Source organism: Peromyscus eremicus, chromosome 9 (assembly GCF_949786415.1).
Source record: "Peromyscus eremicus chromosome 9, PerEre_H2_v1, whole genome shotgun sequence".
Taxonomy (NCBI): Eukaryota; Metazoa; Chordata; class Mammalia; order Rodentia; family Cricetidae; genus Peromyscus; species Peromyscus eremicus.
The window spans coordinates 73,845,342-73,967,066 of NC_081425.1; the positions used below are offsets into that span (position 1 = coordinate 73,845,342).

At 41.5% G+C, this 121,725-nt stretch overlaps 3 protein-coding genes, 1 non-coding gene and 2 pseudogenes across 5 annotated transcripts; 3 read left to right on the top strand and 3 right to left on the bottom strand.

Moving 5' to 3' along the window:
• Window positions 1-1,451: 1,451 nt before the first annotated feature.
• On the bottom strand, window positions 1,452-15,464 carry Mapk1ip1l (mitogen-activated protein kinase 1 interacting protein 1 like). 2 transcript variants are annotated; one of them, XM_059273745.1, is made up of 2 exons: window positions 14,685-15,464; window positions 1,452-5,442 (listed from the first exon to the last, which is right to left on the bottom strand). In XM_059273745.1, exons 1-2 carry the CDS (start codon window positions 15,447-15,449, stop codon window positions 5,434-5,436), a joined length of 774 nt encoding a protein of 257 aa, XP_059129728.1. In that variant the 5' UTR covers window positions 15,450-15,464; the 3' UTR covers window positions 1,452-5,433. The 2 variants fall into 2 exon arrangements, with proteins under 2 accessions (XP_059129728.1, XP_059129727.1); XM_059273744.1 differs by lacking the exon at window positions 1,452-5,442 and adding an exon at window positions 12,181-12,542 and having other exon boundaries at window positions 14,685-15,407.
• Window positions 15,465-18,210: 2,746 nt separating this feature from the next.
• Window positions 18,211-18,993, bottom strand: LOC131919046 (large ribosomal subunit protein eL43-like; annotated as a pseudogene).
• Window positions 18,994-30,472: 11,479 nt separating this feature from the next.
• Window positions 30,473-49,624, bottom strand: Socs4 (suppressor of cytokine signaling 4). The gene is made up of 2 exons (XM_059273747.1): window positions 49,340-49,624; window positions 30,473-36,513 (listed from the first exon to the last, which is right to left on the bottom strand). Exon 2 carries the CDS (start codon window positions 36,418-36,420, stop codon window positions 35,110-35,112), a length of 1,311 nt encoding a protein of 436 aa, XP_059129730.1. The 5' UTR covers window positions 36,421-36,513; window positions 49,340-49,624; the 3' UTR covers window positions 30,473-35,109.
• Window positions 49,625-49,739: 115 nt separating this feature from the next.
• On the top strand, window positions 49,740-92,298 carry Wdhd1 (WD repeat and HMG-box DNA binding protein 1). Its single transcript, XM_059273748.1, has 25 exons — window positions 49,740-50,055; window positions 54,238-54,349; window positions 56,023-56,174; window positions 57,108-57,219; window positions 57,388-57,438; window positions 58,339-58,434; window positions 61,285-61,377; window positions 62,991-63,097; window positions 63,553-63,694; window positions 66,754-66,967; window positions 67,962-68,143; window positions 69,661-69,845; window positions 71,353-71,594; window positions 74,693-74,830; window positions 76,591-76,747; window positions 82,389-82,503; window positions 83,096-83,227; window positions 84,882-85,099; window positions 85,197-85,312; window positions 85,644-85,697; window positions 87,349-87,392; window positions 87,694-87,864; window positions 88,031-88,158; window positions 89,550-89,688; window positions 91,468-92,298. The coding sequence occupies exons 1-25, from the start codon at window positions 49,979-49,981 to the stop codon at window positions 91,657-91,659; spliced, it is 3,369 nt and encodes a 1,122-aa protein (XP_059129731.1). The 5' UTR covers window positions 49,740-49,978; the 3' UTR covers window positions 91,660-92,298.
• Window positions 59,397-59,501, top strand: LOC131920246 (U6 spliceosomal RNA). Its single transcript, XR_009381590.1, has one exon. It is a non-coding gene; the product is annotated as a U6 spliceosomal RNA (small nuclear RNA).
• A 17,559-nt stretch (window positions 92,299-109,857) lies between the features above and the next one.
• LOC131919047 (large ribosomal subunit protein eL13-like) lies at window positions 109,858-115,838 on the top strand (annotated as a pseudogene).
• Window positions 115,839-121,725: the final 5,887 nt, after the last annotated feature.

Consider the following 121,725-nt stretch of genomic DNA (forward strand, 5'->3'; position numbering starts at 1 on the left):
CAGCCTCTTGTGCCTCCCTGCTGCTGTGTGCCCCAGGGTAGCTGGCCCACAAGTTTCCAGGAATCCTCCTGCATCTCAGGAGGTTTGAAGAGATTACCCAGCATGCATTACCACCTTAGCTTTATAGGTCCTAGGGATTCACATTCAGATCGTCCTCATGCTGGGGTGTTAAGAGCATTACTCCACCCCTCCCCCGATCTTCTCAATCCCTTAGCTTCCTTACAGCTTATCCAAAGTCAAGTCTTCAGTAGGGCTAGAAACCTGGATATTCTAAGATTCTATCACACCATTTCTAGGACCTGCAAGTAGGATTCAGGCAAATCTCAACCAGGAAGTAGCCAGTGTAGTGTACAATGTCAGTTTTCACAACTTAACTCCCCCCCAACTCTGAACAACTTATGTGTAAGCACTTTTTTCTACCACAAACCAGTATCAGAAAAAATGGCTTAATCTGCTCACTTAAGAGAACACATAGAACGGCTGGAGAGAGAGCTTAGTGATGAAGAATGTTTGCTGCTCTTCCAGAGATCCCACATTAGGTAGCTCACAAACACTTGTAGTTCAGGGATCTGATGCTCTCTTCTGGCTTCCACAAGCATACATCCAGAGACACATGCACACATACATATAAAATAAATGTAAAAATAAAGAAAACATGTAAATACCACAGAAATAAACTTCACAGGATGGCGCACATAGTTCTCCTGATATTAGATTCTATTGTGTGTGTCATATTTTAATAAATGTGGTCATGTTAGGATTCAATCTTGCTTTAGACATTCACTAAAGCAGAGAGGTGAACAGTTAAGAGTATTAGTATGGTGATAAAAAGGACCAACCAGGCCAAAAAACTTAGTATATATTTGTAGAGCAATGTCATTTCAAAATGAGAAAGCCAACCAGCCAACTGGGTCTACCTCAGGATTGTCTTACATTTCTATTTCACTATTTCTTAGCTCTATTTTATTTAGGTGGGCACTTTCAGGCATACAGAATATCAGAAACAACCCTAAAGGGTAAAAGGCTGCAATCTTTTCCAAAATTCTCATTCTTAGCCCACTCACACGATAGCTGTAAGGCTGGCTAACTCCCATGACTTAACCTCATTAGGCTTAAAGTGACCCTCACCACATGTGTGACAGAGCAAAAGGAGTTGGGGTGGTGGCCACAGGGGTGGAGAGATAACTCCCTGACTTCAGGGAGAGATAACCTGGTTACAGAGTGGCCTAGCCTTGGGGGAGGTCCTTACTACAGGTATTGGCATCTTTGGCTGAAGACGTTTAGGGAGCAAGGCTCTTTCCAGGCAGACTGGTGGAATTCCTTAGAGAATGCAGGTATTGCAGGCCCTTGTTTTTTTTGGGACTATAAACAGAAAGTTAACTGGGCTCTGGACTTTTTAGGGAAGCCTAGAATTGGGCCCCAGGAATAAAATACATGGAGAAACTGTGAAATCATGAAAACACATTTCTTAAGAAGGCTTTCAGGTATTATACACAAAAACAAACAACTTTACCTTAAAAATATCAAGTATCACATCTGTAACCTACTTCTAATTATAATTACTTCTTTAAGCAACTTTGTCTTTGCAAATACAGCAGCAGATGATTAAACCTAGAATTTTCCATTTCTTACAGTTCATAGTACAAACGTGTATGTCTCAAACCACACTACAGGCAGCTTAAGTGAAAATGCATAGACTGTAAAATACATCAAATTTACCATTATTCAGTGAGTGGAAAATCACAATCTCAAGGAAAGCATTACAAAAAGCCTTTATAGAGCACATACAAGTCAAATCTATTCAATGGCAACAAGCCAGTGTCTGTTAATGAGTGACAGGCTGTGCACAACGTCTGTACAGGAAAAACATCCTGTTACTTTGCACACTTGAATAGTTGCACTGATCAGCACTACAATCTTGAAAGATATTCTTTTGCTTTTGTTGTTTGAGACAGATCTGTCTATGCTTCCTGAATGCTGGGATTAAAGGTGTGCACCACTACCACCTGGCTCTTGAAAGATATTCATATATGTATGAATACACACACACACAGAGTTTAACAAGCCAGGGACATGCCTTTCATCTCAGCATTGGGGAGGCAGAGACAGGAAGACTTCTGTGAGTTGCTCATCTACATTTAGAGCTCCAGGGTAGCCAGAGTTATATAGTGAGACCCATGTCAAGTAAGAAAATAAGTATCAAATCCAATGCCATTTAAAATGCCCCAAGACAAATCTGTTATCTTGAGAGTTATTGTTCATTACTTTTTATTTAGGTGGCAGGTAATGGTGTGGCTAACTCTCTAGCCCAGATGTGCACATTGGATGGACTCAGTCCGCAGATGGGTTCTGCAGCTACAAGTGTGCATGGATTCACAGTCCTCATCACCATTACCCATTTTTGTTTGACTTGGCAGGATTCTGAAAACAGAGTGTGACATTTGCTCCCCGAGGGCGTGCACTGCTCTCAGCAGCTCCTTCAGGAAAGCTTGCACTTCTTTAAACACGGTAACCGTTAAAGGCTTTACTTTCCAGAGCTTTCAATGCTGGCATTTCACAAAGCTAGCTCTAAATCAGAGGAGGAGGAACACATGGCACTAGTAGTTTAGAAATGTAGACAACCACCCCAAGTTTCAAAAGCTCTGTGGTGTGTGTGTGTGTGTGTGTGTGTGTGTGTGTGTGTGTGTGTGTGTGTCTGGAAAGTGTTAGCTTGTGAGGTGCATCATGACTGTTTTCTAAAACGTTCTGATGCCTGCCCTGTTACCCTCTGACAGTAAGATGAACAAAGGAAGAGTTCTTGGAAAAGAAGTATACACTGTAAAACCCAAGATTTCAATGTCAGAAGCACTATTCTTGCACACACCTCAAAGTTTTTGCCACATTTATTTAAAATTTTTTGTCAGCCTGTGTCAACAAATTCTGTAATTTGGACCAAACACTTATTGACAAGCTGTCTTTTTAGAGACCAGTCCTAGTCCAGCATGGCTTATTCTGAAGAGAGCATTATTCTTTTCTTAGGTTAAAACACAAACAAAAATAGAAAGCCCTTTCTGGATTCTTTTCCTCATTTGGCTACCTTTTATATTTTATTTTTGCTTTTCTTGATTGTATCTTGAATCCAGAAATACTCTACTCTGACAGCAACAGGAGAAATGTTCTAAACAAAACAAAAATAGAAAACTCTGCCATACCTTTGATTTCCACTTACATTAATAATAGTAATAAATTTATTAAGTCCCAATTATCAGTTGGAAAGTCCAAAACACAGGGTTTAAATGGAAGTACTGTCCACAGCACAACATGCAGGATGGGTCATTAGATTCTACTAACTACCCTCCCCCCCAAACACCAACAAGAAAACAGCGGCTGATGAACTTGGCAGCTAATTATTGGCTTAAAATTACATAGGTAGGCAGGGCAGTGACGGTATGTTCCAGGGCCCAGATGCCCAGACTGGCAGGGCGCCCCCGGGAGGAGAATCAGCAATCTTTTTGTGGCTGCTAAGCTTAATTCAATCATTATATCCAGTTCTGCAAATAACAAAACGTTCCTTTCAAAATTGCATTACACTCTAAGAATGGGTTTCTTGCTCTGCTGGAGTGCTAGAAAAATGTTGGCACCTAATGCACTTAAAAGTTTTAAGGCTTAAGTTAATGCAGGAGGTGTCTTTGGTGAATCAATGTCTGAACGCACCTGGTAGTAAGATCAGTGGCATTTTGGGGTCACCAGTCACTGCCATGGCACCCCTGGTACACACAGCACAAACAAGCTCAAGGACCATGCTTTGCTGTGTGAAGCCAAAGACTGTAAAATCTCACCAAAAGCTGGACAAACCTCACACCTAGAGCAGCAGTGAGAAGAGAAAGACAGCTCCAAGTTCTAAAGAAGTGGACCACACTGAAATGCTGAAGCTCACACCCACGGTTGACTTGGGCCATGACTTTCTCCCCACAAGAAGGTCTTAAACCTACCAGGAGGCAAATCCAGCATCCCTTTTTTCTATTTCTTTCCAAGACAGGATTTTTCTGTGTAGTCCTGGCTGTGCCAGAACTCACTTGTTAGATCAGGCTGGTTTTAAACTCAAGAGACCTGCCTGCCTCTGGCTCCCGAGTACTTCAGATCTTTAAGCCCTTAAGTTGGAGTGGGAAAAGGGTCTGTCATACAGGCCTTTTTGCTACTGGGAGAGCACAACAGACTGCCTTCCAGACTCATAGCAGGTCCAGAAATGTCCTTTGGAAAAGCAAGGTGTGCAGTCATGCACACCGATCTAGATGGTTAAGTGTCTGCAGGAACCACTTGCCAGCCTCTGCTTCCTACTGGTTTATTGAGAGGTCTGACCGTGGCTTTGTCAACTAGAGTTTCGCCTCCAGTTGTCCTGCATACTACGGCCAAGCAACATGTATTAATTACATGTGCAATTCTGGAACAACTCAAATGAGTTGTGGTTCAGTCACTATGAGAATGTCATTTGGAATTCAGAACATTTTTTTTTCCATTAAAAAATGTCATAAATGATGTTTATTTAGTCCAGCCAGTAACTTAACTTATAAGGAAATGGACCACCTTTTGTAAATGCTTTAAGAAAAAAAATGATTTGCGAATTCCAAATCAGATGGTCAAGGACATCCCTGTGTTGGCCCTGCCGTCCGCTGGTGAGAGGAAAGTTCCCAACTCCAGCTGCTGGCTCACACAGCTGGGTGGACAGGAGGCCCTGCGACAGTGACTGCCCAGCAGCAGCTGCCTCACTCATCTCCTCTTCCTACCTTCCCGAGGCTGGACAGTCTGACTCCTGTATTAACCTTAAAACTTGTTTAAGTGCATCTGGCACCAACATTTTTCTAGAGCTCTGTCAGAGCAAGAAACCTGTCCTTAGATCATAATGCAATTTTGATAGGAATATTATCTTATTTTGGCAGAACTGGGAATAATGTTGAATTAAACTTAGTAAACACATACACAATACATTTATGTAGCTAAAATATAACAAGAGGTCCTGGTTTGTGTAGGAAGAGGACCTCAAAATGTTGAGGAGTCATGTTTCAATTAAGTGACTGTTTTCAGTTATATGGGAGTGCAGGATGATTATAAAACAATACTTGAATTACTTTGCCAATTAAGTTACAGATTCTAACAATAATCCATGTCATTTTAGATTGAGGGTACAGCTATATTTTAAACAAGTATTATCAAAAGCTACTTGATATACACAGCCACATTAACCATACTTGATTTGCTTTTACATCTTTATCTGATTGTACCCATGTGATGTTCTACATATCCAAACACATGAAGCAGGAACTCTCTGAGGTACAAAAGTTGTTCTTTCATGAACGTCCTTCACCAATAGCGAAACCAGCCATTTGTATATAAGCCTTCATGTGCATGTACATGTACTTCAAAAAGCAATGCGCCATCTCTTCATCCACTGTCAACTTAATGGTACTGCAACAGAAAAAAAGGGAAAAAAATCAATTTCTAGAATGGTGTGTGGGTGTCTATGTGAACACGACAGCCAGCAGAACAAAACAACTGTTGGAACAGTACAAGAATGGAGTCATGTGAGATTTCTGAGTGCTCGTGAGAAAACTCCAAAAAATTAAGACAAGTCTTGTGACCTCAGTTTCTTCAATAAAATTGATCTTGGATTGTTTTTGTGTTTCTCCCAGATGCACTGGACAGGAGTGAGTTTACTTCAGATCATTCATCACAACTGGCTATTGTTATTCATTTATATGCTTCTATGGAGAAACGTTTCTGCTGCGTTCAGCTTGCCCATCACGTGTGCTTTGCACTTGTGATTGAACACTTTACTCACGCGAATACTCTTGACCCTCAAAATATAAAATGTCGGAGGCTCTAAATAAATATAGTGGTTATTGCATGAGACTTTAGTCTACCTCATTTATGGGCTCCATTCTCCCAGGTCCCACCCCTCTAGAGCAGTGACAAGTGGCGCCCAGAACAGGGACCTGAAGTCCCTACAAGATTAGAGAGTGGGGATGCTCACATAAGGAGGTGAGAATTACAGGACAGAAACCAGGGAAGGCTTTGCCTGATGCCGACCTCTCTTTTTTAAAGAGAGGAGGAGCTCAAGTATTAAAATCATAAATATTAGACTGCTTGCAAGTATTTCTGGTTTCCAGAAGAAGGAACTTTAAGTGAAGGAGTATAGGATAGAGTCCAAAAGAATACTGAATAAGGCATAGAAACAAGAGGAAAGATCCCCATCCAATTTTGGTCACTTGGGCATTAATTCGGACTGTTATAAAAATGCTTAAGGAAGATAAGGAGAATATTAATCATAAGGTAGAGATGGATAGTTCCTTGAATGAATATAAACTGGATGATCAAATCTTAAAATTGGTAAAAGGGGCAAAAAAGTAGATTTTTCCCTGTTTCAGTTTCCCAGGCAAAACTGAAAGTACAAACAGGGCCATTAATAACTATGCTGGTGATGACCCTCAGCTCCCTCACTGGAGCCTCCTTTCGATAGGTTTCCTCCACTGCCTGAAGACGATCCGGAAGCATGCGGTGAGGAATTTGATAATCAATCTAATCTTATACTCCCCCCATTTCCTGATAGGGATTTAGGAGAGGCTATGAAAATGCTAAGTTTACAACCTAGGCAAGCTAGGACACAGCAGGGAAACGGAATTCATCTATCAATTCCCCAGACTCATGGGCTGCATTTGGTATTTCCAGTGCAATTTCAGCAAAATCAAAATGTTTATCAGGGATCAAACATGGATATAAAGATTTTAAAGAGGCTTGTACTTCTTATGGACCTACTGCTCCATATTGATATGAATATCTTTTTGGTTAGAGCATTATTGCACAAGGATGCTTTATGATTTTCATGCAATTGTTAAAATGGTTGTAAGCCCTTCCCAATTTCTTCAAAGGCAAATATGGCTTACAGATGAAGCCCATGAAAAAGTCTGGCAACCAGGACTGAGGGGTGATCTGGGAAATGTCTCCTGATATGCTGATAGGGACTGGAGCAACAGATCATCAGTTGGATAACAGACCTCCTACAGCTCTCCCACATTAGGGACATAACTCGGGCTGCTTGGATGAAAATTGATAGGGGATCTGACTCTGGGTCCAGTTATATATATAAATAAAATCACATAAGGTCCCTCTGAGCCTTATGTTGATTTCAAAGGGAGACTCAAACATGTCATTGAGAAACAAGTAAAAAGGGAACAAGTTCAAGCATTATCATTAAACAGCTGACTTTTGATAATGCCAGTGAAGATCACCAATGAATTAGACCTCATGGAGAGATAGGAAATGTTATAGACTTTCTCAAGTCCTGAGAAATGTGGGGACTTACAAACTTAGAGCAAAATTAGCTGCTTTTGAAACCCATGCCCTTCAAACACAGACCTCAGCAAAATGTTTCAATTGTGGCTGACCTGGCCACTTAACAAAGGAACACTCAGGACCTAGGGGCTCCTGGCTTATGCCCTAACACAATAAAGGAAAACACTGGGCTAAGGAATGCTGGTCTAAATTTGATAAGGATGGAAATACACTGCCTAGTAACAATGACAATACCAGTCAACAAGGAGATTACAGGATTAAAGTAAAAAAGCAGTAACATTTGTGCCAACTTCAAATTGTAATCCATCTAATTTTTCAGTATAAACTACTACTCAAGGAAGAGCTGCTATTGCTATTCCTTGCCCTAAAGATATTCCCATTTCCCACGTATGCAGACGGCCAGCCAAACCAGTGGAAACTCACGAACTGTGGACCAATAGCTGTGGAGTCCCAAGAGGACTGGACTAGACCCTCTGGATAGGTGAGACAGTTGTTTAGCTTAAATTGTTTAGGGGGCCCCCAGGCAGTGGGATTGGGATCCATCCCAGGTGCAAAAGCTGTTATGGAGCCCAGTGTCTATAGTGGGACACCCTGCACAGCCTTGGTGCAAGGGGGAGGGGCTTGGACCTGCCTCAACTGAATGTACCAGGTTCTGCTGACTCCCCACGGGAGACATTGCCTTGGAGGAGGTGGGAATGGGGGGTGGGTTGGGGAGAAAGGCTGGGGGGCAGGAGGAGAGGGAGATCTGTGGCTGGTATGTAAAATGAATAGAAAATTTCTTAATAAAAATGAAAAAAATATTCCCATTTCCCTTCTTCAGTGTCCTTTTAAGTTACTTATAGGATATTGTGGACCTATACTGAATGTTGCAGTTTATTTATGAAAGGAATAATAGTTCATAGAAGAGTCATCGATGAGGACTATATACAGGAAATTGCAGTCATGATCACAGTGCCCAATGACCTGCAAATTAATGCAGGAGAAAACAATTGCATAATTGCCATTTCACAGAAAAATGTGCTTCGAGAGGAAGAATTTGGCAGTACAGATAAAACTGAAGTTTTAAGCACTTTATGATAAACCATTACTGGACTTAAAAATAACAGGAAAGCCTTTTACAGGATTGATTCTGGAGCTGACTGATGTCTGTATTATAACATAGAATGGCCTCCAAATGGCCTGTTATGGAGGTAAATTAAACCCTCCTAGAGTTGATAACTATGAGCTCTAACAAGATTAAACAAAGTGGTACAAAATTAAAATGTGTAAGTACAGAAAGTATAATAGTAGTCTTACAGCTTTATGTTATTGATGCTCCCATTCATCTTTGGGGAAGAGACTTTTTACAAACTAATGAGATCTCTATTCCACCTCTAATACCACCTATTCATAGGAGCAATGGCTAATGAAAAGAACAGGACAGCAACAAGGAAAAGGGCCAGGCAAAGAGTTGCAGGGAATTATTAAACCTACCTTCCCACAAGGGCAAAATCATGAACACGATTGGGTTTTTCACAGGGGTCATTGAAAGAAATGCCACCTCTAAAAATGACACGGAAATCCAGTAAGCCTGTCTGGACACCTCAATGGCCCTTTTTTAAAGATGTAGTACCTGCACATCTGCATTGACACAGAACTCCAAATTTCTCTGGGCTGTACCTCAGTCTTCAGAGAATGCTTCTGCAGTATGCTCTTCTCTTACACAAACTTTTGCTGTTATGGGAGTGCCTACTAAACTGACAATGGACCAGCCTACAGTAAGAAAAAACTTAACTTCTAGAAGGAATGAGTATTAATCATATTACAGGCACTCTTTTTAATCCTCAAGGCCAAGGCATAATTGAAAGAACATAAAACCAATTTCTAAACAATAAACAGGAGCACCAAAGGATATTCTTGCACTTTATTTACTGTTAATTTTTAAAAAATTGCCTCAAGGTGGTATGTTTAGAAGAGCTCAAAAACATTTCTCTATAGAACATTCTCAACTGCCTTTAGATGGGCCTGTGTGGCTTAAATAATTCGAGACTTGGAAGCCTGGGTGGCTGGGGAAAAAAAAAATCAGGATTGGATATGAGTCTGTCATTGCAGACGGATCCACCAAAACATTGTGAATTCCTCTTTGGCTCCTCCAGCCCTGGACCATCAGAGATGATGGTGGAGGGCCTCCAGCTAAAGGGCAAAAGATATTGAGCAATACACCAGAAGTCAAATGTGTCCACCTGGCAAGTTAAAGCCCTATGCACCATGGGAGAGGTTATTCTACAACACACAGAGCTCCAGGCCACCCGAGAACTGCTTTCTGGTGATGCTAGCTGCTTTGACCTGGGCATCTGCAGTGAGTGCCTCTGAGCACGGGTATTCGTTTTATGTTTCTCATTCTCCTCTGTTTCAACTTGTACACGAACAGATCCAGCTCCTGTTATCTTTACTAATGACCCTGTGTTTGTGCCTGGACCACGGGACCATAATAGACTCCTTCATTCATCTGAATACAGGACTGCATTTAATTTTCCTAGAGATTTAAATCACTTTCTATCTGCATAGGGCATTATAACATGTATGTTCCTATTAAAATTCTATAAGATACCATAACTACTAATTATATGAGTCTCTTTTCAAGCTACTCTCTAGATTTTTATGATCAATATATTGTAACCAATAGTACTGGACATAGTCTAGATCTCTGTTCTTCGTGGCAGAGTATTACACACAATGTTTTTCACTGTTTTAATATTATTATAGTTATAATTTGTTTGCTTATAGCATACTCATGCATCAAACAATAATTAGATTTATCTACAACATCTCAAAATTACAGCACCCTGGATATCTTGAGTTTAAAAAAACCAAAAAGGGGGAGACATCAAAACATGGTGCAAGACTGGAGTCTTGTGAGAGATTTCTGAGTGCTTGTGAGAAAACTCCAAGAAGTGAGACAAGTCTTGTGGCCTCAATGTCTTAAAAGACACAGAACTGTTTGGAATATGCTTTCATACCCCTCCCAGGCGTAGTGGATAGGAGTGAATTGACTTCAGCTGTTGTTAATCATATGCCTCTATGGAAAAACATGTTTTTGCTGCGTTCAGCTCACCTACCACATGTGGCTGTCTGCCAGATGCAGACTGCCCATCACGTGTGGCTTCCTACGCCACATGCAGCGGTGACAAGTAACACTCTGCAGGAGGCAAGACAGCTCAGTTCAACAGGATTCAGTAGCTGGTTCAAACTTTGGAGTCTGAACCTGAGTAGTTTATTTTAGGCATACTTAAGTACAGTGCAATTTAGGTGAAAGATTTCTTGGTGATAAATAACTCAGTCCCATGTGTACAATGACGCTTAAGACAGGAGAACATAGAAACACTCTGTAAAGTACATATGACATCTTACATAAAGATGAATCTTACAGATTGACAAGTTCACGGTAAACGTCTGGGGGAGGACCCAGTGTGATCTTGACCACACATATCGCGCAAAGGTCACCAGGCTATTAACCACATCTCCTCCCAGTCTTCTGGGTGGAAAACAGGTTATACATCTCCTCCTTAGAAGAGACAACCCTGTGTGTTTAACATTCCTGGTTCCCCTAGCGCTTCCACATCTCCTCCTTTTTAATTTTTAAAGAAAAATTGTGGTCAAGGTTAAATGCACTGTTTGCATGGCTAGTTTATATAGGCAAGCATAACAGAATTATAAGAATAGCCAACGGAGGACCAAAGAAAGAGGAACGCTATCTTAACCATGACAGCCATTCAAAGGTCACCTGTGAGATTTTATCTCTATGCAAATCATTAATTTTATCAATGATAGTATGAGAAAAATCTGATACATTAAAGCAACACACCCCAGAAAATTATTGACAACTATGATTATATCTCAGCAACAATAATCCATGGTAGCTCTATTTTGTCAAACTGTGGTTCTCAATCCACCCATCTCTGACAAATTTTCTGCTAACATATTTGTTGTAATATTAGTAGTTTTATTAATCAGACAGGCCATCTTTGAGACCTCTCCTTGTGTTACAGTAATCACTTCTGGAACTGGTAATAAAAAAGCTCTAGTGGCTGTAACTACCACAGGATGCAATAGACGCAAAGAATCATCACAATTTTCAGGAAGAGCTCTCTATTCTATTATCGATTGCAAAGATCTACTGAACAAAATGGATGTAATATGGCCTCTCCCACATAAACCTTTACAACCCGCAGGAAGGTCACTACAAGCAGCATTTGCATTATTAAAAAAGCGTCCATCGAAAAGGCAGTTGTTTACCAGAGGGAAGAGTATGATTAGACGTGAAATTGCAATAAGGAGGGATAGAAGTACATTTAAAGCAGAAACAATGTACAAAAAAACCAAAAACAAACAAAAACCCACTACTGACAGGACTGTCAGGGGGAGCCCTATGAATATTGGCATTGGTAGATTCTATTTTGTCCCCTATTAGTTGTGAATAATGCATGAGTAACTTCTATGTTATATAAATTTCTTTTTAAGAGCCCAGGACAGACGGGTCTCCTCTGTACAAAAAGATTGGTCTTGTTGACTGATATGCACCAAATGAAGCTAGGTTATTTTCTAAGCCATTGGCAACAGATAGCACTATTCTAGGTACAATAATATCAACTCTAGTAAGCAATACATCAGAAATTCCTTTTTAAAAATCTTCATACAACTATAATTTCCACTCTCAGAGCTTTCGAAAGAGTACTTAGTTATGCTAAAATCTGTATTATTCCATTTGGACTTATCTCTTTGATTAGTCCAACCAATATATCCTCCATTCATGTGACTAAATATTTATGTATCTTCTTTTGTCCAGACAACTGGTCCCAAAGAAGTAAATAATCCTTAGCATGGCAAAACAACATCATACTGTTTATTACAGGTATACCTTTACCTCCCTCAACAAAAAGTCATTTGGGATCTGAAGGGTCACGCTGAGAATTAACATGTAATATAGCCATTAAACATAACAGCATCATTTTGGGGTCAGTTGTACTGTGTCCTTGTTCTTTCCCCAAGGTCTCAGCTTGTTGAGTTAAATTCTTTATGTCTCCCCAAGTTATTGGCTTACAATTCTTCCTCTTGGGATTCCGCTTCTTGATAGCTTTCTTGTCTACCTTGAGAACTTTCATTTGTCCAGTGGACTCTGGGCTGCTCTCCTGGTCAGATACATCAGAATGGGAGCCACCTGGAACTTCATTGACTTTCTAGAAAAACACAAGCATAACCTTGCCCCTGATGTTAGATGAACACTGGGCCCTTCCACTCATTAGCCTCTAGAGCTTTCCATTTAACCTATACTTTAGGCTGTGTCTCTTTTATGGCAAAATGCTTTGGAGCAGCAGAAGAAATATTATCCTTTAAAGTGAAAAAATTTAAAGTTAGTAGAGCTACATGTAGCATAGTGTGTGGGGATTTAGGTGAGTGTCTATACTCCCTTTTTACTTTTAAAATTTGCCATTTAAGTACCTGGTGGTGTTGTTCCACAATAGCTTGACCCTGTGGATTATAAGGGATTCTAGTAACATTATTAATATTCCATAAATTCCAAAATTCTTTAAAGTATTTGCTGGTATAAGCAGGACCATTATCAGTTTTTAATTGCAATGGGAGTCCTAGAGAGGAAAATGTATATAATAAATGAACAATGGCATCCAAGGTTGTTTCACCCCTGTGAGCAGAAGCAACAATCACATTAGAAAAAGTTTCAATATATTTTAGACGTCCAAATTCTGAGAGAAGAGTATATCTGTTTGCCAAATGGCATTAGATTTCAACACTTCAGAAATTAATTCCTTTAGCAGATAGCAGTGGGGTGAAAGAATTTAACAAGGACAGGTTCTGATGATCTGCTGAGCTTGGTCACAAGGTAGAGGATTACACCTGCAAAGATTCTGTATTTTGATGAAGTTCATGAGCATTCTGAGTGACCTGAAAAGAATTAGGGATGAGGAGGCAGCCAGCACATTAGCTTGAGCACCAGTAGATGTTACTGGACCTGGTAAATCAGAATGAGCATGGATACAAGTTATAACACAAGGTTGAGTTTGTTGTCATATAGATGGCTGAAGGGAGAGAAATAACTGTGAAGTGACGTCAGTAGTGGGCATAGGTTTAAGTCTTGCAGTTTCTAACAGAGAACAGTTTGAACACAACATGCACAATCCGTTAAAATATTCAATGGCTGAGAAACATCTCAGCATGGCCCTTGGCCACTCAGATAGCACAAAGGTCACCAGGCTATTAACCACGTCTGCTCCCAGTCTTCTGGGCAGAACACAGGTTATATGTCTCTCCTGTTGAAGAGACAACCCAGTGTGTTTAACATTCCTGGTTCCCCTACTGCTTATCTGTGAGCACAACGACCTCTGTGCCTCCCACATATAATCAGTACATGTAGTTATTAACTTTATGGTGGCTTAAAATAAACTTACTATATAATAAATGCAAACATCAAGAATGCTGTGGCATACTTTGCAAGAAAAAAATGGGAGGGGGGCGTCGGGGAGAGAATATAGCAAGAAATTGTACTAATGAAATCCCGGAAGAAATTTACTTTACTAAGAATGTTTGTCTTCAGAGCTGAGATGGTTATTAATTACTCAATGTAGAGATGTGTTTACTTATCTGGTGGTTTAGGAGTTAACAGACTGCTTTCTAAGAATAGTGGCGTAGTGCCAGGCTCAAATATACCAGGGAGGGGGCCAGGCGGTGGTGGCGCACGCCTTTAATCCCAGTGCTCAGGAGACAGAGGCAGGAGAATCTGTGACTTCAAGGCCAGCCTGGTCTACAGTGAGTTCCAGGACAGCCAAGGCTACACAGAAACTCTGTCTTAAAAAACCCCCCAAACAAACACAAAAAAACCAAAAACAACCAACCAACCAACCAACCCAACAAACAAAACAAAAAACCCAGGGAGAACTGTGTGACATGGGCAGTATCTATTATATATTCAGTGCCCCATGTTCTCTCCATCAACCCAGACAAGCATTTTCTCGAGCTGCTCTTTGATGTGATGCAGTAAAAGGACACCAAGAATTGTAAAATAGCCGCTCTGCCCAACAACACAGCCCAAGACATGCGTCTCAGTCATCTAAGGGTCCTGAGGAGCATACTGCTCATCATAGTCCAATGTCTTTAGGGATCTCTGAGATCTTCCCTTGCTTTTTTTAATAGCAGGAATACTTCTGCTCTTTGAAATGCTGCACCTGAACCCGAAGTGCTTACATTTACTCAGTGTATAGATTCACAACCATGTATTAGAAGTTCTCTACTCTGTCACTTAGAATACTCTCCCAGTTTGCCAATGTGACTTTGACTACATAGTCAATAACAAGCGCAACACTTACATGGGGGCCACCAGGCATTGGTGGAGCACCAGAAGGTCCTGAAGGCACTTGGTAAGGATTATTTGGAACAGGATGGGGTCCTGGTATGGGATATGATCCTGCAGGGCCAGGATATGGTGCTGGTGGTCCCCAGGCTCCTGGTGGCACAGTGCCCCATGGAACAGGCGGTGCTCCTGACACTGGAGGAGGAGGAGTGGGATATGGCCCTGGAGATCGATATGGCATATTAGGATGCTGCCCCCCAATTCCTGGTGCCCAAGGTCCAGAAGACATGGATCCCCATGGACCTAAAGTACCAGCTGGATCTGTGGGTGCACCATATGGCCTAGGTAGCTCCGGAAGGGGCATATTTGGCGTAGCATATGGCCCTGTGGGGCCAGGACCCGGCACAGTAGGGGCTGGATAAGGACCACTAGGTGGGGGACATGATGGTCCAGAGGGAGGAAAGGGTGCTGGGGGTCCTGGCGGTAGTCCAGTTGGAGGCATGGAGGGATACATTCCTGTTGGTGTTGGTCCGAAAGGCACAGTGGAGGGTGCTGCAGCACTTGGTGGGAGTCCAGACGGCATAGCAGGTGGAGCACTTGGGTTACTCCAAGGGTTGGAGCCTGGCCAGCCTTGAGGAGACTGGCCAGCTTTTGTATTGCTCACAGCAGACGTTTTGGCAGAGGATGGTTCAGGCAGCGCATCTGCCAACTGGAATACAAAATAGATATGTCTTATCTGTCTTATCCAGGGGCAAGTCAAAGCAAAAGTCAAAGCAAACATGGCGATAATCCCATACAAACTACACACAATACCCGGGGATTACAAGCCCCAGTGGCACCTTCAAAGACTAAATTACTCATCTTAAAAAAAGCACTTGAGGTGTTATCTTGAACATTAACTTCACAGTGCAAATTCTCCAAAGCTCAACTTATCTAAATACAGCTAGTTCTACTGTGTTTCATTTCTGAGCACTGTAAATAGAATGCAGTATGGTAATAGGACAGGATACAATCTCTACACTCAACTCTCAACCTTTACTTTTTCAGTTTCAAGAACAGTTTTGGGGTTAAGTTCTGCATTAAATGAGGCAATTTACGTAATGTTGTAAATACAGTTTAAAGTAAAATACATTATTTTTGAGACAAGGTTTCATGTAGCCCAAGTGGACCCTCAACAAAACAACTTATTTTTATGTATGTGTGCATGCTGGTTGGTTTGTTTTGCCACCTCGACACATGCTGGGGCCACCTCAGAAAAAAGTCAACTCCAATCGAGAAAATGCTTTTGTAAGACTGGCCTGTAGGCAAACCTGTGAGGCATTTTCTTGATTAATGCCCACCGTGGTAAGTACCATGCCTGGGAAAGTGGTCTTGAGAAATCTAACAAAGGAAGCTGAATGTGGCTCCAGGGAGCAAGCCAGTGTTCCTCCATGGCTTATGTTCTAGTTCCTGCCTCGAGTTCCTGCCCTGGCCTCCCTTCATGACGGACTGTGAGCTCCAAGATGAGGGCAAGCTTCTCCTTCCAAGTTGCTTTCTGTCATGCTCTTTATCACAGCAACATGAAAGCAAACTCATGCATGCCTTCATGAGTTTATACAAATAACACACATGCCTGGGGCTGGCAGAGGCCAAAGGGTATTGGACCCCTGGAACTGGACAAACACTTATACACATACATAAATAAAAATAAATCTGAAAAAAAAATATGCCTAAAGTCCAAGCATGTATCTTTTTAAGTTAAAAAGCCATAGATGCCTTACAGTTAGGACCATGTGGTTTATTTTGTTTGACATTGTCCACTATTTATAAGGAGACAGAGTCTCACTGAATAGCCCAAGATTGCTTGGAACTCACAAGCTTCCTGTCCCAATCTCTATAGAGCTGACATTACAAGCGTATACCACCTTCCCGGGCAGTATCATGTTCTTAAAAGAAAAAAGAAAAGAAAACAAAACAATAAAACTTAGCAAGGTTCAACTTACCGAAAATTCATCTGACATTTTCCTAAAAAAAGAAAATTTCAAAATTAGTATTTGTATTTTATACATTTTAGAAAGAATTTTTTGTGTATACATTTTACTTACATGGAATCTTTCTCATTTATGTTTTCTTCTATATAGGAAAATTTTTCTATTAAAATTGAGATGACCATACCAACTTGATTCTTGTCAGGACTGAATTATCTACCTGTGGGTTCTCACTGTCCAAGCTAACCTCAAACTCCTGGGTTCAAGCGATCCTGCATCACCAAGAGATCCTTGGTAGAAACTCCTTGAATCTCTCACATGACCAAGTGTAGACTTTACAGCTCAGCTTGAACCACAATTTACGGTACATTTTGATTTTGTTTTTTGACAGCAGGGTGGGGTATATTTTATCTTATACTCCCAGGTCATAGTCCATCACTGAGGGAAATAAGGCAGGATCCAAGTGTTATGAACTGAAGGAGAGGCCGTGGACAAATGCTGTTTACTGACTTGCTCAGCTTCTTAAACATTTTATTTTTGAGATTATAATTAATCTCCCCCTTCCTTCCTCCAAGCCCTCCCATATACCTCTTCTTGCTCTTTTAAATTCATGGTCTCTTTTAAAAAACAATTATTGTTACATGTATGTGTATATACATATATATTCCTAAATGTAAGCTGCTCAGTCTGTATAATGCTACTTGTTATGCTGACTGTGGCAGGATAGGTTGAGCACTGGCATAGCAAACATACACTCATCTCTCCTCAAGTCTAACTATGTACAATCAAGAAAAAGCACCAGAAGTGGAATAGAGTCAAACATGCAAGCTTACCTAATCTACCTAGCACAACCTATTCAAATTTATGCTGTATCCTTTAAACTTCAAACAAACAAACAAACGAAACCTCTGGATATTACCAAAGCTTTATAACCTGCTTTAAATCATGACAGATTAGCCATCTTTTTAAACCCAAGGCCCCAATTATATTCACTTCCTGTGATTCTTCTGCCATCACTGAATGGACCACTTGCATTACTGTATTAGACAGGGAATCCAGGGCAAGTGTTCGTGCCGGACAATCTATATTTATATATTTATTTTTGAGACAGGATCTTCTGTATATCAGGCTGGCCTTGAACTTGATCTATAACAGAGAATGACCTCGAATTTCCCAGCCTCCTGCCATGATGTCTGGTTTATGTGGTGCCCCACCCCGTACCAATTTTCAAGTTGAAGTATAATCAACACTGGATAAAGTACAAAGGTAAGTGTTCACCTTAAGCTTGGCCCACTACAAACAAGATACACTTCCATTCCTTTCTGGTCACCGACCCCCGATGTCACTTTCAGCCCTGAATTTGCTAGTCCTTGTGTATCACTAGAAGAAAACAGGTCTTCTTTTTCCCTTGTCATTAACACTTAGTGATACATCACTCCACCAAACCATTTTGTTAGATGGCAAGAAAGCTGTTCCGTGAGACAAAAACTTTCTGCAAAAGCCCTTTTAACTCTCTTAATGGTATTTATTCATCTGTCTCTGCTTGGATTTTTGTTATGTAAATGAACTCATTTGTTAGAGGCTAGGCGGTCTCAAACAGTAGCACTTCTTGTCTCTCAGTCCCTTCAGTTTTCTGATGGAGACTTCACTGTGACCTCAGAGGTAGTGTTGCAGGTTCAGGCCCCGCCAGCCACTGTTTTCATGCAGGAACCACAGTGTCAGATGCCAAGAGTTCATCCCTTTATCTTGGTTTTGCTACAGAAGGAGCAGGTGTACTTGGTGTGCTGGCTGATTCCAATTTTCTTCACCATTTTCCAGAAGGAAGCACCATAGTGGGTCCCATATCTTCCGACAATCCCTACCTTCTTGGTGTGTTTAGCCATGCCACCAAAACCTAAGCCCAAGCTGGGAGAGGTGTCTCTACTTTTGATGTCTCAATTTTATGATCAACAAGTTGAGTATGTTTATGGTTTAATGTGTTTACTATTTCTTAATTCTTCTGAGTTAATAAATAAATAACCCACTCCTTCTCAATTAATGGGACAAGTTACCTTTAAAACACTTGTGTTGTCACTAAAAATAGTATTTACTGAATGCTTACTGCGAACAGGGATGTTCTCTACAATGCAAATTTTATTGTCACCCCAGCTTACAGGTCAACTTGTTTAAGCAGAGAAGAGGTTCAAACACACATGTAGCCTGACTCCAGCTGACCAGGCACTAGATGCAATTTTCTCACAGGTACAGGACTTCTGATCTGCAAGTAGCTCTCACATTTAACTAGGATACCTTCACATTTTAAGCAGACAGTTGTGCTAGCTACATTGTATTTTCTTCAGATGTCCCTGAATTTCACGGTTAATTTTCCCTCTGTGTGTGTGTGTGTGTGTGTGTGTGTGTGTGTGTGTGAGAGAGAGAGAGAGAGAGAGAGAGAGAGAGAGAGAGAGAGAGAGAGAGAAGAACAAAACACCTGACATTCTGGTGAGAAATGCCTTCAAGTTTATCGATGGATTTGGGAGGTAGCTGATGTGTTGAAAACGTTAAATCTCATGAAGGAACAAGACACAGGCATATGCTGGTATTTGCTTCCTTCTTAGAGTGTCGGGGTTTCTGGGCTGGCACTGAACGGGTGGGTGATCAAGCAGTCCTGTCCTAACACTGGAGTAGTTGGGACCTGCATATGCTGCCACACCACTTTAGTGTACATTTTTTCCCAGAGGTTTCTAGCTCCTTTTCTTGGGGATAAAAATAGGCTCCTTGGACCATATTCTCTAACTGGTTACCCATACCTAAGCAGAGCTTTACTTTTGGAAGCTATGACATTAGTGGATTATTTCCTATAAGTCTTCCAGTTGATTCTACAGTTTCCAAGGAAACAGTTTTACTGTATTTTCCCAATACCAACGGCTCCTTTCTCTTTTGCATCAACTAGGACTCAAATAATAAAAGATTAAATAGTGATGGCTGTACATGGATCTTGCTTTTTTTTTTGTTTTGTTTTTGTTTTTTCGAGACAAGGTTTTTCTGTGTAGCTTTGTGCCTTTCCTGGATCTCGCTCTGTAGACCAGGCTGGCCTCGAACTCACGGAGATCCGCCTGGCTCTGCCTCCCGAGTGCTGGGATTAAAGGCGTGCGCCACCACCGCCCGGCTATGGATCTTGTTTTTAAGGCTCCTAAAATGCTTTTGATGTTTAAGCATGATTATTGCTTTTAGTTTGAGATTTAGGGACAAAAATAGACAAAAAACAACAAAAACAAAGAAAAACCCCAAAGAAAATCCCACCACTACTAACAACAAAAAACACACTAAAGAAGTTTTTGTCTATACTGTGTTGGAACCCACTCCCAGAAGCCACATGCAGCTTGTCTGCCATGTGCAGCTTGCCCTTGTGTTTGGACACTTCACTCACGTGAATCCTCTTAACCCTCAGAGAGGAAACTGTCTGAGATTCTGAAATCAAGTGGGCCACTGCAGTGAGACTTTCGTCCACCTCCAATGTTTATCCTTTTCTCATATATTCTATTATTCTATCTCGACCGCAGTTTCCCTTCCTTCCTCTTCTCCCCAGATCCACTTCTCCATTTTCCTTCAGAAAAGAGCGGGCCTCCCAGGGACAGCAACCAGACACGGCCTAACAGTTACAATAAGACGAGCACATACCTTCTTAGCAAGGCTGGACAAACAAGGCAACTCAGGAGGAGGATAAAGGGTGCCCAAAGCAGGCAAAAGTCAGAGACAGCCCCCTGCTCGTATACACCATAACATATATGCAGAGGACCTAGGTCAGATCCACATAGGCTGCCTGACTGTCCCTTTAGTCTCTGTGAGCCCCTAGGAGTCCTGGTTAGTTGATTTCGTGGGCCGTGTTTTGGTGGTGTCCTTGTGGTTCGGTTCCTACAATCCTTCCTTCTCCTATTCTGTGGGATTCCCCAATTCCATCTAATGTTTGGCTCTAGTCCACCTCATTTATGGGCTCCATTCTCCCAGGTCCCACCCCTCTAGAGCAGTGACAAGCGGCGCCCAGAACAGGGACCTGAAGTCCCTACAAGATTAGAGAGTGGGGATGCTCACATAAGGAGGTGAGAATTACAGGACAGAAACCAGGGAAGGCTTTGCCTGATGCCGACCTCTCTTTTTTAAAGAGAGGAGGAGCGCAAGTATTAAAATCATAAATATTAGACTGCTTGCAAGTATTTCTGGTTTCCAGAAGAAGGAACTTTAGGTGAAGGAGTATAGGACAGAGTCCAAAAGAATACTGTATAAGGCATAGAAACAAGAGGAAAGATCCCCATCCAATTTTGGTCACTTGGGCATTAATTCGGACTGTTATAAAAATGCTTAAGGAAGATAAGGAGAATATTAATCATAAGGTAGAGATGAATAGTTCCTTGAATGAATATAAACTGGATGATCAAATCTTTTTTTTTTTTTTTTTTTTTTTGGTTTTTCGAGACAGGGTTTCTCTGTGTAGCTTTGAGCCTTTCCTGGAACTCACTTGGTAGCCCAGGCTGGCCTCGAACTCACAGAGATCCACCTGGCTCTGCCTCCCGAGTGCTGGGATTAAAGGCGTGCGCCACCACCGCCCGGGGGGATGATCAAATCTTAAAATTGGTAAAAGGGGCAAAAAAGTAGATTTTTTTTCCCTGTTCAGGCAAAACTGAAAGTACAAACAGGGCCATTCATAACTATGCTGGTAATGACCCTCAGCTCCCTCACTGGAGCCTCCTTTTGATAGGTTTCCTCCACTGCCTGAAGACGATCCGGAAGCATGGGGTGAGGAATCTGACAATCAATCTAATCTTATACTCCCCCCATTTCCTGATAGGGATTTAGGAGAGGCTATGAAAATGCGAAGTTTACAACCTAGGCAAGCTAGGACACAGCAGGGAAACAGAATTCATCTATCAATTCCTCCCCAGCCCCAATGTGGGATGCTTGGTATTTCCAGTGCAATTTCAACAAAATCAAAATGTTTACATGCACTACCAATCTATTTCAAACTCTAGAAGGATATGCATTGGACAAAAGAACTACAGCTATCTGAATCCAGACTAAAAGAAGTATTTGTATTTAGTGTGGAACCTTCACTGCCTTTAAACTTATATTTTCCCCACTAAACTGTTTCCTCCAGGTATTAGAGCATAAAGAGGATAAACCTTTGGAATGGATTTATTCACACCACAAGGGCCATAAAATACTAACTGCTTACCTTACTCTTCTTGCTTAATTAGTAAATCAGGGTAGGATCCGATGTCAACAATTACATGGATTTTGATCCTTGCTGTATTACTAACAATCAGCTTTAAAGAGTGTTATAGAACTCTATGGATTTTCAGATTTAATTTGCGTATTATTATGGAAGGATATGAAATCATTAGCTAGCTAGTAAGCTATGGGATTTTCTCATGTGAACTGAATTTGTGATTATGAAAATTGTCCAACCATCTCCCATCCCACAGGCAGATACTTATTTTATTGACAGCCCAACAGGTGAAAACGGTTGTTTTGATTTATCTATTTTGGTTACTTCCTAGGTCCTTAAATATTGTTTCAGTTTCTTCTTATGTTGTAGGATTCTTTTCATCAACAGAAACTGCTTGAATTTTGTCTTCACGTTGTTATGCTTGCATTACTACAGGAACACAACTTCTGGTCAATACCCATATACATCCATTGTTTATTTCATACTCCTGCAGTATGAAACTCTAACCTCCCTGGTCTTACTGCAGAAGGAAATGAACAAGCTGATGCATTAACCTGCCCTATTTTTACTTCTCCAGAAGAAAACTAGGAGGGGTGTGCATCTGTCATCACACATGGAGTCACTGAAAGATCATGCATTCCTCTTTGGCTGGAGGACCATCAATTCAATGGCAGTGGAGGGTTAGGAGACACTGAAAGTCACCAGAAAGATAGCAAACCTCCAGCTAAAGGATAAAAGGAGGTATCAACCATATTATCAGAAGTCAAGTCTGCCAACCTGGGGCCGAGTTAACGACCTGTGCACCAAGGGAGAAGTTCCTTCACTAATGACTCTGTATTTATGAATGGACTTTGAGACTATAATAGACTCATTCATCCATCTGAAGAAGGGACTGTGTTTAATTTTTCCTAGGGATTTAAATCACTTTCTATTTGCATAGGACATTATAACATTTGTTTTCTATTAAAAGGCAAATATGGGCTTACATTCTACAAGATATCAGAGTCATAAGTCTCTTTTCAAGCTATTCTCTATCAATAAAATGTAACCAATAGTACTGGACAGTTTGGATTCCTGTTCGTGGTGGCAGAGTATTACACACAATGATTTCACTGTTCTAATATTATCATACTTTGTTTGCTTATAGGATATCATGCATCAAATGACTATTAGATTTATCTACAATCTCTCAAAACAAAACCACTCTGGGTATCTTGCATTTAAAAGAATTAAAAGGGGGAAGATGTCAGAACACGGTGTAAGAACGGAGTCATGTGAGGAGATTTCTGAGTGCTTCTGAGAAAACTCCAAGAAACCAAGACAAGAAGTCTTGTGACCTCAGCTCCTTCAAAAACACAGAATTGTTCTTGGGATATGCTTTTGTGCCCCTCCCAGTTGGATGGGATAGGAGTGAGTTTACTTCAGATTATTCATTACAACTGGCTATTGTTATTTGTTTGTACCTCTATGAAAACACATTTTATTTTCTCTGAATACAGCTTTCCCTTATGATTATAAATTTTACTCATGTGACTCCTCTTAACCCTCCAGTGTATAAATTGTCTGATGCTCTGAATAAAGTGGATTATTGCATGAGACTTCAGTCCACCTCACTTACTGGCCCCATTCCCATTCTCCTAAGTCCCACCATTCTAGAGAGGTAAACAGTACGATGCTGGAGCTTCCTTGCAGAAGGTCACAACACCTAGGTTTTCTCAAATACTATATCAAACACCCAACTTTACTAATGCCAATGAAGTGGTTGTAAATTTTCGCATATAAAAAAAGAAGTTTAGAACCTGGCAGTGGGGGTGTACACCTATAATCCCAGCACTCGGGAGGCAGAAGCAGGCAGATCTTTGAGTTTGAGGACAGCCTGGTCTACAGAGCGAGTTCCAGGACAGCCAGGGTGAAAAATCAAACCAAATAAATAAAAAACAAAACAAAAAGCAAAAGAAGTTTAGAACCAGGAGTATTTTTAGGTTGGGTGAGATGGGGCACACCTATACTCTTCTGGAGGCCATGGCATTGAGGCGGGAGGGCTGGGAACTTGGGCTAGCCTGTGCCACATACACATCTTAGGCTCAAACTCAAAAAAGACACTTTTTTCTTTTGCACAACTGAAAGCTTTTACTTCCCAAACTCTCCATTACTATTTCAAACACCGGCTCTCCTCCAAGAACAAGGTATGGGCAGACAGTGCTGTTTGCTTTCCTTGCTTCCCAGTTTCCTCCTTGTTAGATAGGGTCTCATTGTTCCCAGGCTGAAAAAGACTTATTTCCTTAGGAATAAAAGTAGAAAAATATAGTGTAAGTATCTTTTGCCAGTCACTGGAAGAGAAAAATACAATACATCAGTAATTTCTATGGTCTTTCAGGCAATCATCCCATCCAAAGTTTAAGAAAGCTAAAATCCTTGGCCGATATGTAAAATTAAATTAAATTATAAAATAAAATTAAAAAAAAAAAGAAAGCTAAAATCCATTGAGTTATTAGTGACAACTGGCAAGCAATACTTCAGAAGGCCACCAACTCTACACTTAAACATCAATCCTTTTTGACAAAAGCAGGTTTCTTAACATCTGTAAAAACTGCAATTCCCGGACACTTCATCGACCAAGAATCTACAGAAAGACAGACACACATACACACAGATATATAAATTCAGAGAAACCAAGGAAAATCAGGACTTCTGTGATTTTAGTGTGAGTGTTAATATTCTGATCCCGCCCCTTGGGGCCACCCTGTGTCCTGAAGCAGAAGCCCTTCTTAAGGAAAAACTCCGACTTGCTCTCTCTCCCTCCACGCTTACGAGGTGTGCAACCCACAATACTCCCCCCCTCCCCCTCCGCTTCTTTCCTATCCTCTCTTCGTCTCTCTATTATAATAAACCATTTCCGAGCAATGTAGCATCTGGGTTGTGCATGTCACCCGCTGTTCCATCACCATGGCCCCATGGTGTAGATCACCAACCGTCCAGCCCGCTGCTGCATCTGCCCAGTATGCCAGCATGTTTCCCTGAACGCGTGGGGTCCCCGAGTAATAATTCATAACAGTGAGAACAGTGTATTATACTGAACACAGATTCTGAATTAGAATCTAAGTTAGCTTTCAGTACTGGCTAATTTATCAGATTATATTCAATTTTACAACTGAGTAAGTAAAAAAGCATGGGACATTCTTGAACATTTAAAAATTCCTAGTATTTTTTTTTATAAATTATTCATATTTATTGGAACCCAAGTGTGACACACTGCTGGACTTTAGGGGTAACTAGTGGCATGGCATAGACATTCTTGGTGTCTCTGCAGTCTAGAAGTAAGGGAGTATTAGGTTAAAGAGAGGCTCCAGGGTAAGAACAGTTTGCATAAATCTGGGAGGGAGAATGGACAGTCTGTGGAAAGCAGCCGTAGTTCAGATTGGTTGGAATACTGAAAGAAAGCAAGTTCTAGCAGAGGTCTCTAGACAAGGATCCAAATCCTTTAACTTTATAGCTTACTTGAATCCACTTCTGTTTCTGGACATTCTTAGAACGGGCCAGTAATGCCACATGGGAACTAAACAGGACCCCATCTGACCAAGTAACTAAACCAGTGCTTGGAAAATAGATAAGCAACAATCCAATTCTCCTTCTTGCTATTTTTAAGTTACAAATATATATATATATGGGTTTGTTCCCGTCAATGCAGGGGGCTAAAAGTGCAGAACTCCCTGAAGCTGGAGCTACATGCACTGTGAGCGGCCTCATGTAAATGCTGGGAACACAACTCCAGTGTTCTCCAAAGCAGTGCATGCTTTTAACCTGAGCCATCACCCATGTCTCTCCACTCCTCAGCCCCATCTTCCCCTTTTCTCATTTAGACACAGTGCACAAAGGTAATGGAGTAGACTCTCTGTCTGTCCTCTGGTCAAATCCAGTTAGCCGAGTCTCATGAAGGAGAGTCAATGGTTATTTCCCAGAGATTTGCTGAGGCTTACATAAATCTGTAAACGAATCTCTTAAATCACTGTCTAGCACAGAGCAAAAACTCAACATACGTTACCTTTCACAGCTACTACAATGTGACCACAAACCTTTGTCTATTTTCAAACCAGAAAGCTTAGAAAATGCAACCTCCTGTCTTAAGTATGGTACAAAACTTACTTGGTGTCAAAAGGTGACCTGACTGTATTTATCCATTTTATTTTCCATTCACCCCCAGCTATGAGTATTTGCGACTGCAGTATTTTTTTCCTTTCTCTGAAGTTTTGAGGACTGAATTTAGGCCCTCACAGGAGGCCAGGCCCACGCTCAATTACTTGAACTACCGGCCCAGACTTTACAAATTATTAATACTGGGTTAACGGCCCCCGAGTCTAGGGGTGTTACCTCTCCTCTGAAATAACAGTCTTTATAAATTACAAAATCTGAAGATTGCTGAATTCCTAAGCATACTGGCCTCAAGACTCAACCTCAGTTAAGAGAATGAAGATGGACATCGTGATTCCTTCTGCAATTCAAAAGCACATTCCAGCTTCGGCAACTGCATTAAAAAGTTTCTGAAGCAAATTAGTTTTACAGAGTGGCCCCTACACATCGTGAATAGGAAAACTACTCTCCCTAGCCAAGGAGCACCACTAAACAAAGACTTTCGAAGACGACCCCGGTGACGAGGGTTCGGCTTCAAAAACAGGCCTTTCCCACACCGGGGGCACACGTGTGTATACCCACAGCAGGCTGTAATGGATCTAAGGTGGGGTCTGGTTTGATTCAATATTAGGATTAGTGAAAACATTACTTTCGGTTTTCAAGGCAGGGAGGAAAATGGTTCAAGCGTTGTATCTGCGCCTAAATCTTACAAATGGAGAACGGTACTCAGCCCCTCGGCACACTCTGTCCCGGGGAGTCATTTCACGAAGGGGTAAAATTACCAACAGCAAGAACCTTGTCGCACAGTTATTCAGGCGCCAGGCCTTCCTGTAAAGGAGGAGTCGGGTCTCCTCCACCGCCGGTTTTATTAGCAATCAGCGGCAGGGCATGGGGCAAGGGGAGCCAGACGAGATGCTCTGTAGGGCTAAGCGAACAAAGGGAATCCGGGATCAACCGGAGCGAACCGGTCCCCGGCGGGTCCCGCCGGCGGGAGTGTGGGGGAGGGTCGGCCGCTCCCGCCCCACCCCCCACCCTCCCCACCAAGTCTGGCGTGACGTGGTCGCCCCGGGAATCCGACCCGCGCTACACCAGACCCCTCGGCCGCCTGGTCCCGGGAGGAGCCTCCGAGGCGGCCGGCCGCCGAAGGTTCCAGAGCCGCCCGGCCCCCGGGGACCCCGTGGCTTCGCGCCGTCTCCCGCCAGCCCCGCGCCCCCTGGCCCCCCGCGGGCGCCGAAGCAGACTCACCCGGCAGGATCCGAGCCCTAGGCGCGGCACAGTGGCGGCGAGGAGTCCGGAGAGACGAGCAATGGAGAACCGGCCGGAGGCCTGACGGACCGAGGCGGCAGCGACACGGCTCCTCCTGGCACCGGAAAGGGAAGCGCGGAGGCCCGCCTGGCCACCCGTTGTTTCCGCCCACCCCGCCCGGCGCCCCCAGCCGGCCGCCCGCGAAATTGCAGGCAGGACCGCGTGGCTCCAGGAGCTAGGGCTGTTTTTTTTTCTGGGTGGAGCGCGGGAAAGCTTCACCGCTTCCTGAGTTCAAAAGACCCCTCCACGAAAACCTCTCTGGCCGGGGATGCTCAAGGCAAGCCCGTGGCTAGAAGCAGATTTTGGACTCCCTTCGATCAGCGGTTTTTGCAGCCAGGCTCCAAGCTGGCTGTTAACAGTCCAGCCAAAATTGAGGGTTAAAAGATGAGGGAAGGGGGACGACTTTCCAAACGGGTTGTGAATGACAACTTCTGAGAGCAATCTATGTCTGCAGAGACTGAGTGGCTAATTAGAATTTCAGTGCCGTGGAAAGATTGGAATGTTGCAGGTCCAGATGCTAATTACCTTACCTAGCTCTAGCCCTCCAGAACAAGCGGCCTATCCTTACCCGCCTCCGTCGAAACTAACATCTTGTGGGATTAGATAAAAACCTTTCAGAATGTACTAACTTAACAGACAACTAGCTTCTACCAATTCAAAAGCTAAGAATGTCATCTGAGGGCATCTTAAGCCTATAGAAAAGCCTCCTCTATCCTGATGTACCTGTCTCTCCAATGTACCCACCAGTGTATTTTAAACCTACCTTGATTTATGACTTTGCTGTTCTGTAAAACTTTAAAAACTTCTTGATACTGGTTGAGGTAACCTAAATTTGTGTTTTGGCACCGTCATTCAAAATGGCTCCAGAATGAGCTATCTTTGAGAACAGTGGTTCCTAACCTGTGGGTTACGACCCCTTTGGGAGTCGAATGACCCAAAGGGGCTGTATATCAGATATTTATATTACAATTCGTAACAGTAGCAAAATGACAGTTATGAAGTAGCAATGAAAATAATTTCATGGTTGGGAGTCACCACCACCTGAGGAACTGTATTCAAGGGTTGCAGCGTTAGGAAGGTTGAGAGCCACTGCGATAGATGAGAGCTGTGGTTTTTGAGACTGGCTTCTGGTTCTTATGGACTCAAAAGTGATATATCAAAAAGCAAAATGTAATTGTACCTATGAATTTTTCAATTTTTCCTTTCCAGGCCTTTGATTTGAATATATGAGGTATGCAAAGTCCCCAGGAAACCCAGGACAAGTCTCAACTCAGGACCTGTGGTTCCTCCCACCCTAAGCCTCTCCAGGATAGTGGCTGCCCCTCCCTTTCCCTAGCCTGATACCTACATAACCCCAGCCATCTTGACTAAGTGCTCTCTTGGTCTCCCAGCCTGCTCTTGGCCTCTTAGTCCTTTGTTCTTTTGGTCTGATCCCCATGGCCTGCTTCAGTTTGTGTTGTGGAATAATCTTTTTGTACACTGTGAAGATGTGTCTCTGCCTAAGGCACCTTCTGATTGGTTTAGCAAAGAGCTGAATGGGCCAATAGCTAGGCAGAAAGAGGTGGGACTTCTGGGGACTGAAGAGGACTTGGCGAGGAAGAAAGGCAGGGTAGCAAGCTAGACACAGAGGAAGCAGGACACATACAGGAGAGGTAAAAAGCCATGAGCCACGTGGCAGCATGCAGATTAATAGAAATGGATCAATGTAAGTTCTAAGAGCTAGTTAGAAACAAGCCTAAGCTAAAGCTGAGCTTCCATAATTAATAATAAGTCTCTGTGTCATGATTTGGGGGCTGGTGGTCCAAGAAAGTCTGCTACAAGTTTGGACCCTTCCAGATGCCTCTAGAGGTTCTCTCCCTCCTGTCTACCATAGAACCCTTCTCCTCAACCACACCTAGGAATGGTCATGTCCTCCTTTTCATTCAAAGGTAGGAATGCTTTCTGAAACAAAAACACTGGCCGGAAACGCGGCTCAGCTGGTTAAAGTGCTTGCTGTACAAACTTGACAGTCTGAGTTTGACCCCTGGAATGAAGGTAAAGGTAGAGATAAGTAACGCCACAAATTGTACTTTGACCTCCACACCTGCCATGTGACATCTCCCTCTACACCTCCCCCAGCCCCCAATAATAATAAAGAACTGAAAAACTAAACCACAAGGCTGGGGCCAAGGTTTTAGATTAGCAGGTAAAGGTGCGTGCCAAAAAATCCTGACCACTTGAGTTTGATCACCTAAACCCATGTGAAAACTCAGATGCTGTGGCCGGCAGTTGTAATTCTGGCACTCCTGTAGTGAAGCTGGATGCAAACAAGGAGAGACCCTACCTCAGTCAAACCACAGGAGAACCGGCCCTCAAAAAGTTGTCCTCTGACTTTCCCAAGTGTACCAAGGTATGCTCCTGAATTTAACACACATGACACAAATCTTTAAAAAACAACAACAAAGCTTTTGGATTTCATACATGAAGATTTAATTAAGTGAAAATTTATTTAGATCAAGTTTTTTAAACCCACAAATGTTTGTCAAGATTAGAAAGTGGAGATAGTATGGGTCACACACCATGATTGACAACATAGCTTTATGAAATCATTAGGTTCTGTATATTCAAGTGTATATAGTTCATACTTGGCTAATAAAAAAATGATGCAATTCTAGCAAAGCCATCAAAATTTAAATAAACTTTCTTGAGTTTTACACCATGGCTCCCAAGTCTGAAAGCTTAGATTTGATTTATGACCATGGCAAAAATTACCTTTATTTCCTGCAAATGTAATCAGCTTTCTAAATAAGGCAATAATCACTTTACACAGATCTTATGAAAGGCAGGAGGAAATTGCAATCATCTAACTGTAGAGTTTGAACCATAGACCCAAATTGTTCCATTATCAGATCAAGTCAAGAAAGCCTGTTACAGACTGAGTGAATGTGATTTTGTACGTGCCACAAAGGTGCTTTTTGAAAACTGATCATTCTCAATTAGTACTGTATAGCTACTGAGAAATTATTTTCAACTGTGCTCCAAGGGATATCTCTTAGTGAATGAACTTTCAGGAAACCAAGGGACAATACCATTACCTACGTTTCGAGGATTTAGGATTGAATAATCCATTCCAGATTACAAATTAGAAACACTATCTTGGAGCTAGTTTTGTCCCAAAGCCTTTTCCACTGGATAACCATTACTTTACGTTTTTTCTTCATCTTTTTCTTTTCTTTCTTTTTGTTGAGACAGGCTCTTATTATGTAGCCCTGGCCTGGAATTCACAGAGATCCACCTGCCTCTGCCTCCCAAGTGCTGGGACTAAAGGTGTGCACCATCACACTTGGCTAAATAGGCTATTTTAAATATTGTTTTATCTTCAGGACTGTCTTAAAATTAAGTCTATAGTCTGTGAAATTTGTCCTGCCAAAATAAAAATATGCTTGTCTACTGGATTCTGATTATAGTTAAAAGTGACAAATACTTTAATGAGAAGAAGGTAAGAGATCTCACAGCACCTGTTTCACAGGAAAGAAGTGCTCTATTACATGGATCTATAAAAACAACCCAAACTTCAGAGACAGGAAGTTGATAATCTGATTTATCTTAATGGCTTTAGCTCATGAATAAATGATAAAGGCTTATGTGTTTTTCTTATAAAAAGATGATGAGTCTTATTTGTACATTTGTTTTATATTTTAAAAGATTTCTAATTACTAAAACATTCTTTATCTTATTTGTAATAAGTCAAAACATTAAGTGAAAGCCATTCTTTGACCACAGTTAGCCATTAGCTGAAAGTCAGCAAAGAATACAGGTTTGTTCACCAAATCAATAAATCTAGCCACAGGCTGTCTAAAAGCTTCCTTTAATATTCCTATCAGGTTCCTTTTAAATTAACATACTCTCTCCATATAATTATTCAGGCCAATGACATGGTTATGTATTAGATCACATAACTCTTCACAGAAAAACCCAAGGAAACTAAAAAGAACCCATTCAGCATATTTCAGGAATCCCGGCATTACTCAAGATGTAGGTTTAGTGAAGAGCAGAAGGGCCTGTCCTGAAAAGCCTCAAGAGAAATGGGAAAGTCAAGTTCATTTCCTGATTGTGCAGATGATTCCCAAGGCAGTTAGCGTCTGGTCCAGACGAGCTATTAGCGGTAAAGTAGTTCCCTTTCCCTGGCAAGGCTTTTCCCTGAGGTAATGCCTAAATTTTTAAATTTTAATGTCTTATCCTGTTTCTTTTAGCTCCATCCTCTCTCACAAATAAACTCTACACATTTCTGCTATACCGACTGCATTTCTTTCTTTTTTGTGTTTGTTTTGAGACAGGGTCTCACTATGTAGCCTGGCTGGCCTGGAACTCACTCTGTAGATCAGGTTGGCATTCAACTCTCAGAGACCTGCCTCTGTCTCCCAAGTGCTGGGATCAAAGATGCATGCACCAAGCCCTGCACTGGACACCTTTTCAACTGGAATCGACACTATTCAAATGGTTCAAAATTCAACTCAAGAGTTACAACATTTCCGTTTAACTTAAGACTTGTGTACTTCATAAAATTTATTCATTTTTAGCTATTTAACTCAGTAAATACATTTCATTTTTTTTACGAGTTAGTTTTTGAATATAGATGTTCTCACAAAAACACAGGGAAAGTGGCTAATTTCTCTAAATTCAAATTCCCTAATATTTTTGTCACTCTTTTCTCTTCCCTTCACAATAACTAGTTCTCTTCTCAAGTCTTTACAAATCTCTACTTTCCAATTTCTTTTCATTGTAGTAAGTACCAAAGGAAAGATATAGGACATTTCAGCGTAAATCAGTCTCTCTCCTGTTCTCACTTAATACACACTTCAAAGCTACACATATGGCAGTATTCTGAAAATATTAACAGTTGTTAATACCTTGAAATTGAAAAGAATAAAAAAGCCAGAGAAAATATATCATAAGCAATCAGTCTGAAGTATATTAAAAGCTAATCAGATCTTGACTTTCATATAAACACTAATTTTACCACTATAAAAGACATGATTATATTTTACTTTTCTTTATAAAACTACCTTGTAACAGAATATTCATAAGCTAGTCATCCCTTAGATAGTTCTGTACTGATAAAAAGTTACTTGTAAAAGAAAAATATTAAAAATAATTGTTTCACAGAAACAGAAGTTTTTATCAAATTCTGATAAAAAGCTGTATTTATGAGTAGAGTCTTACCACACTATAACTTTTGCCACCAAAGATGGAGACTTAGGAAATGTTATTCTGGTTAATAAGATGAGCATCTCAGCAACTTCAAAAATGCCACAGCAAAGATGAGGTAGTCGGAGACTCCACTTTCAGGAAGGGTCAGCATCATCTTTGGAGGGTGTGTAGTTATCCGACATGTGTTCATAGCCTGAGCCTCATTACATCTCTAAGAGGCAATCTTGAGTGGCTACCTCTCACAGAAATCAAGACGATCTTTAGACCACTAAGGAAAAAAAAAATTCTAGAAGAGAATGGTACCATTTTCCCCATTTTAATTTTGTAATTGGTGAAAAATTAAAGCTATTAGTTTTTGTTTTTTTGTCTTTTGGTTTTTCGAGACAGGTTTCTCTGTGTAGTTCTGCGCCTTTCCTGGAACTCATTCTGTAGCCTAGGCTGGCCTCAAACTCACAGAGATCCGCCTGCCTCTGCCTCCCAGTGCTGGGATTAAAGGCGTGTGCCACCACTGCCTGGCAAGCTATTAGGTTTTTTTTGTGGGGGGTTATTGAGACAGGGTTTCACTCTGTAGCCTAGGTTGTTCCAGAACTCATGGTAATCCTTCTGCCTCAGTCTCCCAAGTTCTGGGAATACAAGCATGAACTACCATGATCAGTAAAAGCTATTGCTAGAAAATGTTTTCTTTACAGTAACAGCCTCCCAACACTGGGAAAGGCTACTTTAATATACAAGCAACAAGAATTTAAGGAAAAAATTTTTTGAGACATATTCTCATCATACAGCCATGACTGGCTTAAACTCACAGCAACTTCCATCCCTCTGGTTCCCAAGTGCTGGGATTACAGGTGCACACCACCATAGCAGCAAGAAACATTTGTTTTAACTTGGAAACTTATGAGGCAATGTCCTGTCAATCCAGGTTGAAGCAAGTTTTCTAATACAGCTGAACTAGCATCAAGAAATCAATTACTAGCCAGGCGTGGTAGAGCATGCCTTTAATCCTAGTGCTTGGGAGGCAGAGGCAGGAAGATCTCTGTGAGTTCGAAGACAGCCTGGTCTACACAGCAAGCTACAGAACAGCCAGGGATATACAGAGAGACCCTGTTTCAAACAAACAAACAAACGAACAAACAACCAAACAAACACAAAATCCAACCAACTAAACAACAACAACAGAACCAAAACAAATAATAACAGCAACAAAAAAGAAAGAAAAAGGAAAAAAGAAAGAAAAGCAAAAGAAATAAATCAATGACTAACTCTTCATGGTGGTTCAAACCTGTAATCCTGAAACTCAGGCTGTAGTATCTCAAACCTGAGGTCAGCCTACGCTACATGGAGGGACACCGTCACACACACACACAAATAAATAAATAAAAATTACTACAATATTTAAAAGGGCAGATGGCCTATCACAAGGAAAACTGGGCAATCTGTGATCAGTCACTGAAGAAAGAAATAGGGCACCAGTCCACGTGTCTTTCTTACTGGTTACTCCAGGCCAGTGATGGTCCTAAAACACTGTGCTGCCCTTAAGACAGTAAATGTGAAATATTATTTTGTCTTCCTGTCCAGTATGTTATATCTTGGAGCTACTGCTATGTCTTCTCTGTTTTGAAGCTACATAAAATATACGTTAGTTCTGAAGACAGAAATAATTATTTAGGTTGTGAAGGCCAAAAGCAATATTAAGCTTCCTAAATACTGAACCACGTGTTGTTTGCATCTTTATTTAAGTTCAGTTGAAAATAATGAGAAACTATTCAGGTCTTTTTGTTACTGGTGGATACAGGAGCTGTTTAGAAATTGCCTAAGTCCCCCTGGGAACCAGAGTTCCTAAGAAAGAGCTAAGTAGATGTAACAGTCCATAAATTAATATAGAAAAACTCTAGTTGCCTTAGCAACTCCAAGCTTCTAATACTGCTATTTTATCTGTAAAGCTTCTAGTAAGAAAGGAATCCAAGTTGCATTATGTTATTCACCTCTTCCAGGGTGAAGGGCTGCTGTATTTGGATCTATTGACAATCCTGCCATACTGCCGAACAAATGCACCTCTAGATCGTAACATTCTCTTTCCATTGGCCAGATTAATAAAAAACAAACAAACTTGCTTTAGTTAATATTTAAAATGAAAACACACTAAGTTTCACTTTAAAGCATTTTGTTGCCTAACAATCCTATTAGCAATTACAAAAGTCAATTACATTATCACGGACGGATTACAACACTCATCTTTACTGAAGAATTTTAAAATGAAAATGGGAAAGATAACTATTCTGCCATACAAGAATACTGATAGCATAGATTAGCAAAATATTCCACATGTAGGAAAGGCAGAAGATTACTTAAAAAAAATACAGAATATTCAAATGTATTTGTAATGCCTTGAAATTTCAAATATGCCTGGACCATTATGTAAATTAAGTGGAAAAGTATATAATTTACATGGTTAAAAACAAAAACCAGACACCTGCTTAAAAATATATAACAAGTGTATCATAAGAAAAATAAATTCATCTGGAATTAAAATTTAGGGCAGTTTTATTTTGGATTCTAACTGCCTTGGTAGAAAAATTCGAAGAGGCATAAGAAAAATAAGATATTAAATGAAAATATGTATGCAAGTCCACATTCCTAACCTCTCTCCATCACTGTTGCTCTGGCACATCAATCCTGAGTAACCTGACTTTCGATTTGTAATGGTATTCCTTCAGATACAGTTTCATAGGAGAAGGGATTGGAAGGGCGTCAATGCCATCGTAAGTTGTACAATTACAGATGACTGTTCTGCAAATGTGCTGCAAGGAAAAGGGGAAGGTCCGGATTAATGGGGTGGACAGCAGTGGTTCAAAGAACATACAGGCGCTTGGGTCCTTATAATGTTCTAGGAGCCCAGTAATGTCGGGAGAATGGAAGACGCACGGATCATGGGCATCAAAGCTAAAGTTGTGATTCCATTGTTCAATTCTAGCGTGAAGAGAACGACTATAGCGTCTAAAACTAACGGAGAATAAATAATCTTCCTGTGCTGAGTCTCGAAGTAAAAAGGTGCCCTCTGGCTTTCCTTCTAACAGAGCTTCGGCTGCGTATTTATCCATAACACCCCAGTAGCATGGATTGTTACTGATCTGAAGGAGGTCTGGTACAAGGCAGTGAACGTAATCAATCTGGGTGTGGTGCTTGGGAGGTGTCTCCAACTGCAGGATTTCATCATCCATTTCCCACCTGGGCTTGTTTCTTTTTCTGGAGCTTGTGCACAGTGTTATAATTTCATCCTCCGAATCCATATCGCTATCTTCTATGCTGTTATTTGTGACCAAGTTCACCATAGAGCCAGTTATGTGACCACCTCTACATGAAGCAGTGCTGGCAGTTACGACACAAGGCTGAACACTGGTATGCGAGAAACAGGGTAGGTCTTCTTCTATGTTTCTTCGCTTTAGCTGAGCGTCCCTCACTTGACTCTCAGATAAGTCTGTGCTCACCCACTCATCTGAGTTTGGACTTACAGGAACAGTATGTCGTTTAATAAAATGCCACCTAAAGGCTAAATCCGATCGAGGTGGGAAAGGGCACTTATCTAGCATGAGTTCACTGATATGAATTTTTCTTTTAGATGGAAGCACCGAAGAGTGCCGACTACTACAATTCATTATTGGAAAGCACTGGCCCACAGCATCTTGCAGTTTCTGTTTAAGGGATCGGCCTAAAAATCTGTGCCCACAGGAGTGGTCCAAGTCCAGCTGAATGGATGAGCAGCTGTGCTCCCTCTCTCGACCCCTTCCAGGAGCTTCAGCCTTCTCTCCAGGACATACGGTTTCAGCCTCGGAACAGCTCTCCCTCTTTCTGGACCAAGACAACTTCCTTCCGCTCCACACATAGCCATCCTTTCCATCAGCACTTCTACTCCGGCCTGTTTTCGGCCGCACATCTACGTTTTTACTATTGTTTTCAGCCATTTTGAACAAATTATTTACAAATCCCAGTGTTAGCAAGACTGCATTTTCAGCTTTTCTGACAGGAAGTTTCTTCTGGGCACTTTCTGGATGAATCTAAGAAAAAGAAGAAAGGAAGTCATTAGCAGCCTGTTCATCTAGTGGACACAAGATCAAAAGCAGAATCAGTCCATGAAAGGACACCGCCATGCTGTCAGGCAGCCCCGGGTATCCCGTTCCCACGTTACGGCACTGCTCTACCATATTGGGATAGTATTTCCTCATACCATGAAGGTAAGATGATGGAGTCCTTTCTCAGGAATAACGCATGCTTGGATAGGAATAATTCCTACTTTTGCAGTTTACCTTATGCCTATTTATCCTTCCCTTATTTTTCTTTTATTGGTTTCTTGAGACAGGGTCTTGCAATGTAGCCTTGGCCAACCTAAAAATCTCCATGTGGCCCAGGCTGACCTTAAACCTGCAAAATTGCTTCTGCCCCCAATTCTACGCTAGAATTACAGTCATGTGTCACAACATCTGACTTTCACTTTCTTTTTCTTATTTCACAACGGGTCAGTGAATTCTTCATGGGAAGAGCTGGTTACAAATGAGCTAGTGCTTAGAACTAATACCCTGTATTGTTTCTTCTCTTGATTCCATTTCTATTGATTAAAATACCAACAATTTTGAGTTGTACAGTGTAACATGAATCTATTAAGTAAACAATTACTACTGAGCAATAGGAATGTCAAGTAAATATTCCTAAGAGTTTTGCCAATTAATTCCAATAACTAGTTACATCATTATCAGTCTTTGCAGTTTTTAGAAGTATTCTACTCACATAATACTCTTACATTCTTGATCACTTGAAAACAAGCAGGTAAATTTCTACAGGGCATCCCTTGGCAATACATACTAGAATTCATAATGAATTTATGTAAGTATTTTGAATTCTGTGTATGTGTGCACCATGTACATGTAGGTGCCTGAGGAAGCTTAGATGTATCAGGTCCCCTGAACTGTAGTCAGAGGTGGTTGTGAGACTCCTGCTATGGGTGCTGAGAACCAAACCCAGGTCCTCTACAAAAACAGTACATTCTCTTACCTTCTGAGCCATCTCTCTAGCCCTACTTAGGTTTTTTTTTTTTAAATTTTTTATTTATGTGCACTGGTGTTTTGCCTGCATGAAGGTGTCTGCTAACTGGAGTTACAGACAGTTGTGAGCTACCATGCAGGTGCTGGGAATTGAACCTGGGTCCTCTAGAAGAACAGCCAGTGCTCTTTTTTTTTTTTTAAAGATTTTTATTTATTTATTATGTATACAGTGTTCTGCCTGCATGCTGGAAGAGGGCGCCAGATCTCATTACAGATGAGCCACCATTGGTTGCTGGGAATTGAACTCAGGACCTCTGGAAGAATAGTCAGTGCTCTTAACCAATGAGACATCTCTCCAGCCCCTACATAAGTGTTTTCAAGTGAAGCAGAAGTTAAGCTGGGCCGGATGGTGGTGGCACAGGCCTTTAATCCCAGCACTCGGGAGGCAGAACCAGGCGGATCTCTGTGAGTTTGAGGCCAGCCTGGTCTACAGAGCGAGATCCAGGACAGGCACCAAAACTACACGGAGAAACCCTCGAAAAACCAAAAAGAAAAAAAAAAAAAAAGTTAAGCTAGGAATTGAGAGGCAGGGTCCTATAATTCCAAATATTTTGCAACTAAAAGCCGAATTTTGTATCTGTCAGAAAAAAATCAGTCATTTAACATGCTAATTATGATTAAGTTTCTTAATTTCAGAACATTAAAAACCTCAACAGTCAAGTGATGTGGTTAGAGACTAATACATTTTAAAATAAAATCCTAATTTTACCTAACTTTTCAAGCAATACTATCACTTAATACTGCCTTTATCTTCAACAGTATTTTTTTTTTCCCTCAGAACAGAGGCACATGAGTCTCCATAGTCAAAGAGCCTGCTAAATAGTACATCATTGTAAAAGCTTAGAATCCTAGAAGCAATGAAGATAGTTTGAGGATTCTCTACTGTAAAAGCATTTGAAATGCTTCCAAAAAATCAAACTTTTAAAGTGTCAGCATATGGTCACCAGTGGAGGATTCTACACCCGACCACGTGGTTGGCTATAGGCAAAACACTGGCACATTAAAAATGCTGTGTAAGATTACCATCAGGTTATGTGTATAAGATATATGTAAATCATGAATGAATTTTTCAGACTTGGGCTCATTCACAAGATATCTCATTACATATATCTAAAAATTCCACAATCTGGGAAAACAAACAAACAACATTTAAAAACACTTCTGGTCCCAAGCATATCAGCTAAGGGAGACTGAGGTAACCCAGAGAAGGAAAGCCTTACAAACAACTACAGGTAAAAATGCTTCTCAACAACACTGGAGGTTAAAGGTGAACTTCTTACTCTGAAGGAAAAGGAGCCAAAGCATCAAACAGAGGAGAAAATGAAACTTCCTATTTACCAACAATTTCACTTAGTTATGAATAGGATGTTCTCTAAAGTGGGATGTAAAGTCTAAACAAGACATGCAGCCAGGAGAGGGAGCTCTGGGGAAAAGACAGAAGGACATCTCCTGACACACAAGACAGACAACGCCAAGGTCAAAGATCAATGTCTGGAAAGGTCACTGAGAGAGTGATAAAGCAAATTAAAAAAAGATTAGATGACAACTCTGAGGAGTTCATTGCCCCCTCCCCAAGACGTGTGCTGGGGGTTGAACTCAGGGCCTTGTTCCTGGTAGGAAAGCTCTCTACCACTGAACTACATCCCGAACCCTTTACTTTTTACTATGTAGCCCAGATGGGATCCACCTCTCAATCCCCTGCCTCCTGAATGCTAAGATTATAGGAAGCTACCATGGCAAACTAAGGAATCCTACTTTCATAGAGTAGCATGTTACAGTTTTCAAAGTAGAAAGAAAATTTACCTTGCATTTCTTGGTTTCCTAAAAGTTAAAGTCTACGAAATTGATTCTATGCTTGACGATGCTTTCATTACTCACTGTCATCTGGTAATCTGCCTGAGGCTACCCTGAGGGAAAAGTGGAGCCCTAACATGCTGAAGTCAGGCCAGCCTGCTCCATGTCTAGTCACTTAGTGTAGTGTACTGCATGTGTCTGTAAGATGAGGGGATGGATTTTTGGACTGTAATATTCGAAGTAAAAGAATCTTTATAATGTTATATTGAGATATGAATATGAAAATTGTGTTAAACACCAGAGTTGCAAGTTATCTCAAGATACGGTATTTAAATTAGTCGAGCTTTGGGGGCTGGAGAGACGGCTCAGTGGTTAAGGGTACTGGCTATTCTTCCAGAGGACAAGAACTGGGCAGCACTCATATCAGGTGGCTCACAACTGCCTTACCTCCAGCTCCAAGGTATCTGATGCTCTCCTCCAGCATCTGTCCATCTCTCTCTCACACACATACATAAATAAAAATTAAAATAGTTTTAAAGTAAGTAAGTTAATTTTTTTTTTTTTTTTTGAGAGACAGGGTTTCTCTGTGAAAGAGTCCTGGCTGGCCTTGAACTCACTGAGATCCACCTGCCTCTGTCTCCTGAGTGCTGGGACTAAAGGTATGCACCACCACCACCTGGTTCTAAGTTAAACTTTTAAGAGGAATCCAAATCAAATTTTCTTCTTTCCCAAAATGGCAAGTGTTTTAATTTCACTTTTACTGAGCTAACAAGTGAGTCTCCAAAGTTACTAAGCTGATTTTTAACAGTTTATACTCCATAGCATAGGTAACCTCTTAACAACTTCTAGAAAAGCCTTTGCTACAGTTAAGATCATATTAGAAAAAGGTAGTTGGGATGTCCAGACCATGTTGCAAAAGATATTCACAATGTCCTCCACTGTACAGAAGGAGTAACAATCCATCATGTGAGCTATGCATGGTGGCACAAATGTACTTCTAGTATTTGGGAGGTAGAGGCAGGAGGGTCAGGAGTTAAAGCTTATCTTTGGGTACATAGTGAGTTTGAAGCCAGCCAGGGCTACATAAGATCCTGTCTTAAACAATCAAACCAAACAACCAATATATCATGTCAAAACAATAACAACAAAAAACCCTCTTGTATCTTCCCACTTAAGGACTGGGAGGGATTTTTCTACTATCCTTCAAAAGCCTCATTAGACTTGTGGTGCTTGGGATCAAACCAGGTTTCACAATGCTCTTTTAGTAAGGTACATCCCTAGCACCCCAAATTCATTTAAAAATTATTTATTTTTGAGACTCGGTCTGGAACTCATTATGTAGATCAGGTTAGTATCTACACACTAAAAGAGTATGAACTCACAGAGATTTGCCTGCCTCTGCCTCCCAAGTGCTAGATCTAAAGTTGTGCATTGCTACACCTATCTCCAAATTCTTAAAAATATAAAAATTCAATCATACTGTTCACAGTAAAACTAACATGGCTCCTGTGGTGTTTTGAATAACAATGGCCCCCGTGATTCATATATTTGAATGCTAAGTCAACAGAGAGTGGCATTATTTAAAAGGATTAGGAGGTGTGGCCTTGTTGAAGAAAGTGTGTCACTGGGGGAGGGCTTTGAGTCCAAGCCAGGTCCCAGGGTCTCCTTCCTCCTGCTGTCGGCAAATCCACATGTAGACCTCTCAGATATCTTTCCACCCCATATCTGCCTGCATGCAGCCATGCTTCCTGCCCTTGGAGAAAATGGACTAAACCTCCGACGTGCAAGCCCGCCCCAGGTAAAAGCTTTCTTTTTTAAGAGTTGTTGTGCATGGCCTCTCTTCACAGCAATAGAACACAAACTAACACAGCTCCAAACAGCCAGCCACTCGTTCTTGAAAATGTCTTCTGGTCGGCATCATTCTCTTTACAAGGCTGGGGTTAGAATCCAGGCTTCATGCATGTTGGTAAGTGCTCCAGCCCAGCTGATTCTTGGAATTTAAACCCAACTTTGTATAGAAGAAAAGGAGCTACAGAATGACTGGGTGGCTGTGACCAGTTTGGGTGACGTACAAAATCACAGACAAGACTTCGAGAGATGGAACACACTGAAGAGTGAGTGTCAACAGCTGGAGAGAAACTCCCCTTCCTCTTTTCTTCTTAAAGAAGAGGAAAGACTCATTTGGGAGTAGCTGCTTTGGTTCCTGATTCAATATTAATTTTTTATGAAGGGAGCCATGTTACACACAGCCCTGGGGAATAAACAGTGACATTAAAAAAAACCCATTATTTCTTAATGAGCAAGAGGCAAATGTTTAAAAAGCAAGTTTACATAAGAGCCACTTCCAGAGAGCAAGTTCCCAGATCCAACTGCCATGATAATGATGAAAGAAGAAAAATGAATGTCCATATGCTAATTTCACTAACAAAAGATGTAACTAATATTTCTATTGTGCAAGATAGGAAGGTAATTTTAACTCAAGTAAAAGTTAACAATGAAATGGTTAAACATTATCAGGAAAACTAATTTGTATTCTCTATATTGCTGGAAAATAGAGCATATTTTATATGTGTGGATATAAACTATTTATTGAGCTACTTATGCCTACAATGCCAATATACATTTAAGACTCGAATTCTAATTTCTAATACTAACCCAAAATAAATTTGATGATTCAAAGAGCAATTCAACATACTAAATAATTCACAAATATATTATTATTGTGATAGCAATTCAGTCCTGTGACCTTTCCTACGAAATTTGTGACTCCAAGTTTACCTGCAACCACCTTGCCCAATCTCCACCAAAGCAGTCAGATTATAGCTTGATATTTAAGTTGGATGTTGAATAAACATTTAGGCTTCACAAATGGAATTTGTTGGATAGCAGACAACAGAGGAATCCTTGGAATATTACATCAAAAAGTGAAAACAAGTTGTACATGAGGAAAAAAAAATTGAGATGAAAAGTTTTCCTTCTCTAATTATCCTTTCCCTAGTAAATATTTCTTTTTATTTTCTAGCAAAAAAAAAATTTAATTTACATTTATTTTCTAGAAAGTATTTAAAAGTATATCCTTTAAAGAGTTGGCCAGGGCTCACAAGGCTAAACTGGATGATAATTAAAACAAAACAAAACAAAACAAAATACCAAGAAAGAAAAAGGGCAAACCCAGACAAAACCTTAGTTTAATACTCTCGCTTGCCCTTCCCCCCACTTCTTGCACTCTCCTTTCCACTCATAGCTTGCTCATGCCAGATTCTTTAATCTATATATATTCCAGTAAACAAACGTTCTAACAGTCTGGGTAGGAGGATGACCACTGTTGATAGTAATGTATATTTAAAAATACGATAAGGTAGACTTTTTAACTTTCTTACTACAAAAGTTATGTTAACTTGAATGAATCATTTCATTAGTATACATCCATCGAAAACATATTGTATTCCATAAGTATATAAAATTACTATTTGTCAAAGTAAAACAATTCGACTCAAACACCTACTCTGGGGAAAAAAGGTGGGGCTCCTTGTTAAACAAGTCTGAATAGTGCTCGCTGGCAGACCATCACCCACATTAACAAAGTTTTTTTTTTTTTAAAGATTTATTTATTTATTATGTATACAACATGTATCCCTGCAGGCCAGAAGAGGGCACCAGATCTCATTACAGATGGTTTGTGAGCCACCATGTGGTTGCTGAGAATTGAACTCAGGACCCCTGGAAGAGCAGTCAGTGCTCTTAACCTCTGAGCCATCTCTCCAGCCCACATTAACAAAGTTTTTCAGAGGCCCTTCAGTAAAGAAATCTGCTTAAGGCACAGATTCCTACATTTACCACAAATCTTTTTTGTAGAACAGAATTTGGGAAACATTAAAATGATTGTACATCCCATGAGCTTATGAACTAAATATAAAGAGATGTATCTAAACACTTCTCAACTGAAGTCAGCTACTCTAGGATAAAGGGCAAGCAGGAAACTAACGGCTGGAAGTACAGGTGACGCAGGCAAGCCCAGGAACAGTTTAGTAACCTGGGGCTTTACTCGGGTTTGTGTTACACACACTCTCATCTTCTAATAATGGACTTGGTAGCTTAGGCCCCTTATCCACAGGTACTATGAATATACCCTTCTCTGAACAACGCACCTAGCAACCTGCTAGCAACACAGGGGCCCCACCTACATCAAGCTATGCCTACACCCCTTTTCAATCAACTACGCAGGTTTCTCTTCCCACATGGGCCAAGGAACAGTTTTTATTCAAATATATTCCCGGTATTTCTTGGTCCTGATCTGATGTAAATTGACTTTAGGTACATGTGCAGTAAAACAAAACTTGTGTCAAGTTCATTGTCAGAGAATTCCCTATTACTCTCTTATGCCTATGCATAATTGGATGTGCATATGATTAAAGTCAGATGCATTTTGGAAAGAAACAGGTACAGGAGAAAAGTGACTATATGACCTAATCTATCAACCCAAACAGGAAGCCACCCTCCCCATGCCCCTTTTAACTAAATTCCTTTTTCTCTGAGCCCACAGAAAGCAGCCCCAAATGATAACTGGGGCCCTTGAGAACCTGGGTTCATGAGGCCCACTGCTCCCCAACAGTGCATTATGATATTTTTATTGCTTTCTTTAAATAAAGTTTCCTTGCTACTTTTGCAAATATGTGTGAGCTTTTATTTTAATTCCATGAATAAGGGGCCAAGAATCTGGAAACACTTGACTCTGGCCCTCAGTCCCTGACTGCCATGCAAAACCTGGCTTCCTCAAAGTAGAAGGAAGAGCAACAGACTTTTTAAAAAATTTTATTTATTTTTATTTTATGTGCATTGGTGGTGTTTTGCCATGAGTGTCAGGTCCCCTGGAACTGAAATTACAAACAGTTGTTAGCTGCCATGTGGGTGCTGGGAATTGAACCTGGGTCCTCTGGAAGAGCAGTCAGTGCTCTTAACCACTGAGCCATCTCTCCAGCCCTGAGCAACAGACTCTTAGAACCAGATTATTTAAGATATGTTACTAAAACACTTTATGGAATAAATTGAATAGATGTATTTTCCTCCTAATTTGTAATTTTCAATTACAAAACTTAAGTGTGTATTGATTAATATATGGAATATTCAAATAAGTTTAAGAAAAAAAAGGAGGTACAGATCACTGGTAGAGAACTGTATTAGCATACATGAGGCTCTGTGATCAATCTCCAACACTGCAAAACTAGCCAAAAGTATAACTCTTATTAAACTTGATTTTCTCATTTGTAAATCGGGACACATTTTTACAGAGTCGTAATTAAAATGCATGAAAGCAACATTCAATGAGATTAACAAAAATAAGTATCACCGAGAACTTTTCTAAAAACAAGGTGAAAAAGTGGCAAAAATAGGAAGAAGAAGCACCAACGGCTATGTATTTAAGGCTAGAAACTACACACCAACATATCGTGGAAATCTGAACATATACTAGGTATGGCGGTACATGCTTGAAATCCTAGCACTTGGGAGGTCGATGCCAGAATATCAAGAGTTCAAGGTCAGCTGAGCTACACAGAGCCCAACTCAACAAAACAAAACAAAAAACCAAAAACTCTGAAATTGAAAAAGCTCCAGTATTTCCAAAATACCATAAAGCATAAAGCACATTACTCATTAGTTAAGTGTGCTCCTTTAAACAAGCTGTTTCTTCTGTGACTGAGTACAGGTATGTGTACCACCTGTGTGGAGGTACCCCCAGAAGCCAGAAGAGAGTTTCAGATCCTCTGGAACTGAAGTTAAAGAAATTGTGAGCCATCAGATGCATGTTGGGACTTGAACCCAGGTCTTCTAAAAGAACAACAAGTGCTCTTAGCTGCTGAGCCATCTCTCCAGCCTCAAAGCTTTAAATGCTTAGATTCCTTAAAAATACTGAGTGAAAATAAACTTTTAGTGATAAAATTTTTATAGCTTCTTTTAAAGATTTTCATTTTATGTGTATGGGTATTTTGCTTGCATATCTTGTCCCTAGGAATTGAACCCAGGTCCTCTAGACCTGGACAATAGAGCAACCAATATTCTTAACCTCTGAGCCGTCTCTCTAGCTCACACACACCCTTCCCCGACACATTTATAGTTCCTTACAAGCTAACTTAACAAAAATTTAAACAGAAATAATAGGCAAGAGGGGTTTTTTTGAGTGGGCACGGGAGGAGTAGCAGGTCCCTCTACATAGCCCTGGTTGTCCTAAAACTCACTATGTAGACCAGGCTGGCCTCAAACTCAAAGACAGCCACCTGTGTCTGCCTCCTGAGTGCTGAAACTTTGTAAAGGTGTGAGCCACCATGCCAGGTCTTTTTTTTTTTTTTTTAAATAAACAACAAAAACTACAGATCATTCTTTTCACTACTTTATAATAATTATATATGATTACATTTAAGGTAAGTAACACACTTCACCCAAATACTAGTAGAATGTGAATCTAGATTTCAATTTTTTAATGTTTTAATTTTAAAAGCCATGTGTGGTAGCACAAACTTCTAATTCCAGGACTTAGGAGGTGTGAAATAGAATCTCCAGCTTGAGGTCAGCTTGGACTACACAGCAAGTCTGAGACCAAGACCTGTCATAATTAAATTCTGATTTTTATGAAAACAGCTTGATTTAGAGGGAGTATGGTAGCCTGTCTTGGAGAGTAAAAGAACTGGAGTCTGACACCGGGAGGTATGTGACTTTGGTGAATCAGAGCATTTCTGAGTTTTAGTTTTCCTATCTATAAACATTGAGTATTGCCAGGTATGGTGGAGCATGCCTTTAATCCTAGCATCTGGGAAGCAGGGACATTGATCTCTGTGAGTCTAAGGCCAGCCTGGTCTACCTAGTGGCCAGCCAGAGCCACAGAGTGAGACTGATTCAACAAAACAACATCAGAACCACTGAATATGGTCAGGGAGCTTAAAGGCCCCAGGAGTGAACTACTGTCATTATTCTGTTAAACAGGCATAGTATCAAACTGCCTTCTAAATTCTTATCTCTGTACCAATAGATTACAATAGATTAGCACATTTCTCAGGCCTTATCAGAGAAGTTTCTTTATATAGTGAATGGTGGTTAATATAGAAACTCCTGATTGGTCAAAGTATAGAGAATAAGTGTTAATGCATTCAGCCACAAATGGGACATCCATATTACACACACCCCAAAACTAAGGGACCACTGTGGAAGATGAAGAGAGATTTTAAGAGCCAGAGGTCATGGAGAACTGGGGTGAGGCAGTGTCTTCTGGACATGATAGGACCATTGAATTAATAAACTCATAGAGGCTGTGGCTGCCTGCACAAGACCAAGCCAGTTAACATTCTAGTATGGAGTGGGGAGGTACTTATGAGACCCCACTCTGAACTGACAAACTACTGATGGTTGATGGCTTCTAGGGGAGGAAGTCAGGTTTCTTTAGGGGTGTGGCAACCATGTTCCAGTGGCTGGCCCTATACTCCTAAGTATATGGGCAACACCAATTAGACAACGGGAGTTATTACAGGGGTAGAGGACAACAGGCTGAAAGAGGGTGGGGAGGTAGGAGTGGATCTCGGAGGAATCGGGGGAACAGTGAAATGGTGGTGAATATGATCAAAATACGATGTGTGAAATTCTCAAGGAATAAAATGATATTAAAATTGATAATATCCGTCTTGCTCTGATAAAGTCAACCTAGTGCTGCCAAGGCAATACAAGAGTCAAATGCCTGCTGTTTCCTGTAGCGGAACTGGGCGGCTGGAAGTAGAGGCACTTTTACAATATTCTCTGTTGTACCTTACTGGGTTTCTACAAGTCTTATTTACTCCCAGATAAATGTTATTAACATTCATTCATAATACATTTGGAGAGATTAAAAAAATATTTTTTTTTCAATATTTAGTTCTCCTCAGTTATTGTTACCCTCTCTTCCAGCCTCATCTTCCATAGTAATGATAGGGTTTCTCTCTGTAGCTTTGCAGCCTGTCCTGGAACTCGCTCTGTAGACCAGGCTGGCCTTGAACTCACAGAGATCTGCCTGTCTCTGCCTCCTGAGTGTTGGGATTAAAGGCATAGGCCACTGCTGCCCAGCTATAACGATGATTTTCACATCAAGTATATATTCTATTAAAAAGAAATTTTAGGGGCCGGACTGGAGAGATGGTTCAGTAGTTATGAATACTTGCTGTGCTTGCAAAGGACCCAAAATTCAGTTCCCAGAACCTGTATCTTGCAGTTCACAATAGTTCACAATTGCCTGTAACTCTCCAGGGGATTTGATGCCCTCTTCTGGCCTCTGCAGGCACCCTCTCCCCTCCTCCCCACAAACCCCCCCCCCCATTTTTTAGAATTAAAAATAAAATCGTAAAAAAACTCTGCTGTAGGAAATACTGTTATAGTTTCTTGGGTAACTGTGTAGGCTTATATGACATTATTTATATAGATATTACCTTTGATAAAATGCTAATATATCTATGTTTTCTCAACCTATTGCCCTTGAGATCAACACTATTTGTGAACCTCAGAATATTAAAGTGGTCACAGTAGGGCAACTAACATTCAGTGTAATTGAATCTCCAATTCTGGCATTGTTTTCAGTGAGTTCATTCAGATACGAACTCAAATGGGATATGTACTGGTAATAATTCATCTGGGAAACTTTGGTACCCATATCAGAATCGGGACATAAGTATCATTTCCACTTTGGGGGTGAGAAATCTGACATTCAGGAAACTAAAGACACACTCACACTCAAGGTCATACAATAGGTTAGAGTTAAAATTAAAACTAGAACTGTTTAATCTTCAGGCTAAAGCTTATCCACACCCGTGAAATCAGCAAAAGAAATATTATCTTAACCTGTGAATAAGGCTTGATTGCTAGGGCAGAGAGAATGGGCAGGAATGCTGACATTGTTCATAGTTTTAAAATCAGGTGTTAGTACAGATACTATGTCTAAAGTATTTACAACTATAACTCTCGTTCCTCTTTGCAGGTTTCTGAATGTTGAGCTCTGAAAAGCATTACTATGAGATCCCACCGTGATATGTTCGATATATAAATAAATATCAGCTCAACTTGAACCTCATCCTGTACCTAATAATTTTTATTGCCCAGTTACTTGGGCAAAAGTATTATAAATTGGTCCATCTAAAAACTGAGTAATTCAAAATAAAACTAAGTTACTCAGAAACCATCATCTCAGGTACCTTCGTTCCTGTGGAAAATTAACAACTGGGTATTTTAAAAGAATCTCAGGTTCTTTTTGGGCCAACCACTCTTTCTTTTCACTCATATACACCTCTGTCTATTTGGAACCCTGGTTCTTACAAAATGCCACCAGAGCAAGAATACCACGGTTTAAGTAACTAAGCTTGCAACTTTTTAGAATGAATCGAGACTGAAGGACAGGGAAAAATATACCTCTACAACGGAAAAATGGTGATAAAAATAAGTGACTGAAACCGGATGGTGGGTACCACAAAAAACTGAGAATTTCCAAAAGATAAACACTAAGGGAAAAAATCATACTTTTTAAACAGAGACCAATTTACTAATAATAATGGAGAACGTGAAGAACCAAGAAAAGCATAACCCTGACGGGCCAAGACCTTACTTAGCACAGGATGTGTTATGGGTTGCAAGGATGAGAGGAAGCGTTCAACAATATAAATTAGAACTCTTCTTTCCGATCTAAACGCACTTTAGTAAACTTTGGGCGGGATCCAAACAGGAAACCCGAGTTAACTCTCTTAAGCATCATTTAGCTAGAGTTGCAAGAAACCAGAATGAATCTATCCTTTTTCACTACAGACACGACAACGTGAGGGGCACGAAGGAGGATGGTCAAGAAGAAAGGCTTGACAAGGTCTGTCTGTCTCTAACCCTGTCCCGAAGAGCTCGATCGGTTCAAGGAGCCCAATATGGTTGCCTGGGAGGAGAGCCTGGAAGGGTAGGCGCAAAACCCCAGCCCCTCACGGCCACCCTTCCCCCGTCTCACCTCTCTGAGCGCGACTGAACCGGGGCTGTCCGAGCCACTGCCGCCATCACCGTCGCCATCACTCGGCGCTCGCTCGCTCAAGTGCGGAAGGGAGGCCCGGCCACTCCCGCTCCTCGTGTAGCTCCCACCAGGCGGATGCCTCTCTGCCAGCGCCTTCCCCCGCCCCCGCTCAGTCAGTGCAGTGTCAGACTTGCCGCGGTCTCCGCCTGCCCTCCAGGGACCGCCACCACTTCCGGGTTCCGCTCCCACCTTTTCTTTCAGAGCCGCCCCAGCCGCCGGCTCGGGGCTTCGCGGCGGCGCGCCGCTGACGTCAACACCCGGCGACCTCGGTCGGGACCTGCGCGGGGCGGCGGCGGCGGCGGCGGCGGCGCGCGCATGCGCACAGGGCCAGCGCGCCAGAGCGCGGGAAGCCGCTCCGTGCGAACTGCTCTTCCCTCGCCTGGGAGGCTGTCGCACCCTTCCTGCTCCTTGTTCGCTTTGCCTGAGCCTGCAGAGGTGAAGCTTGTCGGCTCCCCGTCCGGCCGTGACGTGCTGTTGCGCCTCGGGTGAGGGGAACAGGACTGCGTGGCGCGCAGAGGACCGACCTTCCTCCTGAAAATACTAGTTCATACAACACGGTTCAGGTAGGCAAAGGGAAAGATGCCGGCCACACAGAAGCCCATGAGGTATGGACATACGGAAGGACACACCGACGTCTGTTTTGATGATTCTGGAAGGTAAGCGTCTTTGGAAATTAAAAAGAACTGCTCGGGTGTGAATGTCAGCGGTCATTTACTGCACGTACAGTCAGCCGAAGATGACCGATCCAGAGGGAGGGAGGGAGGGATAAACAGGGACGTCTGTTTCCTGAGACTTGTTTGCTTTCCTCTGTCGTGGGAAGTTCAAATCCTCTTCCCAGAGGAGCGTCTTCTCGCCACGCAGAGTTTCATTCGGTGTCATGTTCATTTCATGAGCTCGCTCACTGCATACTGCTTGTCAAATCCCTCAGCCCGTCGGGAATGGTAGCCTCCTTTGGGTTTAGTAATGCTATTTCTCTTTGTTCCCTTTCCTTCCCTTTTCTTTTTAACTTGCTGACTTCGAACCGACTTTGTTCTGTTTCATTCCTAAACTGTTATTTTACTAGGGCTATTCCCTTCTCTTTAGAAAAACAGAAGGTATGTTGTTTTTTTCTTTGTTTTCTCTCTCTCTCTCTCTCTCTCTCTCTCTCTCTCTCTCTCTCTGTGTGTGTGTGTGTGTGTGTGTGTGTGTGGCTGAGTATATTTGAGCTGCCATGTGGGTGCTGGGAACCGAACCCAGGTCCTCTGAAAGAGCAGCAAGTGCTTGCAGGCCTGAGCCGTCTCTCCAGCCCCCATTCTTCCCATTTGTCTTTCTAAAAGCCGTTCCTGTCAGGTACTGTTAAGTTGTGTGACCTTCAATGCCACACCTCTTTGTTCATTGATCCATAAAAAATATTTGTGAGTCTACTTTCTGGGGGCTAGAGATAATGACAAACCATGACCATTTCCTTTATTGAAGTTAAGGTCTTCTTGGATTAATAGGCATCAGGCACAAATTAATTACAAAACACGTGTATTTAGAAATACACTTAGAACTACTAAGTGATGTGTGCAGTGATAAGGAAATGGGCAGGGAAGGTGTGGGTTAGAGGACAGAAAACTTCTCTAAGGGTGTGTCTTGAAATGAGAACTGGAGATTGAGTAGGTATTAAGAAATAAAGATAGGCCAGGGATGTAGCTTAGTGATACTACATCCCCCAGCCTCCTGAAAAAGAAAGAAAAAAGAAATATAAAGAGTTGGAGGCATGGTGGTAGGGTGGTGATGTTGGCAGTGTGATATGTTCAAAAGACCAGTAGAGCCAGGGGCCCTGCTTGCTTAAAAATGAAAAGGTATCCATAGTAGAAGGTGAAGTGATGTTGAGCTTCGTGAGATGGCTCTGTGAAGGTGAACAGGGAGTGTCCTATGCAAGGCCTTCTGCCTTTAATCTTGTTTGGAGGGGATGGGGAGATGGCTAACCAGAGTTCAAATGGGCCTGTGATACCAGTGGTTAGGAAGTGGAGGCAGGGGATTCCCAGAGCAAGCTAGACTACTTGAATTCATGCCTTCTGGGTTCAAGAGAGATCCTGCCTCAGTATGTGACAGCTATAGAGGAAAACATCTGACGTTAACCTCTGGCATTCACATGCTTGTGCCCACACATGCACCTGTACCCATACACATAAGAACACATATAAACACAAGGATATACACAACATACACACACACTTGTATGTACACACATAAGAATCTTGTTTTTGTCCTAACAGTGGGAAGGTCTTGAATGTTTGAAACAGAGTATAGCTATTCATAGAGTACATGCGTGGAGAATGAATTAGTAGGATGCTTTGATTAGTTGTGTGGCAGAAATGGACACTAGAGTGGATATAAGCATGGAGAAAACAGGTAATCAATAGGATAATTCAGATGTTGAGGATAGAAAGATGTCTGATAGTATCTGCCTATCTGGATGTTATAGTTGAGGAAATTATGCTGTCGTTTGTAGGTACTGGGAATACTTGACACTTGAAGAAGAGCATGGTTTAGAGGGGTACAGGGAGTACAGATAATGAGTTTGCTTTTGGACAAGGTTAGTGTAGGATTTCTTTGAGATGTTCAATGAGAAATGTAAAGAAAACATTTGGAAATCAGAAAAATGTGAGCGAGGGATAGAAATAGGCATGCATATCTTTACTTGATGTCTGTCAGGGGTTAGGATTGAAGTCTTGACTGGGAATATGAGTAGAGTTGTCAGCATATGTATAGATAATTAATACCAATTGCCATTAATTTAGTTGAAATCACCTAGGGAAGAATGAATATGGTGAGAAAAGGGTTCAAGGGCTAGGCCTAAAAATTTAGATGTTACTTTAGAGGAGGGACACCCCACCCCCAAGGAGACCTTAGAGGTGCCTAGAAAAAGAAGAGGAGGAAGTACTTGTATCAAGTGTCCTTGGTGGGCCAAATTGAAACAGAATAGTAGATTTATTTTATTTTATTTTATTTTATTTTGTTTTTTTTTTTTTTTTTGTTTTTCGAGACAGGGTTTCTCTGTGTAGCTTTGCGCCTTTCCTGGAACTCACTTGGTAGCCCAGGCTGGCCTCGAACTCACAGAGATCCGCCTGGCTCTGCCTCCCGAGTGCTGGGATTAAAGGCGTGCGCCACCACCGCCCGGCAGAATAGTAGATTTATTAACGTGGAGGAAATTGATGATCTTGTGTAAGTTTTGTGGGGTAGAAAGAATAGTTGTATTTGAGTCAGGAGAACAGAAGGGAAGGAATTGGAGTTAGTGAGGATGACATTGTCAAAGAATTGGATGGCATGTGGGGTCAGGTGAGAGGTTACAACACACATGTGTATGGAGATGATTTAATAGAGAATGAGAAATTTAGGGTAGTGGATATCCTGAGTAGGTGAGAAAAGGGGACATGGTCAAATTCACAAGTGTTAAGTGAAGGTAGGATGGAGAGTAAATGTGGTCAACAATAGATTCTGTTTTCTGAGTAAAGCTGGAAGCAGTCGTTTGAAAGATGAGAAGTTGTTTGAAAGAAGAGGAGTAGGCATGAGACTAGGAGAGAAGAAGAGTCGGATGGCCCAGAGAGCGTTAAAGGACATGATGTAAATGCCTTGTTTAGGGCTCAACACTGAGAAGTCACTTATCTGCCTTGTGCATTCATGAGTCTCTGCATTCACTACTGTTCACTGGAAATAGAGGCTTCTGTAATAAAGGCTGAAAGTAGCATTTGTAATGCACATAAATATTTGGAAGGCAGTTTAAGGTTACTCAATTTAGCTAAGCAATAGTATCGAGTGACCTTCTGAAAGGGTTACTGTACCAGGAATGGGTTCCCCTTTGTGGAATAGACCTTGAATCCAAACGTCACTGTGGTTACCCCCATAACTGCCATCCCACATATGTCCACACATATGCCTAGAAGCTGTGTCCTAGAGTCACAGACTTATGCAGCTGAGACCGACTCTGCCTCCCAAACACTGAGATTATAGCCTGGCTAAACACTTTCTTATGACCCCTTCTCATTTTCCCATTTAGAAATTAATCATTTATTTTCTTTTTTTAAACATTCATTTTATTCATACTCTTTCCTTCCTTCCCTCTCTCCCTCCCTTCCTCCTTTTTCTAAAAATTAAAAAAAATTTTTTTTTTGCCATTTGCCCTATACTATTTTTATTTAGTTTGCAGGGTTTTTTGTTTGTTTGTTTTTGCAAGACAGGGTTTCTCTGTAGCCTCGAATATCCTGGACTCAGTCGGTAGACCAGGATGGCCTTGAACTCACAGAGATCCTTCTGCCTCTGCCTCTTGAGTGCTAAGATTAAAGGTGTGGGCCACCATCACCCAGTGAATTTGCAATTTTTTAATGTATCCAGATAGTACATTTAAAAAAATGAACACAAGCACTTGGGAAATGAGACAAACAGGCTTGAAAAACAGGCTATAACAGATGCATGCAGCTATTTTAATAATTATTTTTGGGTAATAGAGCTCATATATTTATTCAACAAATATTTGCTGTAATTTCTGTGTGTCATATGCTGCTTGGTACTAGGGATATGATGGTGATTGATGTAGAAAGAGTCTCTGCTGTTGCAAAGATTATGTACTCAACTTTCTCTTACATTATTACAGGAAATAATTTTGTGCCAAGGAGGAACTGTAGAGAACATTAAACTCATCTTCATTTTATAGAATGAGAAGTTAACAGTCTTTTATTGATGTTTATTTATTTGAAAAAAATGAGAAAAGTATTCACTAATGTCTTGATTTTGTTTCAAAATATATAAAAGTAGCATTCCATAAAGAGTATTTCTGAAACAGGTGACATTTAATGTGTGCATGTCCTTCACAGTTTTATTGTGACTTGTGGAAGTGATGGTGACGTGAGGATGTGGGAAGATTTGGACGACGATGATCCCAAGTCCATTAATGTGGGAGAAAAGGCATTTTCATGTGCCTTGAAGGTACAATCAGTTTACTTGATGTGAAGTAATGCTGGCATGTTACTTTTATGCTTGCGTGAAAAATTATATAAAAATATAAATTTCTCCTTGCTGCATTTCCTTTACCCCGTACCATATCTTTGGGGAAGCACTTAGTTTTTCATTTTTTAAAAATGATTTATTTTTTATTATATGTGTGTGTTTGCCGTTACATGTCCAATCCAGCAGAGGGTATCAGGTCCCTTAGGGCTAAAGTTACAGGCAGTTGTGAACCACCTTACATGCTGGGAACCCAACTCAGGTCCTCTGGAAGAGCAGTAAGTGCTCTTAACTGCTGAAGCAAGAATGAAAGTATTTCTTATAGAAGTTTTGAATATATTGCATGCATCTTTCTTTATCACCCCTACTCCCTGTTTTTGTTGTTGTTTGTTTCTTGAGAGAGGGTCTTCTTCAGCCAAGGCTAGCCTCAGACTCACTATGTAGTCAAGGATGGACCCTTGAACTCATGGTCCTCTGGAACCTGAACTCCTGCTTCCATCTACCAAGTGGTGGGATTATGGGCACGCTGAGTTTGTGTAGTTCTGGGGACCAAACCCCAGGCTTTCCTGAAAGCCAGGAGAATACTCTACCAACTGAAATACATTACAGCCCAGTATCACTGTAATAGCAAAGTTGGAAGCAATTGAGGGAATTCTCAGAGAATTTGTTTTATAATTTGGTAGAGCCGCAAGATAGATAGGAAACTACTAAAACAGGGTAGCTTTTGTATATCTGCATCAGGAAAGATGTTTATAACAAGTGAGAAAATTAAAAAGTTGTAGACATATCTGTATCGTGTGATGTTTGTTAAAAATACGAACGAATTTGTGTGGGTTTATGAAAAAGTTAAAATGATATAACCTCCGTATGTTAATAGAGATTACTTTATAAGAGTAGAAAACTCTTTGCTCGGGGCACTTTTATATTGTGTTTTTTTCCTCCAATAATAGTCATGCATTGTGTTGTATGAAAAAGTGTGTAAGGAAGGAAAAGTAAATGAGGTATTTTATATTAGTTTGGTAGTCCTTGTGTAAAATTACCACACACTCGGTGGCTTAAACCCCTAGACCACGGTTGCTTCACAGTCCAGGAGGCCAGAAGCCTGAGACTCAGAGGCAACAGGATTGACTCTTGCTGCTCTCTGAGGGATGATCTGTTCCTCGTCTGCCTTCTGGTTGTCATAGTCCGAGTCAACCCATGTTTCCATATCACTCCATCTCAGCAAGGAGCTCTGCCGTGGTCTTTATCCTGTTCCGAAAGGCATAGTTGTGTTTGTTGACAGGGCTGCTCTGCGGTAGTGGCTTTGTCTGTGGATGTCGTCTTCTGCGCTGAAACTGTTTTCTCAAACCTCCTGTGAGTCTTCTCATGTTGATGATACATGGCATCCTTTAAAATGTAACTCTTTTTCTTACCGGAAGTTAAAAAATAATTACAGGCCAAAGATTGGCTGGTGAAGGTAGAATTAAGTTTTCTAAAGCTAGGAGATTTTTCTTACTAGTGTTTTCTTTAGACAAATTGTATACTGATAAGTTCTCTCTGGGCATGAACTACATTTATAAGGCTTTGCAGTTTTTACAGGATTTTTCATTATGGAGATACTATTAGCTGATTTGGATTTGTTATGCCAGCATGTCTAACCTTTATTTTTCTTTAAGAATGGAAAATTGGTCACTGCAGTTTCTAATAACACCGTCCAAGTCTATACATTCCCTGAAGGAGTTCCTGATGGCATATTAACACGCTTCACTACAAATGCAAACCACGTGGTCTTCAATGGAAATGGTACTAAAATTGCTGCTGGGTCAAGGTGAGCTCAGCTCCCATGCAGTGTTAGGAGGGTGATAGTTTTAGGACACTGTCCACTTTTATTGTTGTTGCCAAGTCTTTAATAAAGGGTTTTGAGGACAAACTTGTGAATTAAAAAAAAAACCAAATTAAATACATTGCTTCTAGTGCTGAAAAAGATCAGAGAAAGGTAATAACTTGTTATTTTTTTTTTTTTTTGGTTTTTTGAGACAGGGTTTCTCTGTGTAGCTTTGCGCCTTTCCTGGATCTTGCTCTGTAGACCAGGCTGGCCTCGAACTCAAAGATCCACCTGCCTCTGCCTCCCGAGTGCTGAGATTAAAGGCGTGTGCCACCACTGCCTGGCCGAAATTTTTTAAAAAATTATTTTAGGTAGAACCAAAATCCAGATTTTTGCAGAATCTTTCTTTTTTTGTATTTCTTTTTCTTTTCTTTTTTCTTTTTTCTTTTTTTTTTTTTTTTTTTTTTTGAGACAGGGTTTCTCACTGTAGCCCTGGCTGTCCTCTAACTCCCTCTATAGACCAGGCTGACCTCTGCTAGGTTTAAAGGTGTGCACCACTTCACCTGGCTTCTGCAGAATCTTTTAATTCTCTTTATGGCTGGGTGGGGGGAACTTGTTGAATTGTGAGGTAGGATGTGATAGTACTTTCTAAAATGGTTGTAACTGTTAATTAGATTAGCAATAATAGCTAGAAGTATCCAGAGAAGCCATTTAGGCAGTGGTTATATTTTAACAAGGTAAGCAGTTTTGACTTGTTTATTTTCAGCATTTTTATTGAACAAAATGAAACAGCAAGTTACTAAACTTGGGTGAGAGTTTGCAAGTTGTTATAAAAGAATTCTAGCATTCACTCTTGGTTTTGAAATGTTTAAGCCATGCTGTAGAAGAGGGTTTTGTATTGGCGTTTATTCACGTGCTTCCTCTTCACTGTTACAGTGATTTTCTGGTCAAAGTTGTGGACGTGATGGATAACAGCCAGCAGCAAACATTTAGAGGACACGAGGCCCCTGTTTTAAGTCTGTCTTTTGATCCTAAGGGTACCTTTCTGGTAAGTCTTTCATTCCTTTTTCATTTTCTTCAATGTGTTTAAAGCCATGGAAGAATTGGTAGAAAAATTTACCCTATTGGTAAAAAACTTGTTTTATTATTAGTTGAACCAATTTCTAAGTGGTATTATGGCTGTAATTATAGAGAAATACATTGTTTATTTCTGCAGGCATCATCTAGTTGTGATGGAACTGTCAGAGTGTGGAATGTTTCTGATCAGGTAAATTAGTAAATTTAAATTTAAAACATTTTGCCCATTTCTATGGTATTTTGGGTGTTACATAGTATATTATTGGTCCAAATAGTTACTTATCTTTATAATCAGTTTCTATGAGTAACATTAAGCATTGCTTTCATTATTCCAGAATAATCTGATAGAAACATAAATATGTTGAACAATAATTGCTTTTACACCAACTCATAGGAGGAACTAAATAGTATTTAACTTTTAAGCTTGATAAATTAAAGGGGGCAATTTAGTCATATATTTAGAGGATAACTGTCCCCTATATTAGATTGTATTAGATGTTGCTGATAGAGAAATAAAGACAGAGGCCACACTTAATCTGGAGAGTGACATAGAACTTAAGCTTATGCTAATCAAGCCTGGTACAGGTTTTTAAAAAAGCTCTCCAGACAGGCAGAGGAAAAAGTCTGGTCTCCCTGAGGCAATCAGTGGGTTTGTCATCACACAGATACTGTGGCTTCAGGAAAATATCCCTCACGGATAAGCCTTAGTGGCCACAGTTCTGCCTGAAGTCTTGAAGGAAGAAGTTCTGACTTTGATAACTTTGATGCCTTACCATTTTATGGCAGACCATTCGAGATTTATTTACTTTTTTCAACATGTTTAATTTATTGAGGTCTTTTCTGGTCTTTTTGGTTCATGAAAGTCGTGTTTGCTTAATGTGCACAGAAAATGCTCCTGTAGAGTTTGTACTCTTCATGTATCTGAAGGACTTAAAACAGAATAGGCTAATTAGTTGTGATAGTTAAAATGTACTAAGTTGCTTTTTCCTAAGGCATAACAAGTGGAGGAAACAACCTGTTAAATTTGTTTTGCATATATTTTGAGAGGAATTTTGATAAAGAGGAGTAAATTTTCTTTTTGAAAAAACAGACATGTGCTGTCAGTTGGCCAGTACTACAAAAGTGTAACGATGTGGTGAACGCCAAGTCCATCTGCAGACTCGCGTGGCAGCCCGAAACCGGGAAAGTATGTGACGACACTTAGTGTTCAATCCTTAAATTACTTCTTTCAGTCCTTGTTAATTTTTAATGTGAAAAGTTTGTTTTGTATTGTAATTTTATTTGTATTATGTGCTTTAGAACTCTAAGCCAAATAATGAATACTGAAATGCTTCAAGAAACATTTCAACTTTAAAAAATTTTACTATGTGTATGAATGTGATGTTTGGGTATATGCATGCATGCCGTGGCATGCTTGTAGAGAGGACAGTGGACAGTTTTTTAAAAGAATCCATGAAAGCTTGAGGTGTGGGCTGGCGGGATGGCTCTACGGGGTCAATAACAATGTATAACAAATATACCATTCTATGAGATTGCAAATGTCTTAGGTGTTCATTTATAGGGAACTGGTTAAATAAATATTGGTAGTCCTGAAAGTTAGATTTTTCTCTAATTGTTAGAATGAGGAATATCTTTCATGTTCTTATGAACTAGACTTTAAGATATAACTACAAACTATCAAGCTACAAAGTAGTAGATATAGATAGAATGTTAATGCTTATTAATAGACATCACTATAGATGAATACTTAAATATATGTACTTAATATATTTATATTTTACTTAATACAATTATAAATACTTAAATATACACACATGCATATATACATATGCATTCTTTGTTCTATTGTGAGAAGGGGCTCGTGATCAAGCTTGCTATGTAGCTAGGATTTCAGGCTCATAAGCATCTTGCTCATATTCATACTTTTACAATCTTATTTGTCCTTATGAGAAGAACTGCTTCTGATTTGGAGAGACTTTCAGGACAGACCCTTCCTTTTAGATCTTGTGAATATTTTTTTCTTTGACACAGGGACTGGCTGTGTAGCCCAGAAGTCAGGATTCTCCTACCTCTTTCTGAGTGCTGGGGTTATGGGCATGTATAACCATACTCAGCTTTCATAAGTTGAGTAAGCACTTAGGAGTGTAGATTCACTTTGGTAACATAGTTACTAAAATTGGAATGATACAGAGAATTTTAACATTGGCCCCATGCAAGGATGACATGCAAATTCATGAAGCATTCTATATTTTTTATATTTTTTTATTTTAATTTTTTTTTTTGGTTTTTCGAGACAGGGTTTCTCTGTGTAGCTTTGCGCCTTTCCTGGGACTCACTTGGTAGCCCAGGCTGGCCTCGAACTCACAGAGATCCGCCTGGCTCTGCCTCCCGAGTGCTGGGATTAAAGGCGTGCGCCACCACTGCTCGGCTTCCATGTTATATAATAACTTTTGTTATTTAAAAGTAAAATACATTATTAGATTTTTAATTAATTAATTTTATGTGTTTGTATGTTTTGCTTGCATGAATGTCTTCTGCCTCATGGGCATGCCTGGTGCTTGAGAAGGTCAGAAAAGGGCATTGGATCCCCTGGGACTTGAGTTACAGACTGCTGTGAGCTGCTATGTAGGTGCTGGGAATCAAACCCAGGCTCTAGAAAAGCAGCCAATACACTTAATTGCTGCTTTGTCTCTTCTGCCCCATTTTACTTATTTATTTATATTTTTATTTATTTTTTGGGGGGGGGAGTTTTTGAGGTAGGTTTTCTCTGCATAACCTTGGTGGTCCTAGAACTAACTCACTCTATAGATCAGGCTGGCCTCGAACTCACAGAGATCAGTTTGCTTCTGCCTCCCAAGTGCTGGAATTAAAGGCGTGCGCCACCACCGCCCAGTTCAGCTTCACTTTACTAACCTTTTTAAATATGGAAAAATATACATTTTTTTTAGTGTTTTGATAGTGCTGTTTTTTGTTGTTATTTTTCTTCCTAAGTCCTGGGCCTTGTGTATTTAAAGCATATATTCTTCCACTGAGCTATCTCCCAGCCTTTCCACAGTTTTATTTTTTCTACTTATCTGTTTCTTGGAAGAATACACTAAGCAAGAAGTTGATTTCTTCTTTCCTCTCAAGACATTAAAAGTATTATGGAGCTAGTGAGATGCTCAGCAGGTAAAAGTGCTCGCTGCCAAGTTTAACTACCTGAGTTTGAGCCCCGAGACACACCTGGGAGGAGAGAGCCAACTGCTGCACATGCGCACATGCACAATAAATTAATAAATATAAATGTCATTTTAAAAATTAAAAAACCAAGGACTCTGGCTTGATTTCCCAGCAGCAAATGAGGTGGATTTTTAAATATAAGAAGACTATATTCTGAGGCTAGAAATGGCTCAGTGGTTTAGAGTACTGGCTGCTCTCTCTGAGGGCAGTATTCCTGGCAACCATATAGTAGTTAACAGACAGACATCTGTAACTCCAGTTCCAGGGCAGGTGACACTCACCTCTGGCCTCCACGGGCACCGTGTGTGCAAGTGGTGCAGACATACAACAGGCGGAATACACACATAAAATCAAAATAAAGAAAAGAAAGCTAGCCTTAGAAATAGTTTAAAATAGAGTCAAGGGCCAGTGAGATGGCTCCGTGGATAAAGGTACTTGTGGCCAAGGCTGGCAACCTGAGTGTGAGCCACAGAACCTGACAAGGTGGAAGAAGAGAACAGACTCCTTCCTACCAGTTTTCCTCTGATCATTCCATGTGCACTGAGGCGTGCTTGCTTTCTCTCTCACACACATGCACAGTATTTATTATGTGCAGTAGCTACTACACTGTTGCTTTGTTTTTCTTTAAAAGTAATAGAGTGATGTTCACTTGGTTTTTTTTTCTTACCAAGATTTCAAATCAAGTGAGTTTTGAGTTTTGTTAGTAGTAGTTGAAATTCAAAGTTGCTCTTATGTCTTGTAAGTTTGCCTAGATTAGCTTTATGTTCTTTTCCTCTGCAAATTGAATTTTTGTAATTTTATTTGTCTTTCCCAATAGTTACTAGCAGTTCCTGTGGAAAAATCTGTTAAGCTGTACAGAAGAGAAACTTGGAGTAATCCGTTTGATCTTTCCGATAGTTCTATCTCTCAGGTAGGTTTTGTAAGTGACACCTGCAGTGGTAACTATAGAAGGATTTAATGCATACTTCACTAAAAACAGTTATCCAATATGAAGCATGTGGGCTGGAGAGGTGAGTCAGTGGTTAGAGCACTGGCTGCTCTTCCAGAGGACCCAGGTTTGATTCCCAGCACCCACATGGTGGCTCACAGCCACTGTAACTGCAGTTCCTGGGAATCTGATGCTTCTTCTGGCCTCCACAGCAATGCATGCAGATGGTACCCAGGCATACATTCAGGCAAAATACCCATACAGATAAAAATAAATAAATGAACATTTATAGGAAGTAAAATTACCCTTAGCTTGATATTAGAGTAAATTATTCTTGAATTTTTATTTTGGGTTTCAGTAAGATTTGTGATTCTAGTCTCCAGAACTTTAGTAGAAGAAAGATTATTAGGTTTTTTTTTTCTTTTTAAAAGATTTATTATTTATTTATTTTTTTATTTTTAGTCAAGGCCTGTCTTAGTTAGGGTTTCTATTGCTGTAAAGAGACACCATGACCACAGCAACTCTTATAAAGGAAAAACATTTAACTGGGGTGGCTAACATTTTCAGAGGTTTAGTCCATTATCATCATGGTGCAACATGGTGGCATTCGGGCAGACATGGTGCTGGAGAAGTAGCTGAGAGTCTTGCAGGAAGTGGCCTGTCTCACTGGGCATGGCTTGAGCATATATGAGACCTCAAAGCCCGCCTCCACAGTGACGCACTTCCTCCAACAAGACCACACCTAATAGTGCCACTCTCTTCGGGGGCCATTTCTTTCAAACTGCCACAGGGTCTTACCACATAGCCCTGTCTGGCCTGGCATTCTCAATGTAAATCAGGCTGGCATTAAACTCATAGAAATCAACCCGCCTCAGTCTCATTAAAATTAAAAATGTGTGCCACTACACCTGGCTAGATTATTCTTTTTTATTTTAAGGGTATGTGCTTTTTTGCATGTATGTAAGTGACTGTGTATGTGCCTGGTGCCTGAGGAGGCTAGAAGAGGGCTCTGAGTCCCTGGCACTAGAGTTCTGGATGGTTATGAGTTGTCATGTGGGTGCTGAGAACTGAACCCTGGTCCTCTGCAAAGGCAGCCAGTGCTCCTAACCACAGAGCCACCTCTCCAGCACCTGGATAATTTTCTTATTCTGTCTCTTTCATTTCCTTATTTCTCTCAAATTTTAGGCCAAAAATTACTGATCTATATTCTTTCTCTCTCTATCCTCATGTAAGTTTTTGCAGCTAAAGGCTCAGGGTAGCAACAGTGACTTGCTAAAGTTCACCTCATTTACTGGTGTCTTCATTTGATAGTGAATGGTAGGAGGACCCCCCCTCTTTTTTTCTTTTCAGGATGATAACATTGTTTTGTATTGTTATATTTCATTGTTAAAATTAGGCAGGTACTAATTTTCTCTTGGCTAACAAAACAACATATGCTAATAGCTGAATATTATTTAAAAAGGTTAAAAATAAATATACTTTTGCCATTTAAAATGTAATTAGAATAATATAGACTAGAGATTTAAAACTCTTTGGGGGTAATAAAGTGGGTAGTTTCAAAATGTACAACATTATTATTAACTGTTTCTTTGTAGACACTCAATATAGTTACCTGGTCTCCCTGTGGGCAGTATTTGGCTGCAGGTACTATTAATGGCTTAATTATAGTTTGGAATGTGGAAACCAAAGACTGCATGGAAAGGTACAATTTATTGTTCTTGTTTTATTAGGAAACATTTGCACGTTTTGACTGTTAATCAAAATGAAAGTAGCTCTTAGTTATGAAAACCATTTAGTTTTTTAAATATTTATTTACTTATTAATTGTTTGTGTGTGTGTGTGTACACTGGAGAGAGCATGCATGGCTCAGTGTGCTGTAGCGATCAGAAGACATTGCATGAGCCAATTCTCGATTCGTGAGGGTTCTGGAGATCAAACTCGGGCTTGGTGACAAGTGTCCTTACACACTGAACCATCTCTAGTACCACGTAATTTTTTCATGTTGAAATTTACCTAGAAAGTAAAGAAATGTAGTTTGCATTTGTTTTTGGGTGGTGCTGAAGACTGAATGATTGCTAGACAAGGACTCTACTACTGAGTCACATTCTCTAGTCCAGTTGACTGTATCTTTAAAAGAACCCACTTTTACATTTTCAGGGTAAAACACGAGAAAGGTTATGCAGTTTGTGGCCTGGCCTGGCATCCTACTTATGATCGAATATGTTATACTGATGTGGAAGGGAACCTTGGGATCCTGGAAAATGTCTGTGACCTCGGTGGAAAGGTGTCAAACAATACGGTAATGTGTAGCATGCTAGAACAGGCTTTTCCCAGTGTTCTGTCAGTGTGTAGATTTAGAAAAGATGAGTAAACTGCCTTATTTTCTTGTGGAATTAAAATTTATGTTTCTATCTTGGATGTTCAGTAATCATCTGTAATAAAGCTATTTAAATTTGTTCAATCGAACATTGCTCAAATATATTTCACAAGGAAGCTTTGCTTCCTCCACTGAATGCTTTTCTAAGTGATTATTTTCTTTTTTATTTCTTTGTAAAATACTATTTTTGCATTTTGTGTGATGATTGTTAGATAAATGTTTTAGAGCTAAAACTTAAATTTAATAACCAGAACAGGTCTCAGTTGGCTTATAAGCCTTTTCTGCTCTGAATTACGCTCCACTCTTAAAGCTTTCTGGCTACCTCCTCTGCTTGGTCATCTACCCTTCTAAAGTGCTTTGAGCTCACGATCTTGTTTTATATCTCCTTGCTTTTGTTCATTCACCTTCCTTGACAAATTGTACCTTCTCATATTTCAAGTCTTAAGTGTAGACTTCCATTTGAAGGTTGCAGAATAAATTCTCCCCCTGAAAACCCTATTAAAGTGAAGATTCACATAGGATAAAGAAGACAATTGAAGCAATGCTAGAAATGAAATTTTGTAGAGTAAAAACACAGAAAGATTATTTTAAATTGGGTTTTCAGAAAGTTGGATTTAAATACTGCAGTGGTAGAGAACTAAGGTACAACCCAGCTTTCATTTAATCCCCAAGATTCAGAACTTCGTAGCATTAAGCACGTCCAAAAGTGGGGCTGACAACAATAGAGATTCAATGAGCAAAGAGACTCTCCAGTCTCAGTGTCAGATGGACAGAAAGGTAACCCTTCTCCCCAAATCCTCATGTCTACTTTAGCAGATGGTGGAAATTTGTTCTCTAGAAAGGCAAAGTCGAGAAGGTACTTGGTCTAGGAATTCTGGATACAGTTGAGTAGCATTAGGTGAGGGAAGGTTTGGAAATACTGTACTGAAAATAGGTTTACATGAAGTGATGATGCTTGGATGTTAAAATTCCCAGTTCACTTGTATGTGGCTACATGCTCTGTTCTCAGAAGGAGCTTCTTTTTTAGTTGTTTCTAAATTTTGTTTATGAATTAATACAAAATATTTCAGATCAGTGCATTCTAATCCTCCTCTCCTTCTTCATCCTAGTTAATTGACAAGGGATGTGATTCATGACTCTCTTTACAGTTAGTGTGTAACAAGTCACCGAATTTTTTTTTAATTTTAAAAGGAAAATTTTCAGTTGAAAAAATTAAACAATATATTTATTCATCAACATGATACAATTTAGAATTGTAACATACAGTTTAAAAAAAACTAACAAATTTCTCAGTGTTTTCAATTCTGATATAACTCTGAGAGGCAGAGACAATAAATCATCATTCCCAGATATTCTCAAGAGTTTTGAAAACTATGATAATTTGAATATACTTCTAATAATCTTTACATTATATAATTTGATTAGCTATTATTCTTATTTCAAGAATAAAATACACTAAGTAGTACTTAGAAAGAAATACATCCTACAAGAACATTCAATGAAAAGCACAATTTAAAATTCAGTCCCCTTGGCTGGGCAGTGGTGGCGCACGTCTTTAATCCCAGGACTTGGGAGGCAGAGGCAGATGGATCTTTTTGAGTTCGAGGGCAGCCTGGTCTACAGAGTGAGTTCCAGGACAGCCAGGGCTACATAGAGAAACTCTGTCGTGAAAAACCAAAACAAAAAACCCAAACAACAACAACAAAAAAAAATTCAAGCCCCTTATGGAATCACATGTGGGCCCTGCCCATTTAAAGATTTATTTTGCATTGAAAATGTTATACCTTGAAAGAACATTCAGAAGACTTACACAAAGTGACTGTGTATGTGAACTCATAGAAATTATTTTCCTCTAAATATATTGTGGTGAAATATTTCAAATACTTTTGGAAAAAGGCATCTTGGAAGTTACAGTGACCTCACTCTTGCTCCTTCCGAGGTCACAGCACTTCTACCAGATTCCCACCTTCTCCTCCACTCTGATTCTGCCCTGGCAGAACTGCCTGAAACTGGCAGTATCCATGATTCCTTCCTCTACAGGGTGGGTGCATGCAGTCAGGGGTGAACTTTAAAACCCGCTCCATTTTTTGCCCAGCTAACTCTCCTTTACCACAAGCTTTTTCATGGACACCGTGGCAGTATAGGGCTTCTTTAGTGTCTCTTCATGGTCACTACATGTTATTGAGGAAATTGGGCTTCTCTTTTATGGATTCTTAGTTTTATTCATAAACTAATTTAAAGTGGACTTAGGAGGAAGCTTGAGGACTATTTTATTAGAAAGGAAAACCATAGTAGGCAGGTAGAAATTACCAGCAGTTGCGGAGAGCCTCGACAGAGATGGAGAAGAGTCATGCCTTTAAAGTAGGCATGGAGGTCAGCAAGCAGCCGTGGAAAGCTGGGAGGGTGGGTGGGAGTGTCTGGAGAACAGCCTGGAGAGCCAGTGTCAGGGAGAGCACGCCTGGTCCTTTAGCAGTATCTGGAAAAGAGGCGAGGTTACGTTTTTGAGTCAAAAAAGCAGGCAGACTTGGCAGTGCTGCGTGATGACGGCACTTCAAGTGGCTGCCTGCGTGTGCTGTGTGCACACATGTCTACCTCTAAACCCGGCCTGTCCCCGGGGTACAAGGCATTTAAAGTAAAAGTATTCGCTAGCCACTTTAAATCATAGGCATGTGCTTGGCAGAGTTTATACACGTCTCTAGGAGCCAGGTGTGTTGGTGGCACTTGCTAGTAGAGCAGCAGGACCAGAAGTTTCAGGTCAACCTCAGTGGCATAGTGAGTGTGAGGCCAACGTGGGCTATACGAGACAGTGTTTCAAAAAACCAAAAACACAAAAAGGTTGTCCTTGGAATCAAGGCTATTCACTTATGTGCAAGGAACTGGCTTTATCTGCGGCCCCACATTAACAGCCAAAGAAAAAGAGCCACCTTTTGCCTAATTGTTTTTCTAGATCACTTACTCGTGTTCTAATTTAATTTTTCAAGGTGTCTAGTAGAGTGGAGAAGGATTACAATGACCTTTTTGACGAAGATGATACAAGTAGTGCTGGCGATTTTCTAAATGACAATGCGGTTGAGATCCCTTCTTTTCCAAAAGGAGTTATAAATAATGATGAGGAGGAGGATGATGACCTCATGCTGGCTGCAGATCGTCTCAGACGGCGAAGCCATGTCTTGGGAGATGATGAAAACTCAGTTGGTATGAATTTGACTTTGTGCATGTGATAACCCCCTTGCTGATTAGTTTTCCAAATGTTATTAAAACTATCAGAGATGGCTTCATTAGTGTGTAGAGCTACATCCTAAATCCTATGTTAAAAAAATTTCAAGTCAACCATGTAAGCCTTTTTAACAAACTTTAAAGTAAGCTATAGTCCAAACAAAGAGGAAATAATAGAGATTAACTCAATGAAATTGACAATAGAAAAGTTAGAGACGGGGCTGGCTCAGAGGGTAGAGGCGTTTATGCCCGGCCTCGTCACCCGAGTTTGAGTCCCAGATCCCACAAGGTAGCAGGAGAGAACTCAGTTCCCAGAGTCATCCTCTGACCCCGCACACGTGTGCCGTGGCCTGTTCGCATCTGCACTCAAAGACACAGGAAACTAAATGGGCCAGTGAGACGGCTCGTCAGGTAAAAGTGCCTGCCCGTTAAGGCTGACAACCTGGGCTCGGTCTCTGGGACCCACAAGTACATGGTGAACACCACCGAGCCATCTCCACAGCCCCAGAGTTTTAAAGACAATTATGATTCGTGTGTGTGCACGTCACAGCATACATGGCCCTGGCTCTCTCCCTCCACCTGTATGTGGGTTCTGGGGATCTAAGTCTGGTTACCAGGTTTTCACAGCAAGCAGCTTTAACTGCTTAATCATCTCACTGGTTCACTCAGAACTTTTTAAAAAGAAATAGAAGTTGATTTCTAGAAATCAAGGATTTGTAAAATGAGTTTTTACTCTAAGTGGGTGGTAGCTAAGAATGCAGTGACTACCAGCAGAGTTTGGTGTCCTTGCCTAGATTGACATAAGGCACCCTGTGTTCCGCCTCCCGGGACTTTTGAATCGTCACTCCGTTTCTTTAACATGCTGGGGGAGGTGACTAGTCTGTCAGCTATTGCTCAGAAATGTGGGAGTGTCACTTTACTCTTCCAGAATGGTTTTCTTTTTGTGATTGTCTTATACTGCTTTGTACTGTAGATGCTACAGTGCTAAAAACTGATCTTCACAAAGAGGAAGGGGAAGATGACCAGGCAGGCAGTCTTCACAATCTCCCCCTTCCAAAACCCCAAAGGCCGTTCTATGATGGGCCCATGCCAACCCCCCGACAAAAGCCGCTGCAGCCGAGTTCTACACCCTTGCATCTCTCTCACAGATTCATGGTAAGCCTTCTTCTACACCTAACTTTTAAGTCGTTCTTCAGCACTGTTTCCTCCCTACTTATTTGATGGATTTAAACATAATTTCAAAAACTTTGCCTAAGCGGGCTAGAGCATTTTGATTGATATAGTTTTATGGTGGGTTTATTTCATGGTTAACTAAAATTTTTAATCTTATTTCAGTCTTACTATTGAAGATTTTGTTAATTCTGTTTTGCAAAATGAAATAACATAAAAATATGACTATGTATCTTGTAATATTTGTTGGAATATTTCCAAACCTTATTTTTCAGAATCTCACTGAGTAGCCTAGAACTCACTATGTAGACCAGGTTGACCTCAAATTTGTGATAGCCTCCTGTCTCTGCCTCCTGAGTGCTGGGATTATAGGTATGTACTGTCATGCCTGGCTATATTTTTTATATAAAATATTATTTGGATTCTAAAACACTTGTTGGAAGATTTTTTTAAGACAATTTTTTTTCTTTTGGTTTTTCGAGACAAGGTTTCTCTGTGTAGCTTTGCGCCTTTCCTGGAACTCGCTTTGGAGACCAGGCTGGCCTCGAACTCACAGAGATCCACCTGCCTCTGCCTCCCGAGTGCTGGGATTAAAGGCGTGCACTGCCACCGCCCAGTTTGTTAGATGTTTTTATTGAAGACATAGTCTTGGCATACATTTTTGTGTAAATACAAAGAGTGATATTTTATAATAAAACTATTGTTATTAAAAATTCTCGGGCCTGGAGAGATGGCTCAGAGGTTAAGAGCACCAACTGCTCTTCCAGAGGTCCTGAGTTCAATTCCCAGCACCCACATGGTGGCTCACAACCATCTGTAATGAGATCTAGCACGCTCTTCTGTATACCTAATAAATAAATAAATCTTAAAAAAATAGTTTCAAAAAAAAATTCTCATCAAGAAATACATCTTAGTGTCAATATTTTATTTTATAGCTACGTTAACATTATGCTTTTCTGGCCTTGGTGGCACATGGTGCACATGGTGAATATACATACCTACATGCATGAAAAACACTCTCACACATTAAAAAGACAGACAGACAGACAGACTAGGAGCAAGTGTGAGCCTGTAATGTACATAAGTGAAAAATAAACTTTCTAAATGGTAACAATTTATATATTTATCCTATAACAAACCAGTTATTTGACCAGAAAAATAAATCTGTGGCATTTACATCTTTATTTGTGTAGAAACTCAAAGTTCGAGGTATTTGTTTTTAAGAAAGTCATTACTTGGTTAAGTGCTTTTTCAATTGTATTACTTATGTAATTCTTAAAATGTTAAACACTCCATTTGCCAATTGATTCTGTGACTTTTTATAAAGGAAAGAATAATTAGTCATTGTAGCTCTCGTATGACCACTGCTTCTCTAGCTATGCTGAGTTAGATAAAGTGTGGGAACTCTAGGTACGGGTTGAGCTACAGCGTTGTTAGTCAGAGCTCTTGTAATATAGCCTTAGGAGTTGCTGTTTTTCTTACTTGATCTTACATACTCATAGGTGTGGAACTCTGTTGGGATTATTCGCTGCTATAACGATGATCAAGACAGTGCCATAGATGTGGAGTTCCACGACACCTCCATCCACCATGCAACGCACCTACCCAATGCATTCAATTACACAATGGGAACTCTTTCCCATGAAGCAATTTTGTTGGCCTGTGAAAGCACTGATGAATTAGCAAGGTACATAGGGAAATCTGACATTGAACTGTTAGATCAAATTGTGTCTTCTGCTACGGAATACCAGAAACTAGAACTGGGTGTAAACACCAGTACACCTCAGAGTGTTGTGCTCTACTTGTCTCCTCATTGCATCTTCTGCATGGGAAAGTGATAGGATATAATTTATAATACAATAGAGATGAGATTATATTTTATGTTGTTACTGCTATTACTATTATTACTGTGACATTCATAGAACATTCAGAAAATGAAAGTTCCTTTCATTCCTTTGAAAATTCCCTTTAGAATTCTCTCAGAATTAATAATTTGATATGTATCCTTGACATCTTTTTGTATGAACCCTCCTTTTAAAATTTAGTTGATTGTAGTATAATTTATATACAAGAAAATGGAACCATACTTCAGGTTGATGAGTTGACAGATTTGTATATACTTGTGAGTAAGTACTACTATAGAGTATAGAATATTTTTTATTATCTGAAATTTTTCATATTTCTTAATATTAATTCAGTCCTAGTCTTGAATAACTGCTGGCCTCAGTTTTTGTGTGTGTTTGTTTTGCCATAGATGAGATTTGAAATTTTTAAAGGAAGATAACATTAAGATGTAATAAATATCAAGTTTTTCTTTTTGCTTAGTGGATTGTGGACTAGTTTACATGGTTTGATAGTAGACAGATATCCTTTTTGTTCTCCTTAGACATATATTACAGCTATGTATATTTCCTTTTTATTTTAAAATTAGTATTCAGAAAGTTAGTTTTTCTTCTGTTACCAAATTCAGGTGGTACGTGTATTCCAAATTCATAAAGAGAAAAGACTGGAAATACATTAACTTGTAGCAGTGTTAATAGTTTTACTGGTGATATATGATTCCTTTTTCTTTCTCCCCTTTTGGTTTTTCATGTTTTCTTTTTTTTAATGAGAACTATTGCTTAAAGTTTTGCTACTTTGTAACTTGGCTAAAGTCTTGGTTGTTTGTGCATTTATGGTATAGAAACACTTTATAGCCTTTACATCCTATTTTGCATTCAATATCTTGTAAATATGTTCTTATATCTTTAAATATCCTTAAAAATATGAGTCAACAGATTAAATGTAGATTATTTTAAGTTTATTTCATGGGTTTGGGATGTAACACAGACACAGAGTATTTATCACTTTCAAGGCAGTGGTTTTATGCCTGGTACTAGACATGCACACACGCACACAACACCCCAAATGAATTTCATGATTACTTCATTAAAATCAATTATAGTAATAAAATAAAAAAGTAAACTTTGGCATCATGATTAATTATGTATAAAAATATGACATATAGCTGCATGCCTTTAATCCCAGCACTCACGAGGCAGAGGCAGGCGGATCTCTGTGAGTTCGAACCCAGCCTGGTCCACAGAGTGAGTTCCGGGACAGTCTGGGCTGTTAAACAGAGAAACCCTGTCTCAGGGAGAAAAAGAAAACCACATGTAAAAATTCAGTTGTTTCTGTCTTGTTTTATTTCTTAGCAAACTTCACTGCCTGCACTTCAGTTCCTGGGATTCCAGCAAAGAATGGATAGTAGACATGCCTCAGAATGAGGATATTGAAGCCATTTGTCTCGGTCAAGGGTGGGCTGCTGCTGCTACTAGTTCCTTGCTCCTCCGGCTGTTTACTATTGGAGGTGTTCAGAAGGAAGTCTTCTGCCTTCCTGGACCCGTGGTGTCAATGGCGGGACATGGAGAACAGCTTTGCATTGTTTACCATAGAGGTGGGTTTTTCTGTATCTTACATGATACTGTAACTTGAGTAAAATGGAAACTATTTGAGCTTTTTTTATTGTTATTGACCTCCTTTTGTTTTGATTGTATGCCTCCTTTTACATTTACTTAGTATTTTCATCACTGTAGTCTTTGAATTTAGGAAATTCTGCGTTAGTAAGCAAGGAAAATGAGGATGCTCTGTTTATTTATAGACTATTACAGAGGGAATTCCAAGGTAAAACCTGGTTTTTGCATGTATAAAGTGTATCTTTTGGCAAGTACACTGTTCAGTATAAATACCTCAGAGTAACCTGCAACTTCTAGTGTGAAGGACCAAAGCGACTGTGAGTGTGGCTTTTCAGAAGCGGGGACCTCCTTTTCCTCACTCTCTGTCCTTATCTCGCCCCCTTGCCCTCCCTCCACGTTAACAGAGACCTTAGCGAGGTGAGTGATCGAGGTTATTTGTTTTGTTTTCAACGCTGGTGATGAAAACACTGTCTTTTCTTGGCTTCTGGGACACCCTTGTCTAACTGTTCCCCTCACTGACCACTCTTTTTGGCTCCTCCTGGTGTTGACTTTTTGCTGGAGTTAACTTCATCTTCCCTGGTATTCTCGGAAAGTCAGAGCCTTGCAGTCTGTTGACAGCGCAACTGCAATAAAAAATAGATTCTCCCTGGGCAGTGGTGGCGCACGCCCTTAATCCCAGCACTCAGGACACAGAGACAAGTGGAGCTCTGTGAGTTTGAGGCCAGCCTGGTCTACAGAGTGAGTTCCAGGACAGCCAAGGCTACATAGAGAGACCCTGTCTCAAAAAACAAACAAACAAATAAAAAATAGATTCTCTGTTGCCATTTTGTACATATGTGCAAGTGTAACTGAAATTAAGGTCTCAGGAGCGATATTTACTCTTTGATTTCACCTTTTTAAAATGTTATTCGCAACTCCAAACTGATATCATGACAAGTGTCAAAAATACAGCTTGAAAGCCAGGTGTGGTGGTGCACACCTTTAATCCCAGCACTTGGGAGGTAGAGCAGATAGATTTCTGCTTTCAGGGGTCACCCTAGTCTACATAAGAGTTCCAGGTGAGTCAGAGCTCTATATCTGTCCAGATAGTCAGACCCTGACTCTACAAAACAAAAAAGCCACCCCAAAACAATTTGTGAAACTACTGTAGGGGATTTTATTTAAAAATACGGTTTTAAATATGTGTGTCCATGTCCTCTAATTGGTATACCAGTCCTATCTCATACCTTGATTCTGGAGATTGCTCATTTGAAAAATGTGTGTTGTGTTTTAACTGGCCTTTCGAACTCATCTTAGCCATAAATGTGAAACCTTTACATTTTTTCTTCCAAATGTTCTGTTTGAACAGTTTGGTCACCTCAGTGATTAGCCTACTAAAAGTTCATATTAACAAATGCTCAAGCCACATGAACTCCTTTAGTATAGTCAGAACCTGTTTTGTTCTGTAGACTAGCTCATTCCAAGTCTGCCTCGTTTCATAAACTAACATCCCAGTCACATGTCATGTTGCATTGCTGGTCATAGTCGCCCCCACTAATCTTTCAGCTCTTAACTCTTGCACGTTACAGTCTGTTTGCTGCATAGTTACCTGGGTGATCTTTTAAAAGCATAGATCACCTCCCTTTCTGCTTAAATTTCTCTAGCTTCCTTTCATTTTTATAATTGCAACTAAACTACTTGCCAGAACAAGGCATTTTACTGGTCCTACGTGATCTGAACGTCATCTGTTTCTTCAACCTCCTGCCTTTCCATTGTCTCTCAGGCTGCTGTGGTCATGCTGGCCACTCTGTTCTGTGAACTCTTCATCCTTATTTCTGTCTTAGGACCTTTCCAGTCCCTGTTCCTGTGTCACTGTAACCAGTTTTTAAACGTGAGCCCATATGAGGTTATATAACTGAATGGCAGTCACAAAAAAAAATTTAGCAACGGTAAAAGGCTTCTAAATGCAACCATAAATTAATTCAAAGTGTGCAGTAAGTCTGTAGTGTTTGTATAAGGCTTGTCTTTGTTGGTGTGACTTCACTTGGTTCGGAATGCCCAATATGCACTCGGAACTGCGCCCACCATCCCACCACCCGAAGCACCTTGACTAAAGTGTGTATGTTATGAATTCAGTGTGTTTGCTGTCCATGGGAAGTTTTCTACTCTTATAGAAACATAATGGTTTAATTATTGGAAACAAAGACTATTTTCCTACCTTCATTTCTCAAATAAGTAGCTTTGGATTGGACTGTGTCAGGATGCTTGATTGTAAAGCTTGCTATTTGAGTCTCATAAAAAATGGTGAATGAAGCTGGGCACTAGTGGTGCACGCCTTTGATCCCAGCACTCAGGAGGCAGAGGCAGGTAGATCTCTGTGAGTCGAGGCCAGCCTGGTCTGGTAAATGAGTTTTGGATTGGGATTAAGACGGAGTATCCAGCCGTTTCTGAATGGCCCTGTTTTAGTTTCTTTTCCTGTTGCTGTGATAAAGTACCTGTGTGAGACAGTGGTGGTTCAGCCTTTAATCCCAGCACTCGGGAGGCAGAACAGGTTGATCTCTGAGTTCGAAGCCAGCCTGGTCTACAGAGAGAGTCCCAGGACAGCCAGGGCTACACAGAGAAACCCTGTATTGAAAAACCAATAATAATGATAATGATAATAATAGTATAAAGTACGTGGTATAACCAACTTGAGGGAGGAGGGTTTACTCTGGGCATGGTCCATCATGGTGAGGATGTAAAGGCAATCAGGCTTATTAAATTAGCTGGTCACAATCCATCCACAGTCAAGAAGTAGAAAGTGGTGAACACCTGTTGCTCACTTCCCTTTCTACATTTATATAATCCAAGATGGTGACAAGGAAATGGTGCCGGTTAGGTCCTCCACAAATGTTCCTGAGTGAATGAATAACTGCTTTCTACAAATAGTCAATGTAGTATATTAATCTGTTTCTAATGTATCAGAACGATTCCTCGTGTGGGTTAACCATAAAAACAGTGCTATTTTAAGAATGTGTCGTAAAGTTAATTCCAGAATGTAATTCAGACCTGATGATGGCTGAATAATCTCTGGTCCTGATCCATATGTGCATTTCTCTAGGTACAGGGTTTGATGGAGATCAGTGCCTTGGAGTTCAGCTGCTCGAGTTGGGGCAAAAGAAAAAACAGGTTTTGCATGGCGACCCTCTTCCTCTTACAAGGAAATCCTACCTTGCATGGCTGGGGTTTTCTGCTGAAGGCAAGATAATTTTCTTTCTTTATAATAAAAACATATTTCAAGAAGGAAATAATTTTATTATTTTTGTCTTTATTTAAAAATACTGTTTAAGTTTTTAAATTTTACTATGACATGGAAACTGCGTTTGTTATGTAGAATAGTGATTGTTATCTTCATGAGAATTCTGGTGAGAGCTTACAAAGACAGTTATGTTTGTATTATTATTTTTATTTAATTATGTGTATGTGTGTGCCCAAGGAGTCCAGAAGAAGACATTGGATTCCCTGGAGCTATAGTTATAGGTGGTTGTGAGCTATCCGTGTGTTCTGGGAACCAAACTCTAAGAGTAGCAAGTGCTTTTAGCCACTGAGCCATTTCTCCAGCCCTGGAAAATTCTATTTTTTTGGTATTTATTTATTATATTAGCAAATAGAAGATACAAATCATTGATAAAATTATATCTTTCCCTGTAAATTCTACTCGTAAGTTAGTAAGTTTCTAAAATTGTGCTTAATCTATGTGTGGCTCTTGAACACTTGAACTGTGGCCATTCTGAATTGAGATATGCTATAAATATAGAATACTGGATTTAAAAATTAGTGTTAAAAAAAGGAATATAAAAAAATCTCAGAGCCAGGCGGTGGTGGCGCATGCCTTTAATCCCAGCACTCGGGAGGCAGAGGCAGGTGGATCTCTGTGAGTTTGAGGTCAGCCTGGACTATTAAGTTTGTTCCAGGAAAGCGCAAAGCTACACAGAGAAACCCTGTTTTGAAAAACCAAAAAAAAAAAACAAAAAAAAAACCTCAGTAATGCATGTACATCGACTACATATGTGTTAAGTCATAATATTTTGGCCATATTGGATTAAATGCTAAAATTTCTTGTTTAAAAGTACTATAATAAGATTAAAATTACATTTGTGGGTCACATAGTATTTCTCTTGGACAGTCCTATTACTGACCTGTTTACAGTAGGTTGTAACAGGTACTTTGAAGAGTGCCGTATTTAGCATCTGCTAATTCTCAAGGGCTTAAATATAGCTTACTAGGGATGTATGTACTTCAATGACCACTTGGTTACTTGAAAACCTTGGTTCATCTTGAATGTATCAGCCATTTCTGTTGGAAGGTTATTGGTTATTTACGCTTGAATAACGATGCCATGAGTAGCCTCCGTTTCTCTAGCTTTTTCTTTTCCCAAGTGCCAACCAGGTCTAGCACCTGTGGGAAATGGTTGCAGATAACAAAAGGGGTAATTTGTACCTTCTGAGGAGGAACAGTAGGTGGGCAACAGTGATGTGTTCACTCTTTTCCTAAGAATTGCTTCCCTGGGAGCTTTTGACAGAACAGGAATAAGACCATTAAAGAAAAGAGGCATAAAACAGTACCAAAGCATTACTTTAGAGCAAGTGCTGGTCATTGTACCATCTTTCTTAACCAGGAGACTTCAGATGATACGTGTTTAAACTTTTTAAAAAGTTGAAATGACTTAAAATAATTACTGTTATATTCCAGCAGGGGGCATAGTTTTCACTGAAACTGTTTTTGTTGTTTTGGTTTTAGTTTTTGTTTTTTAAAATAAATTTTAGTCAGATTCAGGCTTTTTTTTTTTCCTTCAGTTGTGTCTGTGTGGTAATGAAGTTTTGCAGAGAGCAACCTTGAATTATCTCCCCCACCTTTTGCTTTTGAAATGAAAGTGGAATCCTTGGTATGTCTTTTGAACGTTTATTTAACAGTACATAGCTGTATTTTTCAAGTGATTTCTTTGTTGTTGGTATTTAGGTACTCCCTGTTATGTGGATTCTGAAGGCTGTGTTCGAATGCTTAACAGAGGCCTTGGGAATACATGGACTCCTATATGTAACATAAGAGAACACTGCAAAGGAAAATCTGATCACTACTGGGTGGTTGGTATCCATGAAAATCCCCAGCAGCTAAGGTGGGCTATTATACAGTGTAGAAAGTTGGTTGATTTAGGGGCAGGGGCTGAGATAAGATCTTGCTGTAGAACTGAGTCTGGCCTCTTAACTCAGGCAGCACTCCTCACTTGTCTCCCGAGTGCTGGGATTTACACTTGTACACTTGCCTGGCTCCAACTTCTTTGTATGAGACTCTCAGTACATTTATTTGCTTTTCATCTTCTGTCAGCTGATGAAGGGAAAATTAAAATGTGATCTATCTATATTACTGGGCTGTAGAAAGTTATAAATTACTGATACATACTTATAATGTATATGAACCTTGAAAACATTATGCTAAATAAAAGATCAGGTCTTAAAGGACTTCATATTGTTTGATTCCACTTATAAAAATATCCAGAATAGGGTATCTCCAGAGACAGAATAAGTTAACAGGAATTCCTATATTCTATTCCTGGCATCTCTAGGCAGACTATGAGACAAGAGCAGGAGTGTTTGTGGGGGCGGAGGGAGGAGTAGTCTACATTGTGGGGATTTGAGAAGAGAAAATTCGGTCTTTTTAGACAATGCAAAATTGAATTTAGTACCATAAAGGTTTTTAATACTTATTAACACGTTTGTCTAGAATCTGCAGAATTCCATTGTTGATATATTTAGTATTATAAATTATTTTAGTTGGCTGGGGATGTGGTTTAATGGTAATGCTTGCTTAGCATGCAGGAGACCCTAAATGTCATCCTCTGTACAGGGAAAAATGCTATTTTTGTTTTTTAAAGAAAAATCTGGGCATGGTGGCACAGTACTCTAGAGGCAGAAGCTGCTGAATCTCTGAGTCTGAGGTCAATCTGGTCTTCAAAACGAGTTACAGGTCAGTCAGGGTTACTTAATGAGACCTTGTGTTTTGTTTTGAGACTACATCAATTAACTTTTAATCAGTGTTAGGATGTGTGGTTGTCCTCAGAAACTTCTTGTATTTCTATTTCTAGAAATAAAGCTATTTAGTAGTTTGAGTTAAAGAATTCATATTAGGTCTTAATGGGAGGTTATGGTTTGAACCCATGAGGAATTTTGCTAGCCTCTCTAGTGCTTACTAAAGTTAAGATGACTCATTTTGTTTCATCTTATTATTATTTGAGACAGTGTCTAACATGTAGACCAGGCTGGCCTAGAACTCAGAGAACCACCTGTTTTGCCTTTGAAGTGCCAGGCTTAAAGATGTGCTGTTCACAACTGTAGCTCTAGCTCCAGGGGATCCAATACAGTCTTCCAGCCTCCTGGGGCACCTATGTACTTGCACAAAGCCACACTCGGCCATACTCATAATTAAGAATAAAAAAAAATTAATTTAATTTAAAAATTATTTTCAGGCCGGGCGGTGGTGGTGCACACCTTTAATCCCAGCACTCGAGAGGCAGAGCCAGGCGGATCTCTGTGAGTTCGAGGCCAGACTGGGCTACCAAGTGAGTTCCAGGAAAGGCACAAAGCTACACAGAGAAACCCTGTCTCAAGAAAAAAAAAAAAAAAAAAAAAATTATTTTCATTTTCTTGAAATTGCATCTCATGTAGCCCAAACTGGGCTCAACTCACCATATAATCACAAATAGCCTTGAACTCCTGCTTTCCCCTCTCCTTAGGGGAAAGCCTTACACAGTGCACATTTGAAACCCTGAGATGCTAAGAAGTCTGCTTATGGGGGCTGGAGAAGTGGCTTCCCAATTGAGAGCACTTGGTGCTCATACAGAGAACATGGATTTGATTCCTAGTACTCACTCATGGTGGCTCACAACCATCCATAACTCCAGTTCCAGGGGACCCCTCTTCTGAACTCTATGGGCACCGGGTATGAATGTGGTACACATAATACTCATACACACAAAATAAATACCTCTTTAAGAAAAAAAAATTAAGCCGGCTGGTGGTGGTGCACACCTTTGATCCCAACAGTTAAGAGTCTGCTTGTGAAGAATTTATTTCTGCCAGGTATGGTTGAATTGGAGAATTGGGACTTCAAGGCTAGCCTGGGGGTTGTATTGTGATTGTGGTTCAAAAACAGAAAGGAAGGAAAATGAAACTGTATTTAGTTCTGTGTGTTGAGATAGGGTATTTTCATACTTTCCTTGGTCTTATTCTAAATAAACAAAGCTTTTTTTCAGAGGTTGGAAACTGCTACTCAGTCATTGCTGTTGCGGCTTCATCCTCCTCCTCTTCCTCTTTTTTTTTTTTTTTGAGAGCGTCTTAAGGATTTGAGCCCGGTTGGCTTCAGTGAGAGGATAACTGTGTACCACGGTGCCTGTCTGTTCATTCATTTACACTCATTTAGAGATGATTGTTTTCTTTTGTGTGGTAGAGATAACTAAAGACCAGGGAAGAAACCCTACAGCTTTCTTTAGTAGTCTACTGCTGTGTTTAATGAAACTTACCCGTCCTTGCTATCAGGAAAGTTATTTAAAATTTCTCAAGGCTTCGGTTTGCTCTTGGTGTTTGTGGTAAAGAGAGTGTGGGCTTTGTTACTCAGAAAGGCAGTGTGGTATCGTTCGAGGTCTATTGTTGTTTTATTACTCTTTGGGGGTCCGCCACCCAGTTCCCAAATAAATCACACACGGAGGCTTATTCTTAATTATGAATGCCCAGCCTTAGCTTGGCTCAATTTCTAGCCCGCTTTCCTTAACTTAAATTATCCTGACTATCTTTTGCCTCTGGGCTTTTCCTGTTCTCTTATTTCTGTAAATCTTACTCCGTGGCTGGCTATGTAGTTGGGTGGCTGGCCCCTGATGTCCTCCTCCTTATCTGGCTCCTGGATCTTTTTCCTCTATATAATCTCTCTGCATGACAGCCCTGCCTGTCCTTCCTCTTGTCGCTATTGGCCATTCAGTTCTTTATTAGACCATCAGGTGTTTTAGACAGGCACAGTAACACAGCTTCACAGAGTTCAACAAATGCAACATAAACCAAAGTAACACACTTTCAAATATTCTACTACAAAGTCCACAGGTCAGTCTCTGAGTCATGCTGCCTGCTGTGCAGCCAGGTCATACCGTTTAGACGTGGAGCCTTTTCCTCAGCTCTTGCACAGAAAGTACCCGTCTCAGAACTGCTGGGAAGATGAATGATTCTGTAAGTAGAGTGTACATAGACAGTCCATGTCACCAAGTGAGTAGTGTCCATTGAAGGTTAGCTGATAAAAATTAGGGTGTCTTTTTGTTTGTTTGTTTTTGTTTTGAGACAGTGTAGCTCTTAACCTGTATAGTCTTGCCTGTCTTGGAACTCACTTTGTATCAGACCAGACTGGCCTCAAATTAAACAGAGATCCACCTGCCTCTGCCTCCAAGTGCTGGGATTAAAGAGGTATGTGCCATCATGCCCGAATTCTTTCCATTCTTTGTCACAGGTATTTTGCTTTGTGGTGCATGGTTAATAATACTTGTTTCTTTACTATTTTGTTTTGATGATGGGGTTGGAGAGGCAGTGCTTGGGTCTGAATGCAGGGCCTCAGAAATGCTAGGCAGGTTTTCTGCTTCTAAGACTATCTCTACCTCCTTTCACTTTAAATGTGTTTCTTAACCCAATTTAGGGAGTACAGTTCGTTAAAAATAGTTAAATAAGGGCTGGAAATACAGTTTAATGGGAGAGGCCCCAGTTTCAGTCCCAGAACTTTAAAGTTAATTAATTGATTAATTTGTGAATTCAAAACACCTTCCTTTAAGTATGAATTTAAAAAGAATTGCTGTAATAGAGATAGCATCTATACTTGTTTGCGGGGAGAAACCTGCAGGTTCTCTCTGTATAGCCCTGACTGACCTGGAGCAGAGGCCTGCCCGCCTCTGCCTCCTGAGTGCTGGGTTGAAGGTGCGTACCACTACGCCCAGCTCACTTGTACTTCTTTTGAACTGAACTTTCGGTTTAGCAAAACTGCTACCATTGTTTCCTCCAAAGAATTTTTTCATGCTTACTAGTGATTAATACATAACTGGGGTTCATTTATCTGTGCTATAGTCTAATTTTCTGTGAGCAAACAGCAGCCTTCCTCCCTTTGCTCTTTTGTTTTTAAAAAACCAAACCTCTTTAATGAACCTGCAAGTAAATTTGTTTTTCTTTTTTATTGTGTATGTGTATGATATGAGTGGGTGCATGAATGCCGCGTTGTACACGCAGAGGGCAGTTTGTGGGAGTGGTTTATCTCCTTGGCCCATGGTTCCTAAGGGTATGGAACTCAGGCCATCATCTTGTCAGCAAACCCCTTTACCCACCAAGCCATCTTGCTGGCCCAGATTCATTTCTCTAGTTGTGTTCATTTAACAAGCGTTTGTTATAGTCCTGGCTGCACGTACTATACTACACAAATCAAGTGCCGTCTGGAAGAGGTAGGCTCGTACAGTCATGTTCCCGAATGTGTGCTTTAAAGAGGTGTGACAAAGGCCCCTGACACCCAGAAGAGAGTCTGGCCAGTCCAGAGGATAGTGTAAAGCTTGCCTACTGCAGAGGGATAATCTGCACACTGGCCGCAGTGTTCTGCAGTTTGACAGTTTTTCAGTTCCTCCTTTAGTATAATAACAGAACAGATTCTATAATCAGTTTGAAAGGCAGTTGAAGTAGCTTTGTCTCCTTAGTAACATAGCTCACCCTTTCACATTTCCTACTCCAAATAGTTTAAACATGGTTTGTAAGAAACATGTTCATAATAGACAAACTCTACTAAATTAGCGATCAAATGTATCCACCCCCCCCCCCCCACACACACACCTCAATTCCTCCACGAGGGAATAGTCTTTAGTTCAAGCCTTTAAAGCTAAGAAAATAAGAATATGATCAGGGTCCTGCTGTGATGTACAATGGCTTGGAAAGTGACTTTTAATAAAATCCTAATCGTATCTTTTTTCTTTGTGATGAAATCAATGAAGTGTTTGAGTTGAGGAAGGTTAAATAAAAGACTGGTCGCTTTACAGATAGAACGTTCTTCCTGCTTGTTAGTGGCATGCATGTGTGTCTTTGTCCACTGTGAATGCACAGGCCCTGCCTTTTTCATTCACCTGAGTGGCAGGCTAGTCCTTGTGACTAAGTGCATGGCAGTTTCCACAGCAGATTTTTCATGTTTGAAGTGTTCATGCTCCTGTCTCACACTCTGTGCTATGATCTCTATAAAACCATAAAAGAGAAGAAAGAAAATAAGATTGTATGCTCAAAAAAAATTAGAACTTTAAAAACATGTTTGTGGTTTTTGTTGTTGTGGTTGGTTGGTTGGTTTGTTTTTTGGTTTCTTGAGATAGGGTTTCTCGGTGTTGCAGCTCTGGCTGTCCTGGAACTCTGGCTTTGTAGGCCAGGCTGGCCTTGAATTCAGAGATCCGCCTGGCTCTGCCTCCTGAGTGCTGGATTAAAGGCGTGCCGCCATGCCCGGCTCATATTGTCAAACAATAAAGAAGAGGTTCACATTTCATGACAAAGGGGCATGTATCATATGAACAGCATTTGTGAGTGTGGCTGCTTCTTAATTTCTCCAGTGGGCATTTAATAATACTACGAGTAGTTATAAAACATTGGAAATCCGCGGGCCTATTAGAATAGCATTACTGTTCGTAGTTCCTAATTCCTGAAAAGTTTTTATTTTAGCAGCTTTTGTCATCCTGTAGAAAGTCTTTAAGGTGGGACTTTTTTCTTCACTGACAGGTGCATCCCTTGTAAAGGGTCTCGGTTCCCTCCCACCCTTCCACGTCCCGCTGTGGCCATATTATCCTTTAAGCTTCCTTATTGTCAGACTGGGACAGAGAAAGGCCAGATGGAGGTATGCAGATGTCTTAATACTCTAAATTTGTTAGTAAGTACCTGTGACACAGAAGATTTTAAGTCATCACAGCGGCCAGTGTTGAGTATTACTACATAGTGATTAAATAATGCAGTAGGGCACTGCTTGTGATCCCAAGGCCGCCTGATGTGGTCACTGTCACAGCTTCCAGGGCTCACTGCAAAGGAAGTGCTAGGCCTTCCATGGTAGGGTCAGGTAAGCCTGCTGCTCCCTGACCATAAACTCATCCTACTCTAGACCTAGCTCTGCTGTCCTAAAAGACATTTGAAACCTTGCAGTTAGTTATTCTAGTTAGGAAGCAGGTCATCTACAGGACTAGTTTACCGAGTTCTCTGAGGACTAATAAAAGAGATAAAAATATTATACAAATACACACATAGACACCTTTTTTTAAAGACTGGAACATAAGGCCGAGCTGTAATATCACATTGAAATTAGAGTTGTAAAATAAGCTTGTATAGAAAGGAAGGTTTCAGAAAATAGTTTAAAGCTGGTATCATACGATGTACCTAACACTTGAGGGGTATTAAGGGGATGTTAAAGGTTTTATGTACTTTGATCCATTTTGCAGGAACAATTTTGGCATTCAGTCTTGTTTCACAACTACCTTGATTACTTGGCTAAAAATGGTTATGATTATGAGGAGAGCACTAAAAATCAGGCAGTAAAAGAACAGCAAGAACTTTTGATGAAAATGCTTGCGGTGAGTAAAATATGCTGAAAAAAAAAAGAAAATTTAGTTATTCTCTGTCTTAGTTTGGGTTTATCTTGCTATGAAAATTCACCATGACCACGGCAACTCTTATGAAGAAAACGTTTAATTGGGGTGGCTTGCTTACAGTTTCAGAGGTTCTGTTCATTATCATGACAGGGAACATGGAGGCGTGCAGGCAGATGTGGTGCTGGAGCCAAGAGTCTACATCTTGACTCAGAGGCAACAGGAAATTGACTGACTGTCACACCGAGGGAAGCTTGAGAAAAAGACCTCAAAGTCCACCCCCACAGTGACACACTTCCAACAGAAGGTGTGGTCCAGAGTAAAGGTGTGCCCTGCAGCCTCCTCCAACAAGGCCACACCTAATAGTGCCACTCCCTATGAGCTTAGAGGGCCCAAATACATTTAAATTTCCACATTTTCTTAGGTTGAAATCCTTTGTTTCTTTAAAACAGGGTTCCTCTGTGTAGCCCTGGCTATTCTGGAACTTGCCTTGTAGACCAGTCTGGCCTCAAACTCAGAGATCCACCTGCTCTGTCTCCCGAGTGAGTAAAGGCATGTGTCACCATGCCCAGCCCTAGGTAGAACTTATACACTAAATTCTACCATCTAGGGTTTACAGATTTTATCTTTTCTCTTAAAATTTCTATCTCCCTCTTGATGTTACAGTTAAAATTTTTGAAATTTTTCCTGTAGCTAAGGCCATAGGTAGAGAGTAAGCTTTCCTGGAGCTGTGCCCACCCACTGTGCTCCAGGTGACTTACAAGTCTGAGAGCCATTGTGACTCCTGCTTGTCTACACCACAAAGTTTAGGTGTGGACTGTTCCAGATCTCCAGGGTTAGACAGTTTTAAAAATGTCCTTAGGCATCGGGATTTCCCAGCCTTTTGTCGTAACCAGTGGCCAGGTCTGGTGCCTTGGGGTCTTCACTACATTTATTTTTGGAGCAGGGTCTCTTAGGGTTCATTGTCCTCATTTCAGGTTTGTTTATTGAAAGGAATGTAATCCCATGTCTTCTCCACTGGATGTGTACTGTTGACCTTTGAGGGAAGTGACTGTCAGTTTATTCTGGCTCCTGCAGGAACCACGCTGCCCTCTGAGTCAGAGTTCCTCCTGATTAGAAGCGCTCCGGGGACTTGCCATACCAGCAGTCTCAAGGAGCCTCCGGTGCATGTGTAGAGCTTCTTGCCCATAGGTCAGGTGTGCAATTACAAAGTGCTCCTACACCATGAGCTCCCAGACCTCTGGTGTCCTTCCTGTGGCAAGAACTCATTTTGAGCTTGAGTTATCATGTGCTGAATTTTCAAAATTCAAACCAAAAAAAAAACCACGTGTATTTTCTAAGACGTATTAAGTGAATGTTGTTCATGCAGTTCACATATGGAATATGTCATGTCTCATTGAAGCTAAGCTACTGTTTGTAAATGCGTCGTTTTATTCATTAAGTCACTAAGAAACACTGCCGGTCAAGCCAGCCCACCATTAATGTAAGATACTTTTCAGTTTTGCAGATGTAACAATGTGCGTTGTAGAAGCGGTGAGATAGTTTGCCCAGAAGACTGTTTTTGGTTTTGCTAATCCTGTCAGTTTTTTGTTTTTTTAAGTTTGACTTAACAGAATTTGATTGTGATTTCCCCCATTAGCTTTCTTGTAAACTGGAACGGGAATTTCGCTGTGTGGAACTTGCCAGTCTGATGACGCAAAATGCTGTCAACTTAGCCGTTAAATATGCTTCTCGCTCTCGGAAATTAATATTGGCTCAAAAACTTAGTGAACTCGCTGCAGAAAAGGCAGCTGAATTGGCAGAAACCCAGACAGAAGAAGAGGAGGAAGAGGATTTCAGAAGAAAACTGAATGCTGGGTAAAAGAACAACAGCCATTTGAATTTTCCTTCTCTGTCCGGAATATGAAATGGGTCTTGCATTTGTTCCTCATGGACTAATACTGTTATCCATCAGTTACAGTCACACCACTACAGAGTGGAGTCAGCCACGGGCCAGAAGTAAAGTTGAAGAAGACACTGAGGACAGAGAAGAGACTGTTCCAGAAGAAAAACTGGAGTCACACAACCACGGTGAGACAGGTTTTTAAATAATGAAAGATGCGGAGGCTCAGCAGGTGATGATGGCGCTTGCCATGCCGTGCTGGCAACCCAAGTGCCACCTCCAGAGTACACCAAAAGTAGAGCGAACTGACTCTGCAGAATTGTCTACAAAGTGCCATCCTCCAACAGCGGTAAATTGAATAAATAAATAAGAGGTGAAAGCTATCGAATTACTTTTCCAGTTTGGTTGGCTGAGGGAAATAGAATTCCCATATTTTTTCAAGGTATCGCTGCTGTCTAGATGTTAAATATCAAGGATGGCTTCGTTTTCCTCTCTTACATTGTATTGTTTTAATTATAGGGCAGAACTTATTCCAAAATGCAAATTCCCCTGATATGCCAGCTCTCAAATCAGGTGAGAAATATATGTAAACTTGGAGCATACAACAGTGGCCGTAATCCTGTCAGAAGGGGCTAGGTACCAGACGATGTTCTCATGGAATGCTGACAGCAGACACTAGAGATAAATTAGTCAGCAAGGGAGGAGTGGATGGGAGCAGGGACAGAGGAAACAGTATGTGTGAAGACTGCAGGAGAATATAGGAGGCAAAAGAGCAGTTCAGTAGGGCTTTGGAGGGATAGACAGCAGGCAGATGGTAAAGATTTTCTAGACTGTGTTAAAAACCACAGGAGGCTGGTAAGTTCTAAGCAGAGGCTGCTGGGAGGCTGCCGTAGGTTCTAAGCAGAACATAACCACACCATACTGAGGAGGAATGGACATAAGACTATCCAAGTGAGACCGAATAGTTCGGCTTGGGCTAGAGTAGTGATAGTAGAAAGAAAAGGTAGCGTTGTTGAGGTGTTCCTAAGGTGGAAGATGGTTCCAAGGGAAGAACAGTATAGCATCAGAAACTCTAGAGAAAAGCAAACAGGTTTGTGGGGAAGCTGATGTGTTACCATTAGCTAAGTAGGCCATACAGTTAGGCATTGGCTTCAAAAACTCTTGAAATAAATTTAAAACCATTGGCATAAGTAGAGCAGTTTATACCTTGGGCACAGGTGAGCATGCATTAGAGAGTTTTTAAAGCAAGAAGAAACAGGAGCCTCAGTTGGGAATTTCCAGCATTTAAGCATTTGGTTACATAGAGATGGGTTGGGGGCTTTAGCCGTTGTGTAAGAGGGCCGGACCTTATCCATTGTATGGAGAGATGTACGGGCAAGGAGGAAGTGACGGCAGTAATGTCAGTGGCTTTGGAAACATTTGGTAGGAATTGTAAGAGAAGGTGGTAGTTAGAGGTGTAAAGAGTTTTTGAGAGAGGCAAATGAAATGGGGTAAATGTCAGAAGACGGGAGGCATCAGTAGGTTGTTTTTTTGACAGGTGGGCATGGGTGTCCACATTCAAGGGATTACTAACCTTAACACCATGTTGCATGGTCACCAGCGATAAGGGGTCTACACACTGGTGTGTTTCTTTCTTTCTTTTTCTTTTTTTTCTTTTTTTTTAAGATTTATTTATTATGTATACAGTGTTCTGTTTGCGTGTGTGTCTGCAGGCCAGAAGAGGGAGCCAGATCTTATTACAGATGGTTGTGAGCCTCGATATGGTTGCTGGGAATTGAACTCAGAACCTCTGGAAGAACAGCCAGTGCTCTTAACCACTGAGCCATCTCTCCAGCCCCACTGGTGTATTTCATAGCAGCAAATTGGGACAGTTCCCATCTAACATTATTTTGTCTCAGAAGAAGGAAAGAGGTCATCTCTATTTGTTAATTGTTTTAAAGTTACATGGGGGCCGGGTGTGGCAGCACACACCTTTAATACTAGCACTAGAGAGGCAGAGGCAGTGGAGATCGCTATTAAGTTTGAGGCCAGCCTAGTTTATTTACATAGTAGTTCCTGGCCAGTCACACCAATTTAGTGAAACTCTGTCTCAAAAATAAAAAAGTTGCACAGTACTTTTGTTTTCATATAATACAAACTAAAATATTCTATTTAGTATTGTGAAAGTCAGAAGTTATCTCTTAAAAAACCAAAACCACTATTGAGAGTTTTCTTCTTGTAATAGGTGCAGTTTTCTCTAGCAGCCAAGGACGGGTAAACCCCTTCAAGGTAACCAGTGTTGTTTTCTGTTTGAATAATGTCATTAAAAGATATTTCCAAATGACCTCCTTATACTCTGAGGGATTAAAGGCAGATCACTGAGGTCATTCCCATCTAAGCATTCCTCTTAGTTCTGAGTACTGAGTGCGCATGATTTTGAGAGGTTCTCCCTGTTTGTCTTTGGGGTGTGGTATTTGAGAGAATATGCTTCAGTCTCAATTTGAGTTGTACTCCATGACTTAATTTCCAAAAAGGATACTACAATGGGGCTATTTTCTTCTTCAAGTATAATATGCTCTTTTCTCTTCAGGTGCTAGTTAATTCCAAAGAACCAGCCATATCGATGAATTCAACACGCTCAACTAATATTTTGGACAATATGAACAAATCCTCCAAGAAGTCCACCCCTCTTAATCGAGCAGCAAATAACGAAAAATCTCCAGTTATAAAGCCTCTCATTCCCAAGCCAAAGTCTAAGCAGGTACTACTTCAGTGGCCTTGTGCCCTCTGTGCTGGGGTAGATGAGGTGCCTGTGGCTTATCTCTGTGTGGCTAGGGAGTATGTTCAGTCCTGGTTTAGCCCCAGAATCCCCTTTTTAAATGTCTGTATGTTTGTCACCAGACTCACATATCTGTTTGTTTTCATAGGCATCTGCAGCATCCTATTTCCAGAAAAGAACTTCACAGGCCGACAAGACAGAGGAAGTAAAAGAAAATCCTAAAAATTCATCATCTGAAACTCCAGCTATATGCCCTCAAAACTCAGAAAACCAAAGGTCAGTACGGAGAAATTTGAAGATACAGTGTCCCAGCCAGGTGTGGTATCTTATCCCTTTAATCGCAGCACTTGTGAGGCAAAGGCAAGCAGATCTCTGTGAGTTCGAAGCCAGCAGGTCTACAGAGCAAGTTCCAGGACAGCCAGAGCTACATAATGAGACTTTGTTTCAAAATTAATTAATTAAAAATAAGATTGTAAATTAATTGTAAATACCTTTATCATTTAGGCTATTTAGAATCTATTCAGCTTCAGCATAGTGAAAGGCAGTCTAGACTGCAGGTGGACTAAACATGGGTTCCTGGGGTCAGACTGCTTAACTGTTCAGTCTCGGGACCTGCTCTTGTTCTCTGACCTCTCTGAGACTCAGTTGCCTGGTTTAGCAGTTGTGTTGTTTCCAAATCATAGGGTTTGCTATCAGGTGATACACATAAAGCATTTAGGATGTGTGACAGCAAGTGCTCAGAAACTGAGGTTTTTCCATTAACCTGATGGCCTAACCAGTCTGTGCAGAAGGTGTAACAGTCCAGTCAAGTTTACAGTGTGCTTTGTCCACGCTTTCCCTAGTGATGGTGCAGGAAGAACCCAGGTCAGCGGTCAGGGGGTGAGGTGGGGAGGGCTGAGAAGTCAGCAGAGTTTCAGATAGCTGCTTGGTAAATGATGAGCCTGTGAGTGACAGCTGGGGGAATTCTCAGGCCAGACGGGCTCAGAGAGATTGGGGACCTTGAACCTATAAACACACAGAGCTGAAACGCAGTTCATGTTTCTGCACTGACAGATGTAAAGTAAGTGGTCCTCCTGAATTACCCTGCAAAGGATTCCAGCTCACAGACCCTTGTAACACAAATCTTAAAAGGTCTTAGAATAAAAAACCCAGAGCCAGATATTGGGGTGAAAGCTGAAAGATCAGAGGAGCAGAGCAGCCGCTAGCTTACCTCTATGAAATCCTCAGCCTCAAGAAAGTGCGTTCCTGTTTCCGCACGCCTTATATACCTTTCTGTGTCCTGCTGTATTACTTCCTGGGATTAAAGGTGTGTGTCACCACTGCCTGGTTCTGTTTGTCTCATGTAGCCCAGTGTGGCCTTGAACTCACAGAGATCCATCTGGATTAAAAGTGTGTGCCACCACTGTCTGACCTCTATGTCTAATTTAGTGGCTGGCTCTGTCCTCTGATCCCCAGGTAAGCTTTATTGGGGTACTCAATATATCACCACAGATCCTGCAATGCCCAGGCTCTTGGAAGTAATATGGATATTGTTAACTAGTATAGTTGTGTCTCCCTTACTTTATAGGAGTCTTGAAAGGCTGATGGTTAGTTACTAATTTCAAAGGTCGTGTGACATTTTAAGTCGTATATTTTGCATAAATTTTTTCACGTAATTATTACTTCAGGCCGAAGACTGGGTTCCAGATGTGGCTGGAAGAAAATAGAAGTCTTATTCTGTGTGACAATCCTGACTTTTCGGATGAAGCGGACATAATAAAGGAGGGAATGATTCGATTTAGAGTATTGTCCGCTGAAGAAAGGAAGGTAAGGATTACCATGCTGAGATGAGACGTCGGTGGATTTCCCGGGTTTAAAGTTCTTTTATGTGCCTTTTTCGTTGGAAAATTGAATACATCAAAAAAGCCTTGGTGAAAAGGAAATTAGATGTGGGTAAATTTTGACAAGTGGACTTGTAGTTGTTACTGGGTACCCATGGATAACTTTAAAAGCTACCTGTGTAAATGTGTGTCCTTTTAGGGAATACTCCCCCAAAGGGATGCTTTAGTTATGAGCTGAAAACAAAAGGATTAATAAGCAAAGATGAATTTAAACTTTAAACTACTGTTGTCAAGTCCATGAAAGCAGGTATTTTTTTTTTTTTCTTCTTTTTTTTTCTTTTTTCCGGAGCTGAGGACCGAACCCAGGGCCTTGCGCTTGCTAGGCAAGCGCTCTACCACTGAGCTAAGTCCCCAATCCCAAAAGCAGAAAAAATTTAATGCTATATACTTACATGAGAATAATTCCTTTTGTTGGCGCTTTGGTCCAACTTTCACACAAAAAGTAGGCTGGGAGCTGGCTCGCCTCTGTTGTTTAGGGATGAAGGAATGTGGGTGGTGTGCCAATTAAACCTCAGACTTTACTTCCCAGAGAGGCAGTGTACAGTATAGGCACCTCTTGGTGTAGACACCCCTTGTGTAGACACTGGCTTTGATGAGTTGGGCTTTATGAGTGATAGGTATTGCATGATCCAGAAGCTAGAAGACAACTATTCCAGCTGCATTTAGAACCTTCTTAGCATTGTTGCTTTTCTATATAAATTGACATGAGTGAATTTCTCACAAAAGAGGGAGAGACTTAACAAAATTTGTGATTGTGTGTTTTTGTTTTGTAATTTGGGGGAGTTTTGTTTTTCTGTGTATAGAATGTAGGGCTTTGTGAATGTTAGGTAAGCATTCTCCCACTGAATTACATTTTCATCCCATGATTATGGGGATTATAATCCCATGGCTTTGGGGATTATTTGGTTTTGTGACAGGACATTGCTCTATAGCCCTGACTGGCCTGGAACTGACTATGTGAGTAAGGCTGCCCCACACTCTGGGCAGTCCTCCTGCCTCTGCCCCCCCCCACCGCGTCCACCCATGTACTGAGATTTATAGTGTTGAGCCTAGCTGCTGACTATGTTTTGTTTTAATTTAAAATGTACATGCATGTGTATTTGCCTGTATGTATACATACACACCATGTTCATCCTTAGTGCTCAAGGAAAGTACATTCTTTGCTCCCCACCCCCAAGTACATATGGCTGTTGGTTGTTGAGACAGGATCTAATTAATTAGCCCAGACTGCCCTTGAATTCTTGACAGTCCTGTCTCAGTGGGCTCCCAAGTGTCCAGAATTGTAAGTATTCAGTGCCACACTCATGTGGACATTACCTTAGTGAGTTGTGATTTGAACCCTAGTGATGAGACAGGCTGAGCCTTTCTGTGTTACCTGTTGGCCATTTGTGTGTATCTTGAGATATCTGCTTAGAATCTATTGTGTGTTTTGAACCTGATTGTTTAGAGTTTTGCTATTGTTTACAAAGTTGCTTAAATATTATGGCCATCTACCCCTTGTTCAGATGGTTAGTTAGCAAATATTTTCTTCCAAAGAATAAGGAATCTAAATATGTCAACAATTAGAACTTTTAATGATAAACTTAAAAAGTCTAGTGCTAATTACTGTTCTGTATACAAGGACATACCCGTGGAAGTAAATAGACCATTTTCATCCTGTTTCCTCCTTCATGCATAAAATCTCTTCACCCACTGTTTTACAAAGGCATGGACCAACAAGGCCAAGGGAGAGCTTGCCAGCGACGGAGCCGAAGAGAAGAAGCGAAAACGTGAGATCTGTGAACCAGAAAACCAGGAAGAAGCAGCAAAGGAGAATTTGGATCTTTCTAAAAAGCAAAAAGCGTTAGATCTTTCCACCAATCAGAAACTGTCGGCTTTTGCATTTAAGCAGGAATGAAGGAAGGAAGAGTTGGGAAATATTGAAACTTGGCTTCAAATTTTAATGGATCCTGGACTTGTTTTAGTCTTAGGGGATGTATTATTATACTCCCGTGTGTTTAGAGACAGGGGTGGGCAGGGGTACAGCTCATTGGTGGAGTGCTTGCCTAGCATGCACAAGGCCCTGGGTTCCATTCTTATTGTCACAGAAGCAAAAAAGATGAAGTAACGATTTGCTGCATCAGCAACACAAGGTAAGAGCTGTCTGTGCAGATTACTTGCCTTCCCCAGACACAAGCGTCACGATTACAGTTACTACCGGGGACACCATCATTTTTACTGTTTCTTACCTTTAAAAATCATTAAAAGCTCAGCCTTAAGACCTCTGCACATTGTAGTACCTTCTAAGGTTTCCTCCCTCCGTTTATGTTTCGCAGTAGAAGTGCCATGGCTGTCGGCTTCCCAAGTGAGTTATTATAGATTACTTTCTTGTCAACTTGACCTCAGGACTGTGGCTTTAAATATGGGCCCCAAAATGTAAATAATCTTGTAAATGAGATATGTTATTTTGTGTGTCTGGGAACTTTTTTCATCTCTGGCTTTCTGTTGTGTTTGTACAGCCTGGGTCTTTTAAATAAATAAAACTTTCTCATTTGCATATTTGTCTTGATGTGGTGTTAACATCGACTTTCCTTGTCCCACGTCGTGCCACATCATTTGCACGTAGATAGGGAAAGTGAAGGCCTTACTTAGAGATTGTGGCTGTGTAAGCATCCATGCTGCTGGGTGATGCCCTTCTTATCAGCAGCAGCAGTGTTTTGCTGAGTGAGTCTTTGAAAGCGTGATAAGACAGTAGTTAGAGGAGCGGAAGTGTCTAACCGCTCTTAAACAGGCACAGTTTAATATTTTGTGTATTTGGGGTGGTGGTGCGCATGTGAAGTGCAGGTTAGTTTGCCACGCCTTGGATGTCGGTCCTAGCCTCCACCTTGGATGTCGGTCCTAGCCTCCACCTTGGATGTCGGTCCTAGCCTCCACCTTGGTTGTTGTCTGCAACTGGCCCGTGGACTTCTGGGATTCTCCTGTCTCTACCTCTCATCTCACTGTAGGAGGCCTGGGATTGCAGATGTGTGCTGTGTGCTCAGCTTCATGTGGGTTCCGGGGATCATGTAATGGGTGCTGTACTCACTGAACCATCTCCTCAACCCCACATTTTGTCTGTTCTAAGTAGAGATTAATACAAACCAAAACACAAAGTATGGATGCAAAGAGTAAAGTGAGGTGACTCAATCAGGCATAGTTTACAGGTTGAAAGGAATCAAAGAAATTGAAAATTTAGTATAGGAACCATAGCATAGTTCTTCTCCCACAGTGACTGAGGTTGGGAAGGGTTCACTTCATCTCAAGGACAGGCACATCACTGAAGAAGAATCTAGCAGTTATTAACTTTGTATTAGTTTGGTTTCTGATGTCACACTTTTTTTTTTTTTTTTTTTTTTTTGAGATAGGATTTCTTTTGTGTAGCTTTGGACCTGTCCTGGATCTCGCTCTGTAGACCAGGCTGGCCTTGAACTCAGAGATCCACCTGCCTCTGCCTCCCGAGTGCTGGGATTAGAGGCTTGCGACACCACCGCCTGGCTCGCCTTGCTCTCTTACGCCACCCAAGACTATGCCCAGGAGTGGTCCTGCCCACAGTGTTCCAGTCCCTCCCATATCAATCACTTAGAAAATACCACACAGACTTGCTTACAGCCCTATCTGAAAGGCATTTTTTCAATTGAGGTTCCTTCTTCCGGGTGATCCTAACTTGTGACAAGTTGACAAAAAACTAAACAGGACACATACCCTGGGTAGAGGCACTCCCATGCTGAGCCATGAGACACACCCCACAGAGAAACAAAGAAGGCAAAAATCAAATCCAAACTATATGCTTTCTAGTTCTCTGCCTCCCCTTCCCGACACGAACTGTGTGGACAACGTGATCTCAAACATAATTGGGGGAATCTATTCTTTTTTTCATTATTTATTTCTGTTTTATGTACATTGGTGTTGTGCCTGCAGGTGTGTCTGTACGAGGGCGTTGGATCCCTTGAAACGGGAGTTACAGACAGTTGTGACCTGCCATACAGGTGCTGGGAATTGAACTCAGGTCATCTGGAAGAGGAGTAGCGCTCTTAACCATTGAGCCATCTCTCCAGCTCCAGGGGGATCTCTCTTAGGTATATGATCCTATAGTAAGAAATTAACGCCCCCCACAGTGTCTGGTGTAAATTCATGTTCCATATAGGACATGATAAGAAGGAAATAACTAGTCACTTTAGAACAACACATGCCTAGAATTCAAAGTGTGTCATTGTGCCACAGAAAGCAGAAGGTGTGGCTGATCTAATTTCTCCTTAATCTGTGATGATACTCTACAGTGAAAGAACATAGACAGAAAGTAAACAACAGTATAAACAGCCAGCAGAACCAGTAATTTAGAAAAATCTGTGGTGAGACAAAAATAGAAAAGGAAAAATACAAATCAATGATCTCTGAAAAAGAAATGATTAGCTACAAACGGTGCAGATATGGAAATGGCTGTAGTTTATATATCAATTTTGGCAAGGCTACAGGTGGTGTTCAAACACCCATCTGTATTGTGAAGATACATCACAGGGCACGTTTAAAGTCAGTAGTTAAGAGACTAGTAAGTAAGGGAGAATATTCTAGAAAATGGCATGGGGCTAGTTAGGTCACTGAGGAAGAAGGAGTTTGGACATCATCATCTCACGCCCACTATTTCCAACCTATTTTACTGGAAGACCTGCCCTGTGGACTCAGAAACGAAGAAAGAGCAGACACAAGGATGCAGAAAAGCTGGGACTGGACTCCCTGGTAGAGAAGCTGCAGGACTATGGAAGCTCAGTGTGTTTATTATATACAGTTGAACAGGGCAGAAGGGTCATTGCATACAGCTGAACAAGAAGGTGGGGCTATTATATACAGCTGAACAAGGAGGCAGGGTTATTATACACAGCTGAACAAGGAGGCGGGGTTATTATATACAGCTGAACAAGGAGGCGGGGTTATTATACACAGCTGAACAAGGAGGCGGGGTTATTATACACAGCTGAACAAGGAGGTGGGGTTATTATATACAGCTGAACAAGGAGGCGGGGTTATTCTACACAGCTGAACAAGGAGGCGGGGTTATTATATGCAGCTGAACAAGGAGGCGGGGTCATTGCATACAGCTGAACAGGGCAGCAGGTTTAGTTACTCTATAGGCACAGTTTCTGCAGGGGAGCAGTCTTTCCAGCCTTAAATATGGATGATGGGAAAGAAGGCTGCAGTGGACACTGTTTGCACGTACTATCAACATTTACATTGGGATCACAAGAAAGCTATGCCATCTGTTGGAGCCTCACCTGGGAAAGGCTTTCTACTCCCATGGACTGAGGCATTAGTCCTTGACATAGCTGCCTTATGTCAACTACACACATCCACTCAGGACTTTACTCACTCGTGACAGATGTGCTCAGACATTGACTGGTACATACAGATGACAAATAAACACACGAAAAGATGTTTAGTAACATAGGGTTGTTGGTTTTTTGTTTTGTTTTGTTTGTTTTCAAAAATATGCATCTAAGTTCTGGAGAGATGGCTCAGTGGTTGAAATCACTTGCTGCTCTTGCAGAGGACCTGGGTTCAATCCCTAGCATGTACATCAGGCAGCTGGCAATTGTCTGTAACTCCAGCTCCAAGGGCAGTACCAGCCATGTACACAGTGGACAGACATACATGTAGGCACTCACACATACACATAAAATAAATAAAACTTTTAATAAGAGAATATATTTGTGGTGGTGGCTCATGCCTTTAATCCCAGTACTCAGGTGACAGAGGCAGGTGGAGCTCTGTGAGTTCAAGGCCCGCCTGGTCTACATAGTGAATTCTAAGACAGCCAAGGCGATGTAGAGAGACCTCTTGAAAACAAAAAAACAACCAACCAAATAAAAGTGTTTTACCCAGGGTTGTAAATGGTCACCTTTAAAGAGTGTTCCTCTGAAGGCTGGCTTAAAAATTAATAGCTTGGCCGGGCGGTGGTGGCGCACGCCTTTAATCCCAGCACTCGGGAGGCAGAGGCAGGAGGATCTTTGTGAGTTTGAGGCCAGCCTGGTCTACAAAGTGAGTTCCAGGAAAGGCGCAAAGCTACACAGAGAAACCCTGTCTCGAAAAACCAAAAAAAAAAAAAAAAAAAAAAAAAATTAATAGCTTTTCTAAACGGAGGATATTAATGTGGTACAGTAAGATAGGATACTATGACATTTCCCTCTAAAACAAAATGCTACAGTAACTGATAAAAAATTGTAGCTGGGTGTACTTAGACAAATAAAAAACTTCAAACTACATTGGAAAACAAAACCCACAAACATACAATCCAATCAGCAGATGAGTAAAATGTGTGCAGACAGCAAATGAACAGTGAGACAATTTTCAATAGTATTTATCATTTTGGATGCAAATTAAAATTACAATGAGGTATCACTACATGTCTGTCAGACTAGCCAAAATGAAAAGTAGTGGTTACAACAAATACTACTGAAGATGCAGAAGAACTAACTGCACATTTGCTGGTAGGAATGTAAAACTTCACTCACTATAGTACAGTCTGGCAGTTTCTTTGAAAACTGGAATAGAGCCATGCATAGTGGGAAGCACCTGTATACCAGCATTTGGGAGACAGACACAAGAAGAGCAGAAGGTCTAGGTAGGTCAGCCTTAGCTACATTGCAAGTCTGAAACCAGATGGGGCTAGATGAGACCCTGTCTCAAAAACGAACAACTGAGGATGTTGGTAGAGTCCATGCCTAGCATGGACAAAGCCCTGGGCTTGGTCCCCAGCACCATATAAAACAGTGCACACCTGTAAATCCCAGAACTTTTGAGGTAGAGACAGAAAGAGCAAAAATTCAAGGTCATCCTTGGCTACATAGCAATTTTGAGGACAGCCTAGGCTCCATGAGACTTTGTGTCAAAAAAATAAGCAAACAAACATAGAATGATACAGAACCCCACTAAAATGAGTTGCCCTGTAACTTAGCATCTTTCTTCTGTATTTATCCCAGAGAAATTAATTTTAATTTGTAAATTGTAAACTACCCATGCTTTTTGACACAACTAGTCACCTAAGATGAGGGCACCTCAACTGCGAATCGCCTACCCCATATTGACCAGTGGGCATGTCTGTGGAGCATTTTCCTAACTGCTCATTCATGTAGTGGGCCCAGTTCACTGTCTGTGGTGCCATCCCTAGGCAGGTGGGTCTTGGCTATTGTGTTAGTTACTTTTCTGTTGCTGTAAAAAGAAACCATGACCAAAGCAACTTAATAGAGAAAACAGTTTATTAGGGGCTTGTAGTTTCAGAGAACTAAAATCCTTCATCATCATGGCAGGGAGCATGGCAGCAGGCAGTCAGACATGATGCTGGATCAGTGGTTGAGAGCTCACATCTTGATCCACAATCAAAGGGCAGAGAGAACTAACTGGAAGTCTTTTGAAAGTTCAAAGCCCACCCCCAGTGACACACCTCCTCCAACAAAGCTACACCTCTTAATCCTTCCCAAATAGTTCCACCAACTGGGGACCAAGTATTCAAACATATGAGCCTGTGAGGGCCATTCTCATTCAAACTACAGCTATGTAAGAAAAGTAGCTGAGCAAACCAGAGAAGGAAACCATGGTCTCTGCTTCAGTTCCTGCCTCTATCTTTCTGCCATGAGTTCCTCCCTTGACCTCCCTTGATGGTAGACTGTAACCTGTAAGCCAAACAGACCCTTTCCTCCACCAAGATGCTTTTTGACAGTGTGTTATCACAGCAACAGAAAGCAAACTAGGGCACTATCCAAGCACCCCTCCGTGAGTGACTAAACAAATGATGGTATTTGCATACAGCAGTCTTCTGTGCAGCAGCAACAATACTCTGTACAGTCAATACCTTGTACTAACCCCAGGAATATTGTGCTGTGTGAGAAAGCCAGTCTCGAAGGATATACTACACTGTAACAATCAAGGACTAACACAGGGCCCTGGAGAGATGGCTCAGTAGTTAAGAACACTTACTGCTCTTTCAGAGGTCCTGAGTTCTGTTCCCAGTATTCATGGTGGGTGGCTCATAACTGCCTGTACTGCATGTAACCCCATACCCTGTTCTGGATTCTGTGGGTAGCTGTAGACTGTAGATGTAACTGTCTTATTAAATAAGAAACACAGAGCCAAATTCAGAGTTAAAAGCTCAAGAGGTCAGAGCAGTAGTTAAGAGCTAGAAAAAGACTGCCTGGAGCCGCCGCCAGGACAAGGAAGATGTAAAGTACATGTAAGCCACGAGCCACGTGGCAACTTAAAGATTAATAAATGGGCTAAATATATGAGTAAGAGCTAGACAATGACAGGCCTGAGCTAGTGGCCAAGCAGTTTAAATAATGTAAGAGTCTGTGTGTTTATTTTATAAGTGGGCTCTGGGACTGGCAGAACTTGGCGGGAGCTGGAGAGAAATCCTCCAGCTACAAATGGCACCCAACGGCTTGAGTTTCCACCTTAAACCTGAGAATATTTAATAAACAATTCTGAACAGAGCCAAAAAAAAAAAAAGAGCTAGAAAAACCCTTTCTTACCCTTCACTGCCACTGCTGTCCTACCTCTCCGCAAGAGAGCTACTTCCTGTGTGTTTGTCCTTTTTATTGACTTTTTGTTCTGCCTTCTCATTGGTTGTAAACCCAACCACATGACCTTCAGGTCTTCTGTGTTTGGTTTTGAGATTAAAGGTGTGTGTCTCTATGCTGGTGGTATCCTTGAAGACACAGAGATCTGCCTGTCATGTGATCGGGATTAAGGGCATGTGCTATCACTGCCAGACTTCTGCTATGGCTTGCTATTAGCTCTGACCCCCAGGCAACTTTATTTATTAACATACAAATAAAATCACATTTCAGTACAAATAAAATATCACCATAGTATACGTGTGTCTTATGTTCACACATACACAAATACACAGGAATAACACAGGTTCGGAGATAGAGAACTTCATGGTTAAAGAGTTAAGATGAGAGAAAGGTGTGGTGAAGAGGCAGCAAGAGGGATCCTGGGATGATGGCGATGCGGTAGTAGTTTCCATTGAGTAGCGTTGACCAAAATAACCAAAGCTACTCAGAGAAAAGATTTATTTTCCTCGTCATTTCAAAGAGCCCAATTCAAACTTTCTTTGCCCCATGTGCTTGGGCAGAATATCAGTCATGATGAACAGAGCTACGAACAGGAAGCAAAGAGAGGACTGTGGGATACATACGACCCTGAGGTCAAGTCCCTAGTGGCTCCTGTCTTTCACTAGGCCTCACCTCCTAAAAACCATCACAAATTAGGGGCTAGAGAGATGGCTCAGCAATTTAGAGTACTTGTTGCTCTTGCAGAAGACCCTAGATGGGTTTCCAGCACCCATATGATGGCTTACGATCATCTGTAACTTCAGTTCCAAAGGACTGGATATCTCTTCTGACCTCTAGGGACATGAGGCATACATATGATGCATGCACATACATGCAGGCAAAACATTCATACCTACCTGGGCGGTGGTGGTGCATGCCTTTAATCCCAGCACTTGGGAGGCAGAGGCAGGTGGATCTCTGTGAGTTCGAGGCCAGCCTGGGCTACAGAGTGAGTTCCAGGAAAGGCGCAAAGCTACACAGAAAAAAGAAAAACCTGTCTCGAAAAAAAAAAATTCATACCTATAAATAAATCTAAACAACTTTTTTTAAAATCACAAAATAGCACCAGCTGGGGTCTGCACACACCCCCCCCAGGCCTGTGGGGAACATCCCCATACAAACCACAGTAATAGGAGAGTTGGCTTCCTTTGGTTATGAGGGTGCTTCAAGAGGCTGCACATGTTGTAAGGTTGCACACATACATGCCCCACACAGACACAAAGGAGTCTACACTGGTCAAATGGAAGTTCAGTGGTCTGTAACAGTTCCTTTTTGGGTTTTGCTATTGTGCTATAGTTGTGTAAGATTAATGCTGAGGAAGGCTGGTAGGGGAGCGAGTAGCTGGGGATATACTACATCTAGTGATAAGAAGCCCTAATGTGGCACTTTTAGCCTCGGGGGGAAAAGTTAGATTCTTTAAAAAAAAAAAATTATGCCGGGCAGTGGTGGCGCACGCCTTTAATCCCAGCACTGGGAGGCAGAGCCAGGCAGATCTCTGTGAGTTCCAGGCCAGCCTGGGCTACCAAGTGAGTTCCAGGAAAGGCGCCAAGCTACACAGAGAAACCCTGTCTCGCAAAAACAAAACAAAACAAAACAAAACAAAAAACAACAACAAAAAAATTTATGCCTTTAATCCCAGTACTTGGGGGGCAGAGGCTGGCGGATCTCTGTGAGTTTGAGGCCAGCCTGGTCTACAAAGCAGGTTCCAGGCAGTCAGAGCTGTTACAAAGAGAAACCCTGTCTCAAAAAAACAAACAAAAATTTACATTTTAAATTTTTTAGATTTATTTTATATGTATGAATGTTTTGCCTGCACGTATGTATGTGTACCACTTGCATGTTTGGTGTCCTCAGAGGTCAGAAGAGCACATTGGAATGGTTGTGAGCCACCACGAGGATGCTGGGAATTGAACCCAGGTCCTCTACAAGAGCAACACTTAACTACTCTTAACTACTGAGCCATCTCTCCAGCCCCTACATTTATTTATTTATTTATTTATTTGTTTGTTTGTTTGTTTGTTTGTTTGTTTGTTGTTTATTCATTCATTCATTTTCATGAGTGTGTGTGTGTGTGTGTGTGTGTGTGTATGTGTGTGTTTATATGTGGCATGGAACAAGTGTTTAGGAGAGGCAACAACTTTCAGGAGTTGGTTCACTCCTTGCCACCATATGGATTCCTTCCGGAGATCAAACTCAGGTCATTGAGCTTGGCAGCAAACACCTTTACCCACTGAGCCATTGTGCCAATTTAAAGACAAGTGATTTTGATTTCACTTTCTGCACTGTATGTGAAATGTTTTCTTTTATCCCTAGAATTACAGCAGTCATCTGCGTGCGAGAGTGGAGACACAGGCGACAGTCTAAGAATGCCTGGGGGCCAATCTGCTAAGAGCTGGAACCCTTGCCAACATACCGAGTGCCCAAGCCATGCTTACAACATCACGTCCGGGCTTGGGGTGTCTACATGGCTCAAGGCATTGACACTCAGCCTTGGAGAGCAGGGGACTTGCTTCACGCCCCAGCCTCCCACAAATGGAATCAAATCTCTCCAGGACGGAGGCAGTTTTCCGGGGATTCCAGCATGCATCTAGCTTTGAGAACCACTGACTTAAGCCGATTTTAGTAGCTATCCAGTTTCTAGCAGTAAAAAAAATAATTACCTGGGATAGCATCTTACTGAAAACACTTATTTTAAGTGAGAGAGAACATAGGACCCTGGAGTATTGAAAAGATCAGAACCAGTTCATTTTCCCATCGGCTTTGGTTCAGCCATCTGTGAAACTTTCCTAACATTGACATTAATTTCCACAAGCTCTTGGATGACTGACTGGGACCAACGTACAGTGAAGTTGCAATGCTAAAAACAGAACCAGCCAGAATAACGAAGAAACATGGTTTGGTCCTCTGCCTTGCATCAGGCAAGCATGGTTCAGCAAGGTAGAAAAATCTCTTCTACAGGTGTTAGATAGTGTTATATTTATAGCTTTAGTTTGTGGAAGCTAGAGGTCTCTGAAAATTAGTGATACATTTCAAGAAGCTGATCTATTGGTTATGAGACTTAGATCAGATGCAAACATAAAAACAAATAGCTGTTAAGGGCCCTAAAATTGCCTGGGCTAATTTAGGCTTTTGACCTATAACGTTCCATCTCTTTCCAGTCACGACGGTCTCGTCAAAGTCAAGGCCCTGTGAAATCTTTTGCATAGACACACCTTCTGTCGAGAATTTCAGGTCACAGCTCCTACTGCCAGCCATGTGCCACAGTGCATACGTTTGGAGGCCAAGTGTTTTCTGCCCCAGGAAGCTTGGAAGGATGGGATACAGATGAGGCTAAGTAGGCGGGAGAGTCGTCTTTAGGGGAGAGAAATAGATCCGTGGAGGCGTCCTGCATCACGGTACTGCCATTAGCCATCTGCCCCTGTTTCCTTTTGCCTGCCCTTGGCATCTGATATAACGTGTACACATCACATATAACAAGAGCATTGTGGCTGATAGAGAACAGAGCTTAAAACAGGCAGTGTGGCGCGTATTGGTAATTCCAGTGCTTAGAACGAGGGAAGTCGGAGGATTGGCAGCTTGTTGACACAGCGAGAATGGTTTTCTAAAAAAAAAAAAAAAAAAACCACCAAACCAACAACAATAAAGAAACAGGGCCAGTGAGATGGCTCTGTGGGTAAAAATGCTTAGAATGCAAACCTGAGCACCTGAGTTCGAGCTCCCCACCTCCACAGTGGAAAGAGAACTGACTCCCTCAAGTTGTCCTCTGATTTCCAGGAGCTCTTTGACCTGCCCCTTGTGTACCCACTCATGTACATACACACATTATGCACACACATACACACATCGTAAACATACACACCATACACAGAGTTGCAGAATATGTGTTTATTTATGCAAAATGTGTTGCATTTGTTTAGCTATGTAAAGATGTATTGCATTTGTTTAATTATGTAAGATGTAGCTGGGTGGTGGTGGTGCTGTTCTTTAATCCCAGCACTTGGGAGGCAGAGGCAGGTGAATCTTTGTGAGTTTGAGGCCAACCTGGTCTACAGAGTGAGTTCCAGGACAGCTAGGGCTGTTAAACAGAGAAACTCTGTCTTGAAAAACCAGGGAAAAAAGTGTAAAGATGTGTTGCTGTTTTACCTTGCCTGCATAAGGTACCTGATTGGTCTAATAAAAAGATAAATGAGCCAGGCGGTGGTGGCACACGCCTTTAATCCCAGCACTCGGGAGGCAGAGCCAGGCGGATCTCTGTGAGTTCGAGGCCAGCCTGGGCTACCAAGTGAGTTCCAGGAAAAGGCACAAAGCTACACAGAGAAACCCTGTCTCAGAAAAAAAAAAAAAAAAAAAAAAAAAAAAAAAGGATGAATGGCCAATAGCAAGGGAGGAGGTATAGATGGGACTTTTAGGCGGGGAGAGTAAGTAAGAGGAGGAATTTAGGCTGGGAGGTGGGGAAAAAGAAGAGATGCCAGGTAGATGCCAGGGGGCCAGCCAGCCAGACACGGAGGGAGCAGGAAAGTAGGAGGTACAGAATGAAAAGTTTACCTAGGTTAAATTAGGTTTGAAGAGCTAGTGGGACCAGCCTAAGCTAAGACTGAGCATTCATAATTGATAATAAGTCTCCATGTCTTTATTTGGGAGCTGGTTGGTGAGCCAAAGAAAATTCCAACTACAACACACCATACACACATCATACACACATATACCACATACAACATACACATCACACACACACACACACACACACACACACACACACACACCATATACACACACAAAAATAAGTTAAAAAAATTTAAACCGTCGGGCGGCGGCGGCGGCGGCGGCGGCGGCGGCGGCGGCGCACGCCTTTAATCCCAGCACTCCGGAGGCAGAGCCAGGCGGATCTCTGTGAGTTCGAGGCCAGCCTGGGCTACCAAGTGAGTTCCAGAAAAGGCGCAAAGCTACACAGAGAAACCCTGTCTCGAAAAACCAAAAAAAAAAAAAAATTAAACCACACACACACACACACACACACACACACACACACGCACGCACACACACACACACACACACACACACACACACACACGCACACAAAGCGTAGGGTAGCTGAAAGGGGAAAAGGTAGCAGATGAGAGAAATAGGCACCCAAACCAACTGAGACTCCCTTGCATATCATCATACTTTGTAATTTACCTGACAAGACATTCCTCCCTGTGTCTGTAGTCATCTGACGGTTGTTTGCTTGATTCTTGTTTTTAGAGACATGGTCTCTTGTCACCTAGGCTGGCCTCTAGCTCACCATGAAGCTGACCCTCCTGCCGCCTCCTCCTCCTCCTCCTCCTCCTCCTCCTCCTCCTCCTCCTCCTCCTCCTCCTCCTCCTTTTCTTCTCTGTGAGTCCGAGGCCAGTCTGGTCTACATAGTGAGTTCTAGGACCGCCAGGGCTATAAAGGAAGATCCTGTCTCAAAACAAAACAAAACTTTAAAAATGTTGACACTACAATTTATAAAATAGCTATTATAAATGTGTATGTATCCTATAGCTCCTTCCCTCCCTCCCTCCTTCCCTCTCTCCCTCCCTCCCTCCCTCCCTCCTTCCCTCACTCCCTTCCTTCTTTCCCTTTAGGAAATTGTAGCGTATATTGTAGTTGTATTTTTACAAAGATTTGTATCTTTAAAGAAGTTTTTAACCTTTATTTTTATTTTATATGTATGAGTGTTTTGCTTGTTATGTGTGTCAGTACAACACATGCATGCAGTTCCCGCAGAGGCCAGAAGGGGGCATTGGATCCCCTGGGACTGGAGTACAGATGGTTGGCTACTACCTGGTGGGTGCTGGGAATTGAACCAGGGTCCTCTGGAAGAGCAGCCAGTGCTTTTAACTGCTGAGTCATTTTAGACATTAAGCAAAGAAAAATGGGCTCTTTGTTTTTCAGACAAATGGATGAGAAAGGGAAGGAAACTCACAAGTTCCTACTGAGAGCAGATCAGTGCTCCGTGAACACTGCCATTTAAGTACAGGGATCAAACTCCAGTTTTGCTCAGTGTATAAGAAAATCTGGAAATAATTTCATCAACTTGATCGCACTTAAAATCTTTCACAAATTCTGTCCCATTTAAAAATCATTTTATAGCTTTCCGAAACTGTTCCCAGGTTATGTCAGTCCCTGTCTCCGTTGCCTGTTTAAGAAACACTGTTGTCTCTAGTATGAAACTGGGCTTTTCCCCTTCGGCACGTTTTCATGTTCTCAGAGAGCAGGCTTCATTTTTCTCACAGAGCTATCTCTCTTCTTCCTGTTTGGTTGGGTTATCAGTTCAAGGCCAGCCTGGTCTACAGAGAGAGATCCAAGACAGGCACCAAAACTACACAGAGAAACCCTGTCTCAAAAAACCAAAAAAAAAAAGCCCACAAAAAAACAAAAACAAAAACAAGAGCTCCATAAAGTTACACATGGCTGTTCTGTTAGCCAGATGACACAGTTACTTTTTATCACACCACACACACACACACACACACACACACACACACACACATCCAAGTAGCTGTACATACACACATAGTTTTTAAAACTTTTATTAGAATATATTAATTGTAAATAATAATTTTTTTCAAAAATATTTAACTTATGGTTGTGTTTATGCTTACATATATATGCAGGTACCCACAGAGGCCATAGGAGCCATCGGATCTCTTAGAACTGGAATTACAGACATTTGTGAGCCTCATGTGGGTGCTGGGATCTGAACTCTAGTCCTCTAGTAGAGCAATGAGTGCTCCTCACTGCTGAGCCTGATCCCACTGGTTTCAGTATCATATTTTCATACATACACACATCATGTGTTGTGATTATGTTCACATATATTCCCTTGGATAGCCTCCTCTCTCCCCCACTTCCTCTTCCGAATTATCCCCTTTCTACTTTTTTTTTAAAAAATTATCTTCCTTTTTTTTTTTTTTGGCTTTTTGAGACAGGGTTTCTCTGTGTAGCTTTGCGCCTTTCCTGGAACTCACATGGTAGCCCAGGCTGGCCTCGAACTCACAGAGATCCACCTGGCTCTGCCTCCTGAGTGCTGGGATTAAAGGCGTGCGCCACCACCGCCCGGCCCTTTTTTTTTTTAAGTGTCTTAATTTATTTATTGAACAAATACAAGTGCCAATCTACTTTTTTTTTCCTGGAGATTCTTGCAGCCTGACTGACTAGCAGCCAGTGTTTATTTATACAACATTTAGTAAGCAGGGATACATTCATGATGTTCCAAAACATAGATCACATCAGTTTTGGTTCTGAACATGTATGTCTCTTCCTTTTGCTCATATTTTAGTCATCATTAATAAAATATGACAGAATAGAGGTTGGGGTGAGGGGATTTCCAGGGTCCAGGACCCTGATTGGCTGACAATTGTCTAGGGGTATCTGTAAAACAAAAAATAGGTGTGTGCTAGACTCAGGGACATCTGGCCACCTTATCTAATGGTTGGAATGTTTGGGATGTCAGGTACTTCCTCACCCCTGGGTACATCCCTGGGTGGTATCAGCTTAAGGCTTTTCCTGGATCTGGGTGTTGCCTGCCAGTAAGCCTGTCACAGAAGCTGTGTCTAGGCCCCTCAGCCTGTCATGGCTGCTGTGTGGTCAAGCTATTTTGGGGCCCCTTTACAATGGAATGCTGGTGGGCCGGATCTTGTTACGGGTCTTTTGCAGGTAAACACAGCGACTGTGGGTTCAAGAGCTCAACAGCCCTGCCATGCCCAGAAGACAATTCCACACCACTCACCCTCTCATTCTCTCTGCTCCCACTTCCGCCATGTTCGGAGACTCTGAGGGGGTTTGATGTCTGCTTATGGCTAAGCATCCAGTACTCACTTATGCTCAACACTTTGAGGGGTCACATAATGTTTAGAGACAGAAGTCTCTATATAGCTCAGGCTGACTTTCAAACTCATGATCCTTCTGCCTCAGCCATTCCAGATGTTGAGGTTACAGGCATGTACCCACACATTCAGTGAAACCAAAAATGTTAAACAAGTCCTTTTGAAATTATTATTATTATTATTATTTTTGTTTTTTGTTTTTTGAGACAGAGTTTCTCTGTGTAGCTTTGCGCCTTTCCTGGAACTCACTCGGTAGCCCAGGCTGGCCTCGAACTCACAGAGATCCGCCTGACTCTGCCTCCCAAGAGCTGGGATTAAAGGCGTGTGCCACCACCGCCGCCCGGCGAAATTATTATTTTTTAAAGTGTGTGTATGCATGTATCTCTGTGTAGGGGTATGTGTACATGAGTGTAGGTACTTGTGGAGGTCAGAGTCATCAGATCCCTTCGGGGCTGGAATTGTAGATGACTATGAACCACTAAGAGTAGGTACTGGGAACTAAACTCAGGTCTTTTGCAAGAACAGCAAGTGCTCTTAACCACTGAGCCATTTCTCCAGCTCCATTAAGTGAATCTTATCTACTTAAGATTTCACCCAAGTTACCAGGTATGATGGTATGTTCCTGTAATCCTAGGGCTAAAGTAAAGGGTTGTTTTGAGTTAAGAGTTACAGTATAGTGAGTTCAAGGCCAGCCTGGGGTACATAGCAGAAGGGAAAAAAAAAAGCTACAACAACAAAATATTTTAAGCTAGGCAATCCTGGGCTGGAACTTTCTATGTATCTGAGGATGAGCTTGAACTCCTGATCCTCCTGCCTCCACCTTCTCAAGTGCTGGAATAACAAACAGGCTGCCATGCCCTGCTCCAGTGCCTGTTTCTGAGTTATGAGTGCCTGTGTGTTTCTGAGTCAGTTTTGTTCCATGTAAACAATGTACCAACAGAAGTGCCCAATACACACACACATGCAAAAATAGAAACATGTAAACAATGTACCAACACAAGTGCCCAATACACACACACACACATGCAAAAACAGAAAACAAATATTCTCCAGCTTTCATTCCAATTCACTTGTCAGTTTTCAAGTGGTGTGATTGGCAGCAGGAGATGCTGCTGCCCGCGGCTGCGCAGCCTGAGGCAGTTTAGAAGTGAGGTTTAAAAATGTAAGTGTTAGAAAAAATGAGCTGGTTTGCTTATTTCTCTTAAGTTTTTTTTTTTTTTTTTCCCCGTTTAAGGTGAGTATGGTAGAATACCCGTCAGCCATCGGCACTTCGTGAGCTGAGAGGACCGTAGCCTGGGCTACATCATGAAGTTCCAGGCCAGCCAGGGCCTACCAAAACAAACCAAAAAAAAAAAAACCCCAAGCTCTGTTTTCTTTATAAATGAAATTGTAAGGACTTCTGGAGATCGTCATTCAGATTTACAGATGGGACAAGACTGTTGATAAAGTTAAACTCAAATGCCACATACAGCTGAGCATGATGGCGCACACAGTGGATTCCAGGACAGCCAAGGCTCCATAGGTAGAACCTGTTTCAAAAAAAAAAAAAAAAAAAAAAACCAAGCCAAAGCCACATTCAGTTTGGTCTTGAGTGTGACCATTAGCTGCCTTTGTTTGCGATAACTCTCAGAGAGGGATTGTAGGCCGTCTCCACAGCTGTTGCCGCTCCGTTGGTTGTTGAAACTCTCTTTGGAAAATTGATTCCTTATTTATTTATTTTATGTGTATGGGTGTCTTGCCTGCATGTATATCTGTATACTGAATGTGTGCCTAGTGCCTGAGGAGGCCAGAAGAGGTGTCGGATACCCTGGGACTGTGGTTGCAGACGTTTGTGAGCCATTTGTTAGGTGTATTGACCTCTCACTTTCCTCCTTCTCTCACTGAACCTGGAGAGAGGCTGACGGTCAGCAACTGACAGCCATCCTCCCCCATCACACATTCCCTGGCCTTCTCTGTGTGTTCTGGAGATAGGGATTCTGATCCTCAAGTTTGTGCACCCAGCACTCTGGCCTGCTGAGCCATCTCCCCAGCCCCTGCTAAGAGGTTTTGAATGATGAACTAAAATGTCATTAAGTTGCACTACCAAGACCTGACTAGCTGGTTAAGTCCTTTTAACCTAACTTGTTTTGTAAGCAGAGGTAGCCCTTTAGTGAGCAGAGCAGAGAAGTCTATGTCCACCAATCTGGAAAAGCCTCCCTTGAGTTCTCTAAGATCTTCTTCCTCTCCTCCTCCTCCTCCTCCTCCTCCTCCTCCTCCTCCTCCTCCTCCTCCTCCTCCTCCTCTCTTCTCTCTCTCTCTCTCTCTCTCTCTCTCTCTCTCTCTCTCTCTCTCTCTCTCTCTCTCTCTCTCTCTCTCATTGTTTGAGACAAGGCCACTCTATGTAACCTTGGTTGGCCGGCAACTCACCATGTTGACCAGGCTGACTTCAAACCCATAGGACTCTGCCTGCCAAATGCTGGCATTAAAGGCTGCACCACCATGTCCAACTTGCCTTCCTGTCTTATTACTGCAGGGTTTAGTCATTTTAGCAATTTACTCTGGGTTTTAAAACACTTTCGGGGTTGGGGATTTAACTCAGTGGTAGAGTGCTTGCCTAGCAAGTGCAAGGCCCTGGGTTCGATCCTCAGCTCCGGGGGGGGGGGGGGGGATATATATATATATATATTTGTTTCTTTCTGTTGCATAAAAATTCAGACATAGCCAGCCATAAGTTCATATATATATGAACATACTTTTGTTTCATTGTCCAAAGCATCTATTTTAGTGGATAAAAAAATTAGAAATATCAAATGTTCCCCATATAAACTATAAAGCCAAGTTATCATCAGTTAAATTATCTAATTTTCTAAGTATTTGGAAGTTGATGCACCATAATTATCAACTGTGAATCCAGCGGGAGCATCAAATGATTTTTCCCAAAACTTCCTTCTTCTTGAATTGCTGTTTCTCACGTTCTCAGGGCTTCCATTTCTTCTATGCTAACTGATGGGGTGCGTTCTGGATTGATTTAGGTAGGAGTTTTGAAGGCAGCTTCTTGAGTTTTATCCCAAGGCTGGATCTCCTACTTGTCAGGTCTGTCCTGCATATTTACTTCATGAACTTAGTCTGGTATGCTTCAGTCACTGCTGATCACCCCTTACATATGTCTTACCAGAGGAGCCAATAAAGTTGCTTCTGATCCAAGAATTGGGTCTGTTATTTCAGGACTTTCCCATGAGGCCAATGTATACCCTGGGGAGCCCCCCCTGGTACCCCCAACCTGTTGGGTTGGAGGGAATGAGTGCCTTTTCAGGGTTTTTATGATCTGGTGCTCATGGACCATCAATGGAAAGAGGGGTGAGGTTGCAATGGTAGGAGAAAAGGCCTGTGGTGGTACCTGGACCAATGGGGAAGGTCCAATGAATGGTCGTCTCTGGGTACCATGTTGGGTGCCCAAACTGTCAATGGACAGTAATGGCTCCGCTTTAAAGAAGACACTTTATGCTGAGTCACACAAGGGTGACCGTGGCCCAGAAATCAGAATTCAAGTTGCCCCGAATGGCATGTTCCATCCAGAGAGATGACGTACATGTTTCTCGTCACAGAACAAAAGGAAGTCATAATTCAATACATTGGCCAACCATGGCAGTGGTCTACGAGAACACCAGTGGGAGGGTGAGGTAGGAGGGTTGTAGCAAAGCAGGAAAGGCCCGTCTGCGGATCCAGAGATGCATGCTCAGCGTTAGGCTTGGCAGAGGCTGGACGTCTATCAAAGTTAACGACACATTCCAGGAAACTGCTCTCTTGGTTCTGCGACTGTTAGGTCAAGTGCAAAAGTTAAAGGGTCTAAGATAATCAGCCAGTGTAATCTTGGCTCCCGACCTGTAATGTCCCATCTCTCCACAGTGGCCATGTTCTAATAAACCAAGGTCAAGTTTTCTGCAGGATCTTGAGTGTAGCTGTAGGTTCTTTCGTTTAAAACAATTTAAAAACCTATATCCGTTTATTTTGTGTGGGGGAGGCCCATGTATGCCACAGTGTGAATGCAGAGGTCAGAGGATAACTTGTGGGAGTCAATTCCCTCCTTTTCCTGTGTGGGTCTCAGGAATCAGACTCCGGACATCAGGCTAAGCAAGCATGGTTACCTTTAGAGCCAGCTTTCCTGCCCTTTACATTTCAATGGACTATAACTGTGGGTTTGGATGTGTGCAGGCATGCCTGCCACGCTGCCCATGTGGAGGCCAGAGGATACCTTTGTGGAGTGGATGATCTCCTTCCACTTTTATGTGTGTTCTCAGACGTTGAACTCAGATCGGCCTGGCTTGTGCAGCTAGTGCTTTTACCCACTCAGCCATCTCACTGGAGCTAGGGACAGCTTCCTCAGGGAGCTTCAGACTCCTGTGATGATGGGTCAGAGTGAAATCGGTCTAAATCGACTATGTCAAAGTCAAGTGGCAGCTCCCGGAAAGGGGGAAGGGTAAGGAGTTAGAATACTAACATCCTTTGCTTAGAAAGTAGGAGGTCAGTTGGCTCTCTGTAGCGACTAGAACAAATGTTAAGACTTCATCTGTTGACTGAAGATATTTGCGCTTAGAAGAGTTAAGAAAAGTGCTATCGGTATGGAGGATGAGGGCTGAGTAAGAGGGCTAAATTCCCGTCTTTCATAGTAGTAGGTTAAAAGTCTATGTCCTAAGTTAATTAGTAAGAAGTAGTAGTAAGGACGTCTGGTCACCACTGAAAGCCCAAACAAGAAGGACTAGTTCAAAGCTGGTACCTTATGGGGCCGGAATGATGACTCAACATTGGCTTCTCCTGCAGAGGCCCTGGGTTCGGTTCTCAACGCTGATGTGGTGGCCCTCCACTTGGAACTCAGGTATCAGGAGATCTAACACCCTCTTCTGGTCTCCATGGACACTCAAACACACACAAATACACACACAAGAAGACACACATACACATAAATGTATTTTACAAAACAAGAGTTGGTGCTTTAGAAGAGCAGAGTCAGGAGTGGAACTGTGGCTTTCTGGTACAAGCTAGCTCATTGTTCAATTGATGCTTAGCCCTATGTGTGCAATATGAGTAATAGTGAACATGCCTATATCAAGTTAGGTGAGTATATATTCTAACTAACCATGAGTACGTATTTAAAAGTCTATCAGAGGTGTGAGTTAGAGAAAACTGGTCGAGCAGAGAGTATCTCAGTTCATGTGAGAAGAAAACACACTGAGGGCTGGTGAGTCGACTCAGTAGGTACAAACACCTTCCATGCAAGCCCGAAGACCTGAGTTTGACCCTGGAGCCGATATAAAGGTGGAAGGAGGGAACCTGTTCCACAAAATTCTCCACATATGCATCACAGCATGTGTACTTACATACACCCACACCCACACCTTCCACATATACACATATACACCTACATATGCACACACCTACACCCCCACACTCCCCCCCACACCCCTACACACAGACATTCACACATACACATACACACATACCTACACACACATATACACATATACACCTACATACACATATGTACACACCTCCACACCTCCACACCCCCACATCCTCCCACAACCCCTACACACAGACATTCACACATACACATATACCTACACACACATATATACTACATACACATATGTACACACCTACACACCCACACATCCCTACACACAGACATTCACAATACACATACATACCTACACACACACACATACGCATATACACCTACATATACATATTCACACACACACATATCTACGCACACACCCCACACTCACCTACACACACACAGACACATACACACATACACACATGCCTTAACAATCATCCACACCTACACACAAACACACACAACAGCCCCCACACCTACACACACATACATATTTACACACCCGTACACACAAAATAATGAATAAAAGTCAATAGTAAAGGAAAACACATTGAGTTCATGCACAGCACCGATTGACTTAAGAGAGAGAAACAGATGAAGCAAGCATTAATGTTTATGGGATCCACATGCCATTACCAGGGTGTGGAAATCTTTTTTTCAAGTTTTCTTTCAATCTGAAGATACAAATTAAAATGTTAGTTCTTTTTCCCTTTCTGCATTGAGCATTTTACCATCTTTGAAAAACAGAAAAATCTGATGATGCAAAGGAAGACTCAGAGGGGAGAATGGACTGCCCATAGCAGAGGACCAGGCAATGGCTGACCAAGTCCAGGAGAGAGAGGGCCAACTATCAGGCAGTTAGTGCTAGCCCCGGCTTTGGTGAGAGATGCTTCTTTTTGCAGAGGGCAACAGTTAATCCAGAGTGTGGGAGTCCATGGGAGACCAGCTCCGATCTGCTCCCACCTATCCAAGGGTTCTTGGGTGGAGGAGAGAGGAATGAGAAAATATCAGAAAGGTAAAAGGAGACGAAAGGAAAGACAGACACAGGATAGCTTCAGGAGGGCCTGGGTCAACACCCAGCTGCCCAAAGCTTTATTCAAAAGGGCTTTTTATAATATGCCAAGGGGAGAGGCAAAAGACCTCGCCCTTGCTAGATGAAAGCACACCGTACAGCCAAGTGTAGACCCTTCCAAACACTTTGTAACCACGCCCCTGGCAAAATCATCCCATTATGCAGCCCTGCTGGGTAAAGCAAGCTCAGATTCTCTGACCCTGAGTAAGGTCTCACTAGGAAGTCTCTGTGGGTCACCACTAACTGGTCGAAATGCTGGAAGAAGTGACTGTTGAGTGCTCAGCCTTGAAGCAGACATTCAGTTCATCCTCTCCAAGACTCAGAGAACATTACAGAGAAGGGGGCAGAAAGAATGCAAGAGCCGAGGGATGGGGAAGAGTGCTGTGAGATGCTGTCTGCTGGACATGAACTAACAGCAGCTGTGGTTGCCTGTCAAAGACGGGTCGCATCAAGGGTAGAGGAAGTGTCTTAGTCAGGGTTTCTATTGCTATGAAGAGATGCCATGACCATGGCAACTCTTATAAAGGACAACATTTAATTGGGAATGGCTTACAGTTTCAGAGGTTCAGTCCATTATCATCATGGCAGCTTGCAGGCAGACATGGTGCTGGAGAAGGAGCTGAGTGTTCTACATCTTCATCCGAAGGCAGCAGGAGACTGAGAGCCACTAGGTAGGGTTGAGCTTCTGAGACCTCAAAGCCTGCCCCCAGGAACCCACTTCTTGCAACAAGGCCACACCCACTCCAACAAGACTACACCTCCTAATAGTGCCACTGCCTATGGGGCAAGCATTCAAACACATGAGTCTATGGGGGCTGTTCCTATTCAAACTACCACATAAGGGGTTCACAAAACCTCACCCTTCCTGGTGGAGCCTTTTGGTGGTGAATGGTTGTGGGGGAGAGGGAGTCATTTTCTTCAGTGGACTAGCCTAAGTTCCCATGTTCCAGCAAATAACCTTCCCCACCCAAGTTAAACAGCAGGACAGGGCTGGAGAGATGACTCAGCAGTTAAGAGCAGCAGCTGCTCTTGCAGAAGATCCTGGTTCAGCTCCCACATCCACGTGGTGGCTCATAATCATTTGTAACTCCAGCTCCAGGGGACCAGACACCCTTTCTGGCTTCCTAAGGCCCCAGATACACATGTAGTACACAGACATACATGTAAGCAAAAACACTCATACACATAAAGTAAATCTTAAAACACACACACACACACACACACACACACACACACACACACACACACAGCCCAACCAACCAACTCTGCAGGTCAGAAGAAAACAAACGGACATGAAAATAGAGAGGAGGGCCTGCTGGGAAAAGGAAGGGGTTCGGCAGGAGTGGGAGAGAGCTGAGGAAGGAGGATGAGGGTAAAAATGTATCATATATATGGATGAAATCATCTAAGACTCATAAATAAAAGAAATCTTAAAACTTCTTAAAGTTCTTAAAGCTTCTCTGCCTTTTGTCTAAAATCAAGTGAAAAATCAACTTACAGCCAATTTAAAATGTAGAGTTACTACAAAATCATGTTCGAAATAGTATTTAGACATGTAAGGACTAGAGTAACAGATGTCTTGCTCTTTGAGTGACCTGTCTGTGTCTTGTCTGACAGAGCTTGTGACTGGCCTGGTGGCTGAGAAGTTCAGGCCTTGCCCAGAGGCACTGAGTGAGTGGGCAGGCAGAGACGACTTGTCGCCCGTCTGGAGCTCTTCCCAAGAGAAGACGCGGGCGGTTCCTGACAAAAGGCGAGCTTGGCACTTCTGGGTCAGCCGATAATGGTTTTTATTGATCGTGTTCAGTGTGTTTCTTCAGGCTGCCCCTTCACGTTGGCTAATAATATAAGATAATTTGATAGCTGTTAATGTAAGTCTTTTTCACTTGTTTTGACTAGTAATTAATCTTGTTAAAAACGTGCATGACAGGGCTGAGGATGTAGTTTGGTGACGGTATGCATTCCCAGCAATGGGTCCATAACACCACAAAACCAAATACATTCCTCATTTATTAGTAGTATTTGCTGACTGCTTAGCAAGTGAGAGGCACTGGGACCATTAGAGTGTGTGTGTGTGTGTGTGTGTGTGTGTGTGTGTGTGTACATATGTATTAGACAGAGTCTCATGTAGCTCAGGATATCTTCAAAATCACTATGTAATATCACAGATGATCTTGAAAGTCTGACCCTCCTGCCTCTACCAACTGAATGTTGGGATTACAGGTGTGTGCTACCACATCTGGTTTATACAGGGCTGGGGATCAAGTTCAGGGCTCTATGCATGCTACCAAATGAACTACTTCCTCAATCCAAGCAACCATTAAAATACCATCATTCCCATTTTACAGATGAGTCTGCTTAGAAAGGTGAGGGCTGGCATGTAGCTAAGTGGTAGTAGCACTTGCCGGCATTTGTAAGTCCCTGGGTTTGGTCCCCAGCCCCGCAAAGCCCACAATATTTGTAAGGGAGCTGGAGGGATAGATCAGTGGTTAAAAATTCCTGCTTCCTAACAGGAGACAGCCACGGCACCTAGCCGGAATGGCTTGCTCTGAAGAAGCCCCGCTTCCTCGGGGACTGGCTATAGCGAGAGAACACTAGGTTCAACCAGCCGGTGCATACGGTCGGCCGCCGACACAAGGTCTGGCAGGAGGAAGTGCTTTGCATGGCCCCCTGCCCTGCATCCCGCCCCATCAGGCCTGTACTGAGGTGCCCTAAAGTGAGATACCACCCCAAGGTCCGAGCTGGAAGGGGCTTCAGCCTGGAAAAACTCAGGGTGGCTGTTGTCCATAAGAAAGTGGCCCTCACCGTTGGTGTTTCTGTAGACCCAAGGAGATGAAACAAATCCACGGAGTCACTGCAGGCCAGTGCTCAGTGCCTGAAGGAATACCGCTCCAAGCTCGTACTTTTTCCCAGGAGGCCTTCTGCTCCAAGAACAGAGGCAGTTCTGCTGAAGAACTCAAAATGACCACCCAGCTAAGAGGACCTACCATGCCCATCTGGAACGTCTTACAAAAAGGAGAAAGCCAGATTCATCACAGAGGGAGAGATGCACTTTAAGGCCTTTGCCAGTTTCGGTGCCTAGCTCCTTGGCATCCGAGCAAAAAGGGTGAAGGAAGCTGGGAAGCTGCAGAACAAGACGTTGAAAAGAAACAGTAATGCGCTGTTGGAGTAATACATTTTCAGTAAATCAAAAACAAAATAACAAGCCTGAAGCGTGATCCTAATTAATCAATAAAAACCAGGAGTCAGATATTGGGGGTAAAGCTGAAAGATCAGAGAAGCAAAGGAGTGGCCACAGTCACTTCTTATCTCTCTGAATCCTCAAGGGGGGGGCTGAGATCCTGTCTCCACCTGCCTTATATTCATGTCTCTACCTCCCAGTTGTGCTGGGATTAAAGGTGTGAGCCTCCCAAGTGCTGGGATCAAAGGTGTGAACCTCCCAAGTGCTGGGATAAAAGGTGTGAGCCACCACTGCCTGGCCATATGGTTCACTAGTGGCTAGCTCCACCCTCTGCTCTCCAGGAAAGCTTTATTTGTCAGAACACAAACAAACTATCAGACCCCCCCCAAAAAAAAAGAAAAACCAAAACTTACTTTTCTTCCAAAAGACCAGAGTTCAGTTCCTAGCATTTACAGCACACATAACACATAGCTAACAACTCCCTGTAATTCCATCTCCAGGGGGGTGATGTTCACCAGCACCTGCACTCATACACACACACACACACACACACACACACACACACACACACAGGCACACACACACAGGCACACAGGCACACATACAAAACAACCATAAAAAACTACCCTCTTTCAAAACTAGAAAGCTACATAGTTTTTCAAAGGTCAAATCACTTATGGTGTTCTCTTTATCTTAGATTTTTATAAATACAGAGTAAGAGGATGTGTCTTAAATGCAAAGAGTAAGGTGTCTGTCTACACCTAGTACAAATTCAGAGTTCTGGTATGTCTGAGATTGTCCTAACATGACAGTAAATGTTGGACTCTGTTGTTAAGGTATTTTACCAAATTAACTAGATAATAATAATAAGCCATTTGTCATTTTGGAGACAGAGTCTCACTATGTTTCCTTGGCTCGCCTGGAACTGGTTATGTAGCCTAGACTGGTCTAGAACTTCCAGAGATCCACCTACCCCTGCCTCCTGAGTACTGGGTTTAAAGATGTGAACCATCAAACCTGTCAAAAGCCATTTTTAAAAACTGGCTACATAAAGAACATGAGGTCTCTCTATATATACAGCGGAATAGTATCTGCCTCTAGAAAATAATGAAATCTTACCATCTGGGACAAGTATGAAACTGGAGATTATTCTGTTAAGTGAAATAAGCCGACACAGAAAGAAAGAAAGAAAGAAAGAAAGAAAGAAAGAAAGAAAGAAAGAAAGAAAGAAAGAGAAAGAAAGAAAGAAAAAGAAAGAAATGAAAGAAAGAGAGAAAGCCCCACATGGCCTCACTCATTGTGCAGGTTTGAATGAGAATGGTCCCTCAGAGGCTCATATCTTTGAATAGTTGGTCCCCAATTGGTGGAACTGTTTGGGAAGAATTAGGAGTTGTGGCCTTGGAGGAGGTGTGTCACTGGAGGTAGGCTTTGAGGCACCGACTATTTCCAGTTGGCTCTCTCTCTCTCTGCCTCTTCTTTGAGGATCTAAGCTCTCAGCTACTGTTCCAGTGCCATGCTCCCTGCCATGATAGTTGACAGATTTCTGAGGCAGCACACTGAGACAGAAGACAGAAAGAGACTGGAGTCTGGCCTCAACTGATGAGACTGTTGATTAGCACATGCATCGAGGGGCAGCCTCTCTCCCATGAGGAATGGAGGGGCCTGCCAGGGGAAAAAGCTGACTGGGACCTTTTATAGGGACAGGGGAGGGACTTGGAAAGGAGGAACTTGTTGTAGCTCTAGGGGGCTACATGTCTCTCCTGCATTTTTTCCTTCAGAAATTGTTTGCCCAAGGCAAGGTAGGACTATTTTGTCTCAGTGGGCATTCCTTTCTGGCACTTTATCAATAGTTATAGACTCAGCTAACGCTCTAGAACCGTGAGCCCAAATTAATGAGCTTTCTTTTATAAGTTTCCTTGGTCGTGGTGTCTTATCACAGTAATTGACAAATAACTAAGGCACTAGTATGTGGAATTTTATCTCATAGAAGTTGAGAGTAAAAACGTGGTTCCCAGAGGCCAGGCAGAGTAGGGGAGGAAGATTTAGGGAAAGGTAGCCTTAGAAGTATGAAGTTATGATGCTGTCTGATGGATACAGGATTAGGTTCGTTTTCTCAACTGATTGGACAATTAAAGGGCTGAAAAAGTTTGAGAGTCAAACAAAGCCAAGGTTTCTTCAAAGAGAACAGCTCTACTAGGGTTTAAAAGAAAAGCCCCAGAACAGGTAGGCTGTTAACCTCAGCAGCTGCCTGAAAGAGAACAGAGAAGAGAAGGAAAAGGCCATCTCCTGAGTGAAGCCAGCATGGAGGTCACAAAGTGGGGGAGGAGGGATTTAGAAGAATAAAGCCCAAAGTGTTAGGGAAAGTGTGACTGGAAAAGAAAAGAAATATGGGCTGGTTTATGAAGCAGCATGGCCGCACTCAGTGGGACTGAGCTGGATGGGAGGGAAGCCGGGCGGTGATGGCGCACGCCTTTAATCCCAGCACTTTGGGAGGCAGAGGCAGGCAGATCTCTGTGAGTTCGAGGCCAGCCTTGGCTACAGTTCTAGGAAAGGTGCAAAGCTACACAGAGAAACCCTGTCTCAAAAAAAAAAAAATCGTAATGTGGGAGGGAATTCTGGGAGGGGAATGTAAAATATCTCATTACAGGGATAATTATTCCACCTATCTCTTTAGAATGGCTTAAGGTTCTCAAGGTTCTCAATCTTGTAATCCTGTGACCCTCTAATACAGTTCCTCATGTTGTGCCAATCATAAAATTATTTCATTGCTGCTTCATAACTGTAATCTTGCTACTGTTATGAATCATAATATAAATATCTGATATGCAGGATATCTGATATGCGACCCCCAAAGAGTTGCAACCCACAGGTTGAGAACTACTAGCTTAAGGTGAGCCTGCTTCCCTGGGAGTGTTCTTTTGGCCAGGTGATTGACCTGCCCAGATGCATTAACTTATTTTGGGTAGCTTGGAATGTGAGGACTCCATCCAGACCAGGGAGTTCATTCTCTTGACCAGAAGGAGCTGGTGTCCTTTAATGGGTCTTTACTGTTGCACTGTCAATTATAGCTGGATGACTAGAAGTTCCTCGGGGCTCTAATATGACATGCAGCCCATAGACAATGATAACACACTGCCTTCTAAAAGGCTACACGAAACAGTCCTGAGAATTCTCGCTATAGAGGAATAATGAATGGATGGATGTGGTGGTGCACACTTTTAATCTCAGCATTCCCAATGCAGAGACAAGCAGACCTCTGTGAGTTGTAGGCCAGCCTGATCTGCACAGTGAGTTCCAGGATAGCCAGGGCTACATGGTGAGAAATAATACATGTCTAAGGAGAGGAAGTAGTAAATATTTGAAGACAGCTGGTTTGCATGCTTTAAACATTATGCAATGTGTACATGTATTAAAACATTTTACTTTTTTGATATGCACAAATTTTGTTTTTATGTATTGGAGGATAAATTTAATTTATTTAAAATTTAATAACAAGACCAGGCATAGTGGTGCAGGTCTTTAATCTCAGCACTTGGTGTTGTAAAATGGCACTCCAGAGGCCTTGGCAGGTTTGGACCAAGGTGTTCCTGGGTGAGGCATGCCATGCAGATGTGGTGGAAAGTCACTCACCTTACGCAGATGTGACATTTACGTGGAAAGTTTTATTATAAAGGGAGAGGGGAGAAGAAAGAGAGAGAGAGACAGAGAGAGAGGGAGGGAGGGAGGGAGAAAGAGGGAGGGAGGGAGAGAGAAAGAGAGAAAGAGGGAGGTAGTATTACCTCTGGAGAGATGGGGGCGGGAGGGCAAAGGGGGAGGAGTCTTTTCTTAAAGGGACTGTAGGATGACATCAGGACGCTGGGTAGGCCAGGGTATTATCTGCTTATTGGGCAGGCTTCCAAGAAGTGCATCTGAATGCTGACCTTTGGGAGGCAGAGGCAGGTGGTTCTCTGTGAGTTTGAGGCCAGTCTGGTCTACACAGTGAGTTCCAGGACAGCCAGAACTACATAGTGAGACCTTGTCGCCAAAAACAAACAAACAAACAAAAAACCAACCAACCAGCCAAAAGGACAATATGTTAATGCAAAGTGGCTGCCTTATGAAATATTTACAAAAATAAAAATAAAATAAAAACATGACAGAAAGTTTTGCTGTAGTATGGAAAAATGTAGAATGGCGAAATAAAAGGTAGATGATTAAGGGAAGGTAATAAAGTAAAGGAGAAGAAAATGTTTGGATATAGGAAAACATTAAAAAGAAACACAGCAAGCTAGGCATGGTGGGCTGTGGCACACACCTGTAATGGCAGTACTCAGTGGAATGAGGCTGTGATATGAGGAGTTCAAGGCCAGCCTGGGCAACGTAGGAAGACACTGTCTTGAACAAATCAAGAAGAACCAACCACCAACCATCCAACAAGAATCCCCAAACGAGGCTGGCAAATGGCAGAGCACTTGCTTCCTGATGACCTTAGTTCAATGTCCTGAACCCATGTAAGGCGGAAGAAAAGAGCTGACCCCACAAAGCTGTTCTAGACCTTCACACATGCACTGTGGAACATGTGCCCCTCTCCCTCGGGTCACACGTGAACACACATTAAAAAAATTAAATAACTTAAAAAAGCAAATAGAAAAATATAGAAGTACAAGAAAATGACTGTAAAAGGTGAAATTATGGGAGGTTTAAATCATTTTAAGATAATTGTTATTTTTCCAATAACAACTTCTTATCGGGGCCAGGGAAATGGCTCAGAGAATTGGCTCAGCTGGTATGGGTGCCTACCACTGAACCTGACAAAGAATTCAGTCCCTGGAGTCCACACAGGAGAAGGAGAGAACCAATACTCTCATGTGCGCTCGCTCGCTCTCTCTCTCTCTCTCTCTCTCTCTCTCTCTCTCTCTCTCTCTCTCTCTCTCTCTCTCTCACACACACACACACACACACATCCTTACTATCTCATTATTAAAATATGATAAGCTTGTTTATCAGTCACAAATAAAACCCCTACTTAATGGATAGCAGAGTAAATGTCCTGTCTGTAGGGATTCAAGCAGTACAGGTTTGCTTTCCTTTTAAATCAGATGTGGAAAGGATAAAGGGATTTAAAAGTGAAGAATATTTACACTAAAACATGGAAAATTTATACACTGTTTGCTAAATGTCTTGGCAATAACCCGAGTGTTATTTTATCTTAAAGTTGCATGCCAGCCTGTCCCAGTGGGAAGAGAGAAAATGTCAGGGTAGACCCTTTGTGGGGAAGCCAGAATATTTCCTGGGTCCTTTGTGACTATTAACAAATGATTTTGAGGGTTCAAAGAGGGACTATATCTTTTCCTTAGGATCAGATGACCCAGGGGGGGAAAAAAATTGAACACCTGCTCTATTTACGTGGTGCGAACTATTGTGCTTCTAAGGGTCTGCGGCAGCTCAGTAAGGACTCTTGGCTCAGCATTATACAATCCCGGGAGAAAGACAGTGGATAAACATAACATTTGCTCATTTCCCTTAAGCAGGTATAATACTAATATTTATGGGAGCTTGTAAAGAGCCACTTGATGGAGGAGCCTGAATCGGTTCAAATGTGTGTTGCTGGGATACTGTGTCCAGAGGCAAATAACTGAATTGATTTCCAGGATATGGTGACGCTAAGTAAGTGTGTGGACAGGTGCAGCCACACAGACAGCAGTTAGGCTTTTGTTTTCTAAAAGTCTTAGATGAAAGGCTTTCTGCTGTTCTGCAGGAGAGCTGAGAGAAGACACAGAGGAATGAGGAGAGTAAGAGATGTGTCTTGGCTATGGGCATCCTAACAGCTACTGTTAGGGACATTTACCAGAGCCTTTTTGTACACGCTACTTCTTATTTTAC

What these genes read in the sequence shown, in the direction of transcription:
- Socs4 (XM_059273747.1), bottom strand. Translation starts at nt 36,420, where the DNA reads ATGGCTGAAAACAATAGTAAAAACGTAGATGTGCGGCCGAAAACAGGC.
- Mapk1ip1l (XM_059273744.1), bottom strand. Translation starts at nt 15,251, where the DNA reads ATGCCGTCTGGACTCCCACCAAGTGCTGCAGCACCCTCCACTGTGCCT. An exon ending in CAATGCCTGGTGGCCCCCAT is followed by an intron (nt 12,543 to 14,684) that starts GTAAGTGTTGCG and finishes GTGTTTTTCTAG; the next exon opens with AAAGTCAATGAAGTTCCAGG.
- Wdhd1 (XM_059273748.1), top strand. Translation starts at nt 49,979, where the DNA reads ATGCCGGCCACACAGAAGCCCATGAGGTATGGACATACGGAAGGACAC. An exon ending in CAGAGAAAGGCCAGATGGAG is followed by an intron (nt 82,504 to 83,095) that starts GTATGCAGATGT and finishes TCCATTTTGCAG; the next exon opens with GAACAATTTTGGCATTCAGT. An exon ending in ACTGGAGTCACACAACCACG is followed by an intron (nt 85,313 to 85,643) that starts GTGAGACAGGTT and finishes TTTTAATTATAG; the next exon opens with GGCAGAACTTATTCCAAAAT.